Raw genomic sequence first — 144,179 nt, forward strand, 5'->3', positions numbered from 1 at the left:
GTAACCGTGATAATATTAAAATGCCTGACAGGTTACATCCGAAAAATGATCGGAAAGAGGTGGATGGTCAGAGCATAGATCAGAAGAGTGTGTGAAACTGAAGAAGGACTCACAGCAATCTTCTGACAACATCATAAATTCAGTCAAAGTCTCAATTAAAAAAGAATAGGGTAGCTGGACTGAAAATTAAGCATGACACAGAAATTGACAACACTACTTCTGAGCGGGGAGTGGGCTCTGACTATGCTGGACAGCATGGCAGAATACACAATAGTTCACTTGAACCTGATGGATTGTCTGGTGGCAGTATCGTTGAGTGACTCTGTCCAAATGAAAACACTGAATACTAGGGTACGTTTCCTGCATCGTTTACATGAGATGCAACTCCAATTGGAGAGGGACATATCAAGATCCATTAATGTTCTCGTTTGGGAGAACTTGTCATTTGGCTACAATATTCTCTTAGCCGAAAAGGATTGGCCACCGCATGACTTTCTGATGGATTGCCCCCAGAGAGACAGTCATTTTACCTGCTTTTTCCGACCTTTTCCCAGGTTCAGTTAAACAGTCATATGCCAAGGAGTGGGTGTTAGCGATAGCTCCTGCAATATACTGCAACAATGTGGGGTGGGATGACAGTTATAATATCATGTGATACAAGTAAGGTCAACAACAATACCCCATTAAAATGAGGTTAATAAACAAGTTAGAGAGATTCTCATATAACTTGAATACCAAGTTATAATAGAAAGTTGCACCTCTCTTATGAATAAACCCTTGCTTCCAGTAAAGAAACCACATTTTTCATATCATCTGGTATTAGATTAAAGACATTTAAACACTGCTACATGAACATTTTCAGTACAAAATGCGTACAGCACAGCACTAATGAAGGATATAGTGCGTAAAAAATACAAAACAACATTAGATATCGCAAATGGATTTTTTTACCAAAATATAGCACCTGAAAGCAAATATTTGGCAAGCTTCGTAAGTCTGGTCAACCTCGAAACTTCGTCCAGGGTCCACCATGAATCATCTTTGGATGGTAGCATAAAAACTAATGCTCCTAACCTATCATGACAAACCAAAAGGGAAAGGAAATGTGTGAGAAAAAGAAGGAACTAAATCTGCTCTGGTAACTTAAGAGCTTTTATCCCTCCCAAATTCCTCAACAGGAAGACTGGGATTGTCTAGGGATGACACAAATGGGCCCAAAGTCACATGGTTCCATTGCTGCCTCATCTCACAATGTTGTTCACAACGAGGTAGTCTCCCCTAAAAATCTAAGGGCATCTCATACAACACCCAGTGGACCCTTACTGTTACGCAGCTCCCAACCTGGAGCCCACCATGTTGGCTGAGAGGACAAAATATCATCCATGGGGAATCCGCAAGCAAAAGAATGCTTGGTAGAAGAATCCCTGACACAACCCTCAAGTGAACAGCCCCTCCTGGAACCTCAGTTGCAGGCGGCAACTGATGGCAATCGACTAACTTCAAAAGGCAGTGTCGGTCTTGATGTATTTCTTGGTTTAAACAACTCTGGTCAAATGCTGCTGTGGATCCCAGAATTTAAATCGTGGGGTTCGCAAGACATTTTAAATCACTCAAACATCCTAAAACTGCTCAAAGCTGTGCCGGGCCTGGCTCGTGTAAAGTCTGATGACATCTTTTCAATTAAGTTCCTGCCGGAAAGAAGACTTCAGCTCACGGACCTCACTCTATTCACCTTCTCATCCTCGGTGCTTCCAGCTGTGATTTTGGAAAAGAAAAAGCATCTAAAAGCCTGAGGCATCAAAGGAACTTCCTATCATGGGGATAGATATCCCCATGTGCTGCTTGCGGGCCATCATCAAGTGAGCAACCGGTGCCCAGCATATCCATACTAAGAGGAGCTGGCGAAAGGACCACCCCTGCCATCCATCACAAATTAAATTAGACTCAGATTTCACTAAGATGTGTATCAGAGTAATTAATGAAATAACCGCCGGCCTGCCGCAAATACTGGTAACAACCAATGAGCAACAATCCTCTTCGGTTGGTTAAAGCAGGCTTTGTCACGAACTTGGAGCAGTCAAGACTGATAAGAGGGTAGACGACCAAAAAAGGTTCCGGGCTGCCTGGTAGTCTGCTCTTGGAACATCAATGGCTTGCAGACAAAACTTTCAGATCCAGAATTCATAGGATTCCTGAGATCATTTGATATTTTAATGTTCCAGGAAACTTGGACGCAGACGTCTTTCCCTCTCATCGGCTACAAAGAATGCACAAAACCAGCGGAAAGAAAGAGCACCTGTGGGAGGCCAAAAGGTGGCCTGGCAATTTATATAAACACTAACATAACAAGTGGATGACACAAACATGCTGTTAATAAATCTGGAAGGTTGGGATAATAAGTTTAAAGAACCAATTATTGTTGCAAATCTGTACATCAATCCAAGGCAAAAAGCGACATCTTCCCGGTGAATAGCAGCTCACTTATCCCAGTTAAAAGACAGTCATGACAAGGCACAATTGCTAGTTTCCGGTGACTTTAACCTCAACCTTTTTCATTTTCCCTCAAAGGAACATAGTGACGCAGTGGGCCCCCTCTCTGAGCAAGCAATACCATCAAACTTACGGAGAGGGACAACTCAGGAGAAGAACTCATAAAGCCTGTGAACTATTTGGCCTGCTGGTACTAAATGGCCAACAACCATCTGACAATCCACCAGGCTGGTCAAGGGTCTGTGGTAACACTGTCTCAATTATAGCTCCGTTTCAATGCCCCTTTACCATCAAGTTTGCGACTACAGGATATGCCATCATGTGGAAAGCGATCACAACTCTCAGGTCATCAAGTTGAGGCATTTTGTACGTTGTTGGGAGAAACACCTGGCTCCAACAACGCATTAGCAGATGATGCAATCTCAAGTCTACAGGACCTAGCCCAACTAGAGCTCAATCCAATAGTGACATGGTGACAATAGTGACAATCTTGCCAATATTATGACTAAAATCCATAGTGAGATGAGTCACAAGAAGGGAACTTGACTTGATCATGGCAAATCGTCAATTATGCCCATCCAAATTCGGAAACATAAGAAAGGAAACAGGCAGTCTTTTCTGGCAATCACATCAACATTCAGGAGACCTGGATCTACTACAACTCCGTGATGAAAGACGGCGGCTAAAAAAAGAGATCTGGAAGCATAAACAAGCAGAACAAGAAACATTATGTGCCCAGTTATGACATGCCTCTAAAACGCACAATTTGAAAGATTCTGGCATATAATTAATAGGAACTAGAAAGGCCCTGCAGCTGCAAACAATGCTAATATCAGTGAGACAGAATGGGTACATTATCTAAAGTCACACGTCAAGAGCGGTCTGACACCTTCAGCTAGTACCTAAAATAAACACTGTGGTACAGCGAAAAATTACAGCAGCCAAAGTAGAGAAGGTTATCAAACAGTCCAAGGCCGACTGTGCCCACAGGCTTTATTCAAACATCTTCCCCCAAAATGGGCGGTTTTCCTAGTGTCAATGTTTAATTTCATTTTGGGAAACAGTGTTATTCCTGATAGCTGTAGGGGCTCCATCCTTAATCCCATTTTCAAAAAAGGCTTGGCATGTTCACCTAGCAACTATAAGTTAATAGCACCGAAGGATGTTGAATTAAAGTATTTTTCAATGTTGATACTCCACGATCTGGTCTCCTGGTCGCACGATAATGGAAGAATCCCCTTAAATCAAACTGGCTTCCAAAGGGGCCAAGGTACTTCAACCAATCTTATGGCCCTGAGTCTAATCAGGAACAGAGCAAAAGCAACTAGGACACACACCTGTGCTTTGTAGACTTTAAAGCATCTTTTGAGGGTGTCCCCCGGGGCAAATTATGGGTCAAGCTTCAGCATTGGGGCATCCCATCAAACATCCTACAAGCAATTAGGCTGGTATATTCGGACACCGGGGTCAAGATCAAATTTGGAGATTCCTCCTGCGTATCAGGGAAGGTGCAAACATCCTTAGGCGTATAACATGGCTGTGTCCTAGCCCCCTTCCTCTTTAACTTATTTTTGGCAGATCTCTCCACTGAGCTTAAGGCTCAAGCTCTGACCGTTGGAGGACAACAAATGTCACATATCCTCTACACAGATGACCTCGTGCTGTTCACCTACATGTGAATAGGACTTCAAAGGCTGCTTAACACTCTGGGAGCTTATACCAAAAAGAATGGCCTGGAAATACATTTTTCGAAAACAAGTGTGATGGTGTGCAATCGTACTTCTAGGATCAAAGGAAACAAAATTGATGAGGTTAAACTCTTTGTATACGTAGGAGTGAAAATAGACGCAGATGGCTCCTTTGTTGCCCAGAAGAAGGCGATAAGGGCGCAAGTGTAGGCGTTCGGTTATGGCTTCTCATCCTTGGCCAGATCTATGCAAGGCCATGATCTAAAGCCCATTGGATCAGTTATGAAAGCCAAACTGTTGCCAACCCTTGCATACGGAATGTAGATTATGCTGGGCGATGATGCTATTTTGTTATAAAAACTGATGATAAGAGCCGATAAACAAATCTTTAGGCTCCCCAAGTCGGCCTTTCCTGCGCAAATACGGCTAGAATTCTTCTTACAAATCAGACACTTGCTAGACAGGCGGCGTTTGTAAAGCTTTGTCATAACCTGCGAGCAGCAGCTGAAAACACTGGCTAATAAAATTGCAATGGGGCAACGGTGCTCACAAGAAATATTTAGAAAACAGTATTATGACGCTTGAACTGGGTGACCTTTGAACCTCTAATATCTCTGGGCAAACCTTTAAGAAACTAGTAAACAAATCTATTAAACTGCAAAGTTGGGTGGCAGGCAAAGAAAGCCTGTCAAAACTTTGCCATGAGGGGCTGGTGTTGAAATCATATTCCACTCTAAGAGAATCAGCCCTGCTCGCCGCAACTTAACACCGGAATATCAAAAAGTAATTTCTGGCCCTAAAATTCAGAGAAATGCCAATGCTAGACCTCATGTCAAAATGAAGGATGTCCGGTCTAAGTGAAGACTGGTCCTGCCGTCTACGCCACCAGGGGATTGAAACTCTGCTTCACATTGTCTGTGTTTGTCCTGCTTTGATGGTTCAACAAAGATTTCTATTAAGGCGGGAGTTCCTCGAACGGGGAATTAGATGATGCAGGCATGCACTGGTGCATTCCATGGACCCAAACAACACTATGCTGAACATTAGACTGACTCAGTTATTGAACTATTTTAAGAAAATGATCAGCTAATAGGATACGCAAAGTGTAATCTGGAGGGGGTCCCTGAATGTAATTCTAAAGTGGGATCTGATGGGATCTGATTAAAGAAATAATCAAGAGAAGCGCATCAGTGTGAGAGGGAAAGTGCTGAGTATCAACCCAAAATGAGTGCAGTATTGCTGGGAGTAAATAGTAGGTGGATGACGAGCATTTGTAAGAACCCCAGATCTGTTTTTGAGAAAGAGGTTTTTGAAAATAATGGAAGTGGATGTAGATCAAAAATATCCGCTTAAACATATTGGATAAACACTTTTTTCATTTTTGTGCAGTTTGTTTACTCTGTTATGCAGATCTGAGTAATTCAGCATTTGATTGAGTGCTTTTTGTGCATGATGGTAAACAGTCTAAGATGGCCGCCGTTGACGGAGAAGACCTGATTAGTTCTAGCACCGGCCCCGGAACACGTGAGGCGGAAGCAGGGGGGCGTGTACTAGGAAAATAGTACTAGAGGCTGCATTTCGGACGCAAAGTGAGGCGGTGACGAGATACGGACCGTTTTGATACTGGTTGCGGTGAGAATTGTTAGCGATGGTACAAATGCTGCCAGCGTTATGGGGGCAGAGTGTTGCTCTGGGCAGTGCCAGGTTTTACTGGGGTGAATATACGCGCTGTCTTAATTAGATATGACTGTGGCATGACGATTAAAGAAAACGTCATTGGAACAGTGTCAGTCGGGTGCTGGTCGCTAGCTCTTTGATGGCTGGTAACTGAAAAGGATACATGATTTAAAACTTTGCCGGCACTTGAGTATAGCGGGTGTTTTTCAAAATGAGCAGAATGAAGATTAAAAACATTTAGTGAATTCATCTTTGCTAACAGAATAGGGAGATCTAAAAAATGCAATATAGAGCATGTTATGGAACTTGATGAGGAGTTTTAATCTTTCTTCCACAGGTGGAACACGATTTAGCGACAGTGCCGTTCCTAAATTCGGGGAAAGAGTGTTCAATACAACCCCGTTTGGTATGGTGGAGGCTGGTATGAATGCCCTCGGCCTTTACATGGTAAATACACTCAATTGAAACGTGTAATTGGTGTGGAACAGATTTGATTATTAATACAAGTGGTTGGTCCATTTTTTATTGAGAATAGAATAGAAAATTGCTATTCTTTCTCTTTTTTCATGCTTTTAATAGCCCTTCCACAACACAAAAGTAGATGTCCAGTGAGGCGAGCGATTGAAACCCTATGCCCTGATGAATTTGCCACAATAAGGATAAATGGCAATGAAACATGGTGGCCTTCTTTATAAAGGTTAGCAACATATAGTGTTTTTACTTTGAGTGAACTCACTGGTTTGAATAAAGAGGGTGAATTAAAGTGAGTTTCTAACTAAATTTTACTATTGCTCGGAACATCTGTTCTTTGCAATACACGGGGTTCTCTTTTTCTTTACATGGGGACAGAGAAATTTCTCAAAAAGTTTCCTTTCTTTGTCTTTCTGTCTTTTCCTTACTGGACACTAGTTTCCTGACTTTTGTGAGTTGGCAACCAATGATGATAAAACATGGGCATACTGGCGAGAACCGGCTGGTAGCCTCCCTGGTGTTGCGTACGTGAGGTGCCTTCTCACTCTTCACATTTATCTCTCTGATTATTTTTCTGAGATGGTGATTTACTTTTTGTGGAAAGTTACTGTCAGGCATTGGAGGGCTTTGCTGCAGGTTTTACTTGAAATCTAAGAGGTTTAGGACTGCACTAAGTTGGACGTGATGCCAGAGACTGGGCGGAGATAGTTATTCCCACCAGCAGTGTAGGTCCCAAGTTCAAGTGTGATTCCTCTTGGTGCCAAGCCTTTATCAATCAAATATTCTTTATTCGATGAAATTTCATCATAAAAGAGCAATATAGCAGCACAATACAATATAAAATACCAAGCATAAATTTAAATAAAAGCAACAATTGACCAATACACCACTAAAAGATAAACACAAGTCACATATCAACATAGTGGAAATCCTAACCAAGTACTTTTAACTAGTAGGTGGACCAGGGTAGGTTTTACAACGCCTCATACGGGATCGCCAAGCACTGCCCAAAAATTTTGCAACTCCACAAACCATAGCAATCGAGGAAGTATCAGTGCTGAGTATCCGCAGGGCCATTTTATGACATCTAAGGCCCAAACTCCTGCATAACGGCTTTAACCAGATCCTCCTGGCAACCCTATAAGCTGGGCAAGCAAAGAAGAAATGTGCCACGGACTCTGTAGGGGCTGCACAGCCCAGACATGGATTCACTTTACCGACATGCTTTTTCCACCCCGAGGTGAAATCATTTACTGGGAGGATCCCGAACCTAACCTTCAAGTAAAGAGCTCTATCCAAAGGCAGCTCGATGTAGTCCAAGAATGGTTCAAAGCTCCTAATCCATTTGAAGGACAAGAATCGCTCAGTAAGGGAGCCCACAGAACTACTAGAGAGTGTCTCCTGCTGGACTAGATCCCAATATAGCTGTTTAATCACCATCTTGGGTGGGGGTGATTGGCTTTCCCAGGAGTCACTCAAACACAAGAGAACTACCAACCGCTTCAGGTTGCTCAGCCACTTAATCTTATTATTGGAATTAAGCTGGATTAATTCATCTAGGGCGGCGGCATAATCCTGAAGCTCCCTTGTCCTACGCATGCGAACCCAAAAAAGTAACGGGCGTAAGCGCACTAAGTCCTTGAGAGGGCGCCTACCCATGTCAGCCCGAAGAGGAATTAAGGGGGTAGAGACTGGAAGGGCTACCGCATCTCTCAAAAACTTATTTTCAGCTCTGTCCAGCTCTACAGTGTTTTCAAACCCCCATAATTCTGAGCCATATAGGGCAGATGGGAGAACTTGGCCATCATAGATAGTTAGGAGCGGTAAAAGGGGCTTGCGCTTAGATTTCCGGTGTTCTCTCATAACCGCCCCAGAAGTTCTTTTATAATTTAACATCATTTTAGCCAAGTGATCCTTCCAGCTCATGCGATTATTAACCCTAATGCCCAAATAGTCATAGGAGTCTACCAACTCCAAGGGCTCTCCATTAAGTAAAAAATTATTTCTAAATCTGGGTGATGGAGCTAAAGCCATGAGCTTAGTTTTTAGAGTGTTGATGGTAAGACCTCTATCAGTGCAAAATGCGCTAAAGCGATTCAAGAGCTTTTGTAGGCCAGACGGGGACTTAGAGATCAAAATAGTGTCGTCCGCGAAGAGGAGTGTGGGGATTTTTTCACCTGCCAGGGATGGAGCATCAGCTGGTTCTCCTCTCAAGTAATCCACCACTCCGTTCACAAAAAGAGAGAACAGCGTTGGAGCCATAACACATCCCTGGCGTACCCCCCTCTTCACGGGAATCTTCTCAGTTAATTCACCTTGAGTACCCCACCTGATCCTGGCATAGTTCCCCTCATGGAGATGCACAATTAAACTCAAGAGGGGACCAGGGAACCCCATGTTCTCCAAAACTTCCCACAGCCTCTCACGTGGTACCAGGTCGAAGGCCATCCTGAGATCTATGAAAGCCAGGTATAAGCTACCTTTGTTGATGGTGACCGAATTCCAATAGATCGCAAAGAAGCGAAAGACCTGGTCCATCGTACCCACCTTTTGGCGGAACCCCGCTTGCAAATGGGACAACACATGCATCTCTTCCATCCAGGTGCCAACCCTTGATATAATTACCCTGCCAACCACCTTCTGTAACACATCAATCAAACTGATTGGTCTATAGTTGGCAGGGTCGTCTCTGGCACCCTTCTTAAAGACCGTGATTACCTCCGCTCCCTTCCACGAGTCTGGAACGGGGTATCCGTGAGAAATGAGGTTCATTATTTTTGCAATAAGTTTGGCCCATAGCTCTGGGGCCTCCATAAGGAGGTCTCCAGGGATCCCGTCTGGGCCTGCTGCTTTCTTTGGGGTGAGATGACTGATGGCTAGCACCACCTCAGAGGGCAAAAAGGGTTCCCTGACCGGGAGCATGGGAGGGACGCTGAGGGCATGAACAGAAGGAGAGATGGGCGTTTCTGACCCACCATAAATGGAGGAAAAATGGGATTGCCATTGCTGGCCTGTTATGTGACTATCTAAAGGTCGAGAACTAGTCAACCTGGCTTTGTTAATCAGATCCCAAAACAGCGAAGAATTCTTTCCTTTGGAAGCTGTCTTGAGGTCTTGCCAGCGTTGTTCTTCCCACTCACGTTTTGCTTGCTCCAAAGCCCTTGCGTATTCTTTCCTGGCTACACTAACCCGGGATTGGTTCTTTTGACGCAAGGCAATTCTGATCTCATTTCTTATATCCTTACAGTGGGCCGTGTACCAAGGGTTACTTGCTATAGCTGTGTTATTATCCCTACCACCTCTCTTGCCCTTATTGTTTCCTTTTAAAAGAAAAAATTCCCCCACTTTCTCTGTTAAGTTATTATACGCCTGAGCGAAAAGCGTACCCTGTACAGACGCTAGATCCTGATCAAGCACCACCAATTCTGTACTCAGGTCTTCAACATGCGCCCTGATCTTTGTCAAGTTGTGAGCCTGTGGTTGAACCTTCTCCCATTTCAGTCTATGGTTTCCCTGAAAAGGTGTCACCTCCTTAGTGGACCTCAGGTGTGATAACCTCCGGATGTTATTCCGCTGCCCCCATCTTATCGACATGCATAAAGGGTTGTGATCACTGTCCTGTGAAGGAGTCACCTCCATATCTACTAAATCACACCACAGTGTCACATCTAATAAGATGTAATCGATTCTTGACGGGCTGCTTAACCTATTAAAGGTCATCACACCGTCTGGGTCAGAAAGAGTCCTACCATTAAGAGCTCTAAGGTTATATTCCACAGTAAAGGAATTCATCTGTATAACCTTAGATGACCATTTTTTGATTGGGGCCAAAGACAAGGTCGGAATTGACCATCTAGAGTCCACCTCCTCTATACCCAGGGGATCGTCACCTTCTAGTGGTTCGAAAGTACAGTTAAAATCCCCTCCCACTATAATTTTAGAGGAGGGGGGGCAGATAGCCAGTGCCTGATCTAAAATAGATATAGTACTTGAATTTAAATCCCCTGTAATCCCTCTTGCGTAAACATTAAATAGATCTATCCTGCTGTTTACCCCCTCAAATGAAATATGTTGGATGTCACAACACCCGGAGTCATAAGTAGTTACTTTCCAGTTCAGGGCAGTCTTGATCCATACATGCAGACCCCCGGCTGGTCTACCCCTGCCATTACTCTGAGCTGATATGGAAAAAGTGGTGTATCCTGATTTATATAGTGGGGAAACGCTCCATGTTTCTTGGAATAAACATACATCGAATTGATCGATGAAGAGATTCCATTCAGGTAAGTCCAACTTTCTTTGCAGACCCGCCACATTCCATGAAACTAGGTGTAAGATTTTATTATCTATTAAATGCAGATCGGAGGGGGTCCCCGCATGCATATCCAAATTCAACATGATTTGGTTTTGATGGCAGGCAAAGAAAGCCTGTCAAAACTTTGCCATGAGGGGCTGGTGTTGAAATCATATTCCACTCTAAGAGAATCAGCCCTGCTCGCCGCAACTTACCACCGGAAGATCAAAAAGTAATTTCTGGCCCTAAAATTCAGAGAAATGCCAATGCTAGACCTCATGTCAAAATGAAGGATGTCCGGTCTAAGTGAAGACTGGTCCTGCCGTCTACGCCACCAGGGGATTGAAACTCTGCTTCACATTGTCTGTGTTTGTCCTGCTTTGATGGTTCAACAAAGATTTCTATTAAGGCGGGAGTTCCTCGAACGGGGAATTAGATGATGCAGGCATGCACTGGTGGTGTCCATGGACCCAAACAACACTATGCTGAACATTAGACTGACTCAGTTATTGAACTATTTTAAGAAAATGATCAGCTAATAGGATACGCAATGTGTAATCTGGAGGGGGTCCCTGAATGTAATTCTAAAATGTAATAACTCGGAAACCTCTTATGTTAACTTATCATGCATAGAAACTGTTAAGGACGGGCTGCTAGGGATTGAATCAGAAGCTCCCTATCCTGTTAGGCTCAGACAACTACTTCGTCTATTTTTGTATTTTTAATGATGTGAAGTTTTGCATAGTTGCTCTTTAGCAGCAGGACTCATAGCCCATCTGGCACTGTATTCATACCTGCCTCTGCCCTGCTTATATGCACCTTAACCACATATATTAATTTACTCTAGGGACTTTTTAACTATCTGTATGGAAAGCTTGCGATTTTAGACATTAGGGTAATGATGAGCCCCTGTTTAGTCAATTTTATAGAACGTAGCGTAGTGTTTAGTATCCCGGCTGAAATACCTAGGAAGGAAAGTTGAAGAAAGCAAAGGGCGTCTAGCGTGATGATTGGTGGCTGTAGTAGTTGTATGACAAATCCCCTTTTTATCCATTTTTGATGTATTTTTAAATTGAGTGATTGTGTTTATGGTTTTAATTGACTAATAAACTAACATTAAACTAAGTCTGGATTCCCAAAAATAGTTCTGTAGTTTTCTCCAGAACAGCCCTGGGTGGTTTTCGGCCTGGGTTACAGAACATCTACAACAATTTGATGACCAGACATTGTCCTACGTAGATGACATTTATTTGATGGATGATGACCTTTCTACACACTTGACAAGAGTAGATGGCATAGTTCTGGGATTTGCTCACATGGGCTAATATTTCAACTTTAAAAAAATCAAAAATTGCCCACCTCAATTTCCTGTTTCTAGGATACGATCTGTCAAGTGAAGACAAAAATCTAATGACACACTTCTTAGAGAAGTGTGCGCTTTTACAACCACCAAACACATTGTAGAAACTACAATCCAGATTGGAATTCCTAAATGTTGGCAGAACATACATTCCAGGTTATGCAGAATGGGTTAAACCACTCTACAACTTGATTTATCCTGATTTTTCAAGCACACATTGGACAATTGAGAACACACAGATTTTGCGTTCAGGACAAGTTGACATGCTAGCTTCAAAACACTTACACACGCATGTCAGCACTGCAAACCTGGTGATCTGTATCATTGTGGGTGCATCAGGAAAAGCCTATGTTACATTCAATGAAGGAGATATTGTACCAATTGCGTATAAATCGCATTTATACATTAATGCTGAGATGCGTTTTACACCTTCAAAAATGATTCTGACAGTGGTTCAAGCTGCTGTGTTGAGAGAGAGCATTGGCTCTGGGGAAACAAATAATTGTCATGACACCAGTGCTGGACTTAGAGGCCTTCCAGAAATCCATCATTTCCAATGCTAATGCATTACATCCAAAATTAATACAGTGGGTCAACTCTTTCACCGCAACGGATGTAGACTACAGATTGGACTTTACACTACAGACACAGTATGCCTGCATCGCAAATATTAATACCCACTGCCTAATTAGGTCATGCCTCTTGATAAGTATGAACACATCATCTATATTGATGGTTCTGCAACGCCTGCAGTAGGGACTATACAGCAATACTCAGCGGCATGCACAGCCATTAAGGGTAGAATGGTGGATGGTGAATTAAAACCTGAAAAGACTTTCACACAGTCACTAGCTGATTGCACAGTGCAGCTGGTAGAACTAAAAGCTCTAATTCTGTTGCATGAGAATATGGCTTCTGGATTCCCCACACTCATCATGTGTGATTTGTATTATTTTGTCCAGTCTTACAATGAGTATCTACACTACTGGAGACAGAATCAACTCAGAGATTCTAAAGGGTATACCATAAAGTACAAAGCACTTTGGGGACAGGTGGCTAACCGAAAAGAATGCTTGCTACAGACTAATGTGATTCACACCTTGAGTCATTAATGTGTAGGAATACATATTGCAGGGAATTCCATGGCTGATGAAGCCACAAAAGCAACAGTACAAACTGCTGCTGTCACTGTGATTACTAGTTCCAGTACAAGGATAGATAGAGACTTTATGATGGCTTTCAACACTGCACGTGAGGACACTCACTTGCAGAAAGGCTTGCCAGCAAAGTACTCCTACCATTTAGGTGCACAAAACATACCATTTGCTCATATTCCCGGAGTGGGGGATAGATTAATACCAAGCTCGTACTTAGAGGGGGCTAAGAGTGACTTTCTGCCAAGACACAGGGCTGTAACTCAGCGTGCCAATGGGAAAATTAATCCAGCACTCCACCACCCCAGCACGGGACGTGCTTAGAGGGGATTAAGGACTCAGAGTGACTTTCTGCCAGGTAGTGGGAAAGTAAGTCAGTGCACCAATGGGCGCATAAGTCCAGCACCCCACCACTGAATCACAGGATACCCTTGGGTGGGTAGAGTAATATCAAACATTGTGCTTAGAGGGGGCTAAGAACTCCAAGCCCCAGAGTGACTTTCTGCCAGGGGGTGGGGCCATAACTCAGCGTGACCAAAAGTCGCATAGAACCAGCATACCACCACTGCAGCACGGACATGCTGGGGCGAAGCCCAGGCCAAGGGCAGGCCAGTCCTGCACCCGTCAGTACTGTTACCTTTTTTCTCCCACTCTGTGTCTCGCTGCTGAACCTATTTGCTATTTCTGGTCCTGTGATACTTCCCTCAGGTGTACCTTTGCATCTAACAATGTGCTGCCTGTTCTAGGAAGTTCTACATCTGTGACCATTCCCCACACATGTCTCATGACCAATTGCTGATTGTGATCTTTGTATAAGTTGTCTGTTGTTGTTTCAAGTCTAGGCCTGGGCGGCAAATTCCGTTCCGTTCGCGGAATTTGCGGAATTTGGGTAATTTCGGGTTCTGCGGAGAACGCGAAATTGCCCAAAATTCCGCTTTCCGCGACTTCGCGAAATTTTTGCTTGTTCGCGTTCTCAAAATGCGTGTTCGCAAGATATTTCTCCCCGAGCACGCAAACAGCGATTGTGAACAGGAAAAAAGCATCGCGAACAAGCAATTCCGCGTGTTCGCGGAATTTCTGCGTGTTCGCGGAGATATTTTACCGTTTCACGGAGATTTGCGTAACACGATTACGCAAATTCCGCCCAGCCCTATTCAAGTCTTGCTGCATTGCTTACCTACCAAACTTCTGACATAACCTACCTCCTAGCTATTGCAAGTCATACATGACAGAGTTTAACATCTGAATAATTAACTCTATTTTTGGCAGTATACCAAAAGTATTTGTCATTTGCATTGCTCTGGCATAACTGCTCTACAGAGTAAGTTCTAGCTGATAACAAGAATGATTGGTGAATCATGGGAAAGCCCAAGGCAACCAAACCAATGCAAGACTCCACAAAACATTTCAAAGGAAATTTAATAACTGCTCTCTTAGTGAGATCAACTTGTTGATTGAAGAGGTCGTATCCATCATAGGCCCTACAAGTCCGAAAAGGGAAAGGGGCACTAGTGTGAAGCCAAAGTCTACCACATAGACACTCCGAGAACTATTAAAGCAGAAAGCTGCAAGAAAACCACAGTGTGGTGCTCTTCCTGACCCAGATACCGCTTCTTCCACCAGTTCCAATGACCCAGGGTGTAGTGTCCCTCCAGACATAGGCTCTTTAAAGCAGAATATTCTTTGAAGCAATTGCTTTCTACCCCTACAAGACATTCCCGAAACCCCCATGAACTCTGAGGGACTGGAGGGGCAGGGAGACCCAACACCCCATCCGAAAAGGAAAATATCTCTGAATACTTCTGTGAACTAAGGGCATAGATAGACGGCCACAGGTCCATGGTAGGCCACCTCATGGGCATGGTAAAGCAATTACTACTGGGAAGGCTGGAGACTCATTCGAAGGACCCTGTTGAATTAACACACCATTTTACCAAAGTTTTGGAGCTACATCCACCAAGGCCGATGGCAAATAGCCCTCGAGTGAGTTCAAGAACAACATGAGGAGTGGAAAGAGGAGATGTTGTAGGCATAGTGAGACAGGGATGTTTGAGTTCACATAGCCAGGCAGGAAAGACCGGCACACTTCACCCTTCTAACACAGTCAATGGCAAACCCTCAATCCATTAGAGCCTGGTCACTCCTTCTCCTCAAAAGATCTATATGCTCAATGTGCCCAAGATCTCTCAGCACATAATACTTAAAGGGGAGGACTCACTTAAGAATGAAGACATTCATTGAATACACCATGTGAGGGGATGTAGGTCCATCATCAGGGAAGACACCCTGAGGGTCAAAAGATGTGAGACACCTAATCGACACACAGACAATATCGAACTAACCCTGGTTGACAGAAGTTTGTTGATAACTTGGTGGATCTCGAAGAAAGGACCAGTCTACCAACAGGGTCTCATATCCAATTCAAGTACCATCCAACCTCAAGCAGGCCGTCACACATCACACAGAACTCTCCAATTATCGGATGTCTGTCTCCTGGGGGAAATTGATCGACTCCTTAGAGAGAGCATCTTGGCTCCAACAGCTCAAAACATCTTCAAACCAGCTGATCCCACATATATGCTTAACTCTGGGGAGCTTCCAATACCTGAGACAACTTCTGCTGAAAATAGAATTGAGGAACCAATTATGGGAAATAAATCTCATATTGAACAGGGGGCTGAATATACACCTAAGAACTGCAGAATCTCTCCTAGTGGATATATTGCAGTCTCTATGATCGATGCCGACTCCCCCAGTTCTAAACTCAGTAAACCCAGGTTTTACACCATTACCACTCCCATTTGAGGCACCTCCCAAGATTTTAGTAGTTTCTTGGAATGGGGCTTGTCTACAATTAAAACTTTCTCTGCCACATTGCAATGAGTTTATAGAAGATTTTGACATCTGCATATTGTAAGAAAGTTAGAGCACAACTCCAGTCTATAGGTCAGGCTACCTATGTTACTGTGTTCCCACTATCCCTCAACCATTAAAGATGTCCTGCTGGTCGGTTGTTGAACTGGTTGAAAATCTCCCTTAATTGTTCAATTAGCCAGCTATTTATCGATTATCTGGACATCTTAGGAATTCAACTAAAGCGTCACTCAAATACCTCTATAAAACACTGCATAATATATAAGCAAGAGGCACCAATGGAGACAAGTAATAAGAAATGCTCTAAATACTAGAGGAACATTTTGATAAGAGGAACATCAAAAATCATCTGATCCTGGCAGGTTACTTTAATGTCACCTTCAAAAACCTAGATAAGGAAGATTGATGCATTTCAAAAGAAGAAGATGAACTGTAGGGTATCCCGCATCTGGATCTAGCCTCAGCAAAAAAATGGTGCCAAGCCACACTCCAGTTGAAGGCCTTGACCCTTGAATTTGGGCTAAGAGTAAACCATAGTAGAACCAAACCCGATAATACAGGTGCATTTACATTCAATAGAACCAACAGCTCATGTCACATTGATTATGCCCCGGTAGACCTCAGGCTTTGGCGCAATGTTGAGGATATAGAAAATAGGGAGAGATTAGAGAGTGACCACAATCCCTTATGACTTAGCTTGTGGTCTCTGTGGTGAAGACAGTCCAACGTCTCCTGCTCATATCAGCTAACACAGGATGTGGTCCCGTCTAACGATAAACGTCACCTCAAGTGGCATCATCAAGCCACACAGGAGGACATCCTTCTACCTATTAACCTTGACTTACAAGAAAGTATAACTGTAATAGATGCCATGCATTCTGTGGAAAGAGGGCTAAATGCAGTCACAACCACTCATTCTCTTTTTTTTAGCAGCTTGCATTGTATTATGCAGGGCCCATATCCCACTCCAGTAAGAAAAAACGTAACTTAAACTCATGGTTGAGTAAGGAGAGCAGGCAACTCAAAAATGTATTGACTCTAACCATAAAAACAAAAGACATGGTTTCAATAAGTTCCGTTAGACGGGAATGCCATCAGGCACAGAATAGAGCTAAAAGGTAATGGGGTGAGTAGAGGTGATGAGACATCACGGAAGCATGTGAAAGCAAAGTTTTAAATTAGTTCTAGTCCCTGGACAGCTGTGGGGGGGGATAGCAAGGCTGCTTCTCAACAAGAAAACATCTCTCCGAACTGACTGATTCAACCACTTTAAAACTCTCTACAAAGGTGAAAGACAGACACATCTACAGGAAGCCCTCCCCACATCTGACCAGTAGAGACACGGTAATCTGTTTGACCTGGGCACTATTGAATATTCCTTAGATTATATAGTAAGTGTCAAAGCCCCATGCCCAGGTGCCATACCAGGAGATATCATCCTACACGACAGGAACAAGTGGTCAAAATACATCTTGCTATTATGAAAGGCAATTGCACCTGGTCTTGGAAATGTGCCTATGTGGTAGCTATAGTTAAGAAGGGAGATGGAAGCATACCCCTCAACTATAGGCCTATCAGCTTCATTGACTCTATTCAGAAAGTATTCTGCTATGCTTTCCTGAACATCACCCTACCAGGTGGGATTTAGGAAAAAAATCAGTACAATTGTTCAGGTATTTCGCTTCGTACTTCTGTTCTGGAAAATTGTTTCTATCGGCAAGGGCAGTCTTTATCATGCCTTTGTTGATTTAAAATCGGCATTTGACCTGCTCCAAGATGTAAGCCCTGGCACACTCGGCGTGACATGGAAATGCCACTGGACATTCAATCTTTAATCATTTGCCTACACAATGATAATTTTGCCAGAATATGCTGGGGAGATCAAGGGCAGCACACTGTTTCAATCCATGTAAACAAAGGCATCCACCAAGAATGCTTGTTAGCTACAAAGTTGTTTTCAATGTACCTAAACAATGTACTCCAATTTCTCTCTTCATATCCTGCAGATGCCCCGCCATAGGTAAAGCAAAAATGTCCACATTCCTTTTCGGCGATGATACCTTACTGGTATAAAAAAAAACAGCCGGTCTCCAGCCATTACTAAACCGGTTTGAGGAATGTCGCTGGATGCGAGGCTTGGAGATAAATACATCAAAGACCAAATGGATGGTGATTAATCCACATAAATCACACAGGGGGAGGCCTACACTGGAGGGGTCACAATAGAAAGGGTAGGCACATTTGAGTATCTGGGCATAACACTTACAGCCAGTATGGCTTGGAAATCTCATGTGGAAATGTTGAACATGAAGCACAGGCAAATTGTTTGCATGCTGTTGAAAGAACACCACACATCCAATAGCAAACCGGTTTCAGCTGCCCTGCAGGTTTACAACTCAAAAGCAGTGGGCTCAGCCCTATCTGGGGCTGAATTTTGGGGTTTTATCAACTCTGTGAATCTGACTAGAACTGAACAAAGGTTCTTGAGGAACCTAGAACTCCTGCCTCTAGGCACCCCACTTTATCACCTATAGCTCGATAAGGGTAGAAAGTCGATGCAAGATAGATATAGGTTGCTCCCACTGTTGTTTTGAAGCAGAATCAGGTCTACACCTGAACTGTCATCCCATGCCAAAGCACTCTAAGAAGACATTAATCTAGATAGTTCCAAAATTATAGCATGGATAAGCAATATAAGAAAGCTGTTGTCTTCAAAGGGAATACAAGTGGTCTGGGATCTCACCATGCTGGAGTCCTTTTCCTCCAAAGAACATATTTCAGCTAGGAATGGGCATCACAAAATGAGTCTAATGCTGCAACCAGAGTCTCACTAACTAGTGAGTTTCTGGATTTCAAACCAGTTAGCACATTGAAAAAATATTTTGATACCATTACAGCCCCCAATGGAAGGAAGCTCTGTATCTAGTTCAGGATAGGTTCACTTCTTTTCAATCATTCACAATCAAATGGTCAATAAAGTCACCCACATCCATGCTGTGCCCAGGCTGTAAAGCAGCAAACAAAACTTTAGCAAATGTCTTATTCACTTGTGCAGCATATACATGACTACGCTCTTAGTAGATTAAACTGACTTGCAGACTTTTAGGCACACAAAGTCATACAATTGCCCTGCAAATATTAAGATCTGATCCCAGACCCCTATTTGCCTATGCTTCTGCTACATTCCTGGGAAGGATGTGGATGTTTAGGAGGAAGGCCCTAATGACTCAGGTGGAATGATAACATATCCCACATACCCCATACACCACCAAGATCACAAGCAGTGCTGCTGCTGATACTGGGGCCTATGCTCCTTGCATCATGCACTTTACTCTATTTGAAAAGTAGTTGAATGCTGCACTTTATGAAGCTAATGCTATCAATTCCACACTCCTTCTGCAGCAGGTGTAATAGCTTATCACAGTAATTCATGCAATGCATTTGTTGCTTTAATTAGTTGTCCCAGTGAAAGCTTCAACTGTTTAATTGTAGAGTTACTATTTTTAAAGAAACATCCTTGAATTTTTAACTAACCAGTGTTATGCTGTTTTAATTCCATTTTATGAGGAACCTTTTAATCTATGTTTCCTACAGGTGCATGTATTGTGGTGTTGTCCAAAACGTTTATGGCACTAGTTGCCAAAATAAAGCTATTTATTACTAGTACCAAACTCAGATTGCAGGTTAGGTTTAATCCTAGCAGCACATGAGGACTTAACATCTGCCCAGGCAGGGGTGGCAGCTACACTTTCACTATTTTATCAACGCAATTGGTGGCCAGATCTTCATCTTCATCTTTAAATGCGACATCTGCCAGCAAATGAAGGTTTCCACCGTAGCATGCTCACCACAGACACCACAACTAATATCGAACAAGTCTCTCGCTTGTATTTATCTCGACCACTGCAGCCCCTTACAATCATATGGAGCTTACAAATACATCTTGGTTGCAGTGGATTTCTGCTCTTGATTTCTGTGGGTTTGGCCACAGTGAATGCCAGATGCTTAACTGTTATCATTCAAAGATCCGCAAGTATCGATCAGGACATATTCAGTTAGCACATTCCATTGAGACCATCGACCAGCATTTGCCTCTGATGCTTACAAAGACACCATGGGAAAATTGGGTGTGACCATGCAGTACTCCTCCACCTATCATCCCAAGTGAAATTAGGTATTAGAAAGGAAAACCTGAGACTTAAAGCAGTCTTTAACAGAGAGGGTATTAGGCTCTGGTCACAGTTGGGTCCATCACCTATTTGGGTCCAGAGAGACCTCAACACCCTGCCTAGAAAATTCCTGGGTTGTTGGACTCTCTCTGAATCCTGTTTGGGGTTTCGATGTGGGTACCTGACCTCGACAGTCCCAGCACAATGGAGGCAGAAATACCCATTGACATGAAGGAACGTTTGGCTGTTTTAAAGGAACAGAATAACTTTTGCAATGCACAGAGCATTGTCCAAGTACAACGCACCACCACTGGAGAACCGAAGGAAGCATCAGCAATTCCTGGTTTGATTCCAAAAATTGGGGACTTGGTCTGAGAGAAAATAGTGTAACGGAATTATTTTGGGCCATCTTAGAGAGAGCGTTACCTATTCTGGCATTTGAAGATACCAGAACTGTACTTTAAAAGCCCCTTGCCAGAACTGTACTTTTAAAGCCCCTTGTTGGTTGCAAAAACTAGAGATTTGTGTCAATCAATCTCATCAAACTGCATTATGTGGCCGGTTCTATACTATAGGCCACGTGAGACTCTGAGTAGTTATCTGTTCTCTCACTACTATACATAAAGTCCCAAAGGAAGGTTTGCTCAGCGATGAAGCTTTTATTTTTTGGCGGGAGAAAGCAAATAATAAAGTATGTATTCTACTTGCTACATCAACCCGACTGGCATCGAGATGAAGACTGTCTCCAGAAATGACCGCTTGACCTCGAATGTAACATATAATTTTGAACTGTAAAAGGACATTAAAATATATTTGAGGGTATGACGTGACCTATCTCCTCGCGATTTTGTCATTGTTGGAAGAATTTGGAGTTAACACTTCCCGATTCTTTAATAGAGCTGATCACGTGTGACTACTCACTGTGAAAAATATTTTATCCTTCCAGAGTGTCCAACATATTGTGCCCTGACAAAGCCTTTTTTAAGGTGAAATGCGTTGGCTGCATTTTGAGAAAAAAGGAAGCAAAAAGAATGAATTAACGCAAAGAAATGAATCCATCAAAGAAGACCTGTGACTGTATATTCACTCATATTTTAACCTTTGATACTCATCAACGAATTGTGGTTGCCTCTATTTCTGTTTATAACTATGCAAACAACTTCTACAGAAACACATATTTCTATTAGGAAAACTGACATGGATGGTGGTTACGTCAATGTACCACAATTCGAGTCTACTCTAAGCTTTACACAATCTACAGAGCTGCCAAAAATAGATCGAACAGCCTCTAGCTACTTTATCAACTTTGATGACTTCTCTTTAGATTAATCAAAACCACCACCTTCACCAGGCTGGCTGCGTGTATTTTACCTTTGGCTGAAGAAGATGTACTTTGTACCTCCATGGCTGTGTTGGTGGATTACAATTGTGTTACTTTTCTTCATCATTTGGATTGGTTTTGTGACATTCTTTTTCTTACTTCTGAATGGACACTGTCTCCCAGAGCACTCTGCTCCACAATAGGTGAACTTGGATTTAACACCCCATTCTTCATCACACAAAGGGCCCAATTACAAGTCTGGCAGTCGTGGTGGTGCAGCGGTTATCACCCTAGTGGTCATGCCCCCTTGGTACCCCCCGACTCCACCAGGGAACCGCCGTTCCCTGGCAGTGGCGTGGCAGTCAAGAGGCATAAATGTGCTTGGCAAGACCGCAGCAATGCCACCAAGCATATTACAACTTTCATCACCGCCACTGATTTCATGGAGGTCTTTCCTCCATGAAAGCAGTGTTGGTGAGGAAAGAAAGGGAGCCCTGCAGGGTCTCCTTGTGCCCATGCCTTGTGGATACACACAGGGGGGGCACAACAAGTACCTCCCTGTGTGCATGCACAGAGGTTCCAATATGGCATGGACTTTTCAGTCCATGCACTGCTGGAACTTCCTTTGACGTTATGTTATGTTATGTTATGTTATGTTATGTTACAATTATTTATTATGCGCACAGATACTCCAGCCAAGGAGCGTCCTGGCGCAGAGACAAGGTAGCACGTAACACAACCACAAGCTAAAAACAGATACTAAAAGAGAGCTAAAACAAGAAAGTTTTTATAGCCCTCCGAAAGGTCAGAAGGTCCTCCAACACGCGGATCTCAACAGGCAGGGAGTTCCATGCTGACGTAGCCATTACCCTGAACGAGCGGCCTCCCATGCGGCTAAGCCTGAATCTGGGAACCACCGCAAGGGCCAGACCCTGAGAGCGAAGGCTGCGGGCAGGAACATAGAACGACAGACAACTCGACAGGATCTCCGGGCCTGTACCTCGCAAGATTTTAAAAGCAAGGCACAATACCTTGAAGAGGATGCGCTTCCTAACCGGAAGCCAGTGTAGGGAGCGGAGGACACCTGTCGCCGAGCAGAATCTGGGCAGGCCAACGATCGCCCTTGCCGCAGCATTCTGAACCCGTTGTAAACGGGTTAGTTCAGACTGATTAGCCCCAGCCAGGAGAGAGCTGGCGTAATCCAGGCGGGAGATGATAGTAGCCTGGATCACCAGTTGCCTGGTCGGGGCGTCAAAGAACTTGAGAACAGGTCTCAAGCCCCTCAGGAGACCGAAACAACAGGCCGCGGTTCTTTTAGTGTGGCCTACAAAGGAGAGGCCCGCATCCAGCCATACCCCCAGATTTTTCACTTCCGATACCGGGATCGGAGTGGGTCCCAACTCTGAGGGCCACCAGTGGTCGCCCCACAGCTCCACTCCCTTCCCGACGACCATCACCTCTGTTTTAGTGGCGTTTAGCTGAAGGCAATTGCCTGTCAGCCAACTGGCCACCGCCTTCAGTCCGGACTGAAACCTGGGGGCCTCAATCTCCGCATCCCCACTGAGAGTAACCGCTAGCTGAGTGTCGTCAGCATATGAGACCAAAGTAAGGCCCCACTGCCTAGCGACATCAGCCAGCGGTCTCACGTAAAGATTGAACAACGTGGGACTCAGCGAGGACCCTTGCGGAACCCCCATGGCCAGTGGTTGGTAGTTGGACTTGAAGGGAGGGATGGCCACACAGAAGGAACGGTCATCTAAAAAGGAGCGGAACCATTGCAACACCCGACCGCCAATACCAGTCTCCTCGAGCCGACGCAGGAGGATGCTGTGGTCTACCGTATCAAAGGCGGCGCTAAGATCTAACAAAATAAGCGCCGCCGTTTGACAAGCATCCAACATTGCCCGGAGATGTTCCACCATCACAAGTAACGCAGTTTCCGTACTGTGCCCAGCACGGAATCCGTTTTGTGTGGGGTCGAGGGCATTGGTCCGAGTCAAATGTTCAGACAGGGCCAGATTAACATGGGCCTCCGTGATCTTGGCTGGCCAGGGCAACAACGAGATGGGGCGATAGCTCTCAGGCTTGGAAGGGTCCAGGGTGGGCTTTTTAATAATCGGGGACACCACAGCTTGTTTCCACTTAGATGGAACAGTTCCCGTTTCCAAGGAAAGGTTGACCAAGGAGCATACGGCTGTACGCCCCATGAAAGCTTGATCTCGGAAGAGAGTAGGCCTTACTGGATCAGATGGGGACCCAGATTTGACTTGCAACGCAAGTTTATCAAAACCATCCAAGGTAAGGGGGGGAAAGACAAGCAGGGTAGTCTGGTGATGGACCCCAATTATACTATCCTCAGTGGACCCTATGCTAGGGAATGTCCTATATATAGCTTGGACCTTCCCCAAGAAGTAAGATGCAAGGGATTCACAATGGGAAAGGGAGCTTACGGTCGTAGAGGTAGTCCGCTTCGCTGTGAGATCTTTTACGGCCTTAAAGATAGCTTTTGACGGATTCGGACTGTTCCGGAATTCGATGGCATAAAAAGCCGCGCGGGCTCAGCAGATAGCTCGATGGTAGAGCTTAACGGACTTGGCGTATGCAGCTTTTAACTCAGCCCCATAGGTTTTTCTCCAAGCCCTCTCTGCTCGTCTACAGGCTCCCTTTAGGGCCCGGAGAGTGCCATCGTACCAGGGACTCGACTCTCTGGGATTGATTTTAGTTGACACGATAGGTATCAGAGAGTCCAAGGCCCTAGTTATCCATGAACAGAAGAGGTCATACCCCCTTTCCACATCCGTCAAAGGGCCCAGCGGCTCCTCTAATAGAAGACGATGAAAGTCCTCTAACCGAAGCTTTTTCCATGCCCTCTTCTGAACCCTTCTGGCCGTAGAGATAAAAGGAGTGACCGAGACCGGGCAGAGGATGGACACCAAGAAGTGGTCTGTCCATTCCACCGGAGAGACAGAGTTAATTTGAATCCCCACCAGATTGGTAAACAGGGGATCCAAAATATGCCCCCCCGGATGGGTAGGCTGGGAAACCATCTGGGGAAGTTGAAAGGCCTCCAGGTCAGAAGAGATGGAACGCACTGTCAGGCCAGAGAGAGTATCAAAATGTAGGTTTAGGTCACCCAAGATAGAAAAGTTAGCACAGTCGGCGACCAAAGGGCCAACAGTGTCGGGGAAAGCATTTCTAAACGCTACATCACTGCCGGGTGGGCGATAAACGACCATCCCGGACAGGGTAAACTCAGGGCTGACAGAGACCTTGAACATGGCACTTTCACACCCAGAGATGTTTAGGGCACCCCAGACGCACGGGTAGATAGATTTTACCACTAACGCGATACCTCCACCCCTAGACAGCCTATTCAGAGTGTACATAGAATAGCCGGGTGGGCAGGCTAGATTAGTAATAGCGGTATCAGCGTCCTGTAGCCATGTTTCCGTCATGGCAAATACGTCTGGAGCTTCCTCCTCAATGAGGTCATAAATCTGCTGATAGTGTTTCAGCGCAGACCTGACGTTTAAATTCAGGATCTTCAGAGTGGTAGAAGAGCCTGTAGTACAGCGGGTCTCCGAGGAAATAAACCTTGGGAGGGGATGCGGAGGGTTGAGAGCCCACTCATTACAAGGGCAATGATATGGGCCACGCAATGGGTGTACCGGTGGAAGGGTGCAACAGCGGCTTACCTGGCCGATGGCAAACAGGCAATCCCGCGAGTACGTCAGCATGGTGGACCCAGAATGGAATGATGGTCCTTACACAGAGTACCGCGACGTCCAGCGCGTCCTTAGCGCGGACGAGCGCAGACGGGCAGGACTCTGGCACGACTCCGGCCACGCGAGGACACGCCTGCTGCGCGATCCCGCTGCGCTAGGGGAGGAGCTTTAAGTAGGTGTTCCCAGGCTGCTCCTGCGCACTGAAGCGCTGGAGGCTAGAGACACCTCTGTCCACCCACCCCACTCCAAAATGGCTGCCAAAACCGACAGGACACCCACCCCAGAGCCAAATCCGCCAAAACGGCAGTGCGGGGGCCAATTAATGTGCAGGTATAGGGCGCTATCTAAAAACAGGTAAGCAAACAAATAGAAGACAAAAGTTGTTAAAATCACGAAGGTGCGATCAAATGCGCGCAGCGCGCTCACGCAGCTACCTTGTCAGGGGCGGATTTCAGGAGGGACACGCCTTAAGTAGGTGTTCCCAGGCTGCTCCTGCGCACTGAAGCGCTGGAGGCTAGAGACACCTCTGTCCACCCACCCCACTCCAAAATGGCTGCCAAAACAAACAGGACACCCACCCCAGAGCCAAATCCGCCAAAACGGCAGTGCGGGGGCCAATTAATGTGCAGGTATAGGGCGCTATCTAAAAACAGGTAAGCAAACAAATAGAAGACAAAAGTTGTTAAAATCACGAAGGTGCGATCAAATGCGCGCAGCGCGCTCACGCAGCTACCTTGTCAGGGGCATTCCCTATTTTATAGGCACATCCTTGGGAACGACAAAGGAAATGCCCGCCAATGACTAAAAAAGTCAGTAAAGAGCGGGCGGTTCTCACATGGGTTTGGTGATGTGGCAGCGGGGCGGTCCCACTGTTACACCGTCAAACCTGTAATTGGCCCCAAAGTACAAAGAGGCCCGTCTCTTTTGAACATTTCTGCTATTCTGGTTCCTGATGGAATTGTTTGGGATAGGGTATTGTATGATATATTTGGTTCCACTAAACTTTGCAAATACCATATATATTCTGCATCTCTTTAAACTACTTTATCACCCCTATACTGTCTCCGATGAATGTGACATTGATGCAGTGCATGAAATGCTAGAAGTATTACACTGTTTTTCACTCCAAGGATATGTATGACTAATTATGATGAAAAGTTCTGTTTTCAACATTATGGTGACCACTTCTTGTATAAAGCAAGTACTCCATGTGCAGTCTTTAATTACACAATGGGAATCCTGCCCTACACCACAACAGGGTAGATTACAAACGTTTGCACATACATTTGCATATTTCTCTGGTCACAATACAACTGACCCACTGTCCTATTACTACAGGCTCACACCTTTTGAGATATCATGAGTGATGTCATCATTGATGCCTCTGACCATGTCATGAGTGATGTAATATGTGAGGTCATAAACACTGCATTGCCAGGGCGTAAGTTATAGTTAGTTCAGGTAACTATAGCTGCTGAATTTCACTGGTTTTGTGCGAGTGAAATCTGAGCCGAACTATAATGTCCCTTTGGTTTCTTCTGTGAATTTCTTAGGTTTTTCAAATGTTATTTCCTAACTATAACGTCCATGTAACCTTTGTTAATTAAGTCAATTTCATTTTTTTTGCTTGTAGTCATGTTTACAGAATGATGAAGAAAGGGGTGCTGGCGCCTCCGACCAGCTCTTAGGAATCTGTTGCGTCGCACTGACTGGGGGAAGCAGGAGGACTCCTTGGCCCCAAAGATCCTCAGCATCCATGAGAACTTCATCACCCAAGCATAATTATGCCAGAATGTGCATTTACAGAGTGGTGGAGAAGGGGGCGGGGCCTCCGACCAGCTCACAGCAATCTTGCTGTTTGGGACTTAGCAGTGGTGATAGGAGGGGTTCTTGGCCCCCATGTAGCCTCAGCATCCAAGGGGCTTTATCCTTCAACCAGCAATGCGCCAGGAGGTGTGTTTGCAGGGTGTTGGAGGAAGGGAGTGTGGCCTCCAAAGACCTCTCAGCAATACCGCTGTGTGGGAATTACTGAAGGTAAGTAGTAACCCTGGGTGGGTAACTCCACTCCACCAGCGTAGTTTGCAGAGATTTGCCTACTCCGTGCTCTGATGCTAACGCAGAGGTAGGTAAAACTCTGACACCGTGGTGGAGCAGAGTTGCCAGCCACTCCACCCTCCTAAATTATTTCAAATTTAAAAAAGAAGGCACTTACCTATGTGGCTGCCATCTCCCCTGTCTGGCCGCGCTCCATCCTGCTCCTCGCGTCCTTCTTCAATGAAAAAACCTTAAATGTACGTCTTGCGCAGGAAGGAGAGTGGCCAGGCAGGGGAGACGGCAGCCACGCAGGTAAGTGCCCTCTTTTTCAAATTTTAAATAAACTTGGAGGGAGGAGGGAGCGGAGCTCCACAGAATTTTTTTCAAAAGTCCGTGGAGCTCCACGTAGAGGCACTATGCCCACTCCGCTCACCCTTAGTAAGTAGAAGAGTGGTGGAGAAAAGGAGCAGCCCTTGTATTTAGTAAGGGAGGAGAGGTGTGTGGCGCCACTTCCCTGGACCCATTTTTGTTCCAGGGACCTCATACCTTGGGGCCCAGCCTTTTTAGTTATTTTTTTTAAAGGGGAGGGTGCCATTCACCCCCACTCCTGGGCTAATTACGGCCCCTGGGACACCATCCCCAGGGACCCGGCTTTCTTCCTATCTTTTTTTAAATAAGAAGGGGTAGCTCCCCCTCCTGGGTTGATATCATCACTGGGGCCCCCTCCATTTAAAAACCATGTGTGTTTAAATGGAGGGGAAGCCAAACAGTCCTCCTCTGCATTAATTTGTGAAGAAGCCCCGGGGAGGTGGTGGTCCCTGGGGCGTAATAGGTCCCAGGAAAGGGGGGCTTGCACCCCTGCCTTTATTTACATAATGCCCCAGGGACCTGGCCTCCCTGGGGGCGATAACTAATTAAGCACTGGAGACTGCACATTGGTTTTTTATTTTTTTTAAAAATGCTTGTTTGGCCCTGCGGGGTCTAGGGGGTCAGGATATTTCTACCCTGCCCCCTTTTCTTTTTTTTACTTTTTTCTGTGACTCGGTTCAAGATAAGTCACAAGATGGCTGCCATCACTTCGTGGTTTGAAGTGTTGGTAGCATATCAGATCTCATCACAAGATCAGGAGGGGTTTGGGATTATCTGCATCCCGATATGTACAAAATTACTCCACAACTTCTGAACAGATTTACATCAAATCACAAAAAGGCGGTTTCCTGAACCAATTTCTATCTTTCTGTTAAATTTGGTGTAATTCAGTTCAGAAGTTTGGACTGCAGCCATGTCTAAAGTTCATATGGAAATTAACATATATTTATATTACCCACTGCCGGTTACTACTTGGTAGCTAAAAGTAGCCATATGTAGGAGATAGACTTTTTGTTTTGCTAATAACGTTAGCACGCCCTGCACCCAACTCCAAGACATGCGCGCAGATGGATATCTTGCTTAACGTTAAAAATACCTTAGAAAATCTCTGGAAAAGAAAAGGTTTAGGGCTTTTTACAGTTACTTGAAAATGTCAGTTAAAACCAATGAAATTCACCATTTATAGGCATTTCAAATAAATATAAATTGTGCCCTAAGGTAACTGCAACTTACACCTTTGCCATGCACAGCTTGTACGCTCACACTCATCACTCATGACTTGACATGACATGTTCAATAACTGCATTAATACCCTCTTTTATAACTTCTGAAATTATATCGTTGATAACAACACTGTCCATGGCAGGGGTGAATTTCAGTGGAAAACCACTGAAAAAATGGTAAATTTTGGTAGTTTTGTTATTTTAAAACGTTATATTTTAACTGACATTATCACCTAACTTTGACAGGCCTTTAACCCTTGGTTTTTTGGGAGAATATGAATTAATTTGGAAAATCATGAGCAGTACTGCATAGCTGCACTTTGTTTTATATTTGAATAAACATGACTATTATAAAAACATGTCAGACAGTATACCCTAGAAATTGACAATTTGTAGACATCAACGTTTTATTTTTTATGACAGCCTTTCGAAACAGCGAAATGAAAAAAAGCTAGAATTAGGGAGAATCCGAAAATATACATTGTTCAGCTGTCTTTTTTAAGGTTTCGACTGTAGGGCCACACTCTTTCTTTAAGGAAGACTCTGTTAACCCAAGAGCTGGCTTTCCAGTCTAGGGGTCTCATTTACAAGGATCTTGCACTGACGGAATATCACTTTTAATGATGCTCCGGTGGTGTGTATTGCACTCATATCTACACCCTGCGTGGATTTTCATGGCCTTTTAGTAATAGTGTTTGCCTCACACTGCAATGGGGAGGCGTGCCATGGGCATTACAGTGGGTGTTCCCATGTGACATCCATGGCATTTGTCACATTTCCAGATTTACAATGCTGTGTAAACCTGGGAATAAGACAAAAGCCTACGCGTGCAACAAGGAGAAATAACTTTATTTCTCCTCGTTTTCTCCTTTTTCTTTGTATGCGGCATTCAGCAGTACACATAGAAGGAGGGAACTGTCTCCATTGATTGCTTTTGTGGAGGAAGGTGTCCCTTCCTGAACAAAAACAATCATTCCCACAAGGCAGGCACCCTTGCATCATGGTGCAAGGGTGCCTGCGTTTGCACATTGTAGCCAAATCAGCGCAGGGAAAGAGGACAGGAATGTGCCATATCTGATTGATATGGCGCATTCCTGCCCTTTTCTTTTGCTGTAGGGCAGTGCAGCAGGAAGTATTGCAGCGCTGCCATACGGCAAAATATTGAAAATGAGACCCTAGATCCCTCAGTGAGAAAGCACTAGCATCGCTGTGTAGGAGTGCATGCAATGAAGGAACAGCACATCAGCAGAGCCTAGGCGTTTATTGAAGACGCTGCCTGTTTCTCATTTGAAGTGCAATATCGACCTTGGACGATGATTGACAGGGCCTCGAGCAAATATTATTGCTTAATGTTTTGCACTCGGGGAAGTATATTAGCATCTAAAGCCAACATTAGCACGTCTATCAAAAAATCAGAAAAGAGCCTACTGCAAACTCAATATTCTATTTCAATTATATCGCCAGTATAATAATGTTCGTGACCTTTAGCATTTTGTTATACAGTAAGCAAGCATTTCATTCAATTCAATGCTATAAAAATGCAAAATTATTTCGTGTCTGTTATTACTGATCCAAATAAATACAGTAACCATCATTTCCTGGGAGCGACATATTTCTGGCTGCAGAATGGTGTACAGCACTATAAACATCAGCAAGCAATGGCAACAGGTAAATAGTCACAAGACTGGTGACATTCTCGAAACTCAGGCAATACATTTCAGAGGACATTCTTTTATGGTTCCCATTTCACACCAGAAAAAAACATTCAAAATCTCGATGCTAGTTTGATGCACAGGATTGAGCAGCAACATTAAGCAGAGTTTTTCAGGGACTGCAAGGAAATTAAATATCTCTGTTTTATTTTATGCCATAATCTTTGGAAGACCACAGACCAGGCTTCATCACATATGCATGCAGGTCCTATTCCTGGTCAGTAACATTAAAGAAACATAAGCGTAGCCAAATACTGTTTCAGAAACTTCATTTAGGAGTTGTGATTGGCAAACATTTCCACTGAAATGTGAACAAAATGGAAGTTTTAGAGAATCCCTGCAAAGCTCAGCTCGGTTTAAGTAATGACAGGCATCAATCAAACAGTGGTGCACATACCTCCAGCATGGCAGTTTTGTGGAGGCCTTCACCTCCCTACCCCCAATGGTGGAGCGGTGGTTGGACAAAATATCAAATAAAACATATTGTGATACCCAAATATTGGGATGTCATAAATATCGTTGACAAGCATATCGAAGGTAAGAATATTATATTAAGTGTGGGGTTTAATATTGTTGTAAAACATATTGTGTTAGAAAAAATCACTGTATAGCATATTGTATGTGCTTATTTATATTTTATTGGAATGCATTTGATTTTATATGTTTGTCTTTTTTAATTAATGTGTTTAGTTAAATAAGGTAAATAGGTTTTTAAAACATGAATATTTTAATTTTAATTCTATTTTTTTTTTAATAATATGCAAATGAATAAGAAATAAATTTAGAATTGTTTTTACTTGTTACATTTTAATTAAAACACATAGGGCCTAATTATGATGTTGGTCGGAGGAGCGTCCATCCGACATCATAGTGGAATGGAACCGCCCGACCATAGGTCGGCGGTTCCACCTGCTGTATTTGGATGCGACCACCCTATGGGCTGTTGGAAACATCTATTTAACAATTGCATATTGTGCAGCAGACAGAAAAGGCCCGTAGCACAAGCTACAGTTGTAAAATGAATGTTTGCAAACATCCCTTCACCATTCGTCAGGCACCATATGGTGCCTGCCACATGGTGCAAGAATGTGTATTGGGCACCATAGATGTCCCCAATGCACCATAGCGGAGAGCCAGGGGGCAAGGGAGCCCTGCTAGGGGTCCCCAAAGTCACTCTCCACCTGCCTTTTCATGGTGGGCGTACCATCATGAAAGGGCAGACGGAAAGCAACATCGTAATCCCGGCGTCGGAGCCAAGGCTGGCTCCTCTGTCATAATGGGATTACTATTCCACCCGCCGCCCCGACGTGCTCCGTGAGCCATCGTAAGCGGAATGGAATCCCTCCGCAAGTTTCCCTCGAACCCAGGGATACTCATAGTACGGCCCGCGGGCCGCCAGCGGCCCGGCAAGCCTTTCTTGGCGGCCCGCGGACCTTGCAGACATCGTACCCAGACATGCCAACCCTATTCAGGCGGGAGACTACCGATTTCAAGGCTAGTCTCCCGCCTCCCAATTCCTGCTAGCAAAAACTCGATTACTCGGGGGGTTTCAGCTGACAGGGCTTGTATTATGTAGAGTGCTAATTCTTCCAGCAATAATCAGAGTGGCAATGCAGGGGCTCTAGAAAGAGTGAAAAAGCAAAACAAAGCCTCATCAACAAGCGAATGGTCTTTTAAAGACCCGTGAAGTACTCAGGGGCGGCTGTGTGTGTACCTGGAAGCTGTTTCAGCCCGCCGGGCTGCCAAGGGTGGGGGGTTGTATGCACTGCCAGCAACCTGCCAGGCCAGTGCACAACACTTGCATCACCCTCTCTCTGCCTGCCACTGCGCTCACTGCTTCTGAAAGGTAAGGAAAAAAAACTTGCATTTTGCATTTCAAATGTCCGATCCTGTAGCAACACACTTCCAACGCCCATACATGACAGTAACACGATTCAAGGCCCCATTCTCCCGATTTTTTTTTTTGTAGTTTTTTTTTTTAATCTCCCACTTTGCTCTTCAGAAATGTTGGCATGTATGATCGTACCGGTGGTTTTTTTTTTAACAGTGTCAGCAAACACAGACTCTGCTCTGTGGGGGCCCGGGGTTTCAAGGGATAGTCCGAGTGGAGCTGCTGGGGCGCTAAGAGGTGAAATACAACAAAGCCTCGTTATCATGCAAATGGTCTCTTAAAGACCTGTGAAGTACTCGGGTGGGGCTGTGTGTGTGCCCTGGAAGGGAAGCTGCCTCTGCTGCCACACAAGCAGATGGGGGGGAGAGGTGACAAAGAATTACAAGAGAACAGCAGGGTGTGAGAGTCGGGTAAGGGGACAGAGGGCAGTAGGGAGAGACAGAGACAGACAGATAGAGATAGAGACTAACAGACACAGGGACAGACAGAGACAGATAGACAGAGACAGGGACAGACAGATAGAGGCAGAGACAAACAGAGGCAAAGAGACAGACGGAGAGGGAGAGGGAGGGAGACAGAGAGAGAGGGAGACAGAGAGGGAGACGAAGAGAGAGAGGGAGACGGAGGGAGAGAGAGGGAGGGAGGGAGACGGAGGGAGGGAGGGAGACGGAGGACAGAGGGACAGAGGGAGAGGGAGGGAGACGGAGGACGGAGGACGGAGGGAGACGGAGGATGGAGAGAGATGGAGAGGGAAGGAGAGGGAGGGAGAGGGAGAGAGGGGGAGGGGGACAGAAAGGGAGGGAGACAGAGAGAGAGGGAGACAGATGTTTTGAAATTTTTTTTTTACTCTAGCTCCGCCCCCCACTGATCCCACCCCCACTGACTCCACCCCTACCAGTGCGGTCCTCGGCCACTAACCACACTGTAATTTTGGCCCCCAACAGAAAGTTTGTGAGTACCCCTGCTCTAACCGCATGTATTGTAATACGCCGGTCGGAGGGAACCCATTGATGTCCGCCGGAAAGCCTCCGACGAGCTGTCGGATGGCTTTCCACTCAACATCTTAATCAGGACTAAAGTAATTAGTTTGATTACACTGATAAAGTAAAATATTTATTTAAAATATTGCTATTTTAATATAAATATTCACTTATTCTAAAAAAAAAAAATGGGGATTTTTTTTAATGTAAATGGAATAATGTACAAAATTGTGTAACTTTACTTTAGTTACTTATTGTTAATTTCTTAAATTTAGTGTGTTCAAAATGTAGTGCATTATTTTAAAATATTTGTTATTTGTTTGGAAAATGTTGAAAATGTTTCCTTTATTGTAAATTCAACAAACTTTTTATATTATAAAGTTTACTGTAGAATTCTATAGATTATATAAAATTTAAGTAGAAATATAATAAATATATAATATTTATGATCCATCATTAAAGCATTATTATTATATTTGTAAGCTTGTTTTTAAATTTAAAACAAATAATCTTGACAATGACAATTTTGATAATTATATTATAGAAATGAAATATGTTATTTAGAGTATATATTCAAATATTTTTATTTATAAATTTAATTTAATACATATTTATTATATCATTTTATACATTTGTAATGTCTTTTTATACATTAAATTATTCTTTTACTTTGGTTTACGTATTTGACAATTTCAACTATTTTTCTTAATTTAGAAACATTAATAAATAATGGTAATATAGATTTTTTAAATATTTAACATATTCTATATATTAATGGTTCATTTTTAAATCAATAGAATTTGATTGTGCTTAGTAAGTGCAGGTGTTACTATAAAGTATTGATTGTGTATATCATTTATTTAGTAGTAAATCTGAGGAGTTAACCCTTGACCTAGTCTTGTGTGCTGCTTTCCTCTGGCCTGACCTGAACTGCTATAGCCCCGGTGGACTGGGGATAGCTCCTCAGCTCAAGCCTCTCGTAAGATCGATCCCCGCCGCTGCTGACTGCTCCTGCCTCTGGCCTCGCTTTTGGGACTGCCTGCTCCTGGTGCTCTAATTTACAGTGTGCCTTCTGTCTATTTTGTGTTGCTGTTCTTGTTTTTTATTTATTGGCACATTGTTCCTTTTGCCCACACTTGCTTTATTTTGTTGTTGGACTGCCTTTTCCTTTTGTTGCCCCTTGTGGGTAGGCCCTGCCCCACCTGCTCCCACTATTATTCCTGCTCCCACTCATTTCCAGCCCTTCCGCCTACCTGCTATATTTATTTATTTATAGATTTATAGAGCGTGCTGCTACCTAACAGGGTATCCCCATGCTTAGCAGGACAACAGTCAAGTTACAGAATGAAAACAAAAGCACAGAAAGGGTTATACTTGACTGTAAAGGAAAGTCTTTAATTTCTTATGGAAGGCTAAGAGTCATTGACACATTCTAAGTTCCAGTGGAAGGGAATTCTACAGTTTGGGGCGCAGGTAGGAGAACAAGTGTCCTTTCATACAAGCGAGATGGAATCTGCTAGCCTACTCCACCTCCCGGGACTGCTTATGGAGGCGTCAGTGACTGAACTGAAGGACCACCAAAGGCAAGCCTGTCTGTGCCCTTTGGCACCTAGATCCCACCCTGGGCAAGAACCCCTGGCTCTCCTACCATCCATCGCTACACCTCCTCTGAAATCTGAGCTGGACCCCAGAAACCACCAACTGTTGAATTACGCCACAGAGACACACGGAAAGATCCTTCAACTGCCACCACTGCTGGTTTACCTGCAGCACGAAACCCCCACTGCACCCACACAGCTGATGTCCCAGCCTACAGAGCAGCTTCAGTGCATTCTGCTTATTGCCCAATCCTTCTTCAAGACCATCATCAAAATCTGGGACACCATCACCACCTGCAGCCCCAACGTTATGTTCATCACCAAGACCTGGCTTACACCATCATCAGCACCTGACATTTCGACTAAAACACCCCATGGATGCAAGACGATGTACAGAGACCAAGCCAATAAACATGGAGAAGGCATCATTATCATCCACAAGGAGACCCTCCAATACACCACCATTGAAGATGACATCTGATCAATAATCGAACACCTCAATTTCTGAATCTGAATCAACGTGAACGCTACCCTCAGAGGAACCCTTACCCACAGACCCCTGACCCTTCACCCCAGCTTCTGCGATGTCATCTCTGAACTCATGAGCTCCGGGCAATCAACTCCAAGTATTACATCTTTCTCTGTGACCTCAACTTTCACCTCGATGACCCCAACACATCCCATCTCCACTAGCCTCCTGGAATGCATGAGCAACATCAGACTCATGCAACTGGTCACTAGCCCCAGACACTGCAGGACACACCCTGGACCCCATCTTTCCAGCCAGTGACAGAATCAAATTCCCCCACTCCGTTGAACTCACCTGAACAAAACACAGCATAGTCCAGTTCACCTTTGCAGGCTCACCATGATCCACCTTCTCGCCCCCACCTTGCCCGCCACAGAAGGAGCAAAATAATCAAGACTCAATGGACAGTTGCCCTCTATACCACCAGACCCCAATCCACCAACAACCTTGAACTAGCCATCCAAAACTTCTCCAACTGGATCTCCGTATGTGCAGACACAATTGCACCCATGGAATCGGCCTGCTCCAACAAACCCAGTAAGCATACCAGCTGATTCACCCCCAAACTCTGAGCCTTCAAATGTGACTGTAAGCAACAGGGGATGAATTGGAGTGCCAACTGGAGCCCCCAGACATCATCACCTTAAAAACTGCCCTCCACAATTACCAAGACTGCCTCAAGGAAGCCAAAAAGAACAGCCTAACCATAAGCATCAAGGCTAGTACCAATCAAACAAAAGAACTTTTCAGCAATGTCAGAGAATTCTCCTCTCCGTTGGCCATCGAGACCACCATTTACCCTCTCAAACCCTCTGAGGGACCCTAGCAGACTACATCCACAACAAAATAGCAGACATCTACAGAACCTTTAACCGTAACCAACCGACTTTGCCACCTCCTGACACTCACCGATAACTCCAGCAACCACCACACCGATTAGACACCACTCACCACACTAATCACCAAAGCATTCATGACCTCCTTCCACTCTAGAGCATAGATAAAACCCTGCCCCACCATCTCTTCAACCTGGTATAGGAGGAAATCAACTGCACACTCACCAACATCCTCAACTTATCCATCACCATGGCCACATTCACTGATGCCTGTAAACATGCAGAGGTAAAACCCCTCCTGAAGAAACCGTCTCCCGACCCCAGTGAGCTCAAGAACTACCACCCCATCTCACTTCTCCACTTCCCACCCAACATCCTGAAGAAAGGCATCAACCACCCAGCTCACTGATTGACTGGAAGGAAACAACCTACTCAACTGCACCCAGAGCATCTTCTGCTGCCACCCCAGCACCAAGACCACACTGATAGTCTCAACCGATGACATCAGATCCATCCTCAACCATGGTCCGACCACAGCCTTGATACTCCTTGAGCTTTCAGCGGCCTTCGACACAATATTCCACCATTCCCACATCAACAAACTCCACCACATCGGCATCAGAGGAAACGCCCTCAAGTGGATCACGTCCTTCCTCACAGGGCACACACAGAAATTCCAAATACCACGCTTCGCTGCCATAACCAAGAACATCATCTGTGGGGTCCCTGAAGGTTCCTCCCTCCCCCCCACCCTCTTCAGTGCCTACATGACTCCACTGGCCGACATTTCTTGCTCCCGCAGACTCAGCATAATCTCATATCTTCTCTCTGATGGAAAACACCGCCACCACCAGAATCAGCTTCCAGAATGCCATGGCCAACATCAGTAACTGGATGAGATCCAATTTCCTGAAGCTGAACACAGACAAGACGGAAATGCTAATCTTAAGTAAGAACACGTACCCATGGGACAACACGTGGTGGCCTACTACACTTGGACCTTCATTCACCCCACCAACCACACCCACAACTTCAGCATCATCTTGGACAGCCATCTTTCCATGAAGTGTCAGGTCAACACAGTGGCCTCCTCCTGTTTCCACACATTCCGCATGCTTTTCAAGATCTTCAAGTGGATCCCTACCAGAACCAGGAAAACCGACTCAAATCCTCGTCACCAGCCATACTGGACTGCAGGAATGCACTCTGTGTGGGAATCCTCACCGACCTTCTGACACGCCTACAGACTATACAGAAGCCAGGCTCATCCTCGACCTCCCCAAACAGACCAGCATCACCCCGCCTCAAAAGCCTCCACTGGCACCCAGTCAGGAAGAGATGCCTGCTCAAGCTTCTGACTCGCACCTACAAGGCCCTCCGCAACACTGGACCCTCCTACATCAACCACTGCCTGGCCTTCCACCAGCTGACCAAACTACTCTGATCTGCATCCCTCGTGCTTGCACATGTCCCCTTCATCAGGCAAAGCCATAGTGGAGAATGTTCTTTCTCCTACCTTGCCGCCAAGTCCTGGAGCACCCTCCCACTCCACCTCTCGACCTCTCCTACAAACACCGACTTCAAGAAGGGATTTAAGACCTGTTTCTTTTACTGAGACCCACCATGCCTAGGTGTTTGCATACCTTTCAAGGTGATAAGTTGCGCTTTATAAACACTGATTGACTGACCCCATCAGTATCCAAAACGTTCCACAAATAGATTTACATTGGAGTGGGATTAGTAATTGTAACCCTTTTAGCGTTCAACATCCTCACCCACCCCAAAAAAGTCTGTTAAAATGCATTTTTATGTAGTAGGAGTAGGCCTGGGCAAAAATGTCATTCCGTTCGCGGAAATTGTGATAATTTGACATTTTCGCGTACCGCGGAGAGCGCGAAAATGTCAAAATTTCCGCTTTCCGCAGCTTGGCGATAATTTGTTTCTTGCTCGCACTGTAAAATAATACATTCTCGCGCACGCGCGATCGCCTTACCTGAATCCCTGCGTTCGCCGACAAGTTTTCTTGATCCGGTCTCGTTCTCCATGAGATGTTGGATTGTTTTTAGCCATTTGCGCTGTCTCGTGACAGTTCGCGCCCGCAGTGACGTCATGCGTCGCGCGATCACGTCTTTCTTCTCGCGATCATGCACCGCGAGACAACTCAAAACAAGATGGCCGCGCCCGCGAGCAACCAAATGGGTAAGTTGGCGACCCGCATCCATGCAGAAAATCTCGCGAACATGCGGTAAAAAAAATTCTGCATCTTCGTGATATTTCCGCTTGTTTGCGATAATTTTAAACATTTTCGCGATAATTGGCGAAAGTGGATTTCGCAAATTCAGCCCACCCCTAAGTAGGAGTAGTTATGTTTTTAATTAGTATTGCTGATATTTAGAAACATAATTAATAGTGGTTTGATTTTTTTTATTTACATATTTTCATAGAATAAAGGTGCATAGCACATTTATCGTTTTTAATATTCAAGATTTTACAATTTTTTAACATATTTAATTGTAGTTATGGAAGATTATTTATATATTGATAAATAAATCAAATGTTAATAAATGTGTATGATTAAATATGCAAAATAAATTATATTTATACAGTTTTGTATGTTGTAGATTTTGTAGTTTTTGTTTCCTATCATTTTAACTATTTTTAACATGAATTCATTTGTTTCACATACTTAATTTTGCATTGTATATATTTAATAATTGTATCATTTTATACTAATATATAATATATACTTTACAGTTTTTTAACATGTTTACAACATTTTTAATATTTGTCACATTTGTAACAGCTTTTTACAATTTTTGCAATTTTGTAAACATGTTTTTAACATTGTTAATGTATTATTATGTATATATGAGGAGATCGTGTTTGTTTAGATTCATTTAGCAGCTATATTTTTACTGCTTCCTTCTATTTGTCTCATTTCTAGTCTATTTTCCAGGATCCAGGTCACAGGATGGTAGTGTTATTCGTTGTAACAGGTAAGTCTTTTTCAAAGTTTTTTTTTTAGTGTTCTGAGGGAATGTAGGAGGGAGTTCTACAGGTTACATATGGTGTTGTTTGTCAGTTTTTACTACATTTAGTTGTAGTGTTTATGACTAGCATATTGGTCTAGGTTTTCATACACTGTTTTAGTAATGTATTGACTGATTACTTTCTTTTTGATGATTAAGGCTAATGTTTATTTTGTTTTTCATTTTAATGTTTTTTGAAGGTAGGTTGCAAGTTTTCTTTTACAATTGTGCCTGGTGAACATTTGGATTACACTTTTTCCTTTACAGGCAATCAGAAAGGAGTCAAAGTAAAAAAAACACACTTTTTTATGTTGATTTCCTTTCTGTTTCAGGTTTCCAGGAGCTTTTCTGTTTTTTTTAAACACTTTTTTGTAGATGTTTAATGATTCCTAAATACTTTGGATTGCTTCAATGGATTTCTATTGTACTGGTTTCATCTTTGCATTTTTTTGGGGAATTATACATTTTTAACTATGTGCATATGAAACATGTGCTGCAGCTACAAAATAGTAAATCATTTGTAATGGATTTTTTTCTGGGTGGGAAATGTTATATTTTATCAGTTATGCCAGTGTTATGCGTTAGTTGTTTTTGTATTATGTGTTGTAATTATTTTTTATTACAGATTGAATTGGTTGTTTGACATTTCTGGTTGGTGAGTTTTAGGTTTAGGTTTTTTATATAAATAATATGATATTCTTTTATTTAGTCAATGTTACTTAAAATCCGAGTTTTATTTAATGTTTTGACTGATGTAATAAGATAACTTGTTTATTATTTATATATAAAAAATGTTATGTTGATTAAGAATATGTTTTTCATTTTTTTGGGAGTTTTGCAGGTTGGTATTTGTTTTATGATTTGCTTTTGGTTATTACTCCTAAGCAGTCCACTCCATTGTTTTACTTTACATTGTAGACTGTCTCAAAGTCTATTGATTTGTTTTCTAAATTTGGGTTAATGATTGCTCCATTCATAGCTGTTGGTAGCTTTGTTTTTTTTTTAGGATGCTATACATTTATAAAGTGTAAGGTGGATTCATCCTGGTGTGGATTTTAAGGCACTGCTCTATCCTGCCACTGCATTGTTTGTTTTGGCTTCCTGTGCCAAGGTCCTCTCACAGGCATTCAGCGATGGTATGTGGAACTTGGGTTGGTGTCTTTGTCCAGAGCGATGAAGTCTGCCCACCCAAGTGTCTTCAAAACAATCCATTGGGGGGCTTAGTTCTGTTTCTCATTTTGGTAGAAAGGAGTTTCTATAAGTGAACTGTCGTGGTTAGCTTCCTCTGTGACTGGAGAACAGTCAACTGATATCACTTTTTTTAATTTAAAAGGCAAATTGGTGGTTTGTAGAGTAATCCACACTTAGTGCAGATTGTTGGAGATGTCGCCATATGCTTTGCTTGTAATGCCTGTAAAAGCCTTGTATGGGGGTGTGTAGGAAGGCTTTTAAAATAGTTTGAATCATGTCTTGTTCAAAGTTTATTATTAGTTTTTGTGGGTAGTAGTTGTTTGTTTAATGTGGCATAAGAGTACTCAGTAAGTGCTACTTTGTTTTTTGGTAGTAGGGCGAATAAAAAAGGTATATGTGAGTTAAAATATTCACCATATATGGTGTAATCATTAGGAATGGGCAGAACTCATGGAGTTTCACTCTGCAGAATTCCATGGAGTTAAATTACCACTCAGTGAGGTTCTGTGGAGTATGCGGAGTGGGCAGAATTGGCACAATTAGGTCCAGCCATGCGACATTTATCATGAGCTCATCCAATCAGATAATTAATGTGAATCTCTTCACCTCCACTAGGCAGGTATTTAAGAATCAGTCCAAAACTGTCATTTCTCATTCAGGGACCACTTATATCAGGTGGGTGCACTTGTAAAAATCTATGTGGCCACAGAGAAGACTCAGAACAGCGTGTATGCTTTCCCTGTTGAGTGCTGTGATGGTGGGTAAGGGGCGGCTCAGCACCTTGTTTGTGTGCGCTGCATTTAACTCTGCAAGACCCCTAGTGTTCCTAAGAAGCTGCAACCCCAGTCTGGTGCTAGAGGAGAGAGCTTCAGATATTTGTGGGACCCCAACCATTACGATTTTATTGTATTCAGTGGAGGGGGTGTATAGTGGTAAAGTGGTACCTTGGTGCACGTGACGTATGAATACATTGAATATGCCCATCCAGCCCTCCAACCTCTCAGGAGCACAGGAACCTTGCATATAACTGACTCTTCCCTAGCCTGGCCAGCCTTTGAAAGCTACTGGCTTGTCTGAATTCAAACCCTAACTCACTATAATGTATTACATGTCTTGCTAGTATGTTGCACCGTTTTGCTTAGACCTTCCCAATAGCAACATGGCAATGTTTGATCCTTCTAGGGCACAATTTGGAAGTTGTAACCGGAACCAGACAGAGCTGCATAGAATTGATTGCTTTAGGACAGACCCTGCTCTGAAACCAGACTGGATATTATTCAGATACCTTTTGGCATCCTACGCATTGGTGGAACAAGCCTATTCCTCAGCTCAAACCTGTAGGTGCGAGCGCAGTTCTCGCGCTGCACCCTGCTGTCTCCCTTTGGAGATAGAGAGCGCCCTGGAGGGCCCTATATCGCAAATAAAACACAGCCACTTACACTCCAATCTGGGAGAAGCATACCAGGGCCCCGAACCAACAAATGGTTGACAGTTTGACTACATCTGCAGCAGATCAAACATTAAGCCCCTTTTGGTGGTGAAGCTTTTAGGAGCAGGAAATTGTCACTTCCTTGCAATGCCTGCTCAAGCCCCAGCAAGCATTGGCCAGACACCTCTTCTTCTCTATCGGAGATTGGGTCCTTCCTCCCAGACATTCCACCACATGTGAGCCCCCAAGTACCTGAGGATATGGCTCTCCTGTCCTTAGGGACCTTCAGCTCCTCATGGTCTCAGCCCGTAGTTAAGACCTCCAACAATTCAGCAGATGCTGCTTACAGGACCCAAAAAGGCAGACCCAGCGTGTCATTTTTTCCATGCCACAGACTGAAACGCCCCCCCTGCAGACACCAAACTGCCATTTCCAGCATGTGACTTGGCCTGTACCATTCAGCTGACTTCCAATATGGGAATGGACAACAGTACAGTTATACATAAAGACTCAGGCATCACTGCACTTGCTATGTAGCGAGGGCCATGTTCATGTATATATTTTAAGTAATTTGTGGCAAATTATTTATTTTGTGCTAGCATGCTTGTTTTACTGTACAACGATCAGCCCTCCTCAGTGGTACAGACAGGAGGAAGAGCCTATAGACTGGAAGAGAAACAAACTGCAGTATGGGATGACTGGTAGACGTCGGTGCTGGTAAACTCCACCATGCGATGGTGGGTGGAGCTATTTCTGAACTTCATGCTCCAAGCAAAGCGTGGAATGAAAAAACTTTGCAATGTCCACTTGCTGAGTGGCGTTGGCAGCCTGGCCCTAGTAATTATGAGTGAATGGGTTAGGTCAATGAACATGGTGGAGCACCTGCTGCATTGAGATCCATGGGATCTCTGTGCCAAAACTTCATCTGCTTGTGTAGTGGATGGAATTCCAGCAATACTGACTGCTGATTGGGGTGTCATGTTTTGAGTCATGCTCAGCATTATTTTTCCCTTTTTCGTAGTAAAAGCCAAAGAAAGGGGGTTTCTGGAAAAAAACGAATGTGCATATAGAGTATTCTCTGTGCACATGAGGGGCGTTGTTTGTTTTCCCTGCCCGGCTCCAACATTGAAGAGTAAATAGGCCTTGGTATGACCATCCTAGTCCCATAAAGGGAGGATTTCTTGATGCATAAAAAGGCAGCAGCTCCATGGTGGTGTGTTGACATTCTGTGGAGAATGTCAACCAGTATTTCCCCCAACTCTAAAAGAGAGGAGAAAATACTACAAGTTAGGTGGGTGAGAAACTTTGATTTACTGAGATTTTCCGATCAAAATGACACCCTAAACCTGCTCCATTGATATGTAAAATCACAGACTTTGTGAACCCAAAATCTAAAGTCACAATGCAAAAAAGGTCTTTGTTGGTCGGAATGTAGAAGGGGCATGACAGGGAAGTCGATCTCTCCTTTCAGTTGAGAGTGGCACCTATCAGTGGTTTGTGGCTGTGACCATTGTAACAAACCTTTGATCAGATAACAGTAGTCAACATCAGGAGGAGGAGACAGTGCTACCCGAGATCACTTCATTTCCCCCAATGTTGCCCTGCAGCAATTCATTTTTTTTGTGAATGATTTAAAGTTTTTGTGATTATTAAGCTTTGGCTTGCTGGTGAGGTAATATTTCAGACTTTACCCCTGGTGTTTCAAGTTTACCTTCGAGAGATATTAAATCTCTGACTTGCATTGGGTTCTCCTATTGGCATTTGCTGCTCAGCTCAGGGGAACTGATAATTGCCTTATAACTTTATTTCAAACAAATATCTTCCATGTATCATATAAGATACTATATTTTCATGCACACACCTCCGTGAGAGCATAGGGTTTTCTGGGGAAAATCTCATTACAGCTGTCTAAAGGTAATCATAGGCCCTGTATACACATAGGAGGTCATGAAGAAGTTGGCAGCAATGGGTCATCCAACAAAAATTGATGGATGTCAATATGGCAACTTCTTTATTATCGTGCCTTAATTTTAAATGGATTTTTTTCTTTTTTTGACACGATACACTATCATGTTCTCAAGAGTACCCTAGATCTTAGTGCAGAATTCAGCCATAGCTGTGTACATTACACATAATAAGAACAGTTGGTAAAAACTAGAGATATATTTAATCAATGATCATTTCACCATAAGCAATATGTAATATTGTCAGAGTCTGAAATGAAATAAAAAGTAGAAGAAAAGAGACAGAGAGAAGGGTAGTAAGGATCTCTGAAAGTGAGTGGGGGGGGGCGTGCCAACAAAGGCATAAATGATACAGGGCAAACACAAGGAGATGATGGACGGAGCGCTGAAACTTTTCAGACACTCACCCCCAGTCACAGATCTGGGTTGAATCCATCATCGTTCTTTAGCTCACTTGGCCACCTCAGTTCAGACCCAGCTATATGCAAATCAGTTTTGACCCTGTGCCTCATGGGAACAGTCCATCCTGAACTGCCAAGCCAGGTCTTTCCTGAACTGGTGATGGACAGGGCCCTCTTGGGCCACGCGGGTTCTTACGACCACCTGCTATGCCTTCCCAAATGAAGAGTCAGTCAGACAGTAGGGAATGAAAACTTACATTAATTGAGGTATTCAGAGGAGCCCATTCAGACCTTCACCCTAAGATGTCTGTCGAGGCGACTGACGCCCCAGGGTGCGCTAATACATAATAAGCCCCTCTGGAGACATTGGCCATGCCTTTAATTGAAAAATACCGGCCTGGGCCAGGCACAAACAAAGGAGGCACACCTGTCAGATGGGCACTCTATCAGTGGCCCAAGGCTACTGGGCCGTGTCTCAGCGTCTAATAATGTGGGAGCTGAACCACGTGTATACAATGGAATGCAAAAGCAAAATAATTGTCTGTTAGTTAGTTGATTTGCAGCCTTTAACGGAAAAGAAAATAATAACAAAGTACAGTGTTTTGCTGAGACAAGCGATTCTAAATACTAAGTCCTAATACGAGCACAGCCAAGGCAGTCTAATAAGGATTACAAAATACAAAATGGAGTCACACTGGCTAATCGAAGGCCTATGTGCTGCAGGGATAACTCAGTGGGTTACATAGCGCGAGTACAAATCCATGTATTTTAGCCACACAATGCTAACCTAATATAACATCAAGAGTGCATTATGGGAAAGGGATTTTCAAATCTAACAGACCCTCCTTTTAGCATGAGTGGCTAAAAGCTATATTGCTATCCGGTAGGGTCTTTACAATTCTAGGTATCTAGCCATCCATTTGTCAAGGTGAAAACAATGTGAATGCGAGCATCAAAGAAATTGTATTTAATATTCGAAGACTCCTTTGTCTATTAAACATATTGACTGAATTTCTTGCATCATTATGGGGGAGCACTTATTGTCAGGTTTGGGCAACGGAACACTAGGAGTGAGTTTGCTTATGCAATAGGTGGAGCAGGCTGGGAGACAATTTATGCATAGACAGCATGTGAAAATGACCCCTGCAATGGCTATCAGGACAAGGAGTATCTTCCAACCCCATGACATCAATAGACTCCAGAGCCATCCCGAAAGGGACCATGTGCCGTTGTCTTCATGAATTTCAGAAGCTAGTCTGTGCAATTTCTGTATGGCTGAGTATACAGTTGGGGCACTGTCTGGTATGTACACACAACTGCTGCCGATGACGAGGCAGGCTCCACCCTTGTCAGCTAAGATGACGTCTAAAACCATCCGATTTTGAAGCGGGACAAGTCTCGTAGCCTGGAGCTTGACTTTAATATTGGTCAGTGTACCTGCAGTGGTATTATTGACTCCCTCGACTATTCTGGCCAGACGTCAAATATTGCGAGCATTTACCTTCGGAACCCATAACTGTATGACACCCTTTATTATGTCAGTAAACTGCTGCAAGGAAGTATCTGTTTGGTGTATATCATCTGTATCTATAACCCTTTTAACACAGAAAACTGGGGCATCCCTACGCTGCAGGCGTTGAGTTCTGTGGTAGTTGGAAGGAGCTATATAAACTGGGAAAAGGAGGTAAGAAAGGTAGCATCGCCCGGACCATGCCTTCGGCAGCCACACATAATAACCACAATCACCACAAACAAAATAATCATTGAGTGGTGGGATCAATAGCGTTGTATCTACTGTTTCCTACCTCTATGTCTCCCGTCCCCTGAACACAAAAGGGTACCGGTACATCCATCACCGCTAGTGGTATGGGCCTATCTTCAGTGACATTGCAGGCTTGGAAAGATTGGTAATATTCAGATATATTGACTGCGAGAACCTCTCTTTGTCCACCCCTGTTCTGTTTACCTTCCTACCTCCATTTGCCGCTCCGAGGCAAGAGCTCAAGAATACTTGATCAAATCATCTATCTCCAGGGAAAATACCATGGGGTTGATCCGCCCTACATCACACCCAGACCGCCACCCATTTCCCCCCGCCATATTAGTAAGGCGGGGGGACCCCGGCGGATGGAAAGACCGTCCTCTGGTTTTCCGAAAGTCACACAGGTGACTGGGCGGAAAATGGGCCTGAGATGGTGGCGGTGTCTGTTAGACACCGCCATCCATATTAGGAAGGCAGCGGGAAGCAGCCTTTCTCGCGAGAAATGCCCATGCACGGGCGTCCGCGCATGCGCATTTGTGAAAAGAAGTTGTCATCAATGAGGAAGAGGGAGCCCTGGGACGCCGCGCTGCAGGTAAGGCATTTTATTTTATTTTTTTATCATAGTTTACCTTATTTCAAAAGGAGGGCAGGCGGGAGGTGGGCGGCGGGCGGCAGGCAGCTCTGCTTCGCCCTGGCGTGTGCGTAGTGCTGACTGCTACGCTTACTTCGTAAACCGTGAAGCAGGCAGCGCTACGTACACTCCGTGGGCGAAGCGGTGTACTACGCCCAGGGTTATCAAACACACATTCTACCAACATTGTCGCCAGCGTTAAACTGCAACCACGCAACACCCAGACACACAAGCACATCACAAGTCAGCCCGAAGGCTGCGTCACGTTCAGGACAACAAGCAACCCAAGAAAGCATACCAAGGTTAAGGGGACAGGCTTTAACCCCAGACCTTTTTGAACATACGCCAATTACCAGCTATCCTGGCCGATTATCCACGAACAGCCCCAGACCTTTTAAATACGCAAGCCAAATTACCAGTTGGCCCGTCAGACTGCTCGCAAACACTCTGAGTCCTTTCAAGGGTTCGCAAACCCCCCAGATACAAACCAAGACGATGTGAAACAGTACCAAACACAACCCGTGAACTTGTGTCATTCAAACAGGGCAGTTCAGAAACTGCAGACAAGACAGTCCGAAGACTGCATCAGGACATAGCCCAAAGGTTTGTGCCAACCAAGAATGGCGCCATTTTCCCAAGAACCAAGACACTCACCTGGTGCACACAGGGCGAGTCAAATTATTCTCCACTGCCGACTCTTCAGACCAAACGGTCAGCTCCAAGGTTTAGCCTTCTCAGGACCCCAGCTGGTGACCACTAGCCGAGGATCTGCCCGATCGGAAGGGTGGGGTAGCTGCGAGAACTAAGCTCGGTCTTATGGATGTGGGGCCCTGATCCACCTGACCGACCAGACACCACCCCGACCCCTGCGACCCGATTACGGGTGAAGGGGTCACACAATTCATGGGGTCCCTGTTCGGGTACCAACTGAAGGATGGGGCCCTCTAGGGCCACGCGGGTTGTTACGACCACTTGCTATGCCTTCCCAAATAAACAGTCGGTCAGACAGAAGAGAATAAAAACTTACATTTATTCAGATATGTACTCTGCAGAGGAGCCCATCAGACCTTCACCCTATGATGTCTGTCGAGAGGACTGACACCCCAGGGTATGGTAATACATCATAAGCCCCTCTGGAGACTTCGGCCACGCCTCTAATGGAAAAATACCGGCCTGGGCCGGGCACAAACAAAGGAGACACAGAGAAGGAACCAACACCTGCCAGATAGGCACTCTATCAGTGGCCCAAGTCTACTGTGCTAAGTCTCAGCGTCTCCTAACATGGGAGCAGAGCTACATGTATACAATGGAATGCAAAAGCAGAATAATTGTCTGTTAGTATGTCGAGTTGCAGCCTTGAACAGAAAAGAAAATAATAACAAAGTACAGTTTTCTGCTGAGTCTATTATGAAAAGGCACCCCCCTAAGGACAACACTATGTTGGTCTGGGAGTATGGTGGAAATAAACCACAACTAGGGAACAGCCTCCCACGTGACATTAATTTCTTTAATACTTGCTAACATAGAGCATAGATATGGGTCCTTTACTCTTTCTCAATATTGCTCCACACATAAATCCATATTTTATGTTTCATTTATTTTATTATTCATATCATTAAAACAAATTAATCAAGTTCATGATTCCCATAATGACATTTCTTTTACATTACTTCCTATCACCAAACTTGTATGCAAATATGATTAAACTCTTTCTTGTAGTGATCATGATCAGTATGTCATATATATGTACAAAAAAATCATTAACATTTCATTTTCAAAGACTAAAACCACTTTCCAAAGAGAAAACAATAGCCCCACAATCACGCCCCATTCACATAACCCACAATCATATCACTGACACATACTACACACATTCATACCCACCTCAGTGCAACACTGCATGCAGAGATGGACAATATATGTCGATAAACATTTCAATGGACATAACAAATTATCTCCATCTTCATCAGGACCTTTTAGTTCTTAATTCTCATATGGGTGGAAAGTAGGGGATCTGTTGTCACTGATCCTATGGGGTGACAGTACAATACTCCGGCCAGAGTGTGGAAAGATAGTCATGGCGACCCTTACATCAGTGCTTGTCTCTAGATAATTAATTATGAAGTCGTGCAAATTCTTAGTGTAGCTATTATGCGTCTTCTTGTGAGGGATCTTCCGATACCAATTTATTAAAATGTAGGCTCTATGTCTTTTGGAGCAGAGAGTTTTGTTGCCAATCTGCAATATCTCAAATAGTTCTTTTAGATCAGACAGTCTTGCAGCATGTCTGTAGAAACTCTTTAAAGTCGGAAATTGTCAAAATGGTTATTCAGGCTTATTGCTCTCTGGCGGTGTTCCTTTGTCACATTATTGCTCTGGGATATGGTCCAGATAGCGTGCTGCTCTCTAACTCTCCATGAAGTCTCACGGAGAGGTAGAGAGCCGTGAAGTCTCACGGCTCTCTACCTCTCTACCTCTAAGGAATAAATGACTTCTTGTGATCCAATAGCAGTTAACTTACCGCCAGCTTTCTGTCCATCTATGGCAGTATTTGTTAAGGTACCACTGCTGAACTCAGGATCGAGTGAATCCCTGGAGTCTTTAAAGAATAAAGTTGCACATTGCCTGAATATGAATCACATATTTCCATCTAGCAGATCACATCAAATATTGCTGTTTCAGAGAATGGGTTGGGTAGGGCCCCTAAGGAAGACCTTTAAGGGAGATTGTATCATCATTATCTTACAATAACTGGACTTCGCCTGAGAAATCCTATGAAGGTCTGCACCTGTTTCTCCATGTACCAGGGATATTGTTCTACTCCCGCTGGGTTTTTTAATTGCCATTTTTGCCATTTGGAACCAGGGTATATTGGCAAGCCTAATTGCCAACAGGTGGCGACAGTTGTTTACCCATTTCCCCTCCAATTTGCCACGCCTAACAGGTTCCAAGTGTTGGTCTCACTACATGAAAACAATTGACTTAAATATAGTGTGGTTTGCGCTGGGAAGAGGTATGATAAGTGTGCGTATGTTGATAATAATTAGGGCTCCCGGTTTTATAGTATTTATTTTTTCAACATTTCCGTCTGTATTTATCCATATTTATTTTTGGGCCATTTTATCTGTATTTATCCATATTACCATCGGGCTGAATATTATTTGCCTTCAAGAAACCTGGTATGTGAATCCAGTCTATGTGGAGGGCTTTTCTTCTCAATTCCTGGGTGCCATACTTTCCTTTATGGGAAGGGTGAAAGGAGGCCTACAAGTATTAACATGAAATATTCTTCCTGTTATGGTTAAAAGGTCCTCCTCCATTGGACCGCATATCCAGTTGTTGTGGCTAACTACCAAAGAGGGAGGCCTTTCTGCGCACAATCCATTCCAACTTTATTCTAATTTGAGTAAGAGATTTGAATATTCAGTGCTGGCCTATACCTGCTATGCAGATGTGTGGGCTTACTAATTTGGATGCTGATGACATCACGCAGTTCCGTCACAATGATTATGGTAATGTGATGAACTCACTCATTTTTAAATATGATCTTCTTATGCTTGAGAGTAAAAGCAGGATAAATGGGTAATGGATCCCTTCTTTTACTGGCAAAGCTGCCTGTACTGTAATTGATATGTTGGTGTCCGCAGCCGCTAGAAATAAATTAGGTACACCTTCTAATATTCCGACTGTATTAAGTGTTGACAATCCGATTGTACTACCCTTTTTTTGTGGGGTTCACAAAGGGGTGGAACCACCATTAGCCACCTATATCATCCCATTTCAGCCAAATGGGGTGCAAATGAAATGGGCAGGAATCAAATCCAATAGTATTTTGCAAACAATAGTTAGGGAGAATATAACAGAGATCAGTTATTGTTTGGGTGAGGTAGTAGCCCATGAGCAAATGTAAATAGTTTTAAAGGCATTAACTGTTTGGTTAATACTCTTCTGACAAGAAATTCCAGCTGTGTAACTGTCAAAAGTAGGGGTTGGTTTGATTAGTTATGTACACAAGCTGCTCAACATCTGAAAGTTTCATTGCATAGTTCACCTAGGGATGCAGTTTTAATTAGGACCCTCCTCAATGACTCTAAACAAGTACTTGCAGCCAGTAAAAGGGTTTTACAAGATGAGGCATGGTCCAATTTGACAGAAGCCGCTAAAACTAACACAAGATTCCAAATTTAACTACTTTGTCCCTTGTGATACATGGGTTGATCACTTTACGAATATATTTAATGATAACCCGAATGTATGCAGCACATTGGGGCTAGAATCAACTTGTAGTTGGCAACCAACTCCATTTAACATCTCTATTGATAAAGATTAACACTGCAAAAACCAAGTTGTTAATGATTAATCCCCACAGAACCTTTAATGGCAAGCTCATACTCGGGGGGCACCTTTGTAAAGAGTGAATACTTTTGAGTCCTTGGGGAACACCCTCTCTGATGATCGTTCATGGAATCCCCACATAGTAAAGCAAAAACTGCAACATCAACAGATAACAGTGACTCTGATTAAGGAGCATAGGTCCTCCATTACTAGATCCATTGCTGCTCCGCTCCACATCTATGATCATAAGGCAGTAAGCTCAGCACTCTATGGTGCTGAACTCTGCAGGTTTGAAACCTTGGATGGTCTTCAGACCTCGGAGAACACATTTTTGAGAGCCCTGGTCTCACTCCCACAGAGGACTTCCCTGCATTTGCTCAGATTGGATATGGGCAGAACCACTATTGCAGAGAAGGCTATGCTGTGACCCCTCTTGTTCTGGCTGCGCCTTAGGAGTACTCCCCAATTGCTCCCATATGCCACTGCTCTATCTGAGGTAATTGACCTGGACTACTTTAAGAAAATTGGTTGGCTTTATAAATTAAAAACCTCAATAGGGCTCGAGAGACTATGAGATGTTAGGGATCCTGCATTACTCCCTAGCAATGCCCAAATTAAGAGATATTACTAGGATTGGGTGGACCAGTCTTCTATAAGTCATCATCAATGGAGCCATTTTACATAGATTTACTTGGGTTTAAATTGACAAGGAAATATGAACAATATTTAGAGGCCATTACAGTTCCATTGGACGGAAAGCTGTGCATGCAATTTAGATTCGGCTCTATTCCGGTGAATTTGTCTACATCATCCTGGGGAAAGATCCCCACTCGATTGGGGTCTTGTCCAGGATGTCCATTAGCTGCTGAGACAATAGCCCACATACTATTTGCATGTCCACTCTACAATGCCCCAAGGTCGAGATGGTTAGCCCCTCTCTGCAAAAGCCTTGGAACTCGCCCGTGCGAGGTATTTTCTGCGTAGTCGCGGCTCACCAACTTACCCATGCGGTTGCTCACGGACGCGGTCATCTTGTTTTCACTTGTCTCGCAGTGCATGATCGCAAGAAGAAAGACGTGATCGCGCAATGAATGACGTTACTGCGGGCGTGAACTGTCGCGAGACAGCGCAAATGGCTACCAACAATCGTGGAGAACGTGACCGGATCGGGAAAACTTGTCGGCAACCACGGGGATTCAGGTAAGGCTATCGCGCGCACGCGAGAATGTATTATTTTACAGCGCGAGCAAGCAAAAAATTTCCGGTAAAATGCGGTTTGCGGAAATTTTGACATTTTCGCGCTCTCCACGGAACGCGAAAACGTCAAATTATCGCAATTTCCACAAGCGGAACGGAATTTTAGCCCAGGCCTAGTCCAAAGTCCATTAAAACATGCATATGCTGCCATCCGTGAAAGAGATCACCATGCAACCTACCTGCCCCTTTGGTCACAGAAACAATTCACCATGTTGAATGAGACATTTACATATGGCAGAGGCAAGTGTTGCAATCAATAGGTGGAAGAAATTTCATCCATGTTTGTGATGAGTCGTGATGACCATTTACCAATACTATTACACGCCTTGCGATCCACGCATAGGATAGGTTGCTAAGTTCAAAGCATGTTGCATATCTGTGTCAGCACCAAAAATAATACAAAATTGAAGTACTTGCAGTCACACACTTGAGAATTATTGGATTCCGATCTTTTCGGTCAGACCTTGTGTCCTTTTAGTTACAGCTATCCGAATGCATGTAGACATCCATGGTCCCAACAACAAGAGTACTTAAACAACCAGAGAAGGGGAGAAAACATATACCAAACATATTTAGAAGCTCTTCTTTCCCCACACAAACTGTTCCTTAGAAGATCAGCCAATATCCCAGACAATTCAGTGTCATACACAACTAGTAGGAACTTAACGAGGTGGTATCGCATACAGCTCCAGTCAAGCACATGTCGCACTTTGTAGATACGTAGCACCAAACGGGACCCCCACCCGGATTCTAACTAGGTAAAACATCATAAAATCCTGTTATTCATGTGTCACACTACAAAGACACACAGCACGATGCAAGAACCTCTCCAGTCACAAACTTTTACAGACTCATGAACATAACAGTCGAAAAGTACCTTATTTCGGTGATGCCATCCGGCCCGCCGTCTTTCCAATCATGGCAGTCTAAAACTCGTGAATCCTGGAAGTTGCTTAAAAAGATGGCAGTGTTAGTCGTGGTGCAACACTAGACTGCAACCCAGACACTTCAGTGTATTCCCGGCGTAATTGTAAACACTTCCTGGGAGTTCATCCCAGCAAAGAAAGGTTCAGCCCTCTAACGAAAAGCCTAGACCGCTCCTTTAATCACATCAAAACTCAAACATCCCGTACAGCTAGTTGGCTAAAATCATACTGATTATTTGATATTGATTTTAATTTAACCCAAACTGGTATTTTAAACAGATAGACGTGTTACACTCAGGGTATAATGTTAGAAATATACACAATTTAACCCAATTGGTAAATTCCTAAACTAGGCATCATATGTACCTAGAGAGAGCACATGGGCTGCCCAATCATTCCCAACTGGTGATACTCATATCTACACATCTTGCGTGCCAGAACAGACCTCAAGGGTTACTCAAACAGAAAGAAATTAATCCAGTTAGTGAGTTTCCTTTCTAAACAATCTCACGTACCTAAAGGAAATACAAGGGTTGCCCAGTTGGACCAAGATGGCGATACTCTTATCCATGCATCATGCATACCTGAGCAGATCACAAAGGTTGCCCGAACAGTAAGAATTCAACGGGGTTGTTTCAACACCCAAGACAATGTGAGTTTCAGAGACATAAACAATAAAAGGTTTAAAGTTAAATATCCATATGTGGAGGAGCAAAGTGTTATCCCTAAGAAGTTTCCGAGGCAAACTAAGTCCAGGAACCAGTATTAAGCAATGATGTACTAGATAGTGCTTTATCTATCATTGTAAAAACATGCATAATGGTGAGTGATGTAAAAGAAGAAGGGGGCAAACACATAAGCAGTATATTTGATACAATGAGAAAAGAGAGAGATAAAAAAGACAGAACAAGTACTAAGGGAATAGTCTCCTTAAAGAAAATAATGCAACTCATTATCCGCATTTAATCCCAGCTTTGCGGACCATAAATTACACAACCCCCTTGGCTCTAAACTTCTCAAACACTCTTTTCTGTCCCCACTTCTTTTGTCAGGTGAGGCTACATTGAAACCATGAAACCTGAAGTTATACCTATCAGGTCCTATATTGCACTCATGTGACACCAAGGGATTCGAGGTATCTTGATCAAGACATACCCTTCTGTGTTCTTGTATTCGCATTTTTAGTAGGCGTGTTGTGTTGCCCATATAAACCTTGTCACATGCACATAATAATACATACACCACATAGCTTGTTTGGCAGTTGCTAAAATGCCGGATAGTGTGTTTCTTTATTAATTTTGCAACTGAAAGCTTTGATCTTGTTGCATCCCAAATGGCAGACATTGCATTCCCCACATGTATAGAAGCCAAGAGGTCTCCTTAGCCACGTATGCGAGTTAGGTGTTTTGGGTAATGTGTAACTTGGGCACAAAGTCTCCTTAATTGTCTTATTCATCCTGTCAGTAATAGAAGGTCTTCCCGATACACGGTTACCAACCCCCTGGATGCCTTTCAACAGTGCCCAGTGTCTATTTAGAATCCTGAAGATTTCGTGGTTGAGAGTTGAGTGCATAGTTATGAAAGATAGGCGTTCCATTTTGTCCTTCTACTGTTGTTAGTCAGCGTGTCCTTACAATTAACCCCACTGGCTCTCAGACCTGCTTGTTGGAGGTATTATGGTTTGTACCCCCTCTTTTCTAGTCTTGTTGTTTTTAACTTAGCATGGATGTCAAAATTGGGCTGCTCACTGCAGTTTCTATGAATTCGAAGCAGTTCGGAAAACGAAATGGCTCTTTTGGTACAGGGTGGATGAGCACAGTCATAGTGTAGTATGCTATCTACAGCAGTTTCCTTCCTATATAGAGTACTCTGAACTGTGATGTTAGAGATGTAGAACTCAACATCAAGAAAATGCATCTTGGTTTGGGACATACTGAGCGTAAAACTGTAATTTAGGACATTGCTGTTCAGGAAGCCAAAATATTCTTGAATCTAGACTTCAGTCCCCACCCAGAGGATGATTACATCATCTATGTAATGGCCTCAAAATTGCATGTTTTTGGTCCATTCAGCAGTCGCTGCGGACCATGTAGAAGAATACTCTACCCACCTCATAAAGAGGTATGATGGTGCACATTTTGAGCCTATAACTGTCCCTTGACGCTGTTTGTGTCAGTTGTTATCATAAAGGAAATAGTTGTTGTCAAGAATCACTTCAACCATTTCCAATAACATCTCATTGTCGCTTAACAGATTAGCCCTCCGAGTTGACCAAAAAAAAAACTACTGCCGTCCTCCCAAAGTCCTTCCTTATGCATGTATAGAGTGGCATTAATTCATACCAGGGCAGATATTCAAATTTGGTATGGACATTCATGGTGTACCTAATGTGGGATGGGTGATTCCGTACCAAGGGTTGCAGAAAGGAATCTACAAACTGTGATAAATGCTCCGTCACAAAACCGATTCCAGAGATAGTGTGACGTCCAGGAGGAATTCGTCCCTTTTTGTGTATCTTTGGAAGTAGATATAGGCAGGGAAATCTAGGATTGCTGATCAAAAGGAATCATAATTCAGCTTCTGATAGGAGACTGATCTCCTTCCAGTGCATTAGTTTCTCATTAATTCGTACAGGGATGAGTTTGTAGCTGTTTGTAATGTGATGTGTTGTTCAATTGGCTATACACTCCATCTTCATAATCTCACCTGCTCATCAGAACCAAATTGCCACCTTTGTCAGCTGCTCTTATTACCAATGAATCATTATTTCTTAGCTTGCACAGAGCTACCCTTTCTTCCGATGATAAGTTGTTCTTATGCTACATCCTATGTGTCTGTGGGGCTACTCTCCTAGTAATGTACTCCAAGTTGAAGATATATATGTATTTTAAATGGCTGCTCTGTCTGCCAGTTTCAGCCTTGTCCTTGTGCATAAAGATGGTGATTATCTTATCTAGAGGCCCATCTTTTAATAAAACTATTGCTACTCTGGCTTTCGATATGATCTAAAGAAGAAACCAGTTTTACAAAATTGATTATACTTGATTGTCTAAAATTGAATTATGTTTCTTGTATCCAATGGCTGGCTTTTTCAGTTTCTGTATTTAGCTCCATATTTAACTTGTTAGTAGGGGTGGAACCATCCCAGGTCTTATCACTTACTAATAATCTCATTAAGGCTATTTTTTTTAAATATATGTATGAATTTAGATTACGTGATGACATGAGATGAGGAAAACAACGGTTGATTTTTATTTGTCTTCAGTGGAAAGAGAGGGCTGCCAGGATTGTTTGATGTATGTTAACAATACTCAACATCAGAATCTCCTACCCAGATTTAGACGTGGTATTCGTCACCATTTGGTTGCATTTCTGAAGATGAAATGCCTACCCTCTGATAAGATCCTTTGCTCTGTGACTGAGCGAGTAAATAAAGCACACATCACTTTCTCTTGTTTTGCAAGTTTAATAAGCTATTGCAATGCCAACATTTGAAACCCCCCTTTGTTGCACAAAACATAAGAAATGATAAAGATGCACTGACATATTTGTTTGCACTAAATTTTCATTTTGTGTGTCTTAATTTTGCCCTTTTTATTTTGAAAGCTATTTACCTGTGGAAATGTACTGTGTTAGATACTATACTGGGCATATGATTCTTCATTTAAATGATGTGATGAAGTATTGAGCTGATAACACGGAAAGGTTTTATTGAATTTACTTTATTCAAATCATATTTAACTATGAATGATAACTTTTATCGTACTTTTATGGCAGTTTTTTACTTGCCAAATAAACTTTTCAAAGAACGACTCTGATAGCCAGAGAATTGTCTCCCAATGTGTAAGCGTATCTTTTAATTGTTCATCTTCAGGCTGTCAGGAAAAGGAATGGAAAAACATGATATCAGAACGTTCCCCCTCAATAGGGCAGATGCCTGACGTCTATTGCCTGACAGCCCAATATTCAGCGAGCCACAGATCAATGGTGTCTACTGGCAGGTCAGAGGAAACATGGCGGTTCTTCTCAGGGACATCTTAAGGATTTTGGGGGCCCTGGGCTAGACATATTTTAGGGCCCCCTTCCCGGAACAACTCTGAATTTATTATCTATTTTAGGCTTATTCACACCCTCAACAACTATGACCATTGACATCCCTCTTCCTTGGCCAGCCTGTACCTGGGCACAACCTTGGAACAAACAGTCTCTCTCAGAACCAGAGAAGCTGAAAGATTAGCCGCCTGAAGAAGCCTGCTGCATGTGGTGCAGTGGACTGGTGTTTCACAATTTGGGCCTGTGTATATGGGTGGTGCTCTTTTAGATTACTGCATGTTTGTCCCTGCTCTGTGGGGAAGTGGGACTCCGAGTCAGGTGGCAGTCCTACAAAGCAACTGCCATATGTCAACTGTGCAGCTTTGGAGAGAGCAAATAATACTGCTCTGCACTGCACATTGGCACGTGGCATACCTACTAGAAAAGTAGAAAGACTTGTGGTCTGACCAAGTCTTCTAACCACTACGTATTGCAGCTAGTCTGTAGTCACCATTTGTGCATTCAGTGGTGTGCACTTATAAAGGTTAGAGCCCTTGGCGAATATATCTAGATGAAACTCGTATTTCTCTTTATCCCCCAAAGTCAGGGGCCTGTGCTGTCTTCAAAAAATAGAAAGTAATAAACAAGCCAAATATTTTAAAAATGTAGATAGGCTGGCTCTTTCCAAAGTTAAAATGAAGGGGCCCCTTGCAGGGTGGGGGCCCTGTGCCAGAGCTCACATTGTCCATGCCTTAAAACGTCTCTAGTTCTTCTGATTCCTAAGTCTGTGGACCAGCACTGTGGCGGACATTCCATCACATTTGTAGTAAAATACCCTGTCCACAAACTTTAACTGAGGCCTCTATTTCTACGATCTTAGGGGCATATCAACAATAACCGGCGATAATTATCGCTAAGCCCACTTAGCGCTAGGATAATTATCGCCGGCTAGCGTGAATTTTTATCGCTGAGATAGCGTGCTATTAGCAACGCTTATCTCAATAGCGATAAAAATCCTCACGCTAACAGGCTAACGTGAGATTATCGCTGGAAACCCAGCGATAATCTCACGTTACCTTGTTGATAGGGACAGGCAAACTTAGCCATGATATCCTCCTTCCATAGGATATCATGGCTAAGTCAGAAAAATACCAGACGTAAAAAAGCAGCGTTAACCGCGGTTAGCGCTGCTTTTTTTGTCTCTAACAGGGTTAGCGACATTCTTGATAATAGGAGAAATGTCGCTTAGCGACATTTCTCCTATTATTTTACTCTGAAACGCCCCCTTTGCATCTCATTAGAGATGCAAGGGGAAGCGTAGAGTAAAAGGATGCTAACATGCAAATTTGCATGTTAGCACCCTGTTGTTGATAGGGCGCTAGTTTTATCTCTCCTTTTTTGGCTTTTAAAGCCAAAAAAGCAGAGCTAAAGCCCTTGTTGATATGCCCCTAAGTTCTCAAATGTAATGTATTTCTACAGACCCCCTTCATTTCCTAATAAATGGTAATATTTCCAGCAGCATCTGTCACAAAATATAATAGGACTCACTTGAAAATATGTTATTATGCCATATGCATTATGCATATAGTGCGAATATGACTCTCATGCTAGAGCACTTTTATATAAGTTATACGGGTGATTAATTATTATACATGAATTAAATAAGCATCATTGATGGACAACAGAAAATACTACATATAGTTAACATGTAGGTACAGTATAATTGGGTTTGAGTTAGAGATCATAAAATGGTACCAAGTGGTGGTTTCAATTGGCATATATACATTTTAGAGTTTGGAGCAGTGATGGTACGACTTTTCAATGTAGATGCATGGTATGGTGTTATCCAGCGAGACACAGTTCTTTTGGGCAGCATTCTTTTTTATAGAGAACTCATCTGATGTGAGGTAGGCCTTCGTAAATCAGGATTTAGATCAAGTCAACAACTGTTGCTTGAGAGTACACACTCGATGTTCAGTTATTAAATGTCTTAATACAAGTGCCAATGAAATAAACATTATAGCTTTCAAAGAGTAAGGCCATCTGAAATAAATTCCCACACTGTTCAAAACACTTAATAGAACCAAAGAAACATTACGCCTGTCACCAACGAAAGCCTGTGTTGACCATAGGGAATAAAATATTAAAATGTCATTGAGGAATACCCACCCTTCTAGCCAAACCTGTTTGCACCTTGCCATTTTGCTTGTGTTACCCTCCCAATATAAACAAAATTGCAAGTGTGACCCATTAGCTTGCAACTTACTGGGCCCGATTCACAGAAGTAATCTGAAACAAAATCCTAAACTTACTACTTTTGGTATTCACAGAAGGCATTTTAGTAGTAGTAAAGTTAGGATTTTGTCTTAAGTCTGTCTTAAGTCTGTCTTAAGTCTGTCTTAAGTCTGTCTTAAGTTTGTCTTAAGCTTGTCTTAAGTCTGTCTTAAGTCTGTCTTAAGTCAAACTTAAGACAAAATCCTAACTTTACTACTAAGAAATGCCTTCTGTGAATACCAAAAGTAGTAAATTTAGGATTTTGTCTCAGATTAGTTCTGTGAATCGGCCCGACCGTGCTTGACCATGTTTTCCCTTAGACATAGTAACATAGTAACACTAACTTATTTTTTTACTATTTTAATCTGCCGCATAAAATAACTTTGGATCACGTTGGAAGTCTTTGCAGAGTATTGTCTGTCTCATATTCCAGAAGCTATACAATTGTGATTTAAAAAAAAATAGAAACATTGGACCCGGTTTAGAATTTGGAGGCTCAAGTAAAGGCAGCCAGGGTGGGGGAGGACTCTATGTCCACCACCTTGCCAAATTTTTCTCTGCGGTTAACTCTATCTATGGCTTTGTATGAACCACCATCACAGAAGTTCATACAAAACCATTTAAAATTTTGTGTTCACCTGTCACTGGAGACAGACGCTTACACCAAACTTTTAAAAGTCTGTACTTTTCATGGTGACTTTGGCATCACTTTTGGGGCATCAACACCTTTCTGGGCCCAAGGACCTCAGGGGACACACTCCCCCAACCCACATCAAACCAGGAGGTGCAGGTGCTGCTGCTAGACAGAGTGGATGGGGCCTCCCTTCATTGCGCTAAGAAGCTCTTTGCATTTTTGCAGCGCGCGTGACTGTGGCAGCACTTTTGGGGGCACATCACCTTTATGGCCCTCAAGGACCTTTAGGGGACTCACTCCACCAACTGACACAGCCCCAGGAGGTGCAAGCGCAGCTGGTTGACAGAGGAGGCGGAACTCCCTTCATCATGCTAAGAATCTCCCTGCATTCCCCCAGCGCAGATGTCTTTGGCAGCACTTTTGGGGCACATCACCCTTCTGGCTCACAAGGACCTCAGGGAACTCACTCCACCAATGCACATTGCTCTGGGAGGTGCAGGTGCTGCTACTTGACAGAAGTGGTGGTGAATCCCTTCATCGCCCTAAAAGCGCTCTGCATTCCCGCAGCACTGGTGACTTTGGCAGCACTTTTGGGGGAACGTCCCCTTTCTGGCACCCAAGGGCCTCAGGAGAATCACTCCCCCAATGTACATTGTGCCAGGAGGCACAGGGGCTGCTGCTTGATAACGCTGGCTTGGCCTCCCGTCATTGGGCTAAGAAGCACTCTGCATTCCAGCACCGTGGATGACTGGCAGCACTTTTGGTAGCACATCACCTTTCTGGCCCTCAGTGACCTCAAGGGACTCACTCCCACAACGTTCATCACGCTTGGAGGCACAGATGCTGCTGCTTGACAGAGAGGGCGGGGCCTTCCCTTCATTGAGCTAAGAAGAACTCTGCCTTCCCTCAGCATGGGACATATAAGGGTCACGCCAGGGCGAAGCCTAGACTGTGGGCAGGTCCGTCCATACCCATTGGAGTCCGGAAGAGGGTGGACTGGGCCACTCCTCTAATGTTTACTGTTTTAAGGTACTTAGTACATTCTCCTGTGGCATTTGTAATGAGTTCTTCTGGACTGGCCTTAACTTTTTTTGGGGGTGTTTAATAAGCTTTATTGATGAAGACAATTACAAAGAGTAAGCCAAGAACTTAACATCTTAACATTAAAATGGCAAAAAGGGAAAGTAGGCGGATAAACAATTTAGAAAGGTATTTTCATTTTAACAGTATCATAGGGGATGGGGGAATGGGAACAGAATATGTCAACAACTGAAGATCGAGTGTCAATATCAATATCAAAGCTACTAAAGAATAAGGAAATATTCAAAACATCTACAAAATGATTCAATGATGGAAAATAGTATGAAGAAACATAAACTGAGATAATCTATGGAGGTTAAAAATTCTCAGGACTAGTACCTAATACACAAATTGTTGTAAGCTTATTTAAATAACTAGTTAAAGGTGAACACAATAAATACCTGTTTACAGCTGGTTTAAAAGAGGGGGGAAAAGCAATATCCAATCTGTGATGGTGACAAACAGTATTCCACCAAGACTTTACTGAGAGATTAGTGGAACATTTCCAGTTTAGTGACATTTGCTGAAAGGCTAAAGCTAACATCAGGTCAAATAATCCCTTTTCATGTAGAAGTAATCCCAACTACTCTGCTAAACTCCCTGTTAATAGATTAACATTCGATAGAGGGGTATGCAAATTAAAGATAATTGAAATACAAGACCAAATATTCTTCCAAAAGGAGGCTACAACAGCGTTGGAGAACAGGAGATGCATCAAATCAGCCAAGGGATAGTCACAAGACCAACAATCCTTACTACTAGTCTTCTTAAAATTAGCTATGGCTAGTGAAGTAAAATATAATCAATGATTTAAGAAAAACATGGATTGAGTGGTGGATACGGATTTAGAGATCTTCAAAGATCTAGCCCAGATCTTATTCCAGAAATCAGTGCTCCAATGACAACCCAAATCCGTCTCATATGTAAGTTCCAATTTAGAGTTAGGACGATCAGCGGGTGGGGTAGGAAGATGTTCATAGATCAGGGATGCTTTGGAAAGTACCACTAAAATTCTGAGAAGCGTATATTATCTGAGTGTAACAAAATTTGAATGAAGAGTATAAAAAACATCTAGAATTATTCCCATAAGGATTGAGAATTTGTGCCAAAACGAGCGAAGACACTTAAAGGTAGCCTGAAACCGAGGGAAAGAACAAGGAGTCATACCATTGAACACACCTTGAACTTAAATATTTACCCTAGATTTCCAATAAGGAAATAAAGAGGTCTATTGTTAATGGTAATGAGATGATTGTACCAAAGAGGAGACTGTAAGGAGTCTCTAGAAGTGATCTGCAATTGGCAATGAGGCTTTAACATTGAACAAGTATGTTTGAACAGTGGGAGAGAAGTAATATTTATCTTTGTAGTAATGGCAAGAACTTCCTTTACTGAGAAAGGTGCGAGTTGGGACGAATCAACAGTGACCCATAAAGGTGTGAAGGGGGAGGAGTTAGTGAGCCAATTAGAAGCTAACCTAAGACAAAAAGCCTAGTGATAGGCCTGAATGTCGAGAAAACTCACTCCTTCATTAGATTTAGGTTTCCTAAGCTTTGATAAGAAAATCTAGACTTCTTGATATTCCATAAAAATTTAGAGAGGATGAAATCAATTTTCTTAAAATATATAGACGGAATATGAATGGAAATCCTGAAGTTGATATACAGCAGAAAGGGAGTAATCATCAAGTTAATAGAATCAAAACAACCTCACAATGAAAGGAATAGAGGATTCTAGGAAGAAAGGAACTTCGAAATACGATCTAGTCCTTCCTTCAAGTTAATTTTAACTGAATACGATATGGAATTTGTGAACCAAATGCCTAAGTACTTAAATTAAATTCTAGTACTGTTCCTTCAGAAATCATTTGAATCAATGTGATATTTTAAACAAAATTTGATAATGGGTAGAATTTTTGTCTTGTCACAAGTGATTTTATTACCAGAAACTAGGGAAAAACCTGAAATTTCTCACATTAAAGGAGGAATAGAAGTTTCAGGATTAGATATAAAAGGCAAAATATTTTCTGCATACGCGGATATTTTCCAATGTTGATAGCCGTAAAGAAATCCAGAAATATAAGTGTTCTGCTGGATATGAGATAGAAAGGGCCCAAGCAATAAAATTAATAAAAGAGGAGATAAAGGGCAACCTTGATGCACACCACGTTTCAATGGAAAGAATTGAGAGAGAAGGCCATTAACTGTTACAGAAGCTCTAGAAATTGTATATAGTGAAGAGATAAGAGAAATACATATAGGACCAAACTGTGTCAATGAAGAGGTTTAAATAAGAAGGACCAATCCTCTCTATCAAAAGCCTTTCCGCAATGATAGAAATTGAAGCTAACGAGTAGAAAATGATTGGCGCCTTATTCAAAATATTAAGTAGTAACCAGGAATGATCTGATGTTAGTCTTCCTTTAACAAAGTCACACTGTTTGGCAGGAGAGGTTCAAGATGTAGAGAGCATAATTTACAAAAAATGTATAATCAGCAACTGCAAGGGATAATGGGCGATAGTTCTTACATTGTTTAGGATCGCGGCCATCTTTCTGAATAAGACATATTGTAGCTTCCAAAAAGATGCCATCTACCTTGCCAGTACAACAAAAGTATTAAGAAAGACGCAAGAGTTTCGGAAGTAGTAGGTTTGAAAAATGAAGATAAAACTCTATTGTTAACCGATCTGGGCCCAGAGTTTTATTTTCTTTAAGGAGAGTTAAAGATTTAGATAATTCCAAAATTGATATATCAGATTCTAGAGATGCAAAGTCAAGATTAGAATGAGAAGGAGGGGAAATGCGACCAAGATAAGAATCAATGGAGGAGATGGAAGTAGAGATTCCGGAGTGTATTGATTTTTATAGAATTTCGTAAATTCATCTAGGATGTTCTGGTCTTTAAAAATATGTTTTCCATCCAATGAGTGAATGGAGTCAATCAGTACCCATTCTTTCTGAGATTTAAGATAATTAGCCAAATGTTTCCCAACTTTATTGCGTCCACCATAGTAACAAGCACTATTAAGAAGGAGAATAGATGAGGCATTATCCGTAGTGACTGTGTACAAATTTAACTTTGCACGGACAAGATCCTGTAAGGTGCAATAAGATAAAGAAGTGTAAAGCTGATGTTCTAGGAATTTAATGTCACCTAATATAGTTCTGTGATGATTAAGTGTTTGTTCCTTTTTTTGGAAACGAAGTCTATGATAATGCCACGTGCAGTTGCCTTAAATGCATCGCATATCAATGTAGGGGAGGTGTCTAGATTTACATTCAGAGATGAAAATTCATCAGCAAAGGAGATAAAAGAGGTAGAAAAAACAGGGTCCAGCAGAAGAGACCTATTACATCTCCCTCTAGAGGATTTTGGCTGCGGAGGAATTAAATTGAAATTGTCAATAACGGGGGCATACCCAGAGATCACTATTAGTTCAATTTATGAAGAAATGAGATTCTGAGATAAACAATCAGAGAGAAAGATGTAATCTAATTGGGACAGGGAACCATGTGGGGGAGAGAAAAAAGAAAATTCTGTTATATCTGGATTGCATAGACTCCAGGCATCCACCAACTGAGTCTGCAGGAGTGTACTATGGAATTGCTTATGAGTCTTCTGGGGGATAAAGCGAATTTGGGATTTGCGGTCAATAAATGGGTCAAAAATCTGGTTTCAATCACCTCCTACAAAAAAAAATCATCTTTATGCTGAATACACTTTTTTGTAGCATTAGGCCAAAAGAAAAAATCCGGTTGAGTCAGACCATAAACATTGATTACAGTTAAAGATACATTATTAATAAGTAAGTCAAGCAATAGCCATCTTTCCTCTGAGTCCGTATCTTGAGAGATAACAGAACATTTCAGCTTTTTATTACATGAAATAATTACACCATTTTTCTTAGTAGTCGTAGGGGATACTAAGACTAAACTGACCAAATTTCGTTTGAGTTTCAAAGCTTCTGTTTCTGACAAATGGGTTTCTTGGAATAGAACTGTCAGGATTATATGAGGCTAAATAAGATAATATTCTCTGCCTCTTTATAGGGTTAAAAAAAACTTTCACATTCCATGAACATTTCTGAATGTAGAATTTACAAATTAGATATGGAATGACATGATCAACAATGGCAAAGAATTGGGATAAAATAGTGTGAGGAAGGATGTATAGGAGAAAAAATACAGTAACAACAATGAGAGGAAAATTAGAAAAGAGGACTAGTAGGGAGAGAAAAAAATGGGTAAGATAAACAGAGAAGACAGTACGTGTCAAAAGAAAAATTGACAACTGAGATACGTACCTTCAAAGGGGAACAGCCAAAAAACAAGGACTGGCAACAGAAAATAAAGACGGCACAGCCAACAGAGGGAACACACCACGTTGGGAAAGTTGGACAAAAGAGGAGACGGATATGTGTGAAATCCAGATGAACTTTAATGGTGATGAGAAAAGAGAAAACAAATGAAAGCATTAATGTGAATCAGGAAGAAAACAAATTATTCAAGGCAGTTACATAAAAGTCAAGTAATGGAGCGAAGGACCAGCAGTATCAATGGGAGCGATGGAATGTGAATGAAGAAATTTCCGAAGGTCTGGAGGATTTTCATAAGCAGATGTTCGGTTCTGGAAAGTCACTTTAAACAAGCATGGATGAAATAACCCATACCGCGCACCCATGTTAGGAAAGGCTGGTTGAAGCTCAAGGAATTCTTTCTGTCAATTGGCAGTTACTGTGGAGACATCTTGAGATAAATACAATTTAGCTCCAGACCAAAGTAATTGTTTTTTAGCTTTGATGGAGCAGATGAAAAAGGCAAGCGAGGGTATAGTCTCTGGGTGCATTGAATATTCCAAACTGCTGATGCGGGTAGGTCTAGAAGTTTCGGAAGAAAGACGGTGAAGAAGGTCACAGGGTCATCTCCCTCAATTCCTTCTGGAAGGCCGTACAAGCAAAGGTTATTGCTTCTATTTCAAGATCTACAGCCAACTTTTCTAAGAGCAAAACATCCTTCTCCAGAGATAAAACCTTTGCAGAGAAATCCTGTATATTACTTCGTATCTAGAACCTGTAGACGAGTATTGGTTTCCTCAATAAATGGTCTCAAAGCAAGTATCTCCTCCAGAACAGTGTCCAAAGAAACAGGCAAAACAGATTTGGGCAGAGAAGGGGGGTCTTACTTAAGCCTTTTGTTAGAAGAAGAGGGTGATTGCATTTTTGATGGCTTAATGGACACAGACGATGATCTAGAAGAATCAGATTGAGCCATATTGACAGAATTATGCAAATCAACCAAAGAGGGCTCTAAGGAGGGACAGTCCGAAGCAGGTAAAAAAACAGTAGTTCTCCTACTTGAATGTAGTAAGTGTTTACTTCTCTTTATGTGTTAAATAAAACATTCAACCTGTGGGCACACACAAATCAATAAAAAGTCTCCTCCCAATAGAAATAAAACAGCTCAGTGATGAGCATTTTCAGTTTGAGGTGAAAAAGGAATCCAAAAATTACTTAGAAGGATCCCAGCAATAATAAAAGAAGCATAGATAAACAGTACCTCAGCAGAAAGAAATTACTTGAGTCAGAAAGGAATTCAAAATGGAGTCCAGTCAGCAGCAGTCAGTGTCTCACCGTGTTATATGGAGCCAGAAACATGACGAAAAAAGTAAAACATAGCCTCATGCGCAAATGCTATTCCGCTACTAGAATTTCCCCATTTAAAAGAAAAAACAGCTCGGGAACTGCTAGAGCAGACGCTGCATTTCCCAACGTGATACGGAGCTCCGATATCAGGTGGCCATCTTGAGAGGTGCTGCGCAAGCATTCCCCTGGCCTTGACATTTTAATTGGCATGATTGAACTTTTGGCAGTTGTCTTGTTTTTCATTATATTGTAATTCATCAATGGTGGAGGTGGAGTGACTAGCAGGCGGTCATATTGACTCTGTTCCGTGATGCTGAAAGGGAACTAATTATTAGCTGTTTTCCTGTCCTATGAACCTGGTTATATTTGTGTCAAGTGTATGTAGCAACTGGGGAGCCATTACTTCTGCATAGGAAGCTCCTTTTGTTTATTAATTATTTCCTTCTTCTTTAACCATGGGTAAAACGAAGGCAATGGATAGAACTAGTGGCTCTAATAAAACTAGGAAAACCCAAAAAATCTGTAAAGGATTGCTGGGGAAAATTGTGTCATTGACTGGATACATGTTCTTCTGGTCGCGTGTGAGTAACTGCTCAGTCCTGACCCAACCCTGCTCCCCCTGGTTTAGCAACCCATGGTCCACCCCCTCAAATCCACAGCAAATGCACATTCCAAGCATGTTTGAAGAATCAAAGAATTGGCCTACACTAGCACCATCATCTGGGGCCACAGAGACCCTGTGATTCAACCGCTACTGTCACATCTCACTGGTTCCCTCTTGAAGATGCTCTTCCTTGTAGCAATTGGTTGTTGCCACTTCTTGAGTTGCCTAAGAAACAGCCATCTTCCCATGCCCAGTTAACTCTGCCCTATATCTGCTCCGCTTGTTTTTCCTTGTGCTGACACAGCCAGCTGCACTTTGTTAATTATGGGACAAAAGGCTTAGGGGAGCTAAAATCTATGATTATTCATCTGTCCAGTACATTAAAACATCTCCTAATGGTCAGGGATACCAGTTTACCCTTTGCCCAGGTTAATACACAGTTGCAAGCTAACAGGTTCCCTTCCCAAAAACCCAGCCTACTATCAGATCACACCTATTAAAGTCCCGCAAGAAATACAGGCCAAGGTCATCATAAAGATTCTAGCAGACGCCAGCTGAGCTCTTGACCTTTGCAAGACCCTAGCCAGACTAGTCCACTGGATAATACTTACCTATTACAGATGCCTAGTACCTTTGACAGATACAATTGAGCTGAAAGTTTTTCTATCAAATGGGCCTCAAGTGGCTGTAGTCAAAAGCCTTTCTCAAATCCTGATAGTAGATATTATCCTCTTAAAAATGAATTAATGTTCCAAAATTTCCACTTCACGTAAGATATAAAGGGGAGGATTCCCTCAAGAATAAAGTAACACAATGGGTTAGACATGTCATGGGCAGTTGCTTAGTCCTTCACGATGATACAATTTGTGCACAGAGGACTTCCACAACTGACTTGATATGATCGGGTTAACATTTAAGAATGAGGTCATGGGCGACAACATGGTGGCCCTTGAAATTAGGTCTTGCCCCAAATAATTCCTGTATACAGTTAAACTACCACCACCCAGGAAACGACTGGTACACCACTATTCACCATAGGGGGGACCTTCATCAACTTTGGGCGATGTGGATTGACTCCTGGGCCCCACACAAATATTCATGCAGCATACTTGCCCAATCCTAATGATCACTAACCACCTGTCTATGTTAGAGTCTAATAGTGTAACCTCTTTACCTCGCTCTCTTTCTTTAGAGTCTTTGTTAACCATTATTACGTGTAATAGCCCTGGATCACCTATTGAATCTAGTTCTTCTACTAGTTTAATAGTCATAAATGTTACTTTGCAGTTAAAATTTCTTTTGACCAGGTGTGTACTTCAAACAATGTCCCCATTGTCCAGAGGCCTTCTATGACAAAAATTATTCTATGGAACAATTGCTGGTCTCAGGTCTAAAATGGGCCAACCAGACTCGAACAAATTAATTGAGGAACACAATATGTGTCTGTTCCAAGAGATGTGGATTATTGATCCCATGTTTAAACCTAGATACTTTAATTGTTATATTTCAGCAAAATTTAGTTTAGTTGGAAGAGACTAGGGTGGTTTCTCCACTTAGGTCAGAGCATCCCTTAATTGCAAAAATTGGCAACTAGACATAGACTGTCTAGATATCCTAGGCATTCAACTATCGATCAACAGGAAGTTCTGTGTTGCTATTTTTTATTTTATGCTAAAGGGAAAATGGGTGATTTAGCCTCAAAAACATTGCAAACCTTGAAAATTATCTGGAAGGGCTCCATTTACCACATTGCCTCATTTTGGCAGGGGACTTCAATACCATCTTTGTGCCTCTCGACTATAGTGATATCCAGCTAACATATGAAGAAGATGAAACATGAGCTGTTCCCCATTTGGATATTGCCCCCATAAAAAGATGAACCCAGGCTGCCCTTCAGTTAAAGGCTCTCTCCATGGAACTTGGGGTCAGGGCCACTAATGTCCACACAAGATCGGACCCCATTGGGGCCATCACATTTAATAAACCCAACCACACTAGTCGTATCGACTATATTTTGGTTGACCTGGGGCTGTGGCCACTTGTCAACAATATGGTTGTTTTGCATAGGGCAGAGACTGACCACAATCTGTTGTCCCTTTCTATGTCAGCCATCTGTGCTAGTCACCAATCTGACTGCTTTACCCCCTCTTTTACTAGGGATTTTTTAGCACACAACTAATATGCGTCAGCTGGAATGGTGCCTAATAGTAGCCCTCCCAGACTCTTTGTCCACCATAAGTCAGGACTTGCAAGTGATGCTTCCTAAAATGCATGATGGCCCCTTCTGCGAAGAGGGCCACAATGTTATTAGTGTTCTACAAAGCCACTTCATTTTAACACATCCTGGCATACTTCACACTTTCTGTTACCCATACTTAAAGTGTGCCCACAAACCCTCTTCCTGGTATAAAGGGTAATGTCATCATACCAAAATAACTCCTTGGTAGGCTCATAAAATTCAGGATTCTGCTTGAATACCTGTTTTTAGGAAGGCCTATAATAAGTGTCTGGATAAAGCAAAACATGAGTGGGATGAACACTCCTCTGTTAGGGATCCTACTAAGGTTTGGGCATTGGTTGTGTAGGGTAGCAATGCTGCAGCACAGAAACCTACCAATTATGTCGCCCCAGCTGAGTCAGATCATTTTAAGAACTTATATCATGATGGTGCTCCGATTTCAACAGAGGGCCTTTCACAGTGTATTACTTCCCTGAGCAGCGCCATGCCAATGTTTGATTTATCTGAGATTCAAGAAACTTTCAACGCACCGGTGGCGCCAGGTTGTCAACCTTGGCCCCCCCTTTTTGAACTCCCTGCCATCTGAACTCCGTCCCTCCACCAATCTTCTTGGCTTCAGAAGTCTTTTAAAAACATGGCTCTTTCGACAGGCTTTCTAATTCTTTCTCAGGGACCTGGACCTCTACCAAACTAGCGCCATGAAACCTCGCCGGTGTACGTGCGCTCTACAAATTCCTATTGACATGACATGACATAACAAGAGGTAGGGCTGCTGGCCTGGATGGCATACCAGCTGTCATATTTCTCCATAATATTGAAGTTTGGCCTAATTATAGACTTATCCTTGTGAATAACATCGCTAAGGGGGCACCCATCCCTGACTCCGGTAAGAGTGCAGCAGTGCTCTAAATTTGCATAAAGGGTGACAGGACTAAGTTGGTGGACGGTAGGACACTTAGCCAAATAGACCACATACAAAAGATTTTTAGCCACTGTTTACTATTCAAAATCCAGGATGGATTGATGAAAATGATGTTCTAAGCCCCTTTCAGCCTGGGTTTTGGAAAGGAGTATCTACCATTCATTAAGTCCTCCTCTTCCTGTTAAACTATTGAACGACAGTTAGTAATCGGCAGTGGTAACTTATATGTTGCCTATGTCAAACTAAAATCTGCTTTTGACTTGGTCCCTCGCCTAAAATTATGGAAAGTTCTCTGTGAAATGGGCATGCCCCATGATAATCTGGCCACAGTAATAAGCCTTCATGAAAATTACTATGCCAGAATCTGTTAGAGTACACAGGATCAGCTGACTGAGATGATCCTGGTGTCCAAAGGCGTTCATCAGGGCTGCAGATTGGCCCAAACTCTGTTCTCACTGTACTTAAATGATAGTGTAAACTTTCTATACCAGCCTCACGCGGACACCCTCTCATTAACTAATGTGAAAAAACTAATTCTTTGGCCTACCTGGGCATTACTCTTTCTGTTAATATGTCATGGTAGCAACACATTAGTGAGTCGATTGTTCGGCGCAGACAAATAGTTGGAGTGCTCTCCTAAGAGCATTGAGCCTCCTTCAGTAAACCTGTAGTACCTGCCCTTCAGATCCATGATTAAAAGGCAGTGGGATCTGCTCCCTACAGGGTGGAGCTCTGGGGCTTTACTAACATCAATGAACTAATAAGATCTGAGGATGCATTTTTTAAAACTATTGCCCTCCTACCCCCCAGCACTCCATCCTACCCCTTGTCACTGGACATGAGTATTAAAAGGATAGATATTAAAACTGTATTGCGTCCAGAGCCACATTGGAGGAGATTATGTGCTTCCCCAAAGCTAGCTCATTATGCCACTGCCCTACAGGACGTAGTTAAGTCAGATTGCTTTAACAAAATCTCCTTGCTTCAACAAATCAAAAAGACACTAATCTCCATTGGTTTGGTCAACTTATGGGAGAACCCGTTGGGTGTCCCCATTCCTTGAAATGAGTCTCTGAAAAAGCTCTACTGGGCAATACAACGTCTGATAAAGCCCGTAAATCTGCCAGTGCTACCTTGTCAGGAAAGTTTCTTGATTTTAAGTCCTCCTGTGTCTGTGAGTAATTTTGAGACATTATCTCTGTGCCAATGGGCAGGAAGTTGTACTTCCACTTTACCATTGAAATCATTCACCTCTAGATGGCTGGGACAGGAATCTCGTTTGTTTGTCTAGCTTGTAACTTTCTTTAGGAAACTGTTCCCCATGCCCTTTTTGTTTGCCCTGCTTATGCCCGAGTTTGTTTATGTTGGCTATCACCTAATTGTAGGGAGCTAAGCACACAAAGGCATAGTATTGCCCTTCACCTACGTAGAACTGACTGCCGGCCATAATATGTCTATGCAGTTGACAAATATCTGGGCGTAATGTGGCAGGTCCAAAGGAAGGCCATTTCCCTTCACTTGTGACTGCTTGATCCTTTATATCCACTTTATTGCACTGTTCATTATATCTTGCTACTATTTCGTGTGATTGAATTGCCTTTAGGTAACCATTTGCTCAATTTTATTTTGATTGCTGCTTTTACGAAAACAAGCTATGTTTTAATGCGATTACACTTTGTTTAAATTATTTATAATGAATGTTAATGTATCTTGTGTATACTTTTATGACCTTGGCTGCTGAAATATAGTTGTTTTGATTGATTGATGTTTTTTCCAAAAACCAACCCCCAAAGATGAAGTTTGTTTGTGGAAAAGTAAAAACTAATATTTTTAGTTTTACTGTCCCTCATCTCCAGGCTATTCCTGGTGTTGAGTGACAGGAAAAAAAGAAAGCCATCCAACTGCTCACTTTAAATAGGGCATATAGTCAGTTGGCTTTCTTCTGATGGCCTGTATGCCCTCCGGCCATCAGAAAAAGGTTAAGTTTATGGAGGAAATTTTACTCCATCATCATAAATCTGGAAGTCTGCCCAACTCAAAATTGCGTGGACAGAGAGTTTCACGGACAGGGCACTTTGTAACTTGTCCACCAAACTCTAAATCAGGCCCATTGTTTTCAAGCCAAACTTGATGAGAAACACTTCATTTATTTAAAAAAAAATATTTTCACTACACATTATAAAATGAATGCCAAGTGTCATGTAGGAATTTCTACAATCAATTAAGGAATTTGGACCCGTTTGATAACTTTACCATTGTTTGTCTTTTTCACTTTGAAGAAGAGAGAGAAGTCGTTTTTGTTGTTTTCGCTACAACACTGAAAAGAAAGTACTTTCTGTACAATGACTTGACCTTTCAAACGCGCTGAATTCTCTAAAATCTCAAATTCTATAAATAATTGCCTGTCCTGGACTTCCAGATTTTGACTTTCTGACGTACATATTTTCGGTCGAGGAGGACATCATTAATTAGAAGCCATTTAGGTCTGTAATTGGCATTTATGCTATTGGAAGGCTGACAATTAGATTAGTGTGATAGCAGCAGGGTGTAAAAATGTCCTTCTGAATATTCATGCAGGCGAATGGAAACCTCTAATCGATTGAATCATCTACATTTGAGCGCACTGCAAATCATGGCATGAGGTGTACTCCTTGAATATCTGCTATAAAATAGAAGACTCCAGCCCTTCCACAGAAAAAATGTGCTAAAAAGAACAGGGTGTGAAAAGGGTATTTCTCCAAAAGAAGGCAATTCGTTAGGATCACATGATGCCATCTTTATTATTTTTTATGTGGATCAAATATCACCCCATAAATGATACAATAAATAAACAGTTAAATAAAGTACATCAACAAAAAAAAGCATACAATGTTTGCAATTAGTTTACAATAACATGGACTGAGCTACAAATAGGAGTTACAATACTATACATTAAACCTGAAAAAAACCATAAGGCTAAAAAGACTGGCACATCACATCTCTACTACGCGTTATGAGGGAGTATCTCAGGTAGCCATTTCCTTATATTTAGAACACGTTTTAAAAATGTTAACTGCAGAGAAGGATACAAAGTGAGAGTGAAACAACGTAGTATAAAGCAGGTATACATTGTACAAAAAATAAATCCTTCAGAAGGGGTCACATATACTTTCTCCTCGGTATCTGATAAAACATTTAAAAAAAAATACAGATGCAATGTCGATTGTTCAGAGAAGTCATCGATCAGATAGTCATACTGGTAACTGTAACACGCAGTTAGCCCGATCCCTAAAAGTTACGTACAAATTAACCACATTTAATTGAAATCTTATCAACAGAAAACGATTTTGTGTGTTGATGACTAAGCCTAGATATAGTTGAATACCGGGCTGAGTGAAACTGTGCCACTAGAAACTCTTTTTTAAATTCGACAACAACACGCTCAGTCTCCCTATTCTCTATTAGGGACATCTCGAAATCTTGAAATGTGTAATTTACCCATCTTTGTACATGACCTCTTGATATAGCTGAGACAGGAAATACATACGACATCATCCAAAAGCAAAAAAATCACTGATTAATTCCGAATTCATCATCAAAAATTCTTTCATCGGCTAATAAAAGCCATAAAAGCAGAAAGATAAAATAAATGTACCAACAACAATTATTTAGACAAGACCTGAGAGGGCCATACCTACATAACAAATACAAATTTGCCCGTATACGTTTTCATAAAAGCATATTTACAAAAAGAGTACAAATATTTTTAGAAACACATACAATGGCAGTTCAGCTTGAAAAAGTCATCAGATAAAGTACTTGTAGAGTTCATCAGCTAAAGTGCAAATACAGCTAGACAGAAAGCATCTTTCTCCTGGTTCTTGTGGCATCTGAAATGAAACTAGCAACCCCAAAGCAGACCATGTGCAAGGAAAGCATCTATAAATCTAATATTGCTGGCCTTGCTTGAACAAAATGACATGAACTTAAAAGCGAAAGAATTTATATTTTCCGCAAGTGACATAAAGTTCAAAAAAGAGAGTAAAGTGCAAAGTGTCCTGATCGGAAAAGTTGTCACATGTCCGTGGCTTTAGATCCTCCAGCTTTGCAAAGCCTTGTGGAAGGGCTAATAACCAGTGAAAAAGATTCAGTCTGAATCTGGTTAGCAAAAAGCAGTGATGAATGTTATGAACAAGGGACAGGTAGGGGTGCGCCTGTGGGCTTCAGCTGAGTGTGATGTAATTTCTCACCATGGGCCTTGCAATTTCTGTACCATCCCTGTCCTGCTGCCTGCCCAAAAACTGGTTCTTAATGTTCTGATCTCAGTTGGCCATACAGATTTAAGAATAATATACAAATCAGAGCAGCCTAGCCATCTCATCTGCTCTGATATATACCTTAACCATGGGATAGGCATGGCCCTCTCAAGTGCCATCTAGTCCGCTATGACAAGTTGATTCAAAGTTGAGACTGGGGAAGACCAAATTCTCAACCAGCGTACTAGAGGCGCAACTGCAGTGTAATCAGAAATGTATCCCATGCCAAGCTCCTGATCAGCGTAAAGGTGGGGATACAACAGGGAGGAGCCAACGGAAAAAAATATTTCCCCCCACCTGCAGGTCTTTCACATCCTTATACCCCCACATATTGCAACCGTATATGGCCATGGGAAAACATTTTTCTCTGTACACTTTTATTAGTGTAGGAACAGGCTTAGTTCCTAGTCTTTTTGCAAAGTCCATAGTAGCCCTCACTGCCCTTGCCATCATGTTCTTTTTGCAAGCTCTTTGCGCAACCCCTGAACCATTTTCGACAAACAACACAGCTATATAGGGAAACGTTGAAAGTTTGGTTAATTTTACCCCCCCCCCCATGAAAACCTACATCTAACAGCCTTCTTAGTGCCGATTGTCATAGTGTGTGATGTTGAAAAATTGGTTGCAAGGTCAACGAATCCATAAAATGTATAAAAGCGTCGAGAAGTTTTTAAAGACCTACACCTGTCCTGGCAAACAACACTGCATCGTCTGCATACAGAAGTGCGGGTATAAGTTTAAAGCCAACTCTCGGGATGTCTTTGCTAGTTGCCGAGAGAATGTCCCCCAGCTTGTTGATATACAGCATGAACAGAGGAGCCAGAATACACCTCTACCTGACCCCTGCCTGACCCCTCTCTTGACCTCCCAGGAAGCTGACACACAACCATCCTCATTATATCTCACTGCGGCCTTAGTATTGTTATGGGCAAAATGTGAAAAAGCCACTAGGGCTACCTCCAAACCCAGCTCCAGGAGAATCGACCATAGCTCTATTGACATGGTCGAATGCAGGTGCTAGATCCATAAATGCCCTATGTTGGGATCCCTTCTTAGCTACTGTGTACTTCCCACCAACAGATGTAGGTTAATACACTGATCTACCATACCTTTGTCCTGTCTAAAGCCTTATTGGCGGTCTGAGATAATCTTATACTTATCTAACAAGGATGGGAACCAGATCTAGGACCACTTTCCCCATGATTTTTACAGGCGAGTCTAGGAGGGAAATTGTTCGATAGCATGCTGGGTCGTCCTTTGAACGCTTTTTAAAAATAGGTATTATAATGGCCATTGACCAGGAAGAGGAGAGGTCACAAGAACAGGCCGCATTAAATACTTGTGTCAGTATCCTGGCCAAGGTCAGAGGGTCTGCTCCATACAAAACCGCTGGGACCCCATCCTGTCCCGGCGCTTTCCACCGGCTGTCACCAGGATAGCTTTTTGCACCTCTTAGATATTAAAATGCAATGGGACACTATCTGTACCAATGTCCCACAGTGAGTCAGCCCCCCTACATCCTCACCACTATAAATCCCTTCAAAGTTGAGAACCCAACTTTCGGTGGCTATAATGCAGTCTGTTCTGGCATTGGCTGTATCTGAAAAAAGGGCCATTAACCAACTCCCAGAACTTTCTGCTGTCTGTTAACACAAATGCCTGATCAAGGTCCTCCCATGCCTAGGCCCTAATAGTCTTCTTCCACTGTTGGATTGCGAGTTTATATGCCCTCCTAGAGGACCTTACCAATGCCTCATCCCTCGTGCATTGCTTAAGGGAATATATTAAATTCCTGTGGGCCTTAGAGCATATACCATCAAACCACCTTATTTCCTTCGTACCCTTGGGCCTGCTGTTAATAGTTAAACCATTAAGTATATGCTTTGTTAGCTTATCAAAAACATCTAAAACCTCTTTATTCTGTGCTCCCATATCCAAACAGAGCAGGATCGCATCTGCACACTCTACATACAGGCTTTCTAAGAAAGTCTCTGGTATAACCTTTGACCATTTTAGCCTGCGTGCTTGAACTTTTAAGGTAATGACAGAATTTGAGATACTCCTATCCTCCCCTCCATGTAGTTCAGTGCAATGAACCAATATAAGCATTAAAGGATTATGATCACTGTGACTAGACCAAGAAACAGTCAGCTTGTGAACTGTAGGGGCTAAGGGTGCAGAGATCATTATGAAATCAATAGTACTAGAGGAACCCCAGCCTATATAAGTGGGGACTGGGGTATCCATTCCCAGCTGTTCGAGACAAATCAAGTTATTAGTGGCAAGGAGCTCTTCTAAAATATGGCCTGATTCTGTATGTTCAAAGTGAGCTGCTAGAGGTAGAGCATCCTCGTATCCCATTAGAGAAGTACACCCCAGATGACAAGGATGTGTGTTAAAATCTCCTAAAACTATGACCTCATAATAGGAATGTTGCCTCTCACCATATTGCATGAGAAACCACCCCAATGCTAGTAAGTGCTCAGTGACAGAAATTCAACAATAAGAATTATAAAAATGTACTACTAGCAGAGGAGGCCGATTAGTAAACATCAACTCTACTACTAACAAATGAGCTGATTGCCACTCTACAATTCTAGTGGTACAAGTTAGTTTAAGTGAAACCAATAAAAGAAGTCCTCCCTTTGGTCTGCCTACTATGGATGGAGCAGCTCATTTAAAAAAAGGAATAAAACCATCCAAATAAAAAGTCTAAGGGGTGTCCCAAGTTTCCTGCAGAGCAATTATATCACAACACACAAGCAACCTCTTCCATGATACATCATCCCCTTTGGACCTAAGTCCAGCTATCTTCCAGGACAAAATCTTCATATTGAGGGAATCTGGATTGACAGGAGTGACAGGATTTGGATTAAGAAGGGGAGTAAGAACATTACCTGTCTGAGACACAGGCCTTGGGCATTGCAACTCAGCCCTAACAGAGGGTAGTCAATCGTTATCATCTAACCCATCTCGATCCAACAGGGGATCAAATCTATTAGTAAGAGAAATTACAAACTTACCAGTATCGTCCTGAGCCACTCTAGCTGGCCTTAGGATGCGCTGTCTGGGCCAATCAGGACAGAAAATGTTAGTTGGATAGATGTATTGGAGGGGGACAACCTTGATTGATGTTTTAGAGACATGCCTAAGAGTACTTTCAATGAAAGCTTTGGCATATGCGGGATGACTTACATTAATTACTACACAGTCCCCTGCCACATTTTCCCTTACCCTGTGCCCCAGCCATCTCACCCTTCTGGCCATAAAGATGTGAGGAGTAAAACAATGTCCATTCGCTACATTTCTGTCACACCAATGAGTGACCTTCTGTATGAGGTCCAATGTGGACTCTTGCAATCCTTGGGTATTTGGTGGAACTCCTAATAATATTGCCACTAAGGGTGCTGATTCAGGGGGCCGCTCTAACGATGTCAAAAGACCTGCGCTAGTGATTGAAGGTAAGTTCATAATCGATTAATGAAATTGTGTCCCCTTTGATGGTGGTACCCCTGTAACATCAGGCTCCTGGGTGATGGTATCCAATTTATTAGAGGACTGGGTCTCCCTCTAGATTGAATATTTATTTGGATAATTTGCCCGATTTGAACTACAAGATGCACCATAGCAGTCTGTGTACTGTTCAAACCCAAAAGTGTATGTGTTTCCACTTGGCTGACCCCCACAGCCGCAGGGCTCATGGCAAGGGTTTGTATCCCAGATGCAGACATAGCGAAAGACTCCAGCTTCGCCTCAATACCTACCAGCCATAAAAAAGATGGGGGCTATCAGCACGTTGAACAAGGATTCCAGCCGAGGGAGAAAAATGTCAAAAAATTGCTCAGAATCTATATTAACAGGTAAGGAGGCCTTGTTCTGTATTTGGGACTGGATTGCTCTTTTCCCCCCGTTCTTTGTCCTTTTTGTGGGGTGCCCATTTGGGGTGGTGTCATCTGCTACTGGTAACTGCCCCTCCTTGCTGTTAGTGGCCTTTGTGCATAGTGTTGATTCAGACGATGGTCTGGACACGGATGGTGCCCTTGCTTCCTCAGAAATGTCATGATTGTCCGACAACAACAGATGCTGGCTAATCTTATCCGTTTTCCAGGGAAAGTCTCCTCTCAGTCAGGGCTATCTCTTTAGAGATAACATTGACTGCCCTGATTAAAAAAGAGTCTATGGTTGTAGCAGTATCGTCCCCTGTGGCCCCAGCAAGTAATTTCCTTTTACCCATTGTTGACAGCCTACAGTAGAGGCTAGGATATCACAAAAAGATGGTGGAAATGTACAGCCTCATGACAGGCCTTTTAAATGTTAACACCTACTGGATATCAAGAGCTGAATGACCACCCCCAACAACTGTTTTACCGGGCTCTTAAAGCAGACAGATAGGGGGAAAACACTTGCACAGCTTGCCATTGAGTGCCAACAAGAAGCTACAAGTTGCTGTGAGCTGCCAGGTATCAGAAATATGTGTGAGACAATGTCTTTGGTCCTTAGTCCTTACATCAAGCCAAGAGAGTAGGCTCAACCCAGCCTCAGTCGGCCACAGACGGGCACAGACAGGCCCGCTCTTGGCCCGGTCTTCCCAATTCAACTTAGAAACTGGTTTCGACTAAACCACATTCCATAGCAATAATGGGGCTATAGAAATTGAGTCCTCAATAAAATGCATACACAATGCCGAATGGCAAACATAATGCATGCATGTTGATGAGACAGCTATTAATCTTTTAGAAAACCAGTTTTCCTTTACCTGTAACAAAGGCAGCAATGGTGTGTCCCTGCCCCATAGCACTCACCAGACCAGCTTTACTCTTGTATAAATTCAAGATTCCCTTTACCTACTTCCGCCCTAACGTTCCTGTGAACCTATCCACCACAACTATTGATTTCTCAAAATGCAGTTTTTTTATTGGCCATATGCTTAGACAATGAGTTAGAAGAATTAAATCTGAAACCAACATAAGTAAAATATCCTGTATCCAGGATTTTTTTTTCAAATATATAAAAATGTACAGGCCTTTTTATTGCTTCGTCCCACAATCATGGATTATGTTTTTCCCTCATCAACTTTTAACTCCAAACCCTAATAGACATTATAAAGTTGTCTAAAAGAAATTGTACTACATAGCCTGTGTGAGCCATCAACATGGCATCAAAATCAGAGCAGTGTAGAAACAGGGCGAGAACCTATGTGTACCCCATCTATGGCCTTGTCAGCCAGAAAATTATCAATACCATTTACATGAAGAGTAAAAAAGAAATGGGGGAAAAATATACCCTTGTCTGAGCCCGCTTCCAAGTGCTCTGTGTGTTCACCTCTAAGGCCATAACGGACAGAAGCCTCTATATCAGAATAAAATTGCAGAAGGAACTAAATTATACCTGCATCCATTCCCAATCTAATAAAGGGATCAGTTAACAGAATCAAATGCATAGGAGGGTACATAAAGGACAGCTACAGTGTCTCCTCTTTGGCCACCGTATACGTTCTCATAAGAAGTGCTAAGTTAAGGTATTGTTCCATAGTACCAATGCCCTTTCTACAGTCATAGTAAACGATGCTCGCTACAGTGTTTTCCATTGCCTCTTCTAGTCAAGATGAAAGTATCATTCCTTAAGAGCAGAATCTAGGAGCTAAATTAGCCTAAAATAGGACAAGTCAGCTTTATTCCCTTTAATACATATAGGGGCGATAACCGATTTCTTCCAAGACAAAAAAGGACCAACTTTCAAGACAGCATTTAAAACGTTAGTAATCAGGGGGGTCCCATAAGTCGATAGAGACCATAAACAGATCTAATGGCACCTTGTCTGGCCTAGGCATTTGCCCCTACGACACTCATAAATTGTAGCAATAGTTTTATCAAGTTCAAAGGCAATACCCCCCTCTTTGTAACCATCACAGCCCTTAAGATCCCTACAAGCCAGATTGTCCAGCTCTGAAGAAAATGTAGCATACAAATAAGTCACCAACTCCTAGGCGGGAATAATAGATTCTAGTGTAGCAATTGACGCTTCCCCCCAAAAAAAGGATTGTTGATAATTTTCCAGAATACGACATTATGAGATTGCCTACTTGCTTCTATTAGAGACTCCTATGCCTCATCTCCAAGCTGTGGTTTCTTTCATGGCAGCATTTTATTATAATGATGCCTGAACTCTTTAATGCTCCCTTTACCAACAGAACCATAAGTATTTGCCTGAAGGGTTTATATGCTTTACTACATATTGGGTTGAACCAGCCCCAATTCCTTGCCTCTTGTAGGGTTCTCATTAGACCTGCCTTTAGATTTGATGTAAAAGGGGAAAAAGACTGCACTATAGCACTCCCCGGCTCATTTTCATACAACCACACCTCTACTAATTTTCTAGGCGAGCTCAACAAGCCATTAAAATAATTCTCCTTGTCAATCATTTTCCATTTCATTGTAACACCATCCTTTTTGTTCACTACTGGATTCTCCCTCAATTTTGACACCCCGCCTTTCTAAACCATAATGCCAAAGTCCACAATAAGAGGATTATGATCGCTCAATCATGATGAGGCAACCTGAAAATATGTGATGTGGGAGGTTAAGTTATATGACCCCATTATAAAACCAATAGTACTACCTTTACTACTCCCCACAAATGAGTGATATCTCATCTCAGTTGAGCTGGAAAAATCTGAAGCAAAAAAAAGATTGTACTTGATTAAAAGATTATTTGAGCTTTCACATATCTTGGTTGAGACAAGGTGACAAGTGCCAAACATGCTGCTGATCCCCAGTGGGTATACAAGTGTCCAAGTGGGTCTGTGAGTGGGTGCATGAGCGTCTGACTGGGTCTGTGGGATGCAGCATAAGTGTCTGAGGGGGTCTGTGAGTAGATGCATGAGTCTCCGAGTAAGTCTGTGAGTGGGTGCATGTGTCTCTGAATGGTCCTGTGACTGCATACATGAGTGTCAGACCTGGCTTTTTCAGCGTTTTTTTTCCTTAGACCTTTTGCTTTTTTGGCCTCCTGTTTCTGGCCTGTTTTTGTTGGTTTTATGACTCTTGTCACTTTACCACTGCTAATCAGTGCTAAAGTGCATATGCTCACTGTGCAAATTGTTATTATGGACTGGTGTTTCCATGATTGGCTTGCTTGACTTACTACTAAGTCCCTATTACCATGCACTGTGTGTACCCCGGGCTTGTAAGACATATGCTGCTAGTGGGCCTACAGCACTGATTGTGCCACCCACACAAGCAACCTTTCAAAGGGTTCTCAGACCTACCACATTGTCTGCGCGCAGTCTCTACTGCCATGTCGACTTGGCGAGTGCACCCACTTACCAGGCCCTAGCCTTCCCTTTTATTGCATTTGAGTCAGCCCTAAGGTAAGCCCAAGGTACCCCTGTGGGCACGGTGTAGTGTATGCGAAAGGTAGAATGTGTACTGATGTGTGTGAAATGTCCTGATAGTGAAATACAGTGTATTTAGTTTTTTACTACTGAAAGGCTATCTGTCCCATAGAATAGAATGGGCGTTTATTTATAACATCTTATAACTTCTCATTGGGACAAGGTAGAAAGATAGAGTGTATTATGCGCGAACTAACTCAGAGCACCAAAATGCAGCTTTTAGTAAAGATCATTTATATATTATGTGTTTGAAAATACAACCTTTAGAACGTGGGCATTTTATTGTTTAGCCATCCTGTGTGCCTCTGCTGGTTTGTGGATTGACTATCTGACTTTGGAGTGACAGGGGCTGGGGAGGGGCATTCACTGTAGACAGCCACCAGGAGGGGTGGGGCTGTGTCCTGCCTTTCCTGGATGAGTCAGGGCTGAGTTGAATAAACCTGGGCTGCATTTAGAGTAGGAGGACATTTTCTTGCACCTTAATGGGCCTGGTCTGCCTTATAAAATGCTTTCTCGACCTCCTACCGAAAAGCTGAACCAGAGAGGACAGAACTGGTTTTGACAAGAGAACAAAGAGAAATTGAACATGAATAGTGGGGCCCAGACCCCAGAACTTTAGATTACTTCCGGACTCAAGAGGAACCTCTGCCAAGGAGAAGATCTGCAAAAGCTGAAGGATAAGTATTGCCCCTTTGCTGTGTGCTGTCTAGTTTTGGCCTGCAGGGGCTGATCCTGCCAATGAGAGGATAGAGACTGCTGTGTGCTGTGTATCCTGCCTGAAAAAGATCTTCAAGGGCTTGAAGTAGAGCTTGCCTCCTGTTCTGAAATCTCAGGGACACAAAGACTTTACCACCAACTCCCCTGAACTTCCTTGCTGGGGGTTCTGACTGCCAAGAGGTGTCTGTGGCTGTGTTGGGCCTCTTGAGGATGCTGGGAGCTGGAAAAGAGACGTAACAAAGAGAAGCACGATGCATCTGCACCCATTTCTGAAGCATCCCCACTGTGCCATTGAAGAAGCGATGCAGCGCCTGCCCGTGGCTGGAGTAATCACTGCATGCTGAATCCTGTGCACAAGTCTCCGAAATCCGGGATCACCTCACCAATTCCGACACAGGCCCTGCTGTGTGGTTGCAAGAACCAACGCATCATGGGACTGGAGTTGAGAGACCACTGCAGCGCTGTTTTTACCACTGCTTCATTAAGAATTGACACATTCCCGATCCCCACACATCGAACCTGGGTGCCAAGTCTACAAGAATGCCAGGGCCGCAGTAAGAAACTGATGCATCACTACCCCACACAGTAAGGAACTGACGCATCACCTCCCCTGCATGGCAGTAAGGAACTGATGCATCACCTCCCCTGAAGTAAGGAACTGATGCATCACCTTCCCTGTGCATAAGGAACCTACACATTACCTTCTCTGTGGCTGTTTTTGTTTATGATTGTGACACATGCAAAGTACTTTGTGTTAAAAAAGTGTTGCATCTATAGTTTGCCATGGACAGAACTGCTCTTGCCTTCTATGGATTACATTTTAAGTACTGTATTGTGGAGTTTTTGTCATTGTGGTCTTGTTTGGTTTAGATAAAGCTTACTTATTTTTCTAAGCTGGTGCGGTGTCTATTTGTAGTGTTTTCACTGTATTGCTGTATGTGTGCACACATCCTTTACACACGGCCTCTGAGATACGCCTGTCTGCTCATGCCAAGCTACCAAGAGGGTAAGCAGAGGTTATCTTAGAAGTGTATCCTCTTACCCTGACTAGGAAGAAGGGTCCCTACTTGGACAAAGGTAGAAACCATTGCCAACTAAAGACCCCCATTTCTAGCAATAAGTCTCTGAGTGGGTCTGTGAGTGGGTGCATGAGTGTATGAGAGGGTCTGTGAATAGGTGCATGAGTCTCTGAGCCGGTCTGTGAGTGGATGCGTGAGTCTGTGAATAGGTCTGTGGGTGGGTGCAGGACTGACAGAGTATGTCTCTGAGTGGGTGTGTAAGTGTCTGAGTGTGACTCTGAGAGGGCACATCAATGTCTGAGTGGGTTTGTAAGTTGTGGCATGCATCTTTAAGTGGGTCTGTTAGTGGGTGCATGCATCTTTGAGTGGGTCTGCAAGTGGGTGCATCAGTGTCCGAGGAGGTCTGTGAGTAAATGCATGAGTCTGAATGGATCTGTGAGTAGCTGCATTAAACTCAGAGGGTCTGTGAGTGGAAGAATTAGTATTTAATTAGATCTGTGAATGGGTCCATGAGTGTCTAAGTATGTATCTGAGTGGGTGTGTTGCTGTCTGAGTGGGATTGTGATTGCATGCCTGAATCTCTATGTGGGTGTGTGATTGGGTGCATTAGTCTCTCAGTAGGTCTGTGAGAGGATGCATGACTGAATGGGTCTATGAGTGTGTACTTGAGTCTCTCAGTGGGTGAGTGAGTGGGTGTATGGCTATCTGAGTGGGTCTGTAAATTGGTGTGTGAGAGTGAGTGGGTCGGTGAGTCTGTGCATGAGTGTCTGAGGGACTCTGTGACTGGGTGCATGAGTGTCTCAATGAGTCTGTGAGTGAGAGCATATGTCTCTGAGAGTTTGCACGAGTGTCTGAGTGGGTCTGTGACATGGAGGGTGAGTGTCTGGGTGAGTCTGTGAGTGGATAAATGAGCCTTGAGTGGGTGAGTGAGTAGGTGCATGTATAGCTGAGTGAGTTTGTGAGTAGGTATGTGACTTTCTGAGTGGATCAGTGAGTGACTGAGTCCATAAGTTTCTGAGAGAGTCTGTGACTGAGTGTGAGAGTGAATGATGGGTGTGTGTGGCTGTATGAGTGTCTGAGTGGTTTTGTAAGTGGTTGTATGAGTGTCTCAGTGGGTCTGTGAGTATATATGTGAGTAGGTCTGTGAGTGGTTACGAGTCTTTGAGTGGGTCTGCACATGGGTACATGACTCTCCAAGTGAATCTGTAAGTGGGTGCATGAGTAACCGAGTAGGTCTGGGAGTGGGTGCAATGGTGCCCAGGTGGTTCTGTGAGTAGGTGCAAGGGTCTCTAAGTAGGTGTGAAACTGTATGCATGTGTCTATAGCTGAGTCTCTAAGTAGGTACATGAGTCTCTGAGTGGGTCTGTACATGGGTGTGTCACTTTCTAAGTGAGTCTGTAAGTGGGTGCATCAGTACCTGAATGGGTGTGTGAGTGAGTACATGAGTATCTGAGTGGGTATGTGGCTGGATGTATAAGTGTGTGAGTCGGTATGTGAATGTGTGTCACTGTATATAAGTGTCCTAGTGAGTTTGTGAGTGCCTACATGAGTGTGTGACAGTGACCAGTTGGTATGTACAAATATATATATTTTTTATGTTTCCTCCAATATTTGTGATGTTGCTGTGATATTTGTGATGTCGCCGCAAAGGTACACAGAGGGCTGAGCTGGAGGTCGCAGCATCATCGCCAATATCACGCATGTTCAATAATTTCAATTTCCGACACAGAACCTGTGTCACTAACACGCCCATTTCTCAAACAATTCTGATCCCTTATTTTAGCTTTCAAACACATTTTCAGCCCCAGGAACTGTTCCCGAATTATAAATTGGTGTCCACCACTATCTGCTCAGGTTGTGGCCAGCCAATCAGAAAATTTCCGTTTGTGCATGCATTCATGATTAATCGCAAAACCACCGCAAAATATCCATGTCAAGTGATATATCTACAAAAAGCATATTCTGGAAACCAACATCTACCTTACTGACGAAATTGGTGTCATTCCATTCAGTGGTTCAGGCTGTAGGTTCGACAACGCGTTCCTATGGGAATTATCATTACAAATGCATCCTTTATTCCTGCCCCTATTTCTCTGTCCCCATAGTACGGATCACTGGCAAACTCTCCATGACACATAAAAGCTACTTTTATACTTGTTTTTTTTAAAAATCTTATGAAGATAGGTCAAATGACACCAAAGTTATAGGCAAGTCAAAAAATATGTTTCCTATGGAAACTAGGTCCCTACTATAACTACCCATATATATTTGTATATATATACACACACACAAACACATACTTAGGAATTAGTATTTAACAAACCTTAGAAATTCACTGAAAAAAGCAAAGGTTACAAGGATGTTATAATTTGCCTCAGGGTTCTCTCATACAAAACCTGTGAAATTCAGCAGTTATAGTTAGCTGAACTAACTATAACTCACCCCCTGCAATGCGCTGCTTATGTCCTCATATATCAATCATTCAACATTTGGCATTTGTAAATCGCACCTCTGTAACCTCTAGCGGTATCTGGGTGCTGTGTCTCCATCGAAGAGCCAGGTCTTGAATCTCTTTCTGAAGTCTGCCAGTGAAGAGGATGTATGGAGCTGGAGGAGGAGGTCATTCCAGGTCTTGGCTGTGATATAGGAGAAGGAACGGCCGTCGCTGTGGGTGCGGCAGATGTGGGGAGTGTATTTAAGGGTGAGTGAAGCGGAGCCTAGGTGTCTAGCGGGTTGGTCCAGTCGATGGTTGAGGTAGGCATGTCTTAAGTCATGGAGGGCTCTGTATACGTATGTGAGGATCTTGAACTGGCATCTTTTCTGGATGGGGAGCCAGTATAGGTTTCTCTGGTGGGGAGCGATGAGGGTTAATTTGAGGAGGTTCAGGATGAGTTTGGCTGCAGCGTACTGTATGGTCAGGAGTCTCCTGAGGAGATGCCAGAATAGAGAGTGTTGCCATAGTTGAAGTGGCTGGGGATGAGGACCTGAACAACAGCCTTTCTGTTGTTGGTTGGTATCCAACTGAAGATTCTGTGGACCATGCGCATTGTGTGGAAGCAAGAGGAGGCAACTGCGTTAACTTGTTGTTTCGTGGTCAGTTGGCTGTTGAGGATGACGCTGAGGTTGTGTGCGTGGTTGTTGGTGTGGGTCCGAGTTCTAAAGGCTACAATCTGTGGTCACATGTGGAGGTGTTCTTCCCAAAGATCAGTACTTCAGTTTTGTCAGAGTTCAGTGGGAGGCAGTTGTTTTTCATTAATCTGGCTACATTGGTTATGGTGTTGCAGAAGTTGGTTTTAGCACTGGCTGAGTCCTGGATGAGCGAGAGGATCAGTTGAGTATTGTCTATGTAGGAGATTATGTTGAGTTCATGGGATCTGCTGACGTCTGCGAGGGGGATCATGTAGATGTTGAATAGGCTGGGCTTCGGGATGATCAAGAGGGGGAGAGGAGTTGGCCTAACGGCTAGGGCGGTTGACCTCTAATCTGGGGAACCGGGTTCGAGTCTTGGAAATGACACTGAACATCCTATGATTCTGGGCAAATCACTTAATCTCCCCGTGCCGAACAAAAATGAATGTTTCTTCATGTAATGCAACTGGTGCTCTGTAAAGCGCTCTGATACCCGATACCTTCGGGTCAAATTTGCGCTATGTAAAACTCAGTAAAAAAAAAATCCTAGTGGTATTGCCCATGTGATGCTTTTAGATGCGGAGGTGAAGGGAGGCAGTCGGATGCTCTGTGTGTGTCGTGTAAGGAAGGAGACGATCTTGCCAAATGTCTATGTTTTGAAGTCTGTTGATGAGGGTGTTGTAGGAGACTGTGCCAAACACACCATGGAGAGGTCAAGGAAGATCATGGCTGCCGTATCTCCAAAGTCGAGGAGTGTTCTGATGTTGTCAGTGGCAGCAATCAGCGCAGTCTCAGAGCTATGGCACAAAATCCTGACTGAGAGGTGTCCAGTAGGTAGTTTTGTTGATGGAATTCAATGAGCTGCCGGTTGATGTCTTTCTCAAGAACAGTAGGGGAGCAGGGAGATTGGACAATAATTTTTGAGGTCATTAGGGTCAGCTGAGGCTTTCTTTAGGAGGGGTCAGATGTCTGTGTGTTTCCATCTGTCCAGGAAGGTTGCTGTGGAGATGGATTTGTTGAGGATACCAGTGAGTTACATACTGATTGGGTTCCTTGTGAGTAGGCCTGGGCGGTAAATTCCGTTCCGTTCGCGGAATTTGCGGAATTTGGGTAATTTCGCGTTCCGCGGAGAACGCGAAATTGTCCAAAAATCTGCGTTCCGCGACTTCGCGAAATTTTTTGATTGTTCGCGTTCTCAATATGCGTGTTCGCGAGATATTTCACCCCGAGCACGCAAACAGCGATCGCGAACAGGAAAAAAGTATCGCGAACAAGCAATTCTGCGTGTTCGCGGAATTTTTGCGTGTTCGCGGAGATTTTTTACCGTTTCGCGGAGATTTGCGTAACGCGATTACGCTAATTCCGCCCACCCCTACTTGTGAGGTTGTAGAGGTGGTGGGGGCAAGTGTTGGTGCGCACCCCAGAGTGGATGGAAGACATGATGGCTAAGGTGGTCAGGGTGGTGATCGGTGACCAGGTGGCGATGGTTTGGCTGGTGTTCGCCGGTTAGTTGAGCTTGTTGGGGTTGATGGTGGCAGGTTGGATGTTGCGATTGTTGTAGATGTTGGTGATCTTGCTGTGGAAGTGGTTTGAGATTGTGCCGCAGAGTTCTTGAGAGGGGTGGATGGTGTTCTCTGTTGGGGATTTTTTTGATGATTTTGAAGAGTTCCTTTGTGTGGGTTGCAGAGGAATAGATGCAAGTGGTGATGGTTGATTTCTTGGTTTCTTTGATGTGCCTATGATAGTTGCTGAGGACTGTTTTATGAGCTGCTCTGTTGGCGGGGTTCTTGGTGGTGCTCCATCCTTTCTCCAGTTGGTGGCAGTTGTGCTGGTTGTCCTCAGTTCTGGAGTGTACCAGGTAGCATGTTTGGGACTCTTTTTCGTGTTAGTAGGTTTCAGCGGTACGACTCTGTAGGCACAGCTGGTGATCCAGGTGACAAAGTTCTGAAGTTGAGGTCTGTTGAGGCCTTAGGTTGGGAGGTGGTGAGAGTCTGACTCTTGGTGACCTTGCTCCAGCTGCGGTGGGAAGAGATCTGCAGGCTGTTGATGGAGTGCTGGGCGTCGGCGATGGTGAAGTGTATGATGGTGTAGTCAGTCTTGTTGAGTTCTGTGGTGTGGCTGAATTTGATTCAGTGACTGGAGGTGAAGAGAGGGTTGATTGTGAGTCTGGCTTTGTGCGTGGGTTCGGTGACCAATTAGGTGAGGCCAAGGATGTTCAGGTCTGTTCAGTAGTTCCTGAGAAATAAAAAAATAATGAAACATCAATATCTGGTGACTGCGGTGGATCCGCGAAACCTCCCGATCATGAGCTTCATTTTGATTAGCTGTCAGCACTCGAAACCAAGAAGTGTTGGCAGCCATCCTGTGACTCGGTAAAAATAAAAAAGGGTTGAAAATGGTTAAGAAAAAAGAAAAGGGGCAGGGTAGAAACACCCTGACCCCTAGGCCTGGCAGGGCCAAAAAAAACTAATTTTTTCAGCTGGAGTCGATTTGAGTGCACAAATCCGGCCAAGAAAATAAAAAAATAGAGCTCGGTGTCCCACACTTCATTTTAATAAGCCTCCTGATTGGTCAGGTCCTGGGGGCAATGTTGATAATGTATGCAGGGGCCACACAGGCCCCATCAGCCCCAGGGACCGCCACCTCTTGCAGGCTTTTGTAATAACATGCGGAGCCATACTGCCCTGGGGACCGGCACCTCCCCCTTCCCAGGGTTTCCTTGAAAAAATTGTATGGGGAGGAATCCTACCCCCATGCTGCCCCGGGGACCGTCACCTCCCTGGGGCATTTATGATAATGGACAGGGTCTTGCAGGACCCCCAAAGCCCCATGGACCACCACCTCCCAGGGGAAATTTTAATTAGGAGCGGGGGTTTATTGCAGACCCCTGGCCCAGGGGACCACCACCTCCCTGAGGCTATTTTCACATTGGGTGGGGGCTACACAGCCCCCCTCCTGGCACCTTCCTTGGCCCTGGGGACCGTCACCCCCAGGGCTGCCTCCAGCAGTGTCCCAGAGTGCCCACTGTTGTATAGTTCCTATATCCCTGATAGACTCTGTGCTTTGGAATAACATACACTATAGATTTGACATAGGACTAAGGTCAGTATGTCTCTATCGAGTATATTAAACTTAATTACTTGTGTGTGCCAGCTAACTCAGAGGTCACTAGAAACGTCTTGACTATACAAGAAGGGATTAGTCCCTGACAACCGCATAAACATGACAACTTTGTTTCCTTTTAGAATCGGAACAGTCTCAGAATCGTGGAAACAATAGATAACAGTTTCACTCAGTCATCGTGTTTGCTTCGTTTCTACAGAGTTGCACAGAAATAGAGAGACGGGCGTTTCAATAAAAGGGTTTATTGAACAGTCTTATTTCTCATGCAAGAGATATGAATTGCTACAATCGTAAGACAGACTGCGACGTACAACATGTACGAGGTTAGCAGTAAGATAAAATAATACTGCAATAGCATGCTTTGTTGCTATGACATATATTAATCAAAATACATACATAAATAACATAAGCTAAAATGTGATACTCATCTGATGCTTCTAAATTGTTCTACCCCAGTGTACCTAACCTAAGTGCAGTACGAGGTTTGAAGTAGGTGCCATGTCTAAAGTATAGCTAGCTATATTTTTAGTTTAACCAAGAGTTGCCAAAAGTTTCTCTAAGTTCTAGTCAGCTCCATACCTTAGAATGAGAGAGGTTGGAATCTTTTTTCTGGACTCGATAGTCTAACCCCCGCAAGGGAAGTCAGAGAGCACTGGAGCTGGATTCTCTGCAAGGAGGATGGCAGTGTCAGATCACTGCATCAGGCTGGAACTCTATCTCCTTCTGAACTTGCCATGGCGAACCACGTATTCTGGGTTGGATCGAATCTTCCGGGAACCGCAATTTGCCAGGGCAAGTGCTGGTATATTTATATTTATACCTTGAAGGTGTCTAGGAATGCCAGTATTGACGTAAAAGTCGGGCAGAGGAACATCATGAATGAACCCCTAAGGAATAGATGTTCATGCATACTTAATGAGTTCTTGGAGAAGTCAATATTCAAGCTGAGGGAAATTCCTAAAGGCTTAAGGGTCCGGTTTTCCAAGAATTCGTTGTGACATGGATGGACGGATATAGGTGGCCATACCTGTATTTGGTTTGTATGGACAATGTCTAAATAAGGGCCGTAATTCTATGTCCAAATAAGGGCAATGTGAATTGTACCTATATAAGAGCAGAAATCGGGTAAGCTATATACAGAATCTAAATCTGCACACAACAGTTTGCAATGACAGGGCTGGAGCATTGCTCCCGCCCCATCATGCAAACTTCTGCTTTGCTTCGTGAAAGCGAGAGCAGGAAAACTGCACTCACTTCCATGAAGCAAAGTAGAGTTGCATTTGGACAAGGGGAGCTGCATGTCAGCAGCTCCTCTTGTTCAAAAGCAATGCTGGCTCCCGTGGGGGGCCGGCAGGGATGCGGGGGCATTGGGGCTCCCCCGCGGTCCCCAATGTGATGGGAGGTCCAGGGAGATGGGGTCCCCGGGGCAAAAAGTGGCCCTGGGAAATGGGGGCCACGCGGCCCCCCAGGCAACAAAAAAAGCGGCAATACTCCAGGGGTAGGGGACCCCAGTTCCGAAGGTTTTAAAAAGATGATTAGTGGCAGGCCCTGGGGGGTGGAGTCCCCAGGGTCCAGAAAATATTTAGAGAAGGGCTCACAGCTCCCCTTTTAACCCCCATATACTCCAACACTCACATATACTGCATTTCACATATGTTGTTACTCACACATATTCCACTGAGATATCCATTCACTCACCAACAGTCATACGCACACTCACTCACCCATACAGCCCCTTGCAGATGGGCTCATGAACCCATACACCCACTGAATCACTCAGTCACACATCCATGCAGGGAGTTACACACCCCCAGCCACCAACACAGACACTCAGGCACCAATACAGGTACTCAGACAACCAATCATTAACCCATATAGACACTCATGTAGCTGCTCACCAACCCATACAGACACTTACACCGCAACTGAAAGACTGATACAGACATTCACACAGATTAGTCACTCACCCATGCATTCACTAAGACAAATGTATTCACTTCCTTATAAAGTCAGTTCAGTCACACACTACTAAATCATCCATTCAGACACTTATACACCCACTTATTCTTAATACACCTTGGTGTATATATATATATATATACATATATATATATATATATATATATATATATATATATATATATATATATATATATATATATAGATATATATATATATATATATATATATTATCTACTGGCGGTCGCCAGTAGATAGTTATTGTTAGGACCGTGTTTCCATAGGAAATCCGCAACATTCTATTTGGAATAACTTTGGTGCCAAATGACGAATCCTCACGAAATTTTCAAAATAGGTGGGGCGCTCCGCTCCTTCCCTGAAAGTCTCGGGGGGATTCGTCAAGCGGGGGCTGAGAAAAAGGGGGGGTCCCAAAACGCGTTTTCCCCATGCATTTTTCCATAGGACCTTTAGTCCAAGCTACAGCCCGAACGGCTGAACAGAATTACTTGAAATTTGGCAGAGAGGTAGTCCTCAGGTCAGGGATGTGCCTTTTGCAGGTCTGGTGTAAATCTGTTCAGTATTTCCTGAGAAAATAGCATTTAAATCAATATATATATCTGTAAGCGCGCTCCGTGCGCGTACGGTAAAACTTACCGTACGCGCACGCCGCCGTGCGCAAGCTCGATTCTGATTGGTTGTTAGATCTTAGTAAACATTCGAATCGGTCGAAACCAGGAAGTGTCGGCCGCCATTTTGTCTCTCGCAGTCTGAGGGGGTGAAAAACAAAGGTGGGACCCCCTAGCCTTAGTCAGGGGGTCCCAGAAGGACCCCCAAGGGCCAAAATTTCCTTTAATTTTTTTGCAAAAAATCACGGAGTACGCGTAGCGTGCGCGTACGGTAGAAATGGAAAAATTCCGCGAACGTGCGGGTACGGTGAAAAACCTTAAAAAAAAAAAATACATAACTTAGCATTTAAAAAACCGTACAAATTCACTGAAAAAACCATAGGTTTCACACACGTTATAGTTAGGAATTAGCATTTAAAAAACCTTGCAAATTCACTTAAAAAACCATAGGTTTCACACATGTTATAGTTAGCTGGACATTTCACTCGTGAAAAACCATTGAAATTCCCCCGTTATAGTTAGTGCAGGCAACTATGACTCACGCGACCGCAATCCTCTGCTGATGACGTCAGATATTACATCACTGATGACATATGTGTCTTTCTGAAAAAAAAATATTTGTAATATATGTATAGCTAAAAATTAATGGAAGAAGACATGGGTAAATAAGTGTCTAAATACAGTGATGTAATATCTGACGTCATCAGCAGAGGATTGCGGTCGCGTGAGTTATAGTTGCCTGCACTAACTATAACGGGGGAATTTCAATGGTTTTTCACGAGTGAAATGTCCATCTAACTATAACATGTGTGAAACCTATGGTTTTTTAAGTGAATATATATATACATACATGTATATATTTTCTATATTTTACCTACTGGCGGTTGCCAGTAGGTAGTTATAGTTAGGAACTATTATCACAAATTGACAAATCTTCACAAAGTTTTCAAAACTGGTGGGACGCTCCGGTTCGCTCCTATCCTGAAAGTCTCGGGTGATTCATCAAGCGGGGGCCGAGAAAAAAGGGGGGACCCAAAACATGTTTTCCCCATTCAATTTTCCATAGGAACCTTTAATCACAGCTACAGCCCAAACTGCTGAATGGAATTACACCAAATTTGGCAAAAAGGTAGCCCTTGGTTCAGAGTCGTGCCTTTTGGTTAAGTGGTGTAAATCCGTTCAGTACTTCCTGAGAAAATCAAAAGTAAAATCACATATATATCTGGGCGGAGCCTAACCACACATCTCATCGTGAGATCTGATTGGCTGTCAGCACTTCATCCAAGAAGTGTTGGCAGCCATCTTGGGACCGATAAACATGATAACACCTCATTAAAAAGCATTGCAGTTAATAGAAGGTTTTAAGACTTTAGTTACATTATAAATCATTTGTTGATGGTACCATACTCATTTTAGGAATTGTGGTGTGTTCTAAGGTGATTTTACCATGTGAAAAAGCCTACTGCTGTGATATCATGAATCATGTTTGAGAGAAAACTATTTTCTCATGCTTCTCCTACAGAGGTTTGGAAGGTGATCTATAAGCAAAATGGAGAGCATATTTTCTGTAAATTCACATTATCTTTCTCAGTCATGTGAGAATGAAGTCTGACATTCTCAGTAAAACATGTACATCCAACAAGGGCAGAGACTGTCAGTTGAATCCTTTATGTTCTACTGTAGCTTCCAAGAGTGTTCTAAAGAACAACTAGAGCGCTAACAGTCCTACTTATGACAGACGTATTGCACACCTGAAGCCATCTTGATTGGAATAAAGTGGTAACTCTTAAAACATTTAATTTAAAAAGGAACAAAATGAGGGGGTTCATTTTGCCATGGAAAGTATGATTAGAGCTGCAGAAAGAAAAATAAGGGCACATTTTGAGTGACTTCTCAAATCCTCCTCTATTTCATTAAAAAATTCTGACATGCATACTGAAACATGCACTTTTAATACCAGCAGCAGACTTCCGTGGTGAGAAGCAGCTTTACTACAGTGATCTAATGAGCAACTAAAGTGCTAATATTCAGAATTTATGGCAAATGTGTGACATATCTGAATACCTTCTTGATGGAATCAAAGTAAAATATTGAAAGCATTTCCTACTGAGGAGACTGCAGTAAATGAGGAAATTAGGAAACTTCATAACAAATAAATCTCCCAAGATGGCCACCAGAGACACAAGAGCCCAAATGCAGCTCAAATATCACCCAGATGTAGCCCAAGTATAGCCCAATGACAGAAGTGTGCAAAACCCTTTTTCTTTTTTGTGTTTTTGCAGTTTTATATAGTGCAGACTTGTCAGGTATTGGAGTGCTTTACATGAGCGTTGGTTACATCACACAAGAACAAATTCATTTTGGTTGTAGACATGGGGAGATTATGTGATTTGACCAGAATCCCAGAATGTCGAGCTGAAGCAGAAACTCCAAACTGGTTCCCCAGTTGCAAAGTCTGCACCTCTTCACTGGCAGTAACACCACATCCTCTCCACTAAGTGCAATATTTAATCAAGTGGTCAACTGGATAAAAAAACATAAAGATAACAAATAATTTAAAAGTGCTTTGTCGCTATTTGAAAACTCAGAAAATATGTCATCACTTTAGTTTTTTAGAGCACTAACCATAATTTTGATGTAAATAAGACCCTCTCATATATGTAATTTCCAAAGGAAATGCTCAAGGTAGTACAGTTTTGATTACATCAAGATGACATCAGGCATTCCACACTTTTGTAATAAATATAGAATGTTAGCAATCTAGTTGTTCATTAGGATACTGTTGAGAGGCAGAAGCCAGGGGCACGGACTCTGAAAATTGAAGGCAGGTAGGAGGGTGCAGAGGCAAAAATTTGACCACACTGGGCAGGCAGGAAGGGCAGTGGCAGCACAACAGACTATGGAGGGCAGTGGAAAGGAGGACAGGGGCAACAAACCAACAATACAGGACTGGCAAGATAGGCTGTGGCAATATAATAGACCATTGTGGGCAGAAGGGAGAGGCAGTGGTTGTACAACCATACATGCCAACAGACCCGATTCATCCAGGAAACGTCCAATGTTTTTAAGCTCAAATGGGCTTTATTTGATCTGTCTCCTGTATACAATCTCCTCTTTTTCAATGTAACTCAAAGGGGAAAATCAATACCCCAGTTTCTTTTCAAAATCTCCCCCTTACCAAGTTGAAAATGTTCGCAAGTATGGTACATTGGATCATGGAAGGCAGGAGGAATTGGGGTAGGGACATGGACTTGGATAACAAAGGACAGGAGGGACATGGAGAGGTGCACCAAACTGACCCTACAGGGCAGGCATCAGGGTTTGCAGTGACACAATACACCACACAGGGCATGCGGGACGGGAGTGCAGCACAACAATCCATAGAAAGCAACAGAGGGGACAGGACCATGCACATGGACAACAGAGAACAGAGGGGAAAGAGGCAATGGTAGCTAGGTGACCATAATGGACAGACAGGAGAGAAAGCTGCAGCATAACAGACCATAAAGGGCAGGAGGGACGGATCAGGGGCATGACAATGGAACAGACATGCCAGGAGGGAGGGAATAGGGGTCTGCATATGGAAACAGAGGGCTGGGGCAAGGGGGCAGGGCAGGAGCAGCAAGATGACCATGGAGATCAGGCAGGATGGGCACTAGAAGCAAGACACACCATGGAGAGCAACAGTGAGACTATGATGACATACACACAGACCATGGAGGGAAGGTAGGAGGGGGTCAGGAGCAGCTAGCGGATGACACAGGGAAGGTGGGAGGGGATGTGGCAGCACAGAAGACCATGCATGGCAAGCGGGAGAGTTAGTGGCAGCACAATAGCTATGATTTGCAAGAAGAAGGGTGAAGGGGCATGCACAAAGGACCATGGAGGACAGAAGGGAGGGTCAGGACCTGGGCACAGACAAGAGAGTTCAGGGGAAGGGGCCTCAAAACAGACCACACGGGGCAGGCAGGAGCAGCAGTTGCAACACAACAGACCAGGGAGGGCAGAAGGGTGTGGCAGTAAAATGGACAATGGAGGACAGGAGGAAGGGGATAGGGGCATGGAATGTGGACAGGCAGGGTGGAGGTGGCAGGGACAGGATACAGTCATCTGACAATGCTAGGCAGGTGGGAGGGGAATGGCAGCTCAACAGAACACTCAGAGTAGATAGGAGTGGCAGGTCCATGGAACATGGTGGGCAAATAGGATGGAGCAGGGGCATGCGCAAAGACATCGGAGGGCAGGGGGAAGGAGAATAGGGGCAGCAAGCTAAGCACAGAGGCTAAGCAGGAGGTCAATGATGGGGCATATAAGTGGGCAATGGAGGGCAGGAGGAGTGGACTGGTACATCATGCTAAATGGAGGGCAGTGGCAGCACATCAGACCATGCATGGCAGGAGGGAGGAGGCTAGTCCATGGATTCAGACAACAGAGGATAGCGAAGAGGTGAATGGGGCAGCAAGCTAACTGTTCAGAGAAGGTGGGAATTAGGAACATTATTGTTTTTAAAATGTGTGTCTGTGCGAACTACTTAAAATATGAACAAGTATGCAGCATAATCTCACTTTTATTCACGAAGAAGAGGACGTTTGTGACTGTGACTCCGGGGTTACTTGGCAGAAACAACCCCATACCCTCCACCCCCCATCGCAAAATGTAATGCCCGTGAAAAGGGTAGGTGAACGCAGTGTTATATAGAATATAGTCTTGAGAGCACGATTGAAAATGAAAACTAGATATAGTGTATGGTATAAACTATGCACCAAAAAGTGTGATATAAGATGAACCACGGCCTGAAATATAATATGCAATACATTGTGTGCAATGACAGATTCATTGAAGAGCGGAAGATAGCACAGGCCCTAGCACGTGCTATGCGATATGCACCTTGGAGTGTAATATGCACAGCGCAGTGTTGTGTAACCTAACTAGTCTCTAAAGTTGTAATACAAAATATGTGCTGGGGAGTGTAACGTTGCATATGCACTGTGACAAAGATATGGATCCCAGATTGAAATATGTATGGCATAGCGCTGTGTGTTATAACATAGGCATCGAGGAAGGCACGTTAGATGGGGCAATATAATCCGTGTGAAGGCAAGTGTGGCATGACATATTCACAGGGTGGTGTTACAGTGCACATGGGCTAGAGAGTGTCATAGCATACGCACTAGCTGGTTGAATACAACACAGAGGTGTGTGGCACTTGGTGGGCACTGGTGGGTGTAACACAGCATTGGGCTCAGCCAGGAGCCCGCTTTGACTCTCAAGTGAGGTTTGTCTCCTTTCCAGAGAGAAAAATAAAAAGTATTATACATCCGGTGGTGGATGTTTGTTTTATTAACTGTGAGGGGGTTTCTTGCAAAGTTTGGTCGAATTTTTGTCGAATCCCCTTTGAATGGCTTAGTGTGCGTGAATTAAATGTGTCCGTCAATAGCTTCCCATGTTTGTATAAATAAACGACAAGGGTGTCTACTTGGAGAACACCCATCGGTGGGGGCGCCGGGATTAGGCACGGTAGGGCGTCAGACACGTCAGAGCTTCACTAGTGGTGTAAATAAATTCCACGTGGATTCATTGTATGCATAGTCGCCTTTTAAGGAATATCACACAAATCATCATGGTGATAGGTACGTACGGTTTGTCCAGCATGCTCTAGGTGTTTCTAGAAATATATAAAATAAAAAACAAAGTGGCCTGAGGAGGGAGGCAATGCAGCCCCCCTCCTATAGAATTTTTTTTTTTAAAAGGTCATGCGCAGTGGGTTGGGGTCCCTGGATTAAGGTCTCGGGAGAGGGGCCACGCGGCCCCCTTCCAAATAATTTTTTTTGCTAAACAAATATTTAGGGGGCAGGCCCTGGGGGATGGGGTCCCAAGGGCCAAATAATTAGACAAAGAAGGGGGGCCACACAGCCCCCTTCTTAAAAAAAGAAAATAAATAAATATCAGCATCGCGCCGGAGGCAACGCCCCCTCCTTGTAGCACTCTGCAAACGCGCCCACTGGCGAGTTGTAAGTTGGGGAATTAATTCCCCTTCAATACTGAGGGTCCCTGAGGGCCAACTTGCCCAACAGGTATCTCCAGTATGCGGCAGGAAGCTGCATTGCAGACACGTGTTCTGAGGAGACGCTCCTTTTTACACCTCTCTGCAAAGCAGCTCTGTGGCGCTTTCTGGAGGTACTTAGTGGGCTAGTTTGACCCTAGGGACCCTTAGGATTCAAGTGGACTTAATTTCTCAACTTAGAAAGGCCACAGGGCGTGTTTACACAGTGGTGAACGGAGGGGATGGGGCCTGAGGTGACGTGTGCAAACACGCCCTGTGGCGCGTTTTAAGTTGGGGAAATAATTCCCTTTCAATCCTGAGGGATCCTGGGGGCCAACTAGCCCACCAGGTGCTTCCAGTAAGCGCCACTGCGCTGCATTGCAGAGAGGTGGTGCAGGCCGTGCCCCTTTTTACACCTCTCTGCAATGGCGCTTACTGGACGTACCTAGTGGGCTATTTTGCCCCTAGGGACCCTCAGGATTCAAGGGGACTTAATCTCCCAACTTAAAACTGCCACAGGGTGTGTTTACACAGTGGGGAAGGAAGGGTACGCGTCCTGAGGTGACGTGTGCAAACACGCCCTATGGCGCGTTTTAAGTAACCCTGGGCATTACACTACGCTTCGCCCATGTAGTGTACGTAGGGCTGCCTGCTTCGCAGTTTTCGAAGTAGGCAAAGCAGGCAGCGCTACGCACACGCCAGGGCGAAGCGTAGCTGCCTGCTGCCCGCCACCCGCCTCCCAACCCGCCCTCCTTTTAAATCATATCCTACATGTTAAATGATTAAAAGTAAAGAGACTTACCTGAAGCGCGGCGTCTCCGGGGCTCCCTCTTCCTGGTTTTCAACTTCTTGTGACAAATGCGCATGCGCGGACGCCCGCGCATGCGCATTTCTTGTGAGAAATACATCACAAAAGAAAGTGAAGTGTATTTAGAAGAAACTTCCACCAACAACTACTCTTCGTAAATTCATCCCATTTACACTCATTTAAAACTATATCTAACAAAATGCCAAAATATCAAAAATATGTACCAATTTTCAGCAATTTCTCTCTGGCTACACGGGCATGATTTTTTTTTTTATATATATATCTCTTGGGTCGCTAAAAACCAAAAGATTATATATTAAACACAAAATTCATTATTCAGTAACCGTATAAAGGTTAGTAAGTATTATTCACTTACTCAAAAACGACAGTGTAAGTTCACCACCTCTGTGTTTTGGATTCCAATAATCCTTTAAGCCAATCCACTTTAAATCTTTCTTCGAATTCACCACTATCTCGGAAAAAAAAAAACAGGAAATTAATCTGCATTTTTCCTTGCCTAAATCACATTTATATCTCTATAATAGTCCATAGCGGTTAGTACCTTCTATATATCACAACTCCAGGGGCGGCTAAATCTGTCGCATTTTCTTCTTAGGTAAGCAAAAAACATTTAAACTCGCCACTGGGGAGAAAAATTAAAGAAATAAAATACTATTCCAAATCCTTCCTCCTGTACCTAATGTTTTTGTTTATGTTATTCGATGAATCGCACAGCGTATCATACCTTCACAATCTCGTCCGTCCGTATTAAACTTAAACCGTCTCCACGTCGCCTATTCCACACGTAGAAAATCACTTGACGCCGAGAGACGTTTATATGTGGAAGCGAAACCATCGACACTATAAAAGGACTTTTGTTCTAGTAAATAAACAGCGAGAGGAGACTACAGGTTTGTGAAGTGTCCGTAGTTTTATGTGTGAAAACAGACTCGCGGCTTTAGCAACAATGTGTCTAAAGAACAATTTTTTCAATTTTAAAGAAAATTTGTATCTGCAAGTATCAGGAGTAGCAATGGGCTGTAGTTTCTCGCCAGAAATAGCAAATCTGGTTATGGCAGAATTTGAAAAGAAATGGATATATAGCATCACCAACCAATTCAAAATGCAGGTGGGGATTTGGTGTCGCTATATAGACGACATATTTATGATTTGGGATGGCGAAGAAATACAACTAACAGATTTCCATAATTGGTTAAATTCAAGAACTGTAGAATTTAATTTCACCATGTCTAAAGATCGTATAAAGATACATTTTCTAGACGTGTTTATCCAGCAAGAAAATGACCAACTAGGGGTTAGTTTATATACTAAGCCTACGGACCGGAATACTCTTTTACACCTTTCTAGTAGTCACCCACGCACATTAAAAGAAAATTTGCCATATGGGCAATTCCTTCGTGTGAGGAGGAATTGTACAACCAAAGAAGACTACTTTATCAATGCTGAGAAACTTAAGGACAAACTGATAGCCCGTGGGTATCCAAAGAAATTAGTGAAAGGTGCACTTAAAAGAGTGTGGTATACACCGTGAGAGGTTTTACTGACCCCGAAACAACATGATAAGAACACTCCTTTCACATGTGTACTCACATATGACCCAAAAGCCAATAGAATTAAGAAAATCACACAAAATAATTGGAAACTAATTGAACCCCTTGGAATTTCAAATCCACTCTTTGCTTTCAAAAAAGGAAAAAATATTCGACAACAGCTTGTGAAAACATCTAGATATATCGAATCATCTAAAAAAGACTTGAGGAGCCTACTGAGTTAACCACCTGTGGTAGGTCATTTCCGATGTCAAAACTGTTTGGCATGTAGATTAACAGAAGATTCTAAACAGCTGGATATAAACGGTCAGATACATCACCAAAAGGTATTTTCCAATTGTAATTCTGAGAACGCAATATATTGCATCAAATGCCCATGTAATAAATATTACATAGGCCAGACGACACAAGCCATAAAGAAACGTATTTTACAGCATAAGTCAAGAATAAAATGTAAAGTACAGGGGGCTCCCTTAGTACATCATTTTCAGACTTATAATCATACTGAAAATGACATTAAATGGTCAGTACTGTGTCTAATTGGCAAAGTAGAAAGAGAAGAACTCCATATAAAACTCAACAGGTTGGAGGCGAGGTTAATTGAAAAATATCACACTGCCACAAGAGGCCTTAATGATAAAGATGAGATTTGGGCTCTGTTACAATAATATGGTTTCGATCTGAGCAGGTGTAAGTCAATGGGATATGTATGCATAAAATAACTTGTATGTTTACAGGCCTGGATCATATTTATCTACACGTTGTTGATTGTTAATAGTCTACAGACATTTGTAAAAAATAAAAGATTGTAAGGAGTGGCAACATACTAGAGGGTTATAAGGTGTTTTCTAATCTGTTTTACGTTTTGTTTTCTCCACATTATTGTGCATAAAGTATTTTATAATTTATCGTTTTTGGGATATATTCACTCGCTGGCAAGTAGTGTTATAAATACAAAATAGCCGCGAGTTTGTTCTTATGAAAACGGACACGTTCTAATGTGTAGTGTCTTCGTGTTGTCTATTTAATATTAGATGTTTTGCTATAGTATCAATGGCTCTCGGCACATTTTTGGGCATGAAATGTATTAGGTTCGGCGTCGTTGGGGTATACTTACTCATTGGCAAGTACTGTTTTTAAATACTAAACAGCCGCTAGTCTGTTTTCACACATAAAACTACAGACACTTCACAAACCTGTAGTCTCCTCTCGCTGTTTATATACTAGAACAAAAGTCCTTTTATAGTGTCGATGGTTGCGCTTCCGCATATAATCGTCTCTCGGCGTCAAGTGATTTTCTACGTGTGGAATAGGCGACGTGGAGACGGTTTAAGTTTCATACGGACAGACGAGATGGTGAAGGTGTGATGGTGTGAAGGTATGATACGCTGTGCGATTCATCGACTAACATAAACAAAAACATTAGGTACGGGAGGAAGGATTTGGAATAGTATTTTATTTCTTTAATTTTTCTCCCCAGTGGCGAGTTTAAATGGTTCTTGCTTACCTAAGAAGAGAATGCGACAGATTTAGCTGCCCCTGGAGTTGTGATATATAGAAAGTACTAACTGCTATGGACTATTATAGAGATATAAATGTGATTTAGGCAAGGAAAAATGCAGATTAATTTCCTGTTTTTTTTTCCGAGATAGTGGTGAATTCGAAGAAATATTTAAAGTGGATTGGCTTAAAGGATTATTCGAATCCAAAACACAGAGGTGGTGAACTTACACTGTCGTTTATGAGTAAGTGAATAATACTTACTAACCTTTATAAGGTTACTGACTAATGAATTTTGTGTTTAATATATCATTTTTTGGTTTTTAGCGACCCAAGAGATATATATATAAAAAAAGAATAATACGTCCGTGTAGCCAGAGAGAAATTGCTGAAAATTGGTACATATTTTTGATATTTTTGGTATTTTGTTAGATATAGTTTTAAACAAGTGTAAATGGGATGAATTTACGAAGAGTAGTTGTTGGTGGAAGTTTCTTCTAAATACACTTCACTTTCTTTCATGATATATTACACGACATACTGGCACTTTGTTTGTCTCTTTTAAAACACATTTGGGTGTGTTGATTAGTGAATCGTTAGAAGTCTGCCACTCCAGGAATTGACTTGAAACATATGTTGTATAATGTTCCTCGGTGTATATAAGACTGTATATATGGATAAAAAGTTATATTTGACTTTTTTAGGTTGAATTTTTGAAAAAACTACACATTCAACTGCCCTAGTCCTGATGAGGCCTCAGATTTTTGAGGCTGAAACGCGTCGACAGTTACAGTGAAGACACTCGTGCAAATTTAAAAATACTGTAAAATAAGTTAAGAGTATTTCAATAAGGTTGAGGCTTGAATAATAAGGCCAAGCATTACCTCTTAAGGAGTGATCTTCTGTTTAAAGAAATGCTTAGGTGAAATATTTTTAGGAGCATCCTGATTGATTATTGGGGCAATGAGAAAGGTGTAAATATACATGCTTGTTTGTCTCTGTGAATGTAAATATTATACATAGATTTTTGTGATATAAATGTTTGTACATATATAAAAATATAAATTAAAAAGATGATGAGCTGTACAGATTAGGTAAAATGTATAATAAATTCAAAGCAATCAGCTTAAAGAATTGATATATATACTTTGTGGAATTGCCTTTTGACTTTTTGATTTAAATATAGTATAGATTTTTCAGAGAGAACAAAAAAGCTCATAGGAAGAGATAACTGAACTATCTCCTCACCTTATTGTATAATATATTATCTATCCCAAGGCATTATTATCTCTATATATTGTGTTTATTTACCCAGATGCCAGAGAGTTAATTTGGGTTACCCCCCTTGTTTTGATAAGGCTGTTGCGCATGAGGGCAAGGTGTCAGGCCAGGTGACCTGGGAGATGTGGATGGTCCGCTGCCTCTCACGGTCTTTTCCGTGGATGACCCGCCTTCCTTGTGGGACCCTCAGATGCAGACCTCGACGATGCTTGGGACGCTCCGTCGGACGAATCCTCCTCCTCCTCCCTCCCTGTGGCTGGTGCTGGTCTTCGCCTGGTGGCACAGTGAGGGTTGCCCATGTTGTCGGCGATCCGACGGCTTATGTCCGCTTGCACCGCCAGGAGCTCAGCCAGTCTTGCCTCCATCCGTCCTTGGTGTTATTGTTCACTGGCGTGTTGCTCGGCCTGCTGGTTCTTAATCTCGTTGAGGGTCCCCACTACCTGGCTGATGCCCCTAGTGTCACGCCGGTATGTCTCCAAGATGTGGCGTATGTGTGACATACCGGTTCCCTCAGATGGCTGGTCAGGTTCACGCCTCCGCCCGCCTCCACTCCCACCACCCCTGCCCACACGAGCCTGGCCTGCTGTTGTGGGCACATCGGGTCTACGGGATCCCTGAGGGATGGCATTTGCAGGGTTGTTTGCCTCCTCCTGGGTGGCCGGAGAACCCTGTCCCTCCAAGTCAGACTGGCTCAGTTGTTCTGTGCGGGCAGGGCTCCTGGGTGTCTCCAGGGATGTGGCAAGAATGGGGGTGGTGGTTGGCACAGATGTACCTGACGCAGGTGCTGCAGGGCCAATGAATAATAAATTCCTAGGCAATCACGTAGATATAAATATCACAGTAGATGTATTTATATAGAGCCAACAGACAAAATTACTTCTAATAAAGACCAGTGTACCACAAGGGAGTTGTAATTGGACTTTTTTTCCCTTTTATTATAAAAAGAAGCTAATTTTTTCTTAAAAAGACATGTAAGTATTACACAATAGCACATTTAAAAAGACATACATTTTTTCAAAATGTTTCACAAATAATAAAAAATAATACACTGTATAGTTCAAATATAATTGTCAAACAATCAGTAAAAACAGATACAAACACAACAGTACAAATAGACAATTCATAAAAATAACTAATGGAATATGGCAGTAGATCGTCTTCGACGCGCGTTTCGGCGCTCTAGCGCTTTCGTTTGGAAAGCCACACAATTTTCCTGAAAATGAGCGGTACACTGGCTTTATAATGATATTATATCACTCTTATGATGACAACTTTTACAATAAAATTAGCTCTTCCAAGAATTACAGAGGAATAGGTAAGCAAAGTTATGGAAATGAATAGATTGAGACTTAATACCCTGCTTTTGAGAGAACCAATTTGTTCAAGAAAAGTAGGAAAAGACATTTTATCTTTAGTAAGAAGTCGATAAGGATACAGGCCAAAGTTTAACACCCCAACGAGTGAGATAGGTGATACAAAGACTTACTCGTAATAATGGATTAAATGGTAACGCTATGTCAGGATAGATATTAAAATAGGATGTTCACTAGAGGAAGAAAACACAGAAATATAAGGAGGTAAATACTGGTGATAGTTAGTAATTGATGTATATAGAAATCTAATGACTTCACATAGTTACCTTAGGATTAGTCTAATTATATACCAGTCGTCCTTGGCATATATGACTTAATAAAAGAAACCGGGGAGGCAGCAAAAAAGACCAATGGTGTCTAGAAAATATATATAATTGTACATAAGTAACTTAAATAGTACTGTTTATGTGTCTTACCACGATATTATGTTTAATTCATAAACGTTAAACTAATGAATCAGGCGGTATTACCTACCTAATTAAAGTTCGATATGGTATGGAACTGTATTCTTATTTTTTCTTTTGTAGATTCTTTAACTAATAAAGAGATGGGTTTGTTCTTTTCTTCATAGATAAGTCTGTAAATAATGGCATGGAAACAACAGGATTTTAGTATCGAAATATTAAGTATTAACTAATGTAGAGATAAATAACGCAAGCTATCGATATAGGGGTGACCATACTCTACGCTGACCCCAGATATGTTACCAATACTGTCTGGATACTGTGTAGCTCACCTTATGATGAAAAGACCTTCGTGGAGAAAAGGTGCGCCTCAAGCGAGTTCTTCTATGTTGGGTATAACGGTTTCCTCGATAAGCATAATTCCGCGCTACGGAGCCGGTTTAAATAAATGCGTCTACACGTCACTTGATCAGGTGGTAGAGACGCGGTAATTGCGTATGGAGGGATGAAGCTAAATCAGGTGGTCAGGCCGTGGTGATGTAGTTACGTATACGGGGATGGAACGTAGGTGGCAAGGGGCGTGGCTAAATGTAAACAAGAATTTTGGCAGTTTCTCAGTGAAAGAAACTATTTTAACAAGATGAAACTTTATTGTTTGCTTTTTTGTTTATTGTGTTGTTTTTATGAAACCATTTAAAGTATACATATTGGGTTGAGGCTAAATCCGGTGGTCACGCCGTGGTGATGTAAATACGTATGCGGGGATGAAACGTAGGTGGCAAGTGGCGTGGCTAAATGTAACCAAGAATTTTAGCAGTTTCTCATTGAAAGAAACTTTTTTAACAGGATGAAACTTTATTGTTTGCTTTTTTGTTATTGTATTATTTTTATGAAGCCGTTTAAAGCATACATATAGGGATGAGGCTAAATTCGGTGGTTAGGCTGTGGTGAAACATGGAGATGAGGTTAAATGCGGTGGTTACACCGTGGTGAAATATGGAGATGGGACGTAGATGTCAAGGGGCGTGGCTAAGCAGAAACAAGAAGTTTAGCAGTTTCTCATAGAAAGAAACTTTTTAAACAAAAATAAAAGCTTTAATGTTTGATTTATTGTTTGTTGTTTCATTTACACAAGAGCGAAAAATGTATTCTTATTTTCACTAGTTGAAAAATATCAGTTCTAAATTCCAACAGACATATTATTTCGGTGTTTTATTTATTATGATGCAGACCTCATTATAGTGATCTTGAAAAGCTTCCCTTTACATATGTAACCTTAGATATATAAACATTCTCGGAAGCTTGATCCGCTTCAATAGAAAATTAATATACCAAGGAGTAGGAAGAAGTCAATTTAGTTCTCAATAAAGATGGCATATCAGATGGCATTCTCCCATGGCAATTCATTATTTAAGCCACAGTGGAATGTATTGAGGACAAAAATCCAAAAAACTTCCCTTTTCTTGCGTAATTTACAGCCGCCACTGTTCTCTGCAATGTGGATTTTCTCTAAGACCCGCCATTGAATCTCTTCTGGTTTGTGTCCTACCTCCAAATAGTGTTTAACTAGGGGAGCGGACATTTTTGCCTTACGGATGGCGGAACGATGTTCAGCCATGCGAGTTTGAACTGCTCTGGATGTTTCACCAACATATCCTAGATTGCATGGACACTAAGGGCCTCATGTAGGTAGCGAAATACCGGTCGGTAACGGCCGATTTTCGGTAAATATGCCGTTACCGACCGGTATTCAGACAAGTGAGATGTAGGAGTCCAAAAACCACTTTTCGGTAAATATGAGGCGGTAAATACCGATTCATAGTTACCGAATTCCAAAATACCGATTCATGTTTACCGAATACATAATTAACGAATCGGTAAATATGAAGTGGTAAATATGAAGTGGTAAAAATTTAAAATGACATGTAGGAGCAGGCGGTAATTAAGAAATCCAGGAAAATCGGTAAATAAGAGTCGGTAATTAACACGGATTGAAAGCAGGTGGTAACCATCAACAATGCACATAAGCAATCCCAAAATGCAACAGCGTGGACAACATGGCCGCCATGTACGTCATTGCAAGGCGCCTACGTCTACAGGCAGCAGGACTGAGGGTGTGGCGACGGGAGGAACAAATCCACAGACAGCGCATCACACTATTACAGCTGACTGATGCAGAGATACATGAGAGGTACAGGCTACACCCCGAAACCATCATGGACCTGATAAGGGACCTGCACCCACTCCTGGACCAGCCAACAAGAAGGGCGCACGCCATACCACCACATGTGCAGGTGCTCTGCAGCCTACATCTACTGGCATCCGGCAGGTATCATGTGTTGATAGCTGCGGTGGGTGGTGTATCCCAGAGTTGCCTGTCCCGTTTCTTCAGGAAGTTCCTGGATGCCATGATGCAGAGAATGCACCACTACATAAGCTTCCCAAACACACAGGCTGCACTGCAGAAGACAAAAACAGACTTTTATCACATGGCACAGTTCCCCCATGTCATCGGCTGTATTGATGGTACACACATCCCAATCTGTCCACCAGCTGATACAGAGCACATCTACAGGAACAGGAAGTCCACCCACTCCATCAATGTGCAGGTGATCTGTGATGCAGGGAACATCATCACAGATATTGTTGCAAAGTTTCCTGGGAGCACCCACGACTCATACATCTTCCAGAATAGTGGGATCTACACACGACTGAGTGCCGGCGAATTCGGAGAGGGATACCTGCTGGGTAAGTAACAGTGACGCCCCTTGAAACCTGCAAATCAGAGTGTATAGAGGCATGTAACTGATGGTTCCCTCTTACTCATCCAGGCGACAGTGCATATGCATGCCGTTCATTCATCCTCACTCCCTACCTACACCCAGCAACCCAGAGTGAGAGACGATACAACGTGGCCCACAAAACAACACGCAATGTGGTGGAGCGCACGTTTGGACTACTGAAGAGCAGGTTCCGCTGCCTCCACAAGAGCGGAGGCGCACGCCAGTACAAACCCATCACCTGCTGCAAGATTATTGCCACTTGTGCAATGCTGCACAACCTTGCCACGAAAAAAGGTACAGATGTGGAACTAACATATGTTGAGGACAACGAGGATGAGTCAGGCCAGCCAGAGGGCAGCGCAGCTAGAGTGCCAACTGCAATCGATGGGAGAGAGAGACGGGCAGAGATCACATGCAACTATTTCTGAGTAAGTGAGGGGACACAGCGAGTTGTGAGAAGTCATGACGTAGTTTAATGTGGCACCACGCCATGAACACATGAACAGGCCAATCTGGCAATATACCATCTATACAAGGAGTATGTCCAGGGTTACGTCACCCAATGGGAAGTGGCTAAGCAGGGCCACATCAATGTTTGCGCATACGCGCTGCAGTGGTGGATTGCACGGCCTGTGCATCCTCACTAGAGCCAACCCCAAGCCGCCTGCTGCTCCTGCGTGCTTCTGGGACGGGGGGTGTGATGCTGCTGCTGGTGTCGATGCGCTCCACAGCATCCCCTGCAGCAGTTGTCGACGCCTGACTAGTCAATAGCACCCCTAGTGCACTTGTCACCTGCACCATCCCCCGAGACAGGTCGCTGCAGCACTGTGTTAGGCCCTCCTGCATCGTCACAGAGCGCCGGCAAAGTAGGGAAGTCGCAGTTGCCAGACGGTTGAGTGCCCTGCTGGTAGTGTCCCTTCTCTGGCGTTCCCGGCGCCGTGCTTCGATGTCAGCATCTAATTTGCTGCACAACTGCTGGATTGACTGGGACATGTCCCGAATGCCCGCAGCCATTCCGCCAATGTTTGTGTCCATGTTGACTAAGCTTGTCTTCATCACCCGCATGTGCCTCTGGACTGACATAACTGCCTTTGATTGCAGGCGCTGTTGCTTCAACATTTGGCCCTCGAGCCCCAAGAAGACACCATGGCCGTCAGTGGGTGCTGGTGGACTCTGGACACGCGACCTGCGGCGCCCTCTTGCTCCCGTCTGTGCTGCCTGTGAGGTGTGGGGCACAGTGGGATGGCTCCCTTCCTGGTGCCCGGTGCGGTCTTCTGGGCCCATGCTGTCGTCTGACGAGGTGTCGAAGGCTCGTAGCCTGGCTGCTGGACGCCTCCTCATTCTCACACCTGCAAGCGGAGATGTGGCCGGTGATTCGAACATGAGTGGCGATGCTGGCTGTGGTTGTGGTGATGCTGGCTCTCGGTGAGGTGATGCTGGCTCTGTGTGCGGCGAGGATGGCTGTGTTGGTGGTGCGGCTGCCAGTGGGCCTGCTCCCTGGTCTGAACTCGTGCTGGCTAGAGGTGATTTTTGTGGCAGGTGTGCCGTCTCCCCTGCAGCATGCCATGTACTGCATGATGTCACATCTGTGGACAGAAAAACAACATTGGCTCAGTGTCCCCGAAGGGCTGCATTGCAAGCGTCACAATAAATCATTTCACATTCCAATCTGTCCTCTGTCTCCTTGTGCCTCGAGTGCGTGACATGCCCTGTTGCCCTGTGACATTTACGTCATGGTTAGTGTTGCCCTGACTACATCTCCCGGAATGCATTGCCTGTCTGCACTGACACGTGTGGACTGCAGTGTGATTCTCGTTTCACAATGGGGGATGTGGGATAGGGGTAGGGGGGGCTACATTGCTGTGCTTTCGTCTTACCTTGGTGTGTTGCGGCTCTGGCAGAGCTGTCGGCGTCCCCAAGACCCACGACGCTCTCTTGCTCGATTGTGGCCGCCACCAGCTCCTCCAGTTCGGTGAGGGCAGGTGCCCTGTTGGTTCCACCTCCGGTCTGGCTGGCCTCCTTCTGGATGTCGCCCATCTTCCTCTTGGTCACAATCCTCAGGTCATACCAGCGCTTTTTGAGGACCTCAATGTCCCTGTGGGTCACTCCCACAGCATTGACCTGCGCCTGGATGGCCAGCCATATGTTGCGCTTTTCGGCCTCAGGCACTTGCAGGGATTGCCTCCCAAACAGCTTCTGGTGCTGCTTCACCACCTCCTCCACCAGCACCTGGAGTTCCTTGGGGCTGAATTTGAGCTTCCTCCTCCTTTCCCCTCCGTCTTTCTGTGTTCTCTGGCTGGACATGCTGTTCGTTTCCCGCTCGCACATGCAACTGCTCCCTGCCTCTCCTCTGCACTCCAAGCCTCTCCAGGGTCGGCTAATTATGTACACCTGCCTGGGTGTGGCCACGTCGGCTAATTGTGTACACCTGCCTGGGTGTGGGCAGTTCCTGGTTGGGTGGGCTGTCGTTGCACAGGATTAGCTGTTTCGTCAAGTCATGTGATGTTATTTACCGAATCCGTACATACCGATTCGGTATTTTCCGATTCGGTGGATACCACCTCGGTATTTTCCGAATCGGTAGATACCACCTCGGTATTTTCCGATTCGGTAATTATCACCTCGGTATTTACCGATTCGGTGAATTCCGATTCGTATTTACCGAATGTTACCGAATCGGTAACTGTTACCGAATTTTTACCTACATATAACTTACCGATTCTAATTTACCGATTCGGTACGGCTCGGTATTTAAGAACCGGTAAAATTTATTTACCTACATGAGGCCCAGAATGCGGTAAATAACATTCTGTGTTTTGCAATTCCATAGTTGTTGTGCTTGAATCATATAGCCGTTATGTATTAAGGTTTCACCTTCTAAAACTTGGTCACATGATTTACATGTGGAGCATTTAACAGTACCTTTAACGGGTTTATTGCCATCAATGGTTTTCTGAATAAAAGGGGCATTTGACTTGAACCTCGAATGAACAATCATATCTTTCAAATTTTTGTTCCTTCGGTGGGCAAATAGCGGTTTAGCTATCTTATTTTGTGCTTCCGGATGACTGTTTAAAATATGCCAATTAGCATTGATTATTTGTTTCACTGTGGCATTTAAAGTTGAGTGTCTAGTGATGCAGACTAGTTGGTCTGTCTTTCTACGTGTATTGTTGATTAGAAGATGGTCTCTATCATAGTAGTGTGCTCGTTTATATGATTCTCTAACCAGTCTATGTGTATAACCACGGAGTAGAAATTTTTCCTTCATTGTTTCTGCTTGGACATCGAAGTCCGACAAATTTGTACAATTACGACGTACCCTTAAGAATTGGGAAAAAGGGATACTATCTTTCTGGGAGCGTGAGTGGTAGCTATTAAAATGAAGAAGAGTATTTTTGGCTGTTGGTTTAGTAAATAACTCTACTTCTAGCTTTCCCGACTTGTGTTTAATCAAAATGTCTAGGAATTCCACCTGCTGCTTACTACTATGAGCTGTGAATTTGAGATTGGTATCTGCCAGGTTTATCCACGACAGAAACTAAGCTAGAGTATCTTCCCCATTGGTCCAGACAAAAAAGATGTCATCTATGTATCTGGACCAATGGGAAACAGATTCAAAGAAAGGGGCCACTTCATTGTAGATATATTTCTTCTCAAATAAGGCCATATAAATATTGGCTATTGTGGGAGCAACTGAAGCTCCCATACTGACTCCCTTTGTCTGACGATATAGTTCTTGATCAAACTCAAAAGTATTTTCTGTGAGAATTGTACTTAGACATTTGGCAAAGAAGGGTTTGGTGCTGCAGGGGCCACCCCAGCACCCACGCATGTACGCGCCGTACCCCAGCACACGCGTATGTAAGCGCCGTACCCCCCACCCCAGCAACGTACTTGGATGCACTGTACCCCAACACCGTACCCCAGCATCGCGTATGTACGATTCATACAACACCATTGCATATGTGATCACTGTACAACAACATAGCTATGGATGCACCTTACATACGCAAAAACGACTCGTACTGAACCAGGACACTGTAAAACAGCACAAGGAGGGTCAATTCGACTCGCACAACACCCCAAAACACGTCTACAGGACAAAAAACAACTAAAAGACTGACCTGGCACATCCAAACAGTCAAACAGAGGCCCAAACTCACAACCACCTCTTATAACACACCCACCAAAAGTTCAAACCCAGCCACACCCACAAATGGACCAATAAAAAGGGCCCACAATCACAAACCATGAGCCTTTGCAACAGACCCACTGCTGACAGACATCACAGTCAAACAATTGCACCCATACACCTTAACTTACACACCTTCACACAACCTCCTTCACACAGACCCCTCTACACATACACACACAAAACATAATGTGGACACACTACATTTTTACAGTGAAAACTGAGCCTTTCTTTGCAACGTGCCTAGCTGTGGATTTTCAACCCTAGCTCTACTGGCACCTAAGGAAACCTACAAAACCTATACATTTTTGAAAACTAGACACCCAGAGGAATCCAGGAGGGGGTGACTTGTGTGGCTCTAACCAGGTTCCGGTACCCAGAATACCTTGGAAACCTCAAACCTGTGATGGAAAGTTCTGGAATCTGTGTGGATCCGCAAGATTCCACCCACCAAGCATTCTGAAAAGTCTCCCAATAAAAATGGTACCTCAGTCGTGTGGGTGGGCCAAGTACCCGCAACAGGCAGGGGCCCAAAGTGATTTGAGGAGACATCCAAATTACCTATCACAAAATGACCTGGTTTTGCAAGGGGGTCACCTAGGTTTTTGGCCCTGGGCTCGGCGGGCCATCTAGAGAAACCTACCAAACCCACATATTTTCTGAAAACTAGACACCCGGGGGAGTCCAGTGAGGTATGGCTTGCGTGGACCCCCCAACGTTTTCCTATAAAGAATCCCCTGCAAACCTCAAATATAGTTGAAAAAATCACTTTTTTCTCAGATTTCTTTGTGGGAAAGTTGTGGGATCACTGGGCTGACACAAATTTCCACCCAGCGTTCCCCCAGGTCTTCTGATAAAAATGGTACATCACTCGTGTGGGTGGCCCAAGTACCCGTGACCGGCAAGAGCCCAAAACTTATTGAGGAGACATCAAAATTACCTATCACAAAACAACCTGGTTTTGCATGGGGTGTCACCTGGGTTTTTGGCCCTAGGCTCAGAGGCCATCTAGGGAAACCTACCAAACCCACACATTTCTGAACTAGACTCCCAGGGGAGTTCAGGGAGGTATGGATTGCATGGACCTTCCAACATTCTCTTACCCATAGTTCCCTGCAAACCTCAAACTTTGTCAAAAAAACACATTTTCCTCACATTTCTGTGATGGAAAGTTCTGGAATCTGTGAGGATACAGAAAATTCCACCCACTCCGCATTCCCCAATGTCTTCTGAAAAAACAGTACCTCACTTGTGTGGGTAGGCCTAGTGCCCTGTCAGGAAACTGCACAAAATTTAATGTGGACACACTACATTTTCACAGTGAAAACTGAGCCTTTTTTTGCAAGGTGCCTAGCTGTGGATTTTCAACCCTAGCTCTACTGGCACCTAAGGAAACCTACAAAACCTATACATTTTTGAAAACTAGACACCCAGAGGAATCCAGGAGGGGGTGACTTGTGTGGCTCTAACCAGGTTCCGGTACCCAGAATACCTTGCAAACCTCAAACTTAAAAAAAAAAAACATTTTCCTAACATTTCTGTGATGGAAAGTTCTGGAATCTGCGTGGATCCGCAAGATTCCACCCACCAAGCATTCTGAAAAGTCTCCCAATAAAAATGGTACCTTAGTCGTGTGGGTGGGCCAAGTACCTGCAACAGGCAAGGGCCCAAAGTGATTTGTGGAGACATCCAAATAACCTATCACAAAATGACCTGGTTTTGCAAGGGGGTCACCTGGGTTTTTGGCCCTGGGCTCGGCGGGCCATCTAGGGAAACCTACCCAACCAATTTTCTGCAAGCTAGACACCCGGGGGGGTCCAGTGAGGTATGGCTTGCGTGGACTCCCCAACGTTTTCCTATGCAGAATCCCCTGCAAACCTCAAATATAGTTCAAAAAATCACTTTTTTCTCAGATTTCTTTGTGGGAAAGTTGTGGTATCACTGGGCTGACACAAATTTCCACCCAGCGTTCCCCCAGGTCTTCCGATAAAAATGGTACCTCACTCGTGTGGGTGGCCCAAGTACCCGTGACCGGCAAGAGCCCAAAACTTATTGAGGAGACATCAAAATTACCTATCACAAAACAACCTGGTTTTGCATGGGGTGTCACCTGGGTTTTTGGTCCTGGGCCCGGAGGCCATCTAGGGAAACCTACCAAACCCACACATTTCTGAAAACTAGACTCCCAGGGGAGTTCAGGGAGGTATGGATTGCATGGACCTTCCAACATTCTCTTACCCATAGTTCCCTGCAAACCTCAAATTTAGCTGAAAAAAATCACTTTTTTCTCACCTCACATTTCTGTGTGGGAAAGATGTGGGCTCACCGGGCTGACACAAATTTCCTACCACCTAATGTTCCCCAAGCTCTCCTGATAAAAATGATACCTCACTCGTGTGGGTGGCCCAAGTACCCGCGACAGGCAAGGGCCCAAAACGTATTGAGGAGACTTCAAAATTATCACGAAATGACCTGGTTTTGCATGGGGGGCTCCTGGGTTTTTAGCCCCAGGCTCAGCCGCCATCTAGAGAAAGCTTTCAAACCACACATTTCTGAAAACTAAACACCCGGAGGAGTCCAGGGAGTTATGGCTTGCGTGGACACCCCAATGTTTTCCTACCCAGAACCCCCTGCAAACCTCAAATTTAGCTGAAAAATCACTTTTCTCCTTTGTGGTAGTGGGAGTGAGCAATTAGGCTTATCAATGGATAGTGCTAAGCATTTCTTGTACTCAAGGAGGCACTAAATGAGACACATACTCAAGAAGAAATCCGAGTCTAGTTTGTAAAAATAACAAGTATCTTTATATCTGTTTTTGGCACCAAAATCAGTATGATTAGGCAAGTGCGTTTCCAAAATGTAGTTGAAAACAGTTGCAGTAAAAAATGCTTACACACAGTCCATTATTTACCATGATGGTCAAGCTAGAATACATGCTAGTAACCTGCATCACCATCGAACAATCTAGGGCCTCATTTACACGAAAGTAACACAGGGTAGTGCCGCAAGCCATTTGGCTGCACCGGGCTGTGTTACTTTCAGAGCACAGGGATGCATCATATTTAAAACAATATGATGTATCCCTGAGCTCTCTCCTGTCTTTCTCCAGCTTCAGTAATTGTTTGTTGACGTTAGAGAACTCTTGGAGTGAAGGCAATAAACAGACTATGGATTTGTTTGTACATTACTTGGGCTTCTGTGTTGTTAGATGAAAATAGATTTTTGGTAAGTTGACTTTCCAAAGCGCATTGTTCCTCCTTTGTCAAAACTCCTATTCTAATGTCCATCAGAATATCTCCATATTCTTCACCAGGTGCTTGCAGCATATTCTTCACTAGTTCCTTGTATTCAAACAATATATTAATATTGCGGATACTTCCCAAAGAATTTTGTGTTTCATCATGGAGAAGTGTCTTGAAAAAAGGCTTACCTGTCTTTGGGGGTGAGTTGCAGTAGATCACCGAAGAAAATTAAATCCTCTCATCCAAACAGCACGTCATACTCTGTTTTTAAAATCTGCTTCATTTTTAAGTGTACGAAGGCAAGTAAACCATGCTCACCTCATCAATGATCAAAAGCTTCAGCTTCTTCAGAACACCTCATGTCAAGCTTCACGAGATAACTTCTGGTATACCAGTAAAGTAAAGTAATTCCTTTAATGTTGTGTGCAGCTAGTCCAATTGGCGCTGGTAATACTTTTGATAAATTTGATTCTGTAGATAAATGGCAGGTAGTTTAATTAGAAAGCTTTTCCCAGTGTCAGCTTGATATCTAATGTATAGTAGAATTATCTTAAATGAAGAACATTTACATACTTTCTTCTCATGCAAAAATCCATACTCTATATTATCTTTTAGTTTGATATGAATTTCTTTCTGTTCATTATTCAGTTGTTCCACTAAGTGTTCGAAATCCACACTTTACTCTCTTAATTGTTGCATTGCAGTTTCTATCTCACTCATCGCTATGGCTGATTCATTTTGACCAAATGTGCTGTCCAAGTGGATTTTTATTCATCTTTCAACATTTGAAAATAGTTTGAAAGGACTGGGCAGTGAATGCTGTCTTTTATAGCATTAAAATTGTCTTTGTAGCAGTCCTAATCTCCAAGTCGTTGTGATTCAGCACGCCAAGGCTTGAACAGTTGCAGAAGTACTAAATGGAACAACTCTCTTAAATCTGCATGTTGGCAACTCAGTTTTCTGTGGTTACTTAGATTTTCTATGCTATTTCTAACCAACCAACCATCACATCCAACTACCGCATATTTACCTTCTTCTATGTGTTCTGTCACTATCCTTTTGTATCTGTAGTGTTGAAGTACTTTATAAAGGCACATGTCATCTTGATGTTGACTCCTTCTTGAATAGTAAATATGCAACCTATTTGTCTTCTCAATGTCTGTACTTCTGCTAGATACTGAATTTCTGGGAAAGACTTTAACACTCTATAACATGTATTTGCTAGGCCTAGACTTACTCAAACAATTCCCATTGACTTTGAGAACAAATTGGGCGACCTCAACTGGTCACAGCACTGATAGGAGCCCATCTGCCAATAGTAAAGCATTTTCAAGCTGAAGCTGTACAAATTCTTATATTGACTGTTTTCTGCAGACATCTACTCCCACATCTCCTTCTTCTCTGATGTTGTAATGTATGAAGTGATATACCGAGCAACAGCAATGTGGTTGTCTGCAACAAATTGCAGATGGATAATTGCATTCCACATCTTCAACATCACAAGGTTGTTGTTATTTATATATTTGGAGGCCTCTGTTCTTCTCAAGTTGTATGTGTCTTTCTGTGATTTCCTTGTCAATGTATGTCTGACTGCAGACATACAGCTGTTTACTCTTGCTTGTGAAATCACAGATTATGGGAATCCAACTCAACAACTTGTGTAAACCTTTCCTTTGCATCTGTATTTGTGACAATAGTACGTCGAACATCTATGAATATGAGACTGCAGAACTTGTTTTCATATGCCCTTTACACCAGCATCTCTTGGGATGGTGCATGTTCCATACTGTTCTATAAAAGACAAGACAGACTCACCTCTGCCGGTTCAAAATTTTGATGCATCTTTTATCCATAACATGTGAATAAGAGTAGCACTTCTTGCTTCGTACTCTGCATCAAAAGAAATAATTAACTTCACAAGGAGGTAGCCATGATGCAGATAAAAGACACCATGTTATTAAACCTGTGGCTAAAATATCTGCAAATATTTACAGAATCCAAGGAGCAAAGTTCTCCCGGGGTCTTCACTTCGATGTCCTTTATGTTTGAGGCTGCTTCTTGCAAAAGTTCAAGCAGGTTATCCCAGGGATACTTAGCACAACTGAGGGGTATATTAACAAGAACCTGTGATAACTACTGCAAGAGTAGCGTAAGGCAACTTTCAATATCGCAGACCATCGCGGGAAAATAACCCAGTGACAACGTGGAATTCACAACAATGTGGTAGCATGCGATAGTCACCAGATAATGCACCAAATGTCCACGTTAAAATCAATGCCAAGCCGCAGAAATGCGATACGCGAATGCAAAAAAAATGCAATGAGACCAACCGCAGCATAAAAAGTAGCGAAAACCAGCCACACGCCTGCAAATTCCATGCATCTGGCGGAACAATGCATTATAAAAACCACAGAAAAAATACACCAAAAACAATCCAAAGTGCGTAGCAACATAGATGCACCCTGACAAAGCGCAGGGGCCAACCCGAACCCAACAATCCCCACAGACTACCAACAAGGAAAAATGGGGTAGGGGAAGGCCAAGGAGAAGAGGGAGAGGAAGACGGGGTGCAGACCGCAGGAAAACAAGACCAGCGTCACGGAGGTGACAGAACACTACCAGCAACTGACCCACTAGCAGACCACCTGGATTGCAGTTGGTGTGCCCAGGAGGCCAATCCAGGAGGCCAATAGGTGCCGGCATGACGTGACTACCTAACCCAGGCACAAACCTGCTGCCAACAGGAAGGCAGCAATGGCGACAGGAGGTGGGAGTTCAGCGCCACCGGAGGAGCTGAAGGAAACCCAGGCCACAGTCATCAGTGTGGAGACGGTGCAAGGAGTAGGGAGTATGGACACAGCTCGAGAGGACCTGACACAACATTAACAGGGACTGGGGGGACGGGGAAGTAGGCACAATGGCACACATGCACAATGAGGTGTGGCACACTGCACACCCACAATCACCCAGGTCCATGGGCCTGATCCCCTTGGCACCCTGCAGCACACACACATAGCACAAACAGCACACCCACATTGACGACAACGAGGAAAAACACGCATAGCTGACACTGCAGAACAGAGGACACAACTGGCTCCGCACATGCACAGAAACATGTGAAACAGAAATGTATGCGTACGACATCACATCCGTCATGTAGACCAAACCTACACTGTCCCGCGGAAGAATCCAGCACCCCACAAACAGTCACAATGTACATTGCCATACAGTCTGCATGCAAACCTGCACAATGCGCCAACATATATGTCAACGCAAAGTCAATATGCACCTCCACTTCACACAACACCTTCAGCAGATCACAGAATACAACACATCAGTGATGCTGGAGAGGACCACCACACCGTCGACACCGACACCCTACAACAGCACATGGATATCCCACGCAACCCCCCACCAGGACCCGGACAACTAAGCTACTCATAGGAGAACACCCATCCTGCAACAGACCACACAGCAGGAAGCACCCACTGGCACAGCTGGCCCACAACACTTCACCCACCCGCACATCGCACCCCAATGCCATGCTCCTGCATGCCAAAAGGAGGTGACCCAACAGGTGTGGGTGGAGCTGAAACCATGGAATGCAAACAAGGACACATACGTAGGTGTCCAACACCCCTCAGGGGCCACCAACACCCCACTAAGGAAACCCACACTGCCATAGAGACACATGAATTTGCACATTCACAGTACAGAACCACAGGCAGGGGTGCTCAAATTCCAGTCACACACCCATGTTGGCTCTGCGTATGATGGCCCTGGACACTCCCCTTGCGAATTGAGTGGGTGACGACAAAGCTACATGTCCAAGCTCCAACCAGCTGCCTGCGTTGACACGTCTGCATCCGATGTACACAGCACAATGTAATGGCGTAGGGCCCAGGGCCCTCATGCATACAACAAGACCACAGAGACACAAGCAGATACCATGTTGAACTGGCTATGGGCACATGCGCCTGGCCCCTTTATTGGCAGGGCCAACTGTACAGTGACGCCTCTGCTGGATGTGTGTGGGGTGAGGGTAAGCCAGCACGCATGGAATGTCTGGTGCTGGCAACCACTTGAACATTGGACACCAGTGCAACAGAAACAGAAAACACATGCATAAAAGAGTCAACTGCTGAGCAACATGAAGGGAGCTGGAGAAAGTCCAGAGGACAGCCAACATGCAAACAGAAGTGTCCGTGAGTTGAAGTGCACTGGGTATGGGACACTAGAGATGAGCGCGCCCATGTGAAGATCAAGCCTAGGATCATGTCGCTCCAACAGACACCTGATGCAGATGCTGTGGGGTGTGTCATACCTGCATCATCTTCCCCATCAATGTCTCAGGGCCTCCACACTGTTTGGTGTGACATAGCTGCTCAACCTCTCCCCAGCTCATAACTCAATCAGTAACGGACAATGGCTTGCATTGCACTGAGTCACTGGCACCTGGAGTGCTGAGCAGGGTATCTGGATGATGATGGCATCCACAACAGGTCTGGGCAACTCCGTAAATCTGTGAGGACCACCGTTTCAACTCTGGCAGATGGGTGTTGGAGGTGGTGCTTGCGGTGGTTGCTTGTGCCTCCTGCGGTGATGCCACGTCCAGGCTGGTCAGGACTCGATTTAGTGTGTGAGCCATGGTGGGATGCTGTTGGGACCGTAGGCTGCGTACAGCACAGGGCCACAGAGAAATGACATTGATGACCCCCAGGGCAACTCTTTAGGGGCCATCCAATATCTCAGAAGAAGGGGTACCGGACCTGACCAGCACAGAAATAGTGGCTCCGGATGCACAGCGGCCGGCACATGCACCCAGCCATGGGACGGTGACTTGTGGTGCAGTCAGATGGGCCATGCGACCTGAGCGAGTCACGATCAATGTCTGAGGTGTATGTTGCGGAGGGTATCATGGGACAGTGGAAGGTGTCCTCCAGGGCATGATGATGAAAGGTTTGATTTTATCCGGAAGCAGCGAATGGAGGAGTGGAATGCGACAGCCTCGTTGCCACCACCAATTAGGTATCAGCTACATGAGGATGAAAACTGCCCCCTAGTCCATAGGTTCAGACACCACCAAAGTTCGACCAGAGAGTGCCCATGATTGTCGGGGAACCGACTTAGTGGCACCGGAGCTGCGAGGGGATGTTGTCTGCGATGATGCTGGTACGCTGATATGAACTCAGCCATTGCAAATTGACTTTGTGACCTAATGGACTGCAGGGTAGGCTGGAGGCAGCGGTCAGCAGTGGCCCAAAGCCGTGTGTCGTTGGCTGGCGAAGAGTTAGTGACACAAGGGCAGTTGTCGGTAGTGTCTGATTCCCTTCGAAATGATGATCTCTGGACTGCAACGTGTCATCCTCTTACGCCTCTCTGTGCGTGTGATGACATGTATTCTGCCTTCTGAATGACCGATGTTCAGTTCCAAATGTGTGACCTACCTGACCGTGGTGTAGGCCTGAGGCAGCGGTCAGCACGGCCCATTCACCGAGTGTCACCGGCTTAGGTTGGATGGCCCCACCAGCCTGCGCAGTTCAGGTTCAGTGGCACCACGTGTTGGGACACCTCTGTGTATGTGACCCAGGTTTCGTCCGGACTGAGACGCATCTTCCTCTTACTCCTCTCCATGTGACCACTGGTGTGTACTCTGCCATTCGTGATTTGTGCATAGGTGCTGGATGTGGGACCTACTTGTCCGCAGGGTAGTGGTCCCTCATCCACGTAACGCCGGCTGGCATTGAACAGGGTTAGTGGCACCACGTGTCGCCGGCGTTGAACAGGGTTAGTGGCACCATGTGTTACCGGTTGGCATTGAAGAGGGTTAGTGGCACCACGTGTCGCCGGCTGACATTGAATAGGGTTAGTGGCACCACATGTAGCAAGAAGCCCATATGGGACTATGCCTCACTGATTGAAGGGAGTCTGGTGCTGTTGCCGTGGCCTGGATTTGGGGTCACTGCCATTCATGACTCAGGACACAGTTTCACACATGGGACCTACTGGGCCGAGGAGTAGGCCTGAGGCGGCAGTAGAGTACTTCAACGAAAAAGGACTCAAGCATGCGCGTGTCATGGAGGCCAGGATGGTCTGAGGAGGCCACCAAGGTCGCGGGACTCGGGCCTGGAGCTTGAGCCAGAATGTGGTGGGCCCTCCTTGACACACCAGTGTTGGCAGATGATCAGTGAGGCCTGACTGTGCAGGGGCGGACCTGATGGGTTCATGGTCCGGCAGGCGCAAAGCGTCACAGGCAACTCTGCTCTAGAGGACGGAATCAGCCTCGTGGTGGGGTGAGAGGTGCTGCCCTGGCAGAGACGTTGGGCTTTCTGGAAGAGGACCACACCCCGGGCTATGTGCTACTTATTCACACCTCTACGCTGGCGTGGCGTATGCCAGGCCATCCCACTCCGGTCACGCTTAGGGGGGGCGTAACAGGCATGATTTCCATGAGGTCCCCCACTGGCTGTGGTGACATGGTTGCGTCCACTGTCCACTGTGCACTACACTCCATAGACCAGAGGTGTATGTCGCCATGGATATGGATGTATGCTGCCTACTGAGGTCTGTCCAGCACATCTCCGCCACTCTTGGCATTGTGTACTTTCCCAATCATGGTACCACTGCCTCCTTCACACATGCCTGTTTGCCACCTTTCCACACATTCGGCTGTTGTGTGGCTGAGGTGCCATGCCATTGATGGATCATGTTCAAGGCTTGGCCAGGTAACCATTGTGAGTTGTTCTTTTGTGTCTGGTGTGTGATCATGTTGTTGTGCATGTTGGTAGTGATTTTGTGTCATGTGCATTGCCAGAGTTGTGAGTTGCATGGTTGGGGAGTTGAGGTGAGTAGGGTGTCCATTTGAAACTTGCCATGGAGCTGTGCATTTCCATTGTTGCGATCCTGGTTAGGCTGATTGATTATGTACTGTTGGAGGGTGAAGGAATCGTGCACAGTGGCAGGGTATTTAGAGGCGACATTGTTGGAGGTCCCACTGTGTTCTGTTGTTGCCTGCACATTGATGCGAGACGTGTGCTTCCTGTTGCGGTGATTGTGTACTGTGTCACCAGGGGGCACTGGTGGGACATGTGTGCTGTGGATTGCCCACAACACGTGCGTGCATCCTGCTATGGTGTATGGTCCTTGATTGGTCTCCAGCGGATCCTGCTCATTGTGTTGGACGTATGGGGACTGGGGAGCCAGGGTGATGGTGATGTCCAGGACTAGTGTGGGGGACTTGCATGTGGCTGGCTGTGAGACTCCTCTGACTCTGGCGGGTGTTGTTGGGGGGTGCCAGGGGCCAACATGTGCAGCCAATCCAGCAGCTTGGTGTGGGGTGGGATGTTGGTTGTCCGCTGTGTTGGTGCCGTAGGCCTGTTAGGCGATGATGGTCAGGATGCATAGGATGGTTATCCCTTACAGCCTGTAGTGGACGGTGACATTATCAGATGTTGGGTCTGTGAGGCTGGTGCATTTCCTGAGGGTCCGCTGTCTTTGTCTGCACTGCCTCTGTGGTTGTCCGGGCGGGGGTGTTCTGGATGTGGGGTGGGGTCCTAGGGTGGTGTTGGTGTGTTTTGTGGCCCGCCTGGGTGTCCGTGCCGCATGATGAGTGGCTCCTTGGCATCTGTTGCACTTCCGATGTGGCCCTGGGCTGGTCTCCCTTTTGTGGTGCTGGCTGCCATCTGATTTAACACCAGGTCAGAGCAGGTGTAGATTTCCTGGTGCTAACGCACCTTATCGCCTGTTTTGTGTTTGTATCGCCAATCTGTCAGGTCGTTGAGAATGGTGAGGAGTGGTGTGGTCGTGGTTTTTGGCACGGGAACGCCCACTCTGCATCTCATTAGCGATAGTTGCGGGGGTCATCTGTGGCGATGTTTTTTGCGGCTGTTATCGCGGGTAAACTGGTGCTGTGGGCCTTTAGCACCAGCTTGTGAATGGGGAGGTAAATTTATCACGACTTTGGCTGCGATAAAGTGCCGTTAATTCAGCGATAGCTCCTTGTGAATATGGCCCGAGTGTGAGAAACCAAGTATGTGCAGCTAGATTTCTCAACTTTCAATTCTCCATCATGTCGATACCATTATTCCTTGTTGCCACGCTGGCACACATCAAAATAATCAAGTTTATGCACATTTTTGAATCCGTCTCATGAACTTTTTTAATAAATTTCTTTGCAAACAGATTTTGAAGATTAACTCCTGTTTTCAATATAAGGTTAACAGCGTATGAAAGTCCAGATAAGTCACTCTAAAATAGAAGATGGAATGTGTAGGGAATACACTGTTGAAATCTTGGATCCTCTGAATATAATCTGGTTGACTGGTATTCAGCTGCTGGTATCAGTACAGGGAGGTCATCAAAGCGGCCACCTTCACCAGTGAGAAACAGCTGTGGAAAACACGGAGCTTCTAAACTTTTCTCCCTCACACTCATAGGATCTCCTTATGTTTGCTTAATTTGAAAGTGATCAATATCATCATCAATAATCTCTCTATAATTCAGAGGGGGGATACTGTAGTGTTGATTAAATTTCTTCTGATCGGAATCGATCCACCTTTTCAATCTGACATCTTGATGGTAATATGTTACCCCCATATATGTTATATCTTGAAGAGCATCTACATTTTTATAATAAATAATATTTTTTATTAGATATAATGTTACTTTCTTTACTTTACCAACATCCACTAACCCTGCCATAGTTCTGTACTCTTGGTAGAGACACCATTGACTAGAATAATACATGCTTCTTCAACATCTCTCAAGACCCCTACAGTTACAATATTCTGCTTGAATTCTAGTGGTAATTACACAACTCTACCTTTTATACCTCTCTGTAACTCTTTTGGATGTAACCTCCCTGTTTTTGGTCAATAGCATCACCAATGACTTCTTTAGAATTCAGCAAATGGATTCTGTAGTTTTCCCAAATCTCTTCAGATTTGATTTGATCCACGTTTTCAATCTGTCCACTTGATGGTGATGTTCCAACATCTGCATAGTCATATCTCAAAGAACAATAACATTTTTATCATAAGCATTATTTTATACAAGGTATAATGTCACTTTTCTTTACTTGACTATCATCCACTAACTCTTGGTAGATTTTTCTTACTCTTTGTAGGCACACCATTTACTAGAATAGCAACTGGATCATGATCTTCTCCCTGTCCACCAGCACTTCCAATATTCTGTATAAAATCTAAAGGTAAGTAGACAACTATTCCTTTAAGGCCTTTCTGAAGGTCATTTGCTGGCAAATTAACTGTCTTAGGTGCCATACAAACTAAAGTCTTAAATGGGTGTGCACATTGTATCAGAATAGATGAATAAATATTTAAATCTTGTAGTTCATGTGAAATAGATACTAATTCTAACTTGTTATGTATTTCTCTAGCTTGCATCTTTTTTTCCTCTAATTTATCGTAGCAGTATTTACATATCATTTGCCATGTGGATAAGTCAAAACATTCCTCTACACATAAAGTGAGTGCATCCAGCAAATACAAACACAGTTTGGTTTTTCAGAAGAAACTGTGTTAAATGTCCTAATCTCTTCTGTAAAGTTATTAGCAACACTTCAACCTGTCTTCTGTTCCTCTGCACCTGCACATACTGACTTCTCATTTTCCGTACACTCTTGTTCAGGTCCCAAGAAGCAAAATTGAACATCTTCACAAACCTTTACCACACCAGCTACTGTACCATGAAAAACAGCTCTATTCATTTCTCCTAAACACAGGGCAGGAGTTGTAACATAGTAAAGCATCCTTACTAAATTCTGCTATTTAGAGTGATTAACTGCTAATATTCTAAAGTGATAAAAGGTGGGCTGGTAACTTTTCTTGGATGGACATGTTAATAAATGTTGCTGTAAATTTGTATACCCCCCTTACTTTGCATGGATCCTATCCCTATTTTCTTTTTCAGACTTCTGCATGGAAACGTACATTGAAAAGTCCTCAATATATTGATTGATTCCTGCAAAACACTGCAAATACTGCTACAGTTTCATTTGTATAGAGTACCTCCGTAGAGCCAGCTAAGGAAAGAAACGAGGAGCTCAACAGTTCCAAAAGACCAGCACACTTATGGGTCCAAGAACATAGCCACGACTCTCATCTGGCAGACCCAACACAAACAAAGCGTGAATTAGAAGCTTTTGGAAAGCCCCCCGCCAGGGGAAAAGGGGCCCAAGTACGCAAGCAAAAAAGGTAGGGTAGAAAGAAGAAAAAGAACATAGTGGATTATTTCCAATCAGGTAGTCCCCGATCTTGGACAAAAGGACAAGACACTAGCAAATTATTGGAACTATTGCCCCAAGAAAGAGATAACAAATTGAGCCGCGGGAATACTTCAGAATTAGAGGACTCAGAAACAAAGCAGGATACGACAGAGGATGAACCATTAAGGCCATTGACCAAAGCAATAGACGGAAGCAAAAAAAAATGTCGGCAGCAGAGCTCCCGTATCTTTCAAGAAAAAAAGATCTGAAGAGGCAGATACCTCTGGGAGAACAGGAGACAAAAAAACAAGCCCTTCGATCACTTCATCACTAGAGGATTCAAATATTAAACTGGTCAAGATTGAGGATGATCCAATAGAGCTATCCACAACCAGATCGGATCAAACTAGCAAACAAGAAAATACGAGAGCTCCAGAAGGATCCATCAAGCAAAATCCTGGTGAGCCTACTACTTCAAGGGATGAAATTACCACCACCAGTGAAAATTGCAGACACTTGAATGGAGCTCTCGAACCCTCCACTCAAAGAGGAACTGCTAAAACTGGCAAAACATCCGACTGCCAGCCAATCACAACCTAAAAACATCTCAAGGACAGTAATCACCACCACTACCAGTGAAAATTGTAGACTTCGAATGGATCTCTTGAACCCTCCATTCAAAGAGGAACTGCCGAAACTGGCAAAACTTCCAATTGCCAGTCAATCACAACTTGAAAACAACTCAATTCTATTTATTCCTGAATATAAATCCAGAGGTGTGGTGACATCCTCAATAGAGGGAATATACTACATCTCATTCAAGCAATTAGAAGCTTTGAGGACATAAGAACACACGATCTGGAAAGAATCACATTCAAAAACCTCAAAAAAGATTCTGATAGAGAAATAACAAAGACAATCTGGTCCTCAGAAGAAATAGTGAAGAGAATTATGGATGAGGAACCCCAACTAAAAGTATGGGGAATAAAAATACAACTCTATCAAAAGCCCGGCTACCCGGAACCACTGACTCTGAACCAAAGTAAAGACGAAAATACAGCCACCTCATTAGTAGGTTTACAACTACACTCAGTACTTAAAGGAGCACGAAGCATTGACGCTCAGACACCAGGAAGGAAAGATCAATGTCGAGCAATCAGATTGGAAGATTGGTCATGGCTAGCGAGGACAATAAACTGTCAAGAGGAGAGCACTTGACGCAAGATAAAAAAAAACACCTGCAAGCAACCATCTCCTACGAATTTGCTCCTGGAATATAAATGGCTTGGCCAACAAAACATTGGATAAAGACCTCCTGGAATATTTTCAAGGCTTTGATCTCATCCTACTTCAAGAAACTTGGTTAGAGGAACCCTTTCAATTGTTTGGCTTCAGAACCCACCAAACTCCAGCAATGAGAGGCTCAAAATTTGGACATCCAAAGGGAGGTCTAACTATCTACACATCAATAAAAACAGTAACTGCGTCTGAAGATGTTGATACCTTCACTTCTTCCACCAATGCAACTAAAGCACTAAGAGTGAGCACACGGGATGGGAACACCATACAACAAATACTACTCTTAAACACCTATATACATCCCGCGACAAAACAAAAGGTGCAAAAATGTGTAGACAGAAATTTTCAGGCTTCTCTCAGAAGAATCAACTTCAAAACTACTGCTGACAGGTGATTTCAACATGCACCTAATGGGGCACCAGTCCAGGGACGACCTACTCGAGGAACAACACTCAGCCTGGAACATCCCTTGCCAGGAGCTGAGCACTAAGAGTCAACAATCAGCTCTCGCCAGGAACTTCGTAAAAGATCTGGAACATCTAGGCTTTGTGGCCCTAAATGGGTGTTTTCCAGGAGATCAGCCCCGGCGGTAACATTCCACACCCCTACCTTAAGTATGCTAATAGATTACACCTTTGTATCCCTATCATTTTTTAGTTGGATCACAGGCTTCCAAGTAGGGATCCAAGATCAAAGTGACCACCTACCGCAAGAAAGTTCCACAAGTATAACTGGATCACCACCTGACCAACCTGCTGAGGACCCCAAGTCTATTTATATGGACAATCTTAGAAGAATCAAATTCAAAACTATCCAACTGGAGGATCTATTGGCCTCAGCGAAGCTAATATGGGAGCAAAGGGAGGAGGCCGCCAGAGATGAGATAACGCGGCTCATGCTCCTCCAGCTCCAACAACAAACAGGACCTCAAATCATCAAGACAAACACCTATACATCATAAAAACTCCACATATGCGGAACCTTAAAAAATCAATAAAGAAAACATTGCGGGAGATTAAGCACACCGGTCACGGCCTAAGTTTACAGAGGGATTTATCGAAACTCAGAACAAAATAATCTGGCAGGCAAAAAGGGTTTCGGACGAAAACCTGCGGGCTAAACTGTTACATGACTCAAAATCAAACAACAGCGTGAGATTCTGGCGCACAATAAACAGTCTAGCTAACCTGAATGCATTAAGAATCAACTCACATGTAACAGAGGAAGCTTGGGCCACCTATTTGATTCAACACTTTAACTCGGACAAGAATCATGGCACACGCCAATCTTCAGCAGGAACCCCTATCAATCTCACAGTTATCCCAGGAAACAAGCGTTATTCGTTTACAATAGAACAGGTAAAGGCAAGGATAGCCAAAGGCAATCGGGAGGGCGCACCGGGTCCCAACGGGATTCCGCCAAGTCTTTTTAAAAAAGATCCAGAGTACTGGGCTTCTAAACTGTCAACGCTGTTTGCACAAATCGCAGGAGGAAACATCATCCCGGACTCCTGGAGGGGGTCAATTATATCCCCAATATATAAGAAAGGGGATAAGAACTTAGCAAACAGCTACAGGCTGGTGACCCTAATCGATATTGAAGCGAAATATTATGCTGGACTAATTCTGGAAGACCTTACCCCCTGGACAGAGGATAAATCCATCATCCCTATCAATCAAACAGGCTTTTGTAAGGGCATGGGCACAACTACAAACATTCTAGCCCTGTCCCTATTGATAGATAGGATGAAATTAGCAAAACAACCTCTATTCATATGTTTCATCGACTATTCGTCAGCATTCGACAAAATTGACAGGAGTAAACTCTGGCATAAGCTAATGGGGAAAAAAAGACCATCTGCTCTCCTAAACCAGCTAATACTCCTTCACACAAAAACATGGGTTCAAGTCAAACTAGGAGACGGCAGCTTCGTATCCTGGAAAATACCAATGACTATGGGGTTCAAACAGGGGTGCGTACAGGCGCCAACACTTTGTAACCTGTACATGTCCGATTTAACGTCGGAATTAGACACATGTAATTCGCATGCGCCAAAAATAGACGGGTTGCCACTTTCCAATCTACTGTATGCAGACGAGCTAGTGCTGCTGAGCAGGACTCCCATTGGCCTCCAACATCTGTTAGATACAACCAGCAGTTATTCAGCAAAGAATGGTCTATCTATCAACTATGACAAAACAAAGGTAATGAGGATTCATCCAAGAAAGGACACCTCCAAGTTCCGCTGGCATCTGGCCAATTTGACAATCGCTGTGGTAGACCAATACAAATACTTAGGAGTGATTTTAGATAATAAAGGCACATTTAATGCACAAAAAGATGTCATCAAAGAAGAGGCAACTCTATCTCCGCAGCAATAAAATCCATAAAGCATACAATAACCGGTCCAAACCTTACTCCACTATTACAAGTTTGGCAAGCAAAGCTCATTCCGGCAATCACTTATGGGAGCGAGTGTATGAGAGGAAGAGACGCAGCCACATTAGACAGTATTGTCTCAAGAGCAGCCAGAATGATTTTTAGTCTACCTAAGTATGTTTCACCGGTACAAATAAGGCTGGAATTCCGTCTGCAAAGCCAAGAACTAGCCCGGAAAGGAGCCCATGCCAAGGGTCGGTACAAAATCAAAAGAGCGGAAGCAGGAACATTGAATTCTTACCTATGGACCGAAATACAACAAAAGAAAGACTGTGCAGGCATGAGCTACCTGATCGCATAAAAAGCCCGTCTAGGACTGGAGGAACTTTGGGAAGCATCAGGGTCCTATCATTGTTTTAAACAGATTGTAAACAAGACAGTGAAAAAACTATCATTACTAGAAGAAAAGGTCGCCCTCACAGAAATAACCCATGGATGGTTCCTTGCGCAAAGCTACGTCAAGCCCTCCCCTCAATCCTATCTAGGTGAAGGCTTTGACCGGAGGAAGAAAGAAAAATATCTTCATCTCCGAATGGGCATTTTTCCAACATTGCAGCACCTTCCCCCTTGGAAAAGACCATCGGGTCAGACAACATGCCGTTTATGCAAGGAAGCTAACAAAAGCATAATGCACCTTTTGTGCATCTGCAGAGAATTACAAGTAGAACAATAATATTTTCTGAAGCCACACTTCATAGGCAAGGGGATAAGAACATGTAGGCAAGCAGTATTGGTATGCCTCGGAGGAGGGAACGTCCAGCTGACGTGTCGCTTCGTACAATTCATGGAAGCAGCTAGGTTGAAACTCGGCCGATAAACCACTAGTATCACCTACCACTGCATCATTCTTCAGTTTTTCTTTCTCAACAAACAAAATGCACTTAGATTGCCCCTCTTCCGGACAACTGATGTTCCAGCATGACTGTTAATTGCAAATTACTTCTAGCACAGGCAGTAAGCAATTGGTATATTGCATAACCACTCCTCTAATCGAACTGCGGATGTGTTTTATTATAACTTTTAATATTTTAGTCTTATTTCTCTCATAAAAATGCATAGGATCTGAAAATCCGCTATGAAACAGAACGATCAAATCTCTTATCAAAGTACTGTAATTGATACAACTGCGGACATTTGTACTAAAGATGTAAATACAATGCATGGATGTTTTATGAAATGACATGCACCCTTATGCATCAAGCCAAAATCCAGTCGGTAAAATACCGATTCCTTATTAGCTCCCGGTATTAAGTAAAAAATACCCAATCCCAATGCATCAACCCAAAAGCAGAAATCGGTATTTAAGGAATCCTTAAATAGCGATTCTTTAAATAGGGATTCCTTAAATACCGATTCCTTAAATAGCGATTGCATTTAAGGAATCCCAAAGTGAGATTCCTTAAATGCAATGCATCAAAGTTAAAAAATTAGCGATTTCGCTAATAAGGGGAGCAAATTACCATGAAGATGAACTGCATGGTAATTTGCAAAAACTTTGAAAAATGCACTTTTGTGCATTTTTCAAAGTGTCATGTTGCGCACACACATGCCCTTAGAGCATGTGTGTGTGCAACATATGTGCACATATCATTTTCAGGGGTGCAACAGGGTGTCCTTTTGACACCCTGGCACCCTTGAAAGTGCTCCAGCTATTAGCGATTCGGTAATACCGAATCGCTAATACAGAATGGCTTTACATTCATTCCTATGGGCCTCCAAGCCCATAGGAATGAATGGGTAGGTATTCCTTATTACCGATTCGGTATTACCGATTCGGTAATAAGGAATGTTAAGGAATCGCTATTTGAATAGCGATTCCTACATGCATAGCCTTTTGCTATTCCTTATTAGCGATTCCTTATTTTTCGCTAATAAGGAATCGCAAATGCTAATGTTGATGCATTTGCCCCATTATTGAGAAGTTTTAAATTATGAGCCCTGCTGCTGTAATTTTTGCCACTTTCTTTGAAAGAGAAATTGTAAAGGTTTTAATTGACCGGACAATAAACTATTACTTACTTACTTACCATTTGTATAGAGGGCCAGTCTACAGCTTCCTTGTACCTTTTTAGCTATCACTTCCTCTACATTCCTAGGATGCATATCCACTTTTGCAATGGGAGTACCATGGAGAAGTGTGGCTCAATGGTTAGAGCAGCAGACCCTGATGCAGAGGTCTGTCCCGGACCAGGGTTCAATTCCTGCCTCGGCAGGAATTGGGCTCAATTTCCCTAGACCTGATAATTCTTCCCTCGGTGCCTATTCTAATCATGGGTCCCACTCTGCAACTCTGGGCAATAGCTTGCTTAATCTCCACAACGGCCCCAGAAGCGCTAGGATCCCTGGCTTCACCATGGGGGTGCCCAGGAGTGGGCATGTCACAGGGAAAGGCCAGGAAGGGTTCCACAGCGGTATGTGCACAGCGCTTGAGAGACCCTTTCGGGGGTGTGCGGAGCGCTATATGAATGCTTTACATTTACATCTTTTACCTCATAACAATGACCAGTTGTTTCCACTGCATGCACTATTATGTTCTCTTGTAAATAGCTTTCCTCATTAAAGAAATGATCAGTACTGAAAGTATGCTTCCATTCACCACTGAAAATTTTGCAAAAGTTACTTCTATTCACAAGTCTTTTCTTTTGGCTTCCTTTTCTCATTGACAATGCTATTTTATCCAGTGTTCTCTTTCTACTCAGAAACAAAATAAATAACTTCCTCTTCAGTGCAAACAACTTATCCACTAGAGCCTCAACACATACATTTTTTTTCACTGTTTCTCTTCTTTATGCCGTTTCATAGTTCGTATCAGATTCTGAGTTACCCTACTGCGGAATATTCAGCCTCTAATTATTTTTAATTGCCTCCATCTCCTTGTTGAAATTTCTCCTTTCTTATACGATTTATTAGTTTTGCTGTCAGTAACTTTTTTTCCTTTGCTAGCTAATTTGAGACTTCCCATTTTGTTTTACTTGGTTTTGCTTACTTTCCAGCTTACCACATACAATTTTCTTACCAGTAACTCCTTTCTCTTTAACCACATTGTGTACATCCTGTCCCTTTTCTTCCTCTGTTGTAAGGAGACAGTATCCTTGTCTCAAGGAGGGGTGGAGCGGGTCCTGGTCGCGTGCAAGTACGCGCTGCGACAGCACGCGACCAGGACCCGCTCCACCCCTCCTTGAGACTCCCATTTATTGGATTGTGTGCCGCCTCAAAGAATTCAATTCCCGGCACCAGAACACCCTCGCTCCATTCTAAATTGATGTGTTTGGACACAGCGGTTTTCTCCAGCCTTCGATCTTCCTCGAGGCACTCACTGAAGTGGTGACACCACCGGTGAAACACTAGTTAATTGACTACACCTTCAATGATTAACCCTCCCATATGCTAAAGTTCATATGCTCACATTTGTCCTGAAGATGAACTCGAATAACTGAGTTCGAAACGTCGTCGACCTTATGCAACTTGAACCCTTTATACTGATCTAACAAAAAATGGTTCACAACTGTTGCCAATGCGATGAAACCCTCCAGTGGGTTGTGGCAAAGTCAATACGCTGTCTCACAGGAAGAAACGTCTTCAAACTACGGATACCAGCATGCACCAATTAATTATCTACCTGAGGTCCACTAGAGGGCGAAATCATTGAAAATGCAATCGTTTCCGTTGTTGCACAATCGGTTCCTGTGGCCAGGGCGTTCCTTTGAGAAAGTTCACTGGATGAATGAAACGCGTTAGGACTGCCCGCAGCTGCTCATTAAATTGGTTTGAACCCTCAGTGCTACGAGTGCGGCTCATATCTTTCCGAAAGGGGAGAAGTGTGTGCATATTCAGCGGCATGGTCCCGCCGCAGAGCGACGCACCGCCAGCAAGTGCGCCATCATTACCCAGCCTTGGACCACATTTGTTTGCCTTGTAAAAATATATATATATATATTACCTACTGGCAGTTGCTAGTAGATAGTTATAGTTAGGACCTATTTTCCATAGGAAATATGCAACATTCTATTTGGAATAACGTTAGCGCCGATTGACGAATCTTTGCGAAATTTTCCAAACGTTTGGCCAGCTCCGGTCTGCTCCTATCCTGAAACTTTCACGGTGATTCGTCAAGCGGGGGCCGAGAAAAAAGGGGGGTCCCAAAACGCATTTTCCCCATGCATTTTCACATAGGACCTGTTGACGCAGCTACAGCCCGAACTGCTCAGGGGAATTACACCAAATTTGGCAAAGAGGTAGTCCTCAGTTCAGACTCATGCCTTTTGCTTAAATGGTGTAAATCCGTTCAGTAGTTCCTGAGAAAATTAGAATTAAAAAGATGGATATATCTGGGCGGAGCCTAACCACACATATCATTGTGAGATCTGATTGGCTGTCAGTACTTCATCCAAGAAGTGTTGGCAGCCATATTGGGACCAATATACATGATAGCACCTCATTAAAAAGCATTGCAGTTAATAGAAGGTTTTAAGACTTTAGTTACATTATATATCATTTGTTGATGGTACCATACTCATTTTAGGAATTGTGGTGTGTTCTAAGGTGATTTTACCCTGTGAAAAAGCCTTCTGCTGTGATATCATGAATCATGTTTGAGAGAAAACTATTTTCTCATGCTTTTCCCACAGAGGTTTGGAAGGTGATCAATAAGCTAAACTGAGACCATATTTTCTGTAATTTCACATTATCTTTCTCAGTCATGTGAGAATGAAGTCTGACATTCTCAGTAAAACATGTACATCCAACAAGGGCAGAGACTGTCAGTTGAATCCTTTGTGTTCTACTGGAGCTTCCAAGAGTGTTCTAAAGAACAACTAGAGCGCTAACAGTCCTACTTATGACAAACGTATTGCACACCTGAAGCCATCTTGATTGGAATAAAGTGGTAACTCTTAAAACATTTAATTTAAAAAGGAACAAAATGAGGGGGTTCATTTTGCCATGGAAAGTATGATTAGTGCAGAAAAATTAGGTCACATTTTGAGTGACTTCTCAAATCCTCTTCTATTTCATAAAAAAATTCTGACATGCAGACTGAAACATGCACTTTCAATACCAGCAGCAGACTTCCCTGGTGAGCAGTAGCTTTACTACAGTGATCTAATAGGCAACTAGAGTGCTAACATTCTGAATTTATGGCAAATGTGTGACACATCTGAATGCCTTCTTGATGGAATCAAAATAAAAAACTGAAAGTATTTCCTACTGAGGAGACTGTAGTAAATGAGGAAATTATGAAACTTCATAACAAATAAATCTCCCAAGATGGCCACCAGAGACAAAAGAGCCCAAATGTAGCCCAAATATCACCCAGATGTAGCTCAAGTATTGCCCAATGACAGAATGTCCCAGAGTGTTCTTAAGAACAACTAGAGCGCTTACTGTCTTACTTATGACAAAAGTATGGCACACCTGAAGCCATTTGATTGGAATAAACTGGTAACACTTAAAACATTTAATTTAAAAAGGAAAACAATGAGGGGGTTCATTTTGCCATAGAAATCATGATTAGTGCTGAAGAAAGAAAAATTAGGGCACATTTTGTGTGACTTCTCAAATCCTCTTCTATTTCATAAAAAAATTCTGATCAGCAGACTGAAACATGCCCTTTGAATACCAGCAGCAGACTTCCGTGGTGAGCGGTAGCTTTACTACAGTGATCTAATGAGCAACTAGAGTGCAAACATTCATAATTTATGGCAAATGTGTGACATATCTGAATACCTTCTTGATGGAATCAAAGTAAAAAACTGAAAGCATTTCCTACTGAGGAAACTGCAGTATATGAGGAAATTAGGAAACTTCATAACAACTAAATCTCCCAAGATGACCACCAGAGACAAAAGAGCCCAAATGCAGCACAAATTTCACCCAGATGTAGCCCAGATGTAGCCCAATGACAGAAGTGTACAAAACACTTATTTTTTGTGTATTTGCAGTTTTATATAGTGCAGACTTGTCAGGTATTGGAGTGCTTTATATGAGCATTGGTTACATCACACAAGATCAAATTGATTTTGGTTGTAGACATGGGGAGATTAAGTGATTTGACCAGAATCACAGAATGTTGAGCTGAAGTAGAAACTCCAACCTGGTTCCCCAGTTGCAAAGTCTGCAGCTCTGGAAGTAACACCACATTATCTCCACTAGGTGCAACATTTTATCAAGTGGTCAACTGGAAAAAAAACCCATAAAGATTACAAATAATTTAAAAGTTCTTTGTCGCTATTTGAAAACTCAGAAAATATGTCCTCATTTTAGTTTTTTAGAGCACTAACCATAATTTTGATGCAAATAAGACCCTCTCATATATGTAATTTCTAAAGGAAATGCTCTAGGTATTACAGTTTTGATTACATCAAGATGACGTCAGGCGTTCAACACTTTTGTAATAAATATAGAATGCTAGCAATCTAGTTGTTCATTTGGGATACTGTTGAGAGGCAGAGGCCAGGGGCACGGACTCTGAAAATTTAAGGCAGGTAGGAGAGTGCAGAGGCAACAATTTGACCACACTGGGCAGGCAGGAAGGGCAGTGGCAGCACAACAGACTATGGAGGACAGTGGAAAGGGGGGCAGGGGCAACACACCAACAATACAGGACTGGCAAGAGAGGCTGTGGCAATATAATAGACCATTGTGGGCAGAAGGAAGAGGCAGTGGTAGTACAACCATACATGCCAACAGACCCGTTTCAGCCAGGAAACGTCCAATGTTTTTAAGCTCAAATGGGCTTTATTTGATCTGTCTCCTGTCTACAATCTCCTCTTTTTCAATGTAACTCAAAGGGGAAAATCAATACCCCAGTTTTTATTCAAAATCTTCCTCTTACCAAGTTCAACATGTTCGCAGGTATGGTACATTGGATCATGGTAGGCAGGAGGAATTGGGGTAGGGACATGGATAACAGAGGACAGGAGGGACATGGATAGGTGCACCAAACTGACCCTATAGGGCAGGCATCAGGGTTTGCAGCAGCACAATACACCACACAGTGCATGCGGGACGGGAGTGCAGCACAACAATCCATAGAAAGCAATAGGGAGGGGACAAGACCATGCACATGGACAACAGAAAACAGAGGGGAAAGAGGCAATGGTAGCTAGCTGACCATAATGGACAGACAGGAGAGAAAGCTGCAGCATAACAGTCCATAAAGGGCAGGAGGGGCGGATCTGGGGCATTACAATTGAACAGACAAGCCAGGAGGGAGGGAATAGGGGTCTGCACATGGAAACAGAGGGCTGGGGGCAAGGGGGCAGGGCAGGAGCAACAAGATGACCATGGAGGTCAGGCACAATGGGCACTGGAAACCAGACACACCATGGAGAGCAACAATGAGACTATGATGGCATACACACAGACCATGGAGGGAAGGTGGGAGGGGTCAGGGGCAGCTAGCTGACCACAGAGGGAAGGTGGGAGGGGCCATGGCAGCACAGAAGACCATGCAAGGCAAGCAAGAGGGTTAGTGGCAGCACAATGGCTATTATGGGCAAGAAGGAGGGTGCAGGGGCATGCACAAAGGACCATGGAGGATAGAAGGCAGGGTCATGACCTGGGCACAGACAAGAGAGTTCAGGGGAAGGGGTCTCACAACAGACCATGCGGGGCAGGCAGGAGGAGCAGTTGCAGCAGAACAGACCAGGGAAGGCAGAAGGGTGTGGCAGTAAAATGGACCATGGAGGACAGGAGGAAGGGGATAGGGGCATGACATGTGGACAGGCAGGGTGGAGGTGGCAGGGACAGGTTACAGTCATCTGAGAATGCTAGGCAGGTGGGAGGGAAGTGGCAGCTCAACAGAACACTCAGAGGTGATAGGAGTGGCAGGTCCATGGAACATGGTGGGCAAAAAGGATGGAGCAGGGGCATGCACAAAGACATCGGAGGGCAGGGTGAAGGAGAATAGGGGCAGCAAGCTAAGGAGGAGGAGTGGACTGGTATATCATGCTAAATGGAGGGCAGTGGCAGCACATCAGACCATGCATGGCAGGAGGGAGGAGGCTAGTCTATGGATTCAGACAACAGAGGATAGGGAGGAGGTGGATGGGGCAGCAAGCTAACTGTTCAGAGAAGGTGGGTATTAGGAACTTTATTGTTTTTAAAATGTGTGTCTGTGCGAACTACTTAAAATATGAACAAGTATGCAGCATAATCTCACTTTTATTCAGGAAGAAGAGGACATTTGTGACTGTGACTCTAGGCTCACTTGGCAGAAACACCCCCTGACCCTCCACCCCCAATCGCAAAATGAAATGCCCGTGAAAAGGGTAGGTGGACGCAGTGTTATATAGAACATAGTCCTGAGAGCACGATTGAAAATGAAAACTAGATATAGTATATGGTATAAACTATGCACCAAAAAGTGGCGGGGCGTGAAATATAATATGCAATACATTGTGCGCAATGACAGATTCATTGGAGAGCGCGAGATAGCACAGGCACTAGCGCGTGCTATGCGATATGTGTCTTGGAGTGTAATATGCACAGGGCAGTGTTGTGTAACCTAACTAGTCTCTAAAGTTGTAATATAAAATATGTGCTGGGGAGTGTAACGTTGCATATGCACTGTGACAAAGATATGGATCACAGATTGTAATATGTATGGCATAGCGCTGTGCGTTATAACATAGGCATCGAGGAAGGCACGTTAGATGGGGCAATATAACCCGTGCGAAGGCAAGTGTGGCATGACATATTCACGGGGTGGTGTTACAGTGCACATGGGCTAGAGAGTGTCATAGCATACGCACTAGCTGGTGGAATACAACACAGAGGTGTGTGGCACTCGGCTGGCACTGGTGGGTGTAACACAGCATTGGGCTCAGCCAAGAACACGCTGTGACTCTCAAGTGAGGTTCATCTCCTTTCCAGAGAGTAAAATAAAAAGTATTACACATCCTGCGGTGGATGTGTGTTTTATTAACCGTGAGGGGGGTTTCTTGCATAGTTTGGTCGAATTTTTGTCGAATCCCCTTTGAATGGCTTGGTGTGCGTGTGTATTAAATGTGCCCGTCAATAGCTAACCCTGTTGTATAAATAAACAACAATGGAGTCTACTTGGAGAGTACCCACCGGCGGGGCAGCCGGGATTAGGCACGGTAGGGCGTCAGACATGTCAGAGCTTCACTAGCGGTGTAAATACATTCCACGGGGATCGCCTTTTAATGAATATCATGCAAATCGTTATGGGGATAGTTACATAGAGTTTGTCCAGCATGTCCTCGGTGTTTCTATAAGTATATATTTTTCTTAAATAATAATAAACAAAGGCTGGCCTCGGGGGCTGGGGTCCCCAGGGCCATAAGTGGCCTGAGGAGGGGGACACACAGCCCCCCTCCTAAAGAATTAAAAAAAAGAAAAGGCCATGACCCGGGGGTTGCAGTTCCCGGGGTCGATGAATTAGAAAAGGAAGGAGGACCACACAGCCCTCCTTCTTAAAAAAATAAAATAAATAAAGGAACGGCATCACGCCGGAGGCCACGCACCCTCCTTGCAGCACTCTGCAAACGCACCCCCTGGCCAGTTGTAAGTTGGGGAATTAATTCCCCTTCAATACTGAGGGTCCCTGAGGGCCAACTAGCCCAACAGGTATCTCCAGTATGTGCCAGGGAGCTGCGTTACAGACAGGTGTTCTGAGGCCACGCCCCTTTTTACACCTCTATGCAACGCAGCTCTGTGGCGCTTACTGGAGGTACCTAGTGGGCTAGTTTGACCCTAGGGACCCTTAGGATTCAAGGGGACTTAATCTCTCAACTTAGAACGGCCACAGGGCGCGATTACACAGTGGTGAAGGGAGGGGACGGGGCCTGAGGTGACGTGTGCAAACACACCCTGTGGCGCGTTTTAAGTTGGGGAAATAATTCCCTTTCAATCCTAAGGGACCCTGGGGGCCAACTAGCCCACCAGGTGCTTTCAGTAAGTGCCACTGGTCTGCGTTGCATAGAGGTGGTGCAGGCCGTACCCCTTTGTACACCTCTCTGCAATGGCACTTACTGGACATACCTAGTGGGCTATTTTGCCCCTAGGGACCCTCAGGATTCAGGGGGACTTAATCTCCCAACAAAAAAAACGGCCACAGGGCGTGTTTACACAGTGGGGAAGGGAGGGGACGGGGCCTGAGGTGACGTGTGCAAACACGCCCTATGGCGCGTTTTAAGTTGGGGAAATAACTCCCCTTCAATCCTAAGGGCCCCTGGGGGCTAACTAGCCCACCAGGTGCTTCCAGTAAGTGCCACTGAGCTGTGTTGCAGAGAGGTGGTCCAGGCCGAGCCACTTTTTACTAGGGCTGGGCGTAGTTCGCGAAGTAGCACTTCGCGAAGCAACGCAAAGTGAAGTTCGCACTACGCGAGCTACGCGTAGCACTTTGCGAACTGCGTAGTATCTTGTTCGCACTGTGCCAGATGTCGTTTTCAATGATTGCACAGTGCGGACAAGCAACCGGCACTGTGCAATCATTAAAAATGGCATCTTGCACAGTGCGAGCTGTAGTTTTCTGCTGCTCGAGTAGATTTTTACTCGAGCTTCAGCTTTCTCAATGCGAACTGGTAGTTTCTCATCGCGTGTGGTCGCGAGCATACGCGACCACTCGCAATGAGAAACCTGACCTCCTCGCGTTGGGAATCTCGCCGGGAGGTTTATTTTCCATGCTCGCGATCGCCAACTTGAAGTTGCTGATCGCGAACAAGGAAAAAGTCTCGCCGGGATGTCATTTTACTTGCTCGCGGTCGCCAACTTGACGTTGAGGACCGCGAGCAAGCAAAAAATGACCGCAACACTACGCTACGCGTGTTCGCACTGTGCTATGTTCAGTTCGCGTAGTGCGAAGTAGTGCGAACTTCGCAAACTACGCGAGCGAAGCGTAGTGCTTTGCCCAGGCTTACTTTTTACACCTCTCTGCAACGCAGCTCTGTGGCGCTTACTGGAGGTACCTAGTGGGCTAGTTGGACCCCAGGGACCCTCAGGATTCAAATGAACTTAATCTCCCAACTATAAACGGCCACAGGGCGTGTTTACACAGTGGTGAAGGGAGGGGACGGGGCCTAAGTTAACGTGTGCAAACAAGCCCTGTGGTGCGTTTTAAGTTGGGGAAATATTTCCCCTTCAAACCTGAGGGACCCTGGGGCCAACTAGCCCACCAGGTGCTTCCAGTAAGCGCCACTGCGCTGCGTTGCAGAGAGGTGGTCTCGGCCGAGCCCCTTTTTACATCTCTCTGCAATGCAGCTCTGTGGCGCTTACTGGAGATACCTAGTGGTCTAGTTGGACCCTAGGGACCCTCAGGATTCAAGGGGACTTAATCTCCCAAATTAAAATGGCCACAGGGTGTGTTTACACAGTGGGGAAAGAAGGGGACGGGGCCTGTTGTGACGTGAGCAAACACGCCCTGTGGCGCGTTTTAAGAGGTAGTTTTAAAATCCTGCCCTATTATATACTAGGGGCTCACAGAGGAGGTCATGCTAATCACAGGGGGACCCCAACGCATAGTGTTCCCTAGTGAATGTAGGTATTTTCACTGTATTCTGAGTGTCTTTTAACATAGCACTGGCTCTAGGACTGGTTAATCAGACTCAGTTACCACCAGTATCCGTCTGCAAAAGTTGAGGGTACAGGATGATTTTGCAACAAGGTTCTTTCTGCTCTTCTGTTTGTTCTTTCTGCACGTTGTCCTTCTTCCTGCACTTTTCTTCGTCTTTGAGGACTTCTGTTTCTTTTTTTTCTTTCTCTGCGTTTTTTCTTCTTTCTTCACATGTCCTATCTCTGTAGGCATAGTTAGAAATTAGTATTTAAAAAACCTTTGAAATTCACGGAAAAAAACATAGGTTTAAGGCATGTTATAGTTAGGAATTAGCATTTAAAAAACCTAAGAAATTCGCTGAAAAAACCATAGGTTTCAGGGGCGTTATAGTTAGCTGGACTTTTCACTCGTACAAAACCATTGAAATTCCCCCGTTATAGTTAGTTCAGCTAACTATAACTCGCGCGCCCGCAATGCACTGCTGATGACGTGACTAATTACATCACTCATGACATGGTCAGTGACATCACTCGTGACATCACTGATGACATCTCAATTTACATCACTGATGACATCATCCTTGTGATAGAGTGGCAGACCTCCTCTCCCCCTAATATAACCTTTGATACACACATTCAAAAATAGAAACTAAAATTTTCAAAACAATGGACATACCAATACCAGTTACAACAACCTATTCAGTAACTCTAAGATCCACATACACATCCACTCATTCACCAACAGTTCTATACAGTCACTCATACATGTACTCACTCATCATATATACTCATACACCTATACATCCTGTTACACAACACCACTCATCCATAGAGTTACTCACACACATAGTCACTCATGCTAATAAAGAATCAAACATCCATTTACTTGCATATACAGTTATACACACACCACCATACTTAGTCTTTTAAACAATCACTTATAGAAACACATACTTATTCATACAGGAACTCTTCCAATCTCTCACTCCCACATATACGCACTTATATACACAAATAGTCACATATACTAGTTTAAAACATATGTAGTTACTCATAAAGACACTATTGAGACAGTCATTCACTCACTAACACACCCATGCACACACTCATCCACCCATACAGTCCTGCACACTTGCTGTCTTCAACACATACAAACAGTGAGTCACTCATGCATGCACCTTTGTACTACGTAATACCCCCCACTGAACCATACTGACACTCCGACACTCATACTGATACTCAAAAAATCAACTAATAACCTATATAGACACTCATGTAGATACTCACCAACCCATGCAGCCACTTATACACAAAGTGAGAGACTGATACAGATATTTAAATATTTAAACATTACTCACTAAGCCATGTACTCACTAAGATACACTTAATCAGTCAGTTATACAATCAATTTTTCAAAAACAAATCATCCATTTTGACTAAGCCTGGGCGTTGAACTACGCTCCGTTCGCGGAGCTTGCGAAGTTTAGGTAACTTCGCGATTCGCGTAGAGCGTGAAGTTGCAGATTGCTACGCAATCTAGTGCGTAGCGTAGTAGTTTTGCTTCCTCGCGCGCTCAATATTCATTCTCGCGCGCGCGGTAACATCTTACCGTGATTCTGCGATCACCAACTTGCTTTTCTGTCCGTTCGCGAGCGCCACGAGATTTGTAATATGGCTGCCCAAGCCCGCGAGAGTGTGCGAACGCGAACACGTCATTCGGGCACGCAAGCTGACTTCCGGTGGCTGTCTTGATAAGATCGCGATCCCGAACATGCAAAAACGACAATCTGGCGAAGAATATCTCTCGAGCTTCATAAAACCCTCTCTAAAATGATCATTTTGCTCAGAAAAACTCCTCAGATTGTGATTTTGCTGTAGTCTTTTGCGTAAGGATGAGTCCTTTCATTTTTTTAACTCTTTTTTTCAAGAGGAAGGAAGTGCACCTGAGTCTACAACTTCCTGTTCCTGGCCAGCAGGCTCCTCCCAGTGCTTTGTGCATGTGCTGTTCACTTTCATTTGGATTTGGAGCTGGAAGGATCACTTTTTGTGTCTGTCTGCTGCATCAAACCATTGGATTGGATTTATTTGAGGACTTTTTGATTTGAGATTTAATTTACTACAAGTAAGTTGGAGAATTGGTGTGTTTGTTTCATTGGGGCTTGTTTGTACCTACATTTTTCTGGGATTTTCATTGTTTTTAAAAATTATTGTTGTGGCGGGTGGCCTGTACTTTCAATAGGGGCCTAGTTATTTTTCTCTGCAATTTCAGCCAGTAGGGTACCCATGGGTCCATGTTTCGTGGTGTCTGTAGAATTTCAACATCATGTAGGGCAGGGATGGCATAGGAATTTGAAATGCTAAATGTGGCTGTGGTGTATTTCACTGTTGGTGTGTGTGTGTGTGCGTGAAATACCTTTGTTGGATGTGTGTGCTTGATGTGTAACTTCTTTCCAATCCTTTCGTAGCTCTGTTGATTTTCATTTTTGTAGTAAAGCT

This window comes from Triturus cristatus, chromosome 1_2 (assembly GCF_964204655.1).
Source record: "Triturus cristatus chromosome 1_2, aTriCri1.1, whole genome shotgun sequence".
Taxonomy (NCBI): Eukaryota; Metazoa; Chordata; class Amphibia; order Caudata; family Salamandridae; genus Triturus; species Triturus cristatus.